The 140,038-nt window shown below is 39.5% G+C and overlaps 2 protein-coding genes and 3 long non-coding RNA genes across 17 annotated transcripts in view; 2 read left to right on the forward strand and 3 right to left on the reverse strand.

Moving 5' to 3' along the window:
- Positions 1 to 20,425: 20,425 nt before the first annotated feature.
- On the reverse strand, positions 20,426 to 33,826 carry LOC127970029 (uncharacterized). The gene is made up of 3 exons (XR_008156482.1): positions 32,917 to 33,826; positions 26,985 to 27,223; positions 20,426 to 21,113 (listed from the first exon to the last, which is right to left on the reverse strand). It is a non-coding gene; the product is annotated as an uncharacterized LOC127970029 (long non-coding RNA).
- Positions 33,827 to 38,613: 4,787 nt separating this feature from the next.
- Positions 38,614 to 45,925, forward strand: LOC127969871 (uncharacterized). 7 transcript variants are annotated; one of them, XR_008156386.1, is made up of 10 exons: positions 38,614 to 38,889; positions 39,183 to 39,213; positions 39,311 to 39,453; positions 39,553 to 39,603; positions 39,739 to 39,881; positions 40,288 to 40,372; positions 40,681 to 40,728; positions 42,703 to 42,911; positions 43,362 to 43,442; positions 44,726 to 45,925. It is a non-coding gene; the product is annotated as an uncharacterized LOC127969871 (long non-coding RNA). The 7 variants fall into 7 exon arrangements; XR_008156389.1 differs by having other exon boundaries at positions 39,183 to 39,453; positions 40,288 to 40,459; positions 40,603 to 40,728; XR_008156385.1 differs by having other exon boundaries at positions 39,183 to 39,453; positions 40,603 to 40,728.
- Positions 45,926 to 50,931: 5,006 nt separating this feature from the next.
- Positions 50,932 to 95,744, reverse strand: LOC127969271 (gastrula zinc finger protein XlCGF57.1-like). Its single transcript, XM_052571122.1, has 3 exons — positions 95,573 to 95,744; positions 88,473 to 90,039; positions 50,932 to 51,080 (listed from the first exon to the last, which is right to left on the reverse strand). The coding sequence occupies exons 1-2, from the start codon at positions 95,742 to 95,744 to the stop codon at positions 88,700 to 88,702; spliced, it is 1,512 nt and encodes a 503-aa protein (XP_052427082.1). The 3' UTR covers positions 50,932 to 51,080; positions 88,473 to 88,699.
- On the reverse strand, positions 51,080 to 96,643 carry LOC127969347 (gastrula zinc finger protein XlCGF8.2DB-like). Of its 7 annotated transcripts, none has more exons than XM_052571235.1 (3): positions 96,598 to 96,643; positions 58,833 to 58,973; positions 51,080 to 52,686 (listed from the first exon to the last, which is right to left on the reverse strand). In XM_052571235.1, the coding sequence occupies exons 2-3, from the start codon at positions 58,915 to 58,917 to the stop codon at positions 51,584 to 51,586; spliced, it is 1,188 nt and encodes a 395-aa protein (XP_052427195.1). In that variant the 5' UTR covers positions 58,918 to 58,973; positions 96,598 to 96,643; the 3' UTR covers positions 51,080 to 51,583. The 7 variants fall into 7 exon arrangements, with proteins under 7 accessions (XP_052427195.1, XP_052427218.1, XP_052427213.1 ...); XM_052571258.1 differs by lacking the exons at positions 58,833 to 58,973; positions 96,598 to 96,643 and adding exons at positions 53,054 to 53,153; positions 95,573 to 95,721; XM_052571253.1 differs by lacking the exons at positions 58,833 to 58,973; positions 96,598 to 96,643 and adding exons at positions 53,017 to 53,153; positions 95,573 to 95,721.
- A 35,066-nt stretch (positions 96,644 to 131,709) lies between these two features.
- LOC127969941 (uncharacterized) overlaps positions 131,710 to 140,038 on the forward strand; it is a 19,147-nt gene continuing 10,818 nt past the window's right edge. Inside the window, exons 1-2 of the long non-coding RNA XR_008156429.1 lie at positions 131,710 to 133,059; positions 136,842 to 136,991. This is a non-coding gene — a long non-coding RNA (uncharacterized LOC127969941). The remainder of the gene's footprint in view (positions 133,060 to 136,841; positions 136,992 to 140,038) is intronic.

A 140,038-nucleotide genomic window follows, 5' to 3' on the forward strand; every position in this document is an offset into this window, starting at 1 on the left:
GACGATATGCTAATGACAATGAGGAATTAATAATAGTCAGAAGAGGACCTATGACTTCTGGAAGCACCTCTTTTAGGAGCTTAGATGGTATAGGGTCTAACATACATGTTGTTGATTTAGATGATTTAACAAGTTTATACAATTCTTCCTCTCCTATTGTAGAGAATGAGTGGAACTGGGGGGGGGGGGGGGGGGGTAGTACCTATAGAGTAGTACTGCATCCTTCATAACTCCAAAAAGTCTTTAGTTTTATTATATTCATAAGAGAAAGATAGTCTGTACCGATTTTTCCTGGAAAAACACGAGTGGCTGGAGGCGTGATGTGTGGGCGGAGCTAAAGAATCACGAGCGCCAGTAGGCTTTTGAGTTGAGCGCGTCTGGAAGCTGTGACACCGTGAGGACAAAACCAACCAAAACAAACCATGGCTAACAGTCAGATTCAGCGTATATTTATGATCCAGAATCAGATCCAGAGGCTGAAATTGAACAAGAGCAGCATCAGCAATCAGTCTCTATGTTGTATGTACTGAAACTGTATATATTTGCTTAGCGGTTTTGCAAAATGACTAAGTTCTACTTTGTCATCTTTTTTTTTTTTTTAAGCTGTACATGTGGAAAGTGCAGTTTCATGACAACATTGCATGTTGTTTACTTGATGTGCTTACGCGCCGATAGCTAAGTTAATATCACAGAGATATTTGAAGCAGTTTTACTCACCGCCTGCGGTTCCAACACACGTTCGTGACCCTTTTTGGGCAGGAAAGGCTGAGCATGCTGGTGATTGAGTGTCGAAGGATGATTGAGTGTCGAATCCACATGCATCAATGGCGAGAAAAAATAGGCCCTTTTTGCACTGCAGCATCTCAGGCCCAATTTGGTCTTAATCTGGCACTGAAGCGGTGCATTGCCATCGAGACTTGCCTATGAGGAGTTCACAGCTGAGCGGACATTTCACTCGTTGGCTTCAGCGTCACATTTACATATGTTGTACTGCTGGATTCGTGATTGGTTGACGGCAAATTTCAAATGGAACGATAAAACAACGTTATTAACTGGTTAATGGCCATTTCAAATTTTCGATTTGGAACTATACAATTTGATTTTGTTTTGGTTTCTGTCAAAATATGATATAAATATATTTTTCTGTCTGCTCTAATGCATCAAACATCTGTAAATGCCACTTGATCCACAACACCCTGAAAAATGCGAACAAAATTCTCAGTGCCACAGGTTATGATGTTGAATCCATTGTCCTAAAAATCTACAATGAATTCTCATGCCCAGCCAAAAAAAGAAGAATCTCTGAAGCGGTTTTGCGAGTTTACTTCAGTACAGTACACAGAGATACTGAAGCATGTTCCAACCCATTAGTTATCTCTATTGCCTGCAATTCAGCGGATCTTGGAGTGTTGGCCTGCCCTCAAGTCTTATTTCTTGTCACTGGGAAAGAAGGACTGTTCTGACATTATCTGGAAGGTGGTATACAGAATGTCAGTGGGGTTGGCCAAAGCTGAACTTCAAGTTAGATTAAACTTTAAATGATCATGCTTGGAGTTTAAAACATTCATTGAGGGACAGCCGGGACTTCTGCAGGCAGCAAAAAGGGATGAGAAATACACACGGAAAAGAGGTTTACAAATTTGTTTATAATCTATTAGAGTAAATGTAATCATGTTTTAATTGCTAAAGAGTATATCTTTTTTATAATGGATTATAATTATACAGTGTACGTTAACACAATATTCATACAAATGTGATGAGAAACCGATTGCTCCCTCGTGACCTTTTGTAAACTGTATTTATGACAAAGAACTGCACAGATACAGATATTCGAACAATCTGTCGATAAACACATACCGCTCCATAGGTACCGGTACCATATTGACACCGGGTTTCGGAACCCAACCCTACAGTTAATAAAACTAAGTTTGATACTTGCATGTCTCGCCTGTTTGAAAAAGAGTCCTGATGCACTTTGTGGCTCCAGTTGTTCTCTGCTGAATTGAATTGATGAGACCAGTTCGAATCAGAGGATATTGATGAATGAATGGTCAATGCCGAAGGCCTGGCTCAAGCTTAGCGTGGTTTTAAGGCTCTTAGCTCAGCATCTTCTCCTGGAATTCCTGAATCTAGAAGAACTGCCCTATGTAGTGGGGAAGATGTCACATCCTCAGGATTTGAAATAGCCAATGAGGAATGGTATATTTTGGAGGGAAGTTTTACATATATTTGTTCCTAATATGGGGTCTTGAATATTAAATTAGATTGAGGGGTTCAAAAGAAGAATTTTTAAGATTCTTATGAAACTAATGTGTTGGATAAGCATCAGCATGTAGTACACACTCACCTAAAGGATTATTAAGAACACCTGTTCAATTTCTCATTAATGCAATTATCTAATCAACCAATCACATGGCAGTTGCTTCAATGCATTTAGGGGTGTGGTCCTGGTCAAAACAATCTCCTGAACTCCAAACTGAATGTCAGAATGGGAAAGAAAGGTGATTTAAGGAATTTTGAGCGTGGCATGGTTGTTGGTGCCAGACGGTCTGAGTATTTCACAATCTGCTCAGTTACTGGGATTTTCACGCACAACCATTTCTAGGGTTTACAAAGAGTGGTGTGAAAAGGGAAAAACATCCAGTATGTGGCAGTCCTGTGGGCGAAAATGCCTTGTTGATGCTGGAGGTCAGAGGAGAACGGGCCGACTGATTCAAGCTGATAGAAGAGCAACTTTGACTGAAATAACCACTCGTTACAATCGAGGTATGCAGCAGAACATTTGTGAAGCCACAACACGCACAACCTTGAGGCGGATGGGCTACAACAGCAGAAGACCCCACCGGGTACCACTCATCTCCACTACAAATAGGAAAAAGAGGCTACAATTTGCACGAGCTCACCAAAATGGGACAGTTGAAGACTGGAAAAATGTTGCCTGGTCTGATGAGTCTCGATTTCTGTTAAGACATTCAGATGGTAGAGTCAGAATTTGGTGTAAACAATGTGAACATGGATCCATCATGCCTAGATTACCAAAAAAAGAAAATTGCATTAAGGGACCAGTGGATGGAGACCAGTGGATGGAGTTTATCCAAGTGTTTGTGTTTGTTCCCCTGCATTTCGAAGATGCTTGTTTTACAAACAAGGCCCAGTTTGACGCCGGATCTGCACATCGTTTATTTCTTAAGGATAATGCAGAAAAGGGTCACGATCGTGTGTTGGAACCACATGCGGTGAGTAAAACTGGATCTGAAAACTATACGCTGAATCTGACGGTTAGCCATGGTTTGTTTTGGATGATGTTTTTTTCCTCAAGGTAATGTCACAGCTTCCACACGCTCTCAACTCAAAAGCCTACTGGCGCTCGTGATTCTTTAGCTCCGCCCACACGTCACGCCTCCAGCGGCTCGTGTTTTTCCAGGAAACATCGGTACAGACTATCTTTCTCTTATGAATATAATAAAACTAAAGACTTTTTGGAGTTATGAAGGATGCAGTACTACTCTATATGTACTCAAGATTAACAGGATATTGAGTGAAAACGAGCATTTCACCCCCCCTTTAAACACAATATACAATAACAGTAACAGCATACACAATGCCCTAAAATATATGTGAATTATTTATTATTATTATTATTATTAGAGAAGAGTCCCTTTTTATGTGCATTATGTGTCTGTTTCTGAGAGACTTGAGTAAAGAGTGGTTTAGACACATTTTTAGGCGTCGTAAACATAGTGTTATCAGATAGTGGGCCTTTGGTTGCTAGAGAACCAGAGGCCTGTTCTGTCCATTTTGAGGTGATCGCTGCCTTTTGGGGGATGGGTCCATAGATCCTTTGGTTAGATGAGGATTTGTGTTAGATATTATTTGTTCAATTGTTTTATTATTTGTGTCTAATTGGTCCAAATGCAACAATCTCTATTTGTGAAGGCAAAATACATTTTAATTACTCATATACTAATTAAATATTTATATATATTGTTTTATGGTGTCTCCTTTATCTATACACCTTTTACCTATTTCTTTATTATTCTCAGGTAGGTAAGGAAAGTCGACCCTGGACAAAACTATAAACATTTCAAAAATACTTACAACTTGCTCAGCAGACTTCCCTGTGGTCAGTTCTTGCTTACGGCTCTTAAATTACTACTCTTGCAGACCATAACTTGTCAATAATAAAATACAAGTTTTATTAAAGTTAACAAAAGTTAAATCAAAGTACAATAGTAAAGTTACAAAATCAAGATATAATCAGCTGGTATCAGGCGTCGAAGGATACTGTGCTTGTTCAGTATCCGTCGGTCGAGTCTCTCTCTCAGTCTTTTATACACAGACGTCAAACGCTGGCTCTTCTGATGTCATCACCTGGAGTGCTGCCAACTCCTCTGCCGAGGCTTTCAGTTGTTTACGTCGCATTGCTTTAGCCCTTTTCCTCTTCTTTTTCCTCTTAACCGTCGGTGAAATACACCTTAAATACTATATTGTCCATTTATCATAAAAACTATTTGTAATACATAATTGTTTCTACTCTAAATCAGTCACTACATACATTTCATGCAAGTAAGCAGTTTTCTTAATGTTAGTGAAGTTACCCAATACATTTTCCATATAGCATTAATCACAGGGTTACATCTTTGTACTAAAGCAAAAGCATTATTACTACTTAGGTTACAGTACATCTGTTTATAGCAAATTAAGCATTAATCAAGACGGTACAATTGCAAAATCATCATCTCCATTAACAATATTCATAAACTTCCAAATTCCCAAAGAGAATGAGCAGAATGTTATTGATATTGCTTTATCTCAAAAAACGTTTGACACACTCCTAAAACTGCAGTTTACTTCCCTGATGATTTTATAAATGTTTGAGGTCTCTTTGATTTGTATAACTCTTCTCATACTGAAGACACATGAAACCTCTTGTGTCTGTTAAAGTCTCCTTTAAATCTGAAACTCTTTCCACACTTAAGGCAAGTGAAGGGCTTCTCTCCTCACTCTTATGTGATTCTGAAGCAATGTTTGCTTTGTGAAACACTTTCCACAGTGATGGCATATGTTAGCTTTCTCTCCCGTGTGAGTTGTTACATGATTCTTAAGGTGATTTCTATCAATAAAACTCTTTCCACACTGCTGACATATAAAACTTTCCTCTCTTGCGTGAATATTTGTGTGGTAATTAAGGGCGTTTTTACGTCTGAAACTCTTTCCACATTGAACACATATGAAGGGCCTCTCTCCGGTGTGAACTCTAATGTGAATTGCTAGGTATTTATTGAATCGCAAAGTCTTTCCACACTGGTGGCACATGAAAGGTTTCTCTCCAGAGTGAGTTATTGCATGCATTTTAAGGCATTGTGAATTCCTGTGGATTTCAAGATTTTGTTTTTGTGTTTGATTAGAACTGTTAGATTTGGTCTTCTGAGCTCCTTTTTGTGACAAAATCTTTGTGGTCTGTCTGGTTTGTGTTTGATTTCAACTGTTAGATTTGGTCTTCTGAGCTCCTTTTCGTGACGAAATCTTTTTGGTCTGTCTGGGTTTTTCACCAGTCGAGAAATCATGGTGCATCTCATACTGATTTTTCTCTTCCACTTCATTGATTTCTTGACTCTCCTCTTTCAGCGCCATTGGGTCTAATATAGGTGATGGAAAAACATAAAGAGTTTTAACAGTTTAAACCTATTCGTCCACATGAGCGTCTACCCTACAAAAGCTATTCAGTCAAACATTTTTTCGACTGCCTCTTGGAAGTGGCACATCTGTATTCAGTGTCATCAACTTGTGATCCGATCGACTGAAATGCATCTTAATATCAGGTGTAATCAGGGCCAAAGATTTTTCAGGACCACACTTCAAACGAAGGGGTATGAATTATCTCGGCAACATGGCTGCTACAGCAAACAAAAAGACACATAAATATGTTAGTGCCACAGCATATGTCTGATCAGGGCGATAACTGCCGTAGACATTGATGGGGGCTAATCCCTGAATAATAAGAAATCGCTAAACCATTTTCTCAAATATTGCCTAATCGAAAGAGAGAGAGAGAGAGAAATAGAAGTTGTGTGTATTCGCGTCTGTGCATTTCTCTTTTTAGAGTTTACTTAAAAACAGTGATTGTATCCTCTCGTCACTGGAAAATATAATGTAGCGATCCAGTATTTAAACAGTATTTAATAAAAGTTGTGGGGCAGCATTGACAAGTTTATTTTCTCCTGGATGTGTGAGCTGCATGATTTCTGACGTGTGTATGTCAGTAAGCAGCTCATTAATACAGAACGATAATTGAAGGCTCTAATGCACACCAGCACACCAGTATATATATGTATTATGATGGTGTGTGACGTCATGGTAGTGGTGTCCCAATCCTTAGGGGACTATTTTCTCCCCTACCCCTTGACACTCTGTTTCAAGGGACAAGGGGAAGGGGTAGGCGGAGGGGTAGGGCAAGGGGTATAAAATAGTATTGGGATTGGGCCCAGAAGACACAATGTACAATGTCCTTGTAGCATGTTTACATAGAAATCAATGGAAAGGAAGCACACTCCATTCTTCACTTAATGGAAGAAATAATTTACAGATTTAAACATACAGATTTATAACAGACATCCTTCTTTCACCATAGAAATGTTGCAGGATCAATAAATTAGTGGAGCGGCTAAGTGTTTATGTTTGGCAGAATCGTTCAGTTTATGATACAAGCGTGAATCATGAACAGGCTCCATGGTACACTTGACAAGAAAATTGCCCGAGCCAATTGAAATTTCAAGATGGTGGCCATTTTTCAATATGGCCGACACCTTAGTGGAGCAGTTAAGTGACATTGTTTAGTGTTTAGTTTATTTGGTGATACAAGCATGAAAATTGGCATGAGCAGTCTCTGTGGGTCACATTCGTGAGTTCAGCTTTGAGAACGAAAACCAATCTGTGTGTTCCTGGGCATCTTCATGTTTGACTCTGAATGGGTCTTCAATCTTCACATCTTCACTCTCCTCTTTAATAAACATCATCTTTGTTTGTTCCTCCATATCTTCATGTTTGATTCTGAATGTTTCTTCAATCTTCACGTCTTCGCTCACCTTTTTAATAAACACCATCTTTATTAAGTGTGTGACGTGGATCTCAACTGCTTGACCAGGAGCTTGTGTTTGGACACTTTATCCTGTTTAAGATTAATCAAAAAAAAAAAGTTCAGTAGTCAGTAGTCAGCACACTGGTGAGGGAGTCAGTAAGAATGAGAGTTAATGGACTTACATCACCTGATAAGACAAAGACAACCAAAACTAGCACTCAATAAATGCAAAGACACAGGCTATATAAGGTTCACATTTGTATTATTGCTGGCATGTGATCATTTGAAGATCACATTGTAAAAGATTTTTCTTAACTTTACTCGACAGTGATTGAATTCATGTTTAAGATGAACTGATTAGAGTGGATACTGTAGTAAGTTCGTGAGAGGAAAGGAAAAGGACAAAGGGGTCGGCTGGACTGCTGACGAATTTATTAACTCAAATTCAAACTCAAACTTTATAAAACTCAATGGTGACTTTTACTCTGACAATAAACACAGACACAATCGCACAACACTTCCAGGTTACTTGTTCCAGTTGCGTTTCCGGTTCGTGTCAGCAGTCCATCTCTCTCTCGACTGCTTCTGTCTCTCCTGGCGTTTTATACTCTCTACGCGCTGATTACTGAAACAAGAGACAGGTGTTGATAGTTTTTGCCCAAACCACTCACTTACCGCTCGTCTCCTGATTCTCTCTCCCACTGCAGACTTCGCTAAACCACGCTCCCCCTGCCACAGATACTACTCAGTCAGTATGCCAATCACACGCTCCCTCAAAACTTGCGACATCTGTGCATTGTGATAAAAATATTTTAGAGTGGCCTTTTATTGTGACCAGCCCAAGGCACACCTGTGCAATAATCATGCTGTCTAATCAGCATCTTGATATGCCACACCTGTGAGGTGGATGGATTATCTCTGCAAAGGAGAAGTGCTCACTAACTCAGATTTAGACAGATTTGTGAACAGTATTTGAGAGAAATAGGCCTTTTGTGTACATGGAAAAAATCTTAGATCTTTGAGTTGAGCTCATGAAAAATGGTTCAGTGTGTGTGTGTGTGTGTGTGTGTATTTAATTTAACAATAGAACCACCAGGGGTGATTGTATACCTAAAACCGCCAAATTTACCCATGCACATGACTATGGTTTTGATATGGTTAAAACACATTATGTCACTGTATTATGCCACATTGCCATACTTTCGTGATGACGTACACCGCAGTCACGCAACCAGTGCTCAGCACAGCAGTAGTAGGCTGATCTCCAATGTGGCAAATTTTAGCTACAAAATGAGCGCCCCTGATCGCAATACAAATGTGACTGAACGAGCTTCCACAAGTGAGGAGAAATCAGACGAAATGGTTGATAAGAGAGGAAAGACTAATTCAGTGCAACATTGTATGTAAAAGGGCATCTCTGAAGCCAGATAATGTAGACCAGCTTGTATTTCTTGCCAAAAACCTCTAGAGCCTGTCATAGGATCTCATCAACACTCAACAATGTCCCTGCCCCAGCAACATGTGTTTTTTTTTTTGTTGCTCACTCTTTTTCTCTTTTTTTTTTTCTGCAGCTGAGCCCTTTTCATATTTTTTTTTTATCCTGGCTGAAGCACTTTGGTTTATAAGAACAAGTTTTGTTACAATATGTTTTGTTTAAAGAATAATATAATCAGCCTGTTATTGTTAAAAGATAAATATATTAATAAGGTCAGTCTGAGAGTCTTATGTTTATTTCACTTTTCTTGTTTGTATAAAGGTTAAATACAAATAAAAGGTGAACGTTCACTTATTTGTACAGTTTTTATTTCTAAAATATTATGTAGTTTTATAGGAGGAGGTTGCATAGACTTGGCAAATAAATTTTATGATTAATTTAAAATGAATTAACCTCAGAAGATTGTCGGTACAGACATCTGTTGTGGGCGTTATTGGCAGTTTTCTGAGGTTTTACATTGTTCATATCGATATCAAAATTATATCGTATCGACCGAAATTAAGAAATATATCGTGATATAAAATTTGGCCATATCGTAAAGCCCTAAGTATGATTAAGTATTTTGTAAAAACTGTATTTCTCTTTATTTGTAGGGTATAAAATGTACAGATGCCACAGTGGATGTTTCAAAAGCCATCATTATGACTGCTGCTATTGTGCAAGGATTATAACTCATGTTCAGAAATGTGAAAGTGAAAGTGAAGTGACATTCAGCCAAGTACAGTGACCCATACTCAGAATTTGTGCTCTGCATTTAACCCATCCGAAGTGCACACACACAGAGCAGTGAACACACACACACACACACTGTGAGCACACACCCGGAGCAGTGGGCAGCCATTTATACTGCGGCGCCCGGGGAGCAGTTGGGGGTTCAATGCCTTGCTCAAGGGCACCTAAGTCCTGGTATTGAAGGTGGAGAGAGAGCTGTTCATGCACTACCCCCACCCACAATTCCATCCGGCCCGAGACTAGAACTCGAAACCCTTCGATTGGGAGTCCAACCCTCTAACCATTAGGCCACGACTTCCCCTGTGGGTTAAATGTGGGTTTACTGACGTGTCAGCCGGTAGCTGTGTCTCTGCAGCCTCCAGCGTCTCTTCACCCACCAATGTCTCGGTGTCTCTGCATGCTCCAGTATCCAGTGCTTCAATTTGCTTAACAATTTCCTATCCAACAGTTATTACACTGTCTAAGAGTGATGACACACCTGCCTCATCAACTCCAGCCCAAACCACCTGAATGAGTGACCCAAAAATGCTCAAGTCAAGGCCCAAAAGAACTACATGCACATTCTGTAATTTGACTGTGAACAAGAAAAACATCAAGATACATTCAAAGCATTCAAAGATGTCACTTATCAGCAAATACAAATGTAACAGCAAATCACCACCTTCCATCCCAATACATAGTCTGTAATAAGGGCATTTTTGTCCAAACCAGACATCACACTTAAAGAAGTTCTGTTAGATATGGTCATATGAAAGTGGATTTCTGACAACACAAAGAAAATGTGTCTCACTAGAAAGCAAAAAGCAGAGTCTGATTAATGCCCACTGATGAAAGAGATCTCAATAGGCAATAGAACATAGAAAACATTTGTGTCAGACATTGCACCTCATATTATTCTCAGTTACAGTGAGTAATTGTTTATTTTGGCAGAAAAAGAAATACTTAGAACTGCCCATGTGCTAATTCTCCCATCCTATTTTAATAAACACATGCCTTTTTTTTATCATGTACAATATTGTCTGTGATGAATGAATTTGGATGTTGGACATCTTGGAACAGACAAACCAAAAAAAGTCTCCAAACCAAGTATCCTATCTTTGCTTTGAAGCATTGACATCACATGATTAAAATTTTTCATGTGTGCAGTGCACTGTGGGGTCCAGCCACCTGTCGTGATAATGGACTGGCACAAGACGTTTTTAGCATGCCAAGTAGTGGTCTCTTCTTTTAACCTGACTAGTACTACCAAATAACACTGAAGTTGAGCAAAATGTCTAACAGTGAGTGATAATGAGAATCCCCCACCATAGTTTGAAGGTCATCTTGATGTTGAAGAATTCTGGCAATCTGTCGATCAAGATTTCCAGAGGTTTTTTACAAAGTAAGTTATAGATATGAATAGTTCTTTACAAGAAGCTTTCTGCAACCATATTTGCCAAAAGATCCATATCTCTGTCTTTAGTGCCCAGTGATTATGTATGTGCATGCTTTTTTAGTGCCATGGATTATTGTGTATATCATTTTAACTGCCATAAACTGTATTAAATACAATAACATTTAAGAAAGCTTTTGTTTTTCAACTACAAAGGTCGTAAACCGTGAGAATCCGTTTAAAGTTTACCCCCTCAACAGAACCAGTCTTCTTTCTTTTTCTTGTAGCTATGAGGGTTTAAATCAGAGGTTGTTGTCCTGTTTTGCTTGATATAAGCATGGGCCTGTCTTCTGACTTGAAATAGTGTCTTGGCCCACCAAATTTACTTAAATTTCCACTTGAACTGTACTTTCATTGTACACTGGTGTCTTCTTCAGCATGATATGGCTTGATTAAGAAGGTGGTAGTGCACACCGTTGGTGGATAATCTTGTTAGCAGTAATCTGGGGCAACAAGGTACATTTATTTTAATTGTTATTTAATGCTAAAGCCATGGCCAGAGGTTTGCCCACTTTACCAAGCAGGGAATACAGATGGCCAGGGGAAGTCTGGATCCAATATTCCACATCCCTAGTAAGAGAAAATGTGAGGTCACCTTGCTACAGTTCCAAAAACTTGGTCTAAAGTAGGGGTGACAAACTCAATTCCTTGGGGGCTGGAGCCCTGCAGAGTTTAGATTAAACCCTAATTAAACACACCTTATCCAAATAATCAAGTCCTTCTGACTTTTTTGAAAACTTCATGGTATTTGTTCGAGCAGGGTTAAAACAAAACTCTGCAAGGGTCTGGCTCTCCAGGAACTGAGTTTGACATCACTGGTCTAAAGTAATCAGCATTATTGTGCTTTACATGTACTAAGGTATAATGTAATCTTGATGTGAAGGAACCTGTCCTCTCAAACCCACGCAATGTGAAGAAGCCATGCAGAGTCGAGTCCTTTCTGGAGGGAATTGTCATTTTGCGGACATGTATTTAGATTTGATTTCTCCATTTTTAGACGTCAAGCACCTTTATAATCCATAGATTCAACTCGCTCATATCGTTGGTTATCTGTGCACTCCATGTACACATGCCAGCTAGCCACTTCTTACATACTCTATCTTAATCCTAGATTCTACAATAACTATATATATGTTATGTGCAGGACACAAATCTAAATGTTAAAGAACCTGAAAATTAAGAGTGGTCCTTCATCTCTGACACTGTTTTCTGGTCCAAGATAATAATGATGATGTCCTGATTTTGAGCCTCATGTTTTTGAAGTGACTCATGTTTTATGTTCACAGCTGCCTGAGGAAATTTTGCATATGATCTTCATCCTTGTGGTGCTACAAAATGGTGAACCTGCAATCCGTATCCTTGCTCTCACGTGCACACATTTCTGGAGGAAAGTAAGAGAGGAATCCTTTCTGAAGGAAGCACACTTCTGCTGGCTTGTAGTGATGTCCGGTTCACAAACTAATCGTTCAATTTTACTGGCTCTTCTTAGTGAACCGGTTGAACCAGTTCAGCAAATCGAACTGAATGTTTGAAATGGTTCGCATCTCCAATAAGCATTAATCCACAAATGACTTAAGCTGTCAACTTTTTTAATGTGGCTGACACTCCCTCCGAGTTCAAACAAACCAATATCCCGGAGTTATTCATTTACCGTATTTTTCAGACTATAAGTCACACCTGAGTACAAGTCGCATCAGTCCAAAAATACGTCATTATGAGGAAAAAACATATATAAGTCGCACTGGACTATAAGTCGCATTTATTTAGAACCAAGAACCAAGAGAAAACATTACCGTCTACAGCCGCGAGAGGGCGCTCTATGTTTTCAGTGAGAGGCTACAGGAGCACAGAGCAGCATTAGAGCGCCCTCTGGCGGCTGGAGACGGTAATGTTTTATATTGGTTCATTTCTCTTGGTTCATTTCTCTCGGTTCATGTCAAATTCACTTTGATAAATAAGTCGGACCTGACTATAAGTACATATATATTTATAGTCCGGAAAATACGGTACTCAAACAGTACACTGACTGAACTGCTGTGAAAGAGAACTGAAGATGAACACTGAGCCGAGCCAGATGACGAATGAATATGCCCACTGCTGGAGCGGTTCTTGTTCTCAAGTCAAGAACCGGTTATATCAGTTTTTGGATCACCAGTACACTGAACCGAGAATCATTTCTTTCAGACACATCCGATTTGAGAACCGATGAGTTGATGATACTGTGCTAGCGTGTAATTTTTCAAGCGGACAAAATACATATCGAAGTATTTTGTTAAACATCAGAGTGTGATAAAATAACTATATTTTAGCTTTTTTTTAAAAGACGAATAGATTTAAGCTGTGTATTTTGTTAAATTGTAGATTATGTTAGATTGTAGGCCATTGGGGTTTTCAGGGAAGACAATAATTAAAACTCTAATAAGGATGATTTATGAAATACCTGTACTGTATAGTTAACGATGACACTTTCACAAATTGAGTTTGTAGTAAATAGAAGATGAACATGAGTAGAGCAGCTGATGATACTGAACTGCAGCATGCCGGTTGGAGCGGTTCTCGTTCTCAAGTCAAGAACCGGTTGAATAGGTTTTCAGATCACCAGTACACTGAACCGAGAATCGTTTCTATCGGACGTGTCCGATTCGAGATCCGAGGAGCTGATGATACTGCGCATGCATGATTCAGCATGAAGCAGACTGACTGACAGAGAGTATGATCCGAACTGATTCTTTTGGTCATGGGCACCGTAAAGGGGGGACTGACAAGGGTCCCAACAAATAGGTAAAAACTAATTTAAATTTTGTATTGTATTATACACTATAAAAAACCATTATCATGGAGTATATTTCAAATAATAAGAAAATGAATGATGTCTTTGATTTTACTTATTTTGGCAATAAAAGTTAAATATCACCATTGACCTTAAAATAAAACATCCATATTGACCAACCAACACCCTGTATCTGCATGAAATGGTTTGATCCTGTCTTAGCACACTCCTCCACTCATCAGTGATGGTGTTTAGTTAGTTGCAATCAGTCAATCAATGCACGGCGCGCTAGCAGTGTTAATTTCGTTAATGAAGACAACAATGAAAAATATTCGTTAACAGACATTTTTTATGTGACTAAGACGAGACATTGACAAGCTAAAAATAATATCTGATGACTAAATTATGAAGAAATTTATGCAGCATTTTCGTTAACTAGACAAGACTGGACTATAATGATATTTGAGGACTATTGGACATTCAAAATGCATCCTATAGGCCAGTGTGTCATGCTGTCTGGTCTCTGTTTCCCTGAGTCTCCACTAGTGGTCTCACTTCCCCATAGGCACCTCAATGTAGGCACTACAATTCCCACAAAGCCTTGTCCCTTCATCACAGTAATTGCACTCCTGTTAATTGCACTCAGGTGTATTAACTTGATAGTCATTACCCTACCTATATTAACCGGTCTTTTTCTGTTGTCTGGGTGGAGTCCTTTCATTCCGTCACCCAGTTTCCTTGTCTTCTGAGTTTCCTGTTCCAGTTCCTGTTCCTTCCCTGTTTGTTTATTGTTTGGATGGATTTATGGTTTTGATCCCTGCTTGTTGGATTCTGATTTGGATTACCCATTAAATCCCACACTGCGTTTGGATCTCTCATTTCCTGTGTTTCTTTGGGTTCCGATCGTAACAGGAGGACACCATCAATGTTGAGATCCAGCGGTGTTGGACTTCATACATGTTCCCCAGCCAGTATGGAGGAAGACTGGATTCTAGCCCAGTGCCACAGCACAAGGTGGCCGCCAGCCCAGCGCCACAGCACAAGGTGGCCGCCGGCCCAGCGCCACAGCACAAGTTGGCCGCCGGCCCAGCGCCACAGCACAAGGTGGCCGCCGGCCCAGCGCCACAGCACAAGTTGGCCGCCGGCCCAGCGCCACAGCACAAGGTGGCCGCCGGCCCAGCGCCACAGCACAAGGTGGCTGCCGCCCCAGGGCCACTGTTATATTTATGTCTTCTTCCATCATAAAATATTTTCTCTCTTCCCTAGCTGCTGGTGGTGGTTTCATTAATTTTTCTATTAAATCTTTTGGCTTCAGACTTCCCTTTGTGTAGAAAGGCCTATCGAAGTTAAGACTGATTATTGGTTTAGGTAATCTGGCCTTAGTGGCCCTTCAAGTAATTTGCATGAATTGTTTATTGTTATTATAGGCTTTCGTAGCATGACCTATCATGGCCATTTGCATAGCCCAGACCATCTCAGCCGTTCGCATAGCACAGTCTTTTGCATAGAATGACCTTTTGCAGCCTTTTGTATAGCATGGCCTTCACATAGCACAGACCATAAGCCTTTTGCATAGCATGATCTATTGTGGCCTTTTGTATAGCATGGCCTATCACGGCCTTTCACAGCTTTTTCCGGATAGCACAGACTATCACAGCCTTTTGCATAGCATTGCCTTTCGCGGCTTTTTTGCATAGCACTTTTATCACAAGGTCTAACCATGCTTTCACATTACACGGCCTATGGGGGCTATCAAGTAGACTGACTATTGATTTTATATAAGGTGGCTTTAGTGGCCCTTTTCTTAATTGGCCTATCATGGTTTTCCGTTTTTTATTTACATAATTAATTTGTCACTTTGCGCTACATGGCCTGTTGAGGCCTTCGCATTGCAAGGTCTATCGTGGCCATCTGGTAAAACTGAATATCATTGTGTTATGTAACCTAGCCTATTCATAATTTTATTCACAAAACAGCATATCATATCCTCTAGTAAGGGTTTTCATTAAACAATGTTTTTAAGTGTTCAATAGATAGGTGTAATTCACTTAGCTTATAAGGCATCGCTGTAAAATAAGTGTTCTTAGCCTTCTGCAGGGGAATTGTTCCACAAGGTTTATTTATCAATCTTGACTCAGTGTCCAATTGCTTTCTTAGTATTATGTGTCATGTGATCTGGTTTATTTTCTTTTGGGGGTTCACTCATTGGATTCCAGTGATTTGGAGTTTTGTCCGTGGAGTCTTTCAAGCATTTGTGGGAGTCAAGCCCAAGATTATTTATATTCGCTTCGTTACCTGTCGTTATGCTCTTTATGTTTGTAACCCGACCTACTGTGGTTTTCCACGTAACTTGACCTACATGTTAGATTGATTAACGCAGATAGACCATGTTAATCGGCGTGATATGGCCTCTCATCAGCCTGTTGGGACCTTCAATTTACATGGAGTTTCAAGGCTTGACATTACACAGCCTTTAGTTGCCTTTACACAATTTGGCCTAGTGCGACGATCAGGTAAATCTGAGTAATATTGTTCACTTAACTTAGGCCAATGTTGTGAGGATAGGTTATCAAGGATTTTATCACTACATGAACTATGTTGCCTTTATGTTAAATGGCATTATGCGGCCTACTATAACATAGCTTATACAGTAATTTGTTTATAAATATTTATTAAGCCTTTTCATCAAATGTAAAGGTAATAATTTGACTCCATTTTAGGATATCCAATCAAGAAAAAACTCAACTGATGGGTATCAATTCACACTTCTTTTTGGGGGTAGGCTCTTCAGGCAGGATCAGCTAAATCTGCATCCCCGGGATTTGGACAAAGGATGGGGACTAATCCAAAATTATTTTTATACAACTATTCAATAATAATTGTAACTCACTTACCACCATCTGTTAACAATTTACAGAATAAATTCCATGTAAACGTTTACCTTCTCTCTGAGTCTTTCTGATAGAAATACATCCAACAAATTTTTTTGAACGTTGGCCATGTTTAGCATCAGAATCCAACTTTTTACAGTGTAAATAAGTCCCCTTTAATGTAACACAATAAAACAAGTCTGATTACAATAATAATCTATTTTTTTATCGAATACATTAAGACAAATTACTTTTGATGTTGATGGCAATATCCTAGTAGTTAGAGCACTAACAGTGCAACTGCGCCTCCAGCAGTTCATTTACACGACAACAACACTTTGGGGACTGAAAACGCATATTTTTGAAAACAGGTTTCAAAGTGCAAGTTTTTGAAAATGGCAGCGTTTCGTTTCTGTGTAAACACCCAAAACCAAAATCTCTAAAAATGGTGATGTCATGCGCGTGCATGGCACTTGTTAGGTATGTAGACATGCACAGTGTGTCAATTTTAAAGGCAAGCGCAAACAAACATATTCAACAATGGCAGAGTACATGGAACTGTTGTTGCTGCTCAAGAGTTTGCTAATGCTTCTTCAGCAAAGTGTGGATTTACTTCACCAATATTACAACCAAGAGCAGAGACGCATCATAAAAAAAACAATAGTCTCTTTTATTGTCTCCCTTAGGAGAAATTAATCATAGGCAACTGGGAGAGCAGGTCAAAACACACTTAAAGAAAAAAAACCTGTATACATCCACTTTACATATATACACAATAATAGTAATAATAAACCATTCCAAAACATAATTCCCACACAATCCTAATAATACACTAACATTACGTTACCCATCACATCACCCTCACCCACATAAACAATTTCAATCACTTATTCAATAGTTTGACAGATAACGGAATTAGAGAGAATTTATATCTATTCAGCTTACAGATTGGAACTCTGTATCTCCTGCCCGAGGGCATTAGCTCATACTCCGTATGGAGAATATGACTAGGGTCACTAATAATTTTAAGACTCTGCTTCTTAACAGACCTCTCAAAAATTTCCTGAAGAGAAAGTGGAGACAACATACCCATTATTTCTCCAGCTCTTCGACCACATTCTGAAGTTGTGACCTCAGTTTAACAGTCAAATTGCCAAACCATATTGTAAGACCATAGCATATTATAGATTCAATGGCTGATCTGTAAAGGAGTAACATGATAGTTTTATCCACCCCATAGACCCTGAGCCTTCTCAAAAAATGTAAGCGCTGACTAGTTCCTGTACAAACATAGTCCACATGATGACTCCATTGCAGCTGAAAATAAAGTAGATATCTCAATACTTATATGATGTTACCTGCTCAACTTCCTCCTCATTAATTAAAATTGGACTATGATCACCCACCAACCTTGGGTCAAAGATCATTTCTTCAGTTTTTTTTTGACATTCAACCTCAAATTATGTTCCTCAAACCACTGCACAACCCTTTCTATTTCTGATTTGTACATACCGACATCTGAAGTATTTGTCAGCAAACTAAGTATAGTTGTATCATCAGAAAATGTAATGATGTAATTGTTTATGTAGCGATTCATGTGTTGGGAACTCAGAAACGAAGACCAGGAGATTCTTGGGTAATCTTCAGCAGGATTCTTTATTGAGAACGCTCTCAAGTGTCTAACTTGCCCTTAAGACATTGTAGGTTTTATACATTTTAAGGGGGTGGGATACACAGGTGGAGGTGGAGACAACCTAAACAAAGCATGCAAATGCAATACAGGGATCGGCCTGATACTGGCCATTTTCCCATCTTTGATCTTGTCAGCATAACAGTGTCATTTAAATACAGAGGTGCCTGACAGTATCGCTGATAGCTTCACATTATCATAGAGACAAAAGGCACAGCTGGGCCTCGAGTTTAAAAAGCCAAATGGCAAGGAAGAGCACAAAAACAAAACGTTAATGTCTCAGACACTTGATTTTCCTGATTTAAGCTTCTTTGATGTCAGCTTTATTACCCCAAAAAGTCTACTATTATATTGGAACCTAGATTTAACATTTTATAAATTTGTAATCCCACACATGCAGTCATTCGTATATAATGTAAAGAGAATGGGAGAATTTACACGGCCTTGAGGAGCTCCAACATTTGTGACCAATATGTCAGATAAAGTTGAATAAATTTTCACTTGCTGTTGTCGTCTTGTTAGAAATGCATAGTACCATTTGACGATGTAAGGGTTCACTTCCATCTGTTTTAACTTAGATAACACAACATCTGGAAGTAGAGTATTAAACGCTGATCCATAAACAACACTCTAACATAAGCTAAAGGACTTTCAAGGTGTTTTAAAATAAGGTGCGTCATTGTACTCAAAGCATCTTCTGTACTCCTATTTACTTTGTACGCAAATTGATAAGGATCTAATTTATACAGTACATGTTAACGCCACTGGTCTAAAGTTATATATACACCTTTTACCTATTTCTTTATTATTCTCTGGTATGTAAGGAAAGTCGACCCTGGACAAAACTATAAGCATTTCAAAAATACTTACAACTTGCTCAGTAGACTTCCCTGTGGTCAGTTCTTGCTTACAGCTCTTAAATTACTACTCTTGCAGACCATAACTTGTCATTAATAAAATACAAGTTTTATTAAAGTTAACAAAAGTTATATCAAAGTACAACAGTAAAGTTACAAAATCAAGATATAATCAGCTGGTATCAGGCGTCGAAGGATACTGTGCTTGTTCAGTATCCGTCCGTCGAGTCGCTCTCTCAGTCTTTTATACACAGACGTCGAACGCTGGTTCTTCTGATGTCATCACCTGGAGTGCTGCCAACTCCTCTGCCGAGGCTTTCAGTTGATTACGTCGCATTGCTTTTAGGCCTTTTCTTCTTCTTTTTCCTCTTAACGGTCTGTGAAATACACCTTAACTACTATATTGTCCATTTATCATGACAACTATTTCTAATACATAATTATGTTGGCTTGGCAACAAGCCAACATACTGTTATGCTATTTAAACTTTTTTTTATTTTTTTTATTTTTATTATGTTGGCTTGGCAACAAGCCAACATACTGTTATGCTATTTAAACTTATTTTTATTATTATGTTGGCTTGGCAACAAGCCAACATACTGTTATGCTATTTAAACTTATTTTTATTATGTTGGCTTGGCAACAAGCCAACATACTGTTATGCTATTTAAACTTATTTTTATTTTTATTTTTATTATTATTATTCTTCTGAGAAAAAAATTCTGAACGCTACTCCTCCTAGGGCTTTAAAGCCACAAGCCCCAAACTTGGCAGACACCTGCGGGATAGAGCGGTGGTGTGTGCTATATCTTTTCAGAGTGATGAGACTTAAAGTTTTTTTTTTATTAATTTTTAAATGTAAAAAAAAAATAAAAAAAATGCGCCCCTACAGTTGCAATGACATTTAGGGGCGGAGTCGGGTTTCGTTTCACTTTTAAACTGGTTAAAAATACTGCTGCTCAGCCCAGGCTGTCTACAAGGAGCTCACAACGAGCGAATTCATTCTTATTTATGACCTTTTAAAAACGCGATTGCACGCAATCCACACCTTAGAACACACCAAGAGCTAAATTCAGATGTTTCTGAACTGTTTAAAGTAATAACATTATATATTCGCGGCAGCCAACTGCTCGCGAGCTGGCAATGTATTTCTCTGAACACTTGAAGTCCACAGAGAATTTACAGCCTTTCACATTAAAACACTGCAGCGAAACGGCACAAAACAATTTGAATAATATATTATATGGTTTTAAAGTAGTTTTGGCCACTGTCACGCTGGTCTTAGCTGGTTTCTAACTGAATCATCAGGCGGAACGTCACAGTGAGCTCGCGATGTATTTCTCTGAACACTTGAAGTACACATTTACAGCCTTTCACATTAAAACACTGCAGCGAAACGGCACAAAACAATTAGAAGAATATATTACACATATGAAAATGAGTGTTTATATGTGCTTGTGAGATTTCTCTGTCAGGCTTAACGTCGCAGCAATTGCTCAGCGTTGCATAACATGGTAAAGCAGGGAGCTACACTGAGACCAAAAGGGTCGCATGCATCACTGATTATTTTTGTACCTACTTATGTGTTATGCTATGATTTAATATGACCATTTATTAAAACAGAAATGTGTATTTTAAGAATACGTTTTATAACGTGCTCCGAGCATTCAACACATCAAGTTGGCTTCAGCCCCGCGCTGCGGGAAACTGAACTGAGCAGCTGATGGCGCGTGTGCACGAGAGAGAGCCGCGCGTATCGCGGACAGGGACAGCAACACTGAACAGAGCTGTCGTTCAGGACGTTCACTTCCTCCTGGACCTGAACGAACAAATTCAAATCGCAGTTTAAATAAACAGAAAAAAGAGCGAAAAGCAAAAGAGCTCAATTCAGCAGCGCGGTGTTGTTCAGGGAGCAAGCAGAGACGCGTCTCAAAGTCTTCTTGCTTTTGTACCGACAACAAATACATACAAAATATGTCGAAATACCCGTGTTGGAAGGTGTGTTCGAATAAGTATGTGGTTATGTCTTAAGTGAAAGTAAAGATTTGCAAAAAAAAAATCGGATGTGTATCATCATAATGGATGCGTTTGTCTCTTAAAGGGACCGCGCCTAATTTACTAGCTCTGCTGTCAGAGTCTTTAATGTATGAAAATGAAAGTAAATCACTCACTGCTCTTGACTGAATTACCTTGTAGTACAAGAATTTATCCAAAGTCAATCCAAAAATCAGATAGAATTGTTTTACTAGTGGGTGCAGGCCACTAGTTCATTTATGTAAGTGAGTATGGCAAAATAGTGATCTGTGAAATATTATACCCACTAATTCTTCATACAGTAGGCTACCAGTGAAATTGATTTAAAAAAATAACAATTAAGGACCTGCCCATGTTTTGCTTAAGTGTTTCTTTCTTTAATTGTTAATGCAACCTTTTCACACCACAGACTGAACCAAATTAAGCATTTCTTGCTTGGTAACTGTTCAACAAAGTATTGATAGTTGTGTAAATATTGTCATACTGACAGTCTGAAGTTTTGGTTGATTCCATTACATATCTTTTTATCAAAGTTATCCGAAATTATCAAAATGAATTTGTTCTGAGTTATTGTCATATATTATTACCAGTTTCTAAACTACAGCAAATAAACTGTGATTATGTGAGAAATGTTGAAGGTGTCTGAATACATTTTGGTTTGATTGTGTATTTTATCTTACAGTGAAGACTATGCAGTGCTATTTTACATTAACAAAAACAAACTTAAAAAAATGTAAACATTATGTAAATAGCACAAATAAATAAATAGAATGAACATACAGTACAAATTAAACAATTTTAAACAGTGTGTAACTGCATCATCTATACAAACCATTGTGCTTGGACCCCTTATGATCTCCTTGATTTAAAATGCATTATTTCAGTAATCTTGTGTGTCGTTGCCCACAACGCGACGGTGGCAGGACTGTGAAATACATACACGAGAAAAATAGGCATGACTTATTTCACATCCAGCTAGACAACCCTGTCATAGCTGTTATCATAGCCCAGGCTTTTTATTAAAAAAAGAAAACAGCAAGGGAGCATGGAAAAAGACTGTTGCAGGTGTATTTTTTTTATGGCATTATTATGTGTATTAATTTTGCAGCGGGGCAACTCAATGTTGGGCACACAAGTACTTTGGCTCTTTTGCTCCATGGCCAAGATGGCCAAGCCAACATCAAAGTTAGTTCACTAACTTTTAATTCTAGTTTTTTTTATTATTATTCTTCTGAGAAAAAAATTCTGAACGCTACTCCTCCTAGGGCTTTAAAGCCACAAGCCCCAAACTCGGCAGACACCTGCGGGATAGAGCGGTGGTGTGTGCTATATCTTTTCAGAGTGATCAGACTTGAAGTTTTTTTTTTATTAATTTTTAAATGTAAAAAAAAAAAAAGAAAAATTGCGCCCCTACAGTTGCAATGAGATTTAGGGGAGGAGAGCAGTCAGACGAGAGAAGAATCGCTGCTGCTCATCTCAGGCTGTCTACACGGAGCTCACAACGAGCGAATTCATTCTTATTTAAGACCTTTTAAAAAGGCGATTGCACGCAATCCACACGTTAGAACACACCAAGAGCTAAATTCAGATGTTTCTGAACTGTTTAAAGTAATAACATGATATATTCGCGGCAGCCAACTGCTCGCGAGCTGGCGATGTATTTCTCTGAACACTTGAAGTCCACAGAGAATTTACAGCCTTTCACATTAAAACACTGCAGCGAAACGGCACAAAACAATTAGAAGAATATATTATACACATGAAAATGAGTGTTTATATGTGCTTGTGAGATTTTCTCTGTCAGCCTTAACGTCACAGCGAGCTCGCGATGTATTTCTCTGAACACTTGAAGTACACATTTACAGCCTTTCACATTAAAACACTGCAGCGAAACGGCACAAAACAATTAGAATAATATATTATATGGTTTTAAAGTAGTTTTGGCCACTGTCACGCTGGTCTTAGCTGGTTTACTGAATCATCAGGCCGAACTTCACAGTGAGCTCGCGATGTATTTCTCTGAACACTTGAAGTACACATTTACAGCCTTTCACGTTAAAACACTGGAGCGAAACGGCACAAAACAATTAGAAGAATATATTATACATATGAAAATGAGTGTTTATATGTGCTTGTGAGATTTCTCTGTCAGGTTGAACGTCGCAGCGATTGCTCAGCGTTGCATAACATGGTAAAGCAGGGAGCTACACTGAGACCAAAAGGGTCGCATGCATCACTGATTATTTTTGTACCTACTTATGTGTTATGCTATGATTTAATATGACCATTTATTAAAACAGAAATGTGTATTTTAAGAATACGTTTTATAACGTAAATTATGTCTCTGGCCAAAGAACAGAGAGAAAGACGAGAGAGAAATGAGCGCTTCCAAAAATAATATCACAGCGAATTGCACTAATCCACCATTAGAATTCCTGCAGAAGAGCAGAATTCAGGTGTTTTTGAACTGTTTATGTGTGCAAAATGAAATATAATTTGACAGAGTGATACAGCTTATGAATACTGGAAGGAAAAAAAGTCACGACAGCCTTTTAACTCTGGAGTCTATTAACGCATATACGCGTTTTGAGTCATTTTCTCCTGATAACCCCGAAATTTACTTAAATTACACTTTCAGTTTTAATCGAGCAATACATCAATCGAATCTGTAAAGGGTCTACTTTTTTTTGGATACAAACATAATAACAACAAAACTTTGTGCACTTATAAAATAAAGATAACAAACAAGGTGCAGCCTTGGTCTGCGCTGATCTTCATTTACAAACACGTCATTAAAATGAACTGTAACTCCATGAATACTCAACGAGGAGACATGAGAGATATATCTATAGAAAGCTTGACATGTCTACTTTTAAACCAAACAAGTGCTGCCGAACAAATATTCTGTGATAAAGTAATCCATATCAAAACAACGCGATGTCCTTTTTTCACGTCTAATGTGTATGGAAGGCCAAGAGGGTCAAATACACGTGAATTTTAACGTGTCTCTGTAAAGGGTCTACTTTTTTGGGATACAAACATAATAACAACAAAACTTTGGGCACTTATAAAATAAAGATAACAAACAAGGTGTGCTGTCTGCAGCCTTGGTCTGCGCTGATTTTCATTTACAAACACGTCATTAAAATGAACTGTAACTCCATGAATACTCAACGAAGAGACATGAGAGATATATCTATAGAAAACTTGACATGTCTACTTTTAAACTAAACAAGTGCTCCCGAACAAATATTCTGTGATAAAGTAATCCATATCAAAACAACGCGATGTCCTTTTTTCATGTTTAATGTGTATGGAAGGCCAAGAGGGTCAAATACACGTGAATTTTAACGCGTCAACAACACGTTAAATACGTGTATTTCATGCGTAGACAACACGTATTTAATATTATTTATTTATCGGCGCTGCACAACATGGTAAAGTCATTTATATATTTTTTTAATAGCTTCTTAAAATACTATATTACTCCGATATTATATCCAATATTGTTTAACGGTTAAATAAGTGTTGTTTACACGTGAAAAATCAGCTGGTATTTAACGTGTATTTCACGTTGAAATACACGTGAAATACATGTGAAGTACACGTTAAAAATCAGTTTGAAGAGGTCAATGTCATTGGCTGCTGAGGACTTGGGTCAAACCACTTCTGTGAGCTTAGAGGGGTGTACCATTCATAGACAGGCAACCACCATTTAACATGCTATAGATCAGCTTATTCAGCCTTATTATTTAGTCTTTTTTCTTTTCTGTTTAGTATAGCCTATAGAAATAATATATTTAAGTTTCAGTTTTATGAAATATTTATTTTATAATAAATATTAATTAAAATTTTGTGGTGATAGTATAAAGTTTATAAAAGTTACAGTATTTTGTAATGAAACCGGACTTTTTGTTTAGCTCTTGACTCGCCAAAGTATACTATATATAGTGTCCCTTCTTTAATTTTTCAGTAATGTGTGATAACTTAAAATATGTTGTCAGTACTATTAAAATAAGATTAAATTGAATGGTATTTAGGAGATTATGGTTTTTGCATGACTTATTTCGCATTCTGCTAGACAACCCTGTCGTAGCTGTTATCATAGCCTAGGCTTTTTATTAAAAAAAGAAAGCAGCAAGGGACCATGGAAAAAGACTGTTGCAGGTGTATTTTTTTATGGTATTATTATTTTTATTTTTTTGCAGCGGGGCAACTCAAGAATGTTGGGCACACAAGTACTATGACTCTTTTGCCCCTATGGCCAAGATGGCCAAGCCAACATCAAAGTTAGTTCACTAACTTTTAATTCTAGTTATGTTGGCTTGGCAACAAGCCAACATACTGTTATGCTATTTAAACTTCTTCTTCTTCTTTTTCTTATTATTATTTTTCTGACAGAAATTCTGAACGCTACTCCTCCTAGGGCTTTAAAGCCACAAGCCCCAAACTCGGCAGAAACCTGCGGGATAGAGCGGTGGTGTGTGCTATATCTTTTCAGACTGATCAGACTTAAAGTTTTTTTTTTATTAATTTTTAAATGTCAAAATACATTACCCATAGACTTACATTATCTGAGAAAAATTGCGCCCCTAGTTGCAATAACCGAGATTAAAGGGAGGAGTCGGGTTTCGTTTCACTTTTAAACCGGTTAAAAATACCAAGTAAATAATACAATTTCCCTCAAACTGACAAGCTAAACCAACAAATCTGATTATTACAGGGGTCAGGGCTCATTAATAATTTATTTCTGGGCAGAGAGCAGTCAGAAAGACGAGAGAAGAATCACTGCTGCTCAGCTCAGTCTGTCTCCACGGAGCTCACAACGAGCGAATTCATTCTAATTTAAGACCTTTTAAAACGGCGATTGCACGCAATCCACACGTTAGAACACACCAAGAGCTAAATTCAGATGTTTCTGAACTGTTTAAAGTAATAACATGATATATTCGCGGCAGCCAAATGTCCGCGAGCTGGCGATGTATTTCTCTGAACACTTGAAGTCCACAGAGAATTTACAGCCTTTCGCATTAAAACACTGCAGCGAAACGGCACAAAACAATTAGAATAATATATTATATGGTTTTAAAGTAGTTTTGGCCACTGTCACGCTGGTCTTAGCTGGTTTCTAACTGAATCATCATGCTGAACGTCACAGATGAGCTCGCGATGTATTTCTCTGAACACTTGAAGTACACATTTACAGCCTTTCACATTAAAACACTGCAGCGAAACGGCATAAAACAATTAGAAGAATATATTACACATATGAAAATGAGTGTTTATATGTGCTTGTGAGATTTCTCTGTCAGGCTTAACGTCGCAGCAATTGCTCAGCGTTGCATAACATGGTAAAGCAGGGAGCTACACTGAGACCAAAAGGGTCGCATGCATCACTGATTATTTTTGTACCTACTTATGTGTTATGCTATGATTTAATATGACCATTTATTAAAACAGAAATGTGTATTTTAAGAATACGTTTTATAACGTGCTCCGAGCATTCAACACATCAAGTTGGCTTCAGCCCCGCGCTGCGGGAAACTGAACTGAGCAGCTGATGGCGCGTGTGCACGAGAGAGAGCCGCGCGTATCGCGGACAGGGACAGCAACACTGAACAGAGCTGTCGTTCAGGACGTTCACTTCCTCCTGGACCTGAACGAACAAATTCAAATCGCAGTTTAAATAAACAGAAAAAAGAGCGAAAAGCAAAAGAGCTCAATTCAGCAGCGCGGTGTTGTTCAGGGAGCAAGCAGAGACGCGTCTCAAAGTCTTCTTGCTTTTGTACCGACAACAAATACATACAAAATATGTCGAAATACCCGTGTTGGAAAGTGTGTTCGAATAAGTATGTGGTTATGTCTTAAGTGAAAGTAAAGATTTGCAAAAAAAAAATCGGATGTGTATCATCATAATGAATGCGTTTGTCTCTTAAAGGGACCGCGCCTAATTTACTAGCTCTGCTGTCAGAGTCTTTAATGTATGAAAATGAAAGTAAATCACTCACTGCTCTTGACTGAATTACCTTGTAGTACAAGAATTTATCCAAAGTCAATCCAAAAATAAGATAGAATTGTTTTACTAGTGGGTGCAGGCCACTAGTTCATTTATGTAAGTGAGTATGGCAAAATAGTGATCTGTGAAATATTATACCCACTAATTCTTCATACAGTAGGCTACCAGTGAAATTGATTTAAAAAAATAATAATTAAGGACCTGCCCATGTTTTGCTTAAGTGTTTCTTTCTTTAATTGTTAATGCAACCTTTTCACACCACAGACTGAACCAAATTAAGCATTTCTTGCTTGGTAACTGTTCAACAAAGTATTGATAGTTGTGTAAATATTGTCATACTGACAGTCTGAAGTTTTGGTTGATTCCATTACATATCTTTTTATCAAAGTTATCCGAAATTATCAAGATGAATTTGTTCTGAGTTATTGTCATATATTATTACCAGTTTCTAAACTACAGCAAATAAACTGTGATTATGTGAGAAATGTTGAAGGTGTCTGAATACATTTTGGTTTGATTGTGTATTTTATCTTACAGTGAAGACTATGCAGTGCTATTTTACATTAACAAAAACAAACTTAAAAAAAGTAAACATTATGTAAATAGCACAAATAAATAAATAGAATGAACATACAGTACAAATTAAACAATTTTAAACAGTGTGTAACTGCATCATCTATACAAACCATTGTGCTTGGACCCCTTATGATCTCCTTGATTTAAAATGCATTGTTTCAGTAATCTTGTGTGTCGTTGCCCACAACGCAACGGTGGCAGGACTGTGAAATACATACACGAGAAAAATAGGCATGACTTATTTCACATCCAGCTAGACAACCCTGTCATAGCTGTTATCATAGCCCAGGCTTTTTATTAAAAAAAGAAAACAGCAAGGGAGCATGGAAAAAGACTGTTGCAGGTGTATTTTTTTATGGCATTATTATGTGTATTAATTTTGCAGCGGGGCAACTCAATGTTGGGCACACAAGTACTTTGGCTCTTTTGCTCCATGGCCAAGATGGCCAAGCCAACATCAAAGTTAGTTCACTAACTTTTAATTCTAGTTATTATGTTGGCTTGGCAACAAGCCAACATACTGTTATGCTATTTAAACTTATTTTTATTTTTTTTATTATGTTGGCTTGGCAACAAGCCAACATACTGTTATGCTATTTAAACTTATTTTTATTTTTTTTATTATTATTATTCTTCTGAGACAGAATTCTAAACGCTACTCCTCCTAGGGCTTTAAAGCCACAAGCCCCAAACTCGGCAGACACCTGCGGGATAGAGCGGTGGTGTGTGCTATATCTTTTCAGAGTGATCAGACTTAAAGTTTTTTTTTTTATTAATTTTTAAATGTAAAAAAAAAAAAAAAAAATTGCGCCCCTACAGTTGCAATGAGATTTATGGGAGGAGAGCAGTCAGACGAGAGAAGAATCGCTGCTGCTCAGCTCAGGCTGTCTACACGGAGCCGACAACAAGCGAATTAATTCTTATTTAAGACCTTTTAACAATGCGATTGCACGCAATCCACACGTTAGAACACACCAAGAGCTAAATTGAGATGTTTCTGAACTGTTTAAAGTAATAACATGATATATTCGCGGCAGCCAACTGCTGGAGAGCTGGCGATGTATTTCTCTGAACACTTGAAGTCCACAGAGAATTTACAGCCTTTCACATTAAAACACTGCAGCGAAACGGCACAAAACAATTAGAAGAATATATTATAGCCTACACATGAAAATGAGTGTTTATATGTGCTTGTGAGATTTCTCTGAACGTCGCAGCGATTGCTCAGCGTTGCATAACATGGTAAAGCAGGGAGCTACACTGAGACCAAAAGGGTCGCATGCAGGGGCGTCGCACCCGTGGGGGATGTGGGGGTTTTAACACCCACACTTTTCCCGGTGAGAGGGTTCGACACCCGCACTTTTTCTGCAGTTTTTCCGCAGTTTTGCACAAACGCCTTACTACAGTCTCTCCTCCGTTTCTCTGGCCGCTGTGTGTCTGTCTGCGCTCGCCGCGGCTGCCTCCTCCCCTCTCCCTCTCAAAGGACACCGGCTTTGATTGTGACCGGCTGATGATTGGCTGTTCTGCCTTAAGTCCCGCCTCTCTTGGGGTGTTATTGGTTAGCTCGTGCTGAGGAGGCGGGAACTTATGGTTATGGTTATTTACATCTCCCTTTTCAAGGTACTTTGAATGAGTGTTTATGCTTTCGAGGTTTTTTGGGAAGATGTTCTGTTATCGTTTTGTTGACATGTCAAGTGTTTTCGGTATTATATTTAGTTTTTTAGACTAATGCTAATTGCTATTATTGGGAGATTGTTCAGCAGCTATTGTTTGCATACCTGTTGAAGAACTATGAAAGAAAATTGTATATTATTTTAATGTTTAAAAAACGTAAATTGTTACATTATTTATACCACCAGAGAAAAAGCTTTGTGTGGGCGTTTTTTTTTTCTCTCCCCTTTTCTGAGTTTTTTTTTTTTTTTTTTTTTTTCAGCCAAACGTTGCAAGCCGAAAATCCGGCACGACACCGGAGAACTTTAAGCCCTGCATTTCGTACCCCTTTGTCAATGTATTTATAATTTTTATTGTTTATAAACAAATCACATCCATCCCCCACACTTTTGAAAAGCTTGCTACGCCACTGGTCGCATGCATCACTGATTATTTTTGTACCTACTTATGTGTTATGCTATGATTTAATATGACCATTTATTAAAACAGAAATGTGTATTTTAAGAATACGTTTTATAACGTGCTCCGAGCATTCAACACATCAAGTTGGCTTCAGCCCCGCGCTGCGGGAAACTGAACTGAGCAGCTGATGGCGCGTGTGCACGAGAGAGAGCCGCGCGTATCGCGGACAGGGACAGCAACACTGAACAGAGCTGTCGTTCAGGACGTTCACTTCCTCCTGGACCTGAACGAACAAATTCAAATCGCAGTTTAAATAAACAGAAAAAAGAGCGAAAAGCGAAAGAGCTCAATTCAGCAGCGCGGTGTTCTGGTGTTCAGGGAGCAAGCAGAGACGCGTCTCAAAGTCTTCTTGCTTTTGTACCGACAACAAATACATACAAAATATGTCGAAATACCCGTGTTGGAAAGTGTGTTCGAATAAGTATGTGGTTATGTCTTAAGTGAAAGTAAAGAGTTGCAAAAAAAAAATCGGATGTGTATCATCATAATGGATGCGTTTGTCTCTTAAAGGGACCGCGCCTAATTTACTAGCTCTGCTGTCAGAGTCTTTAATGTATGAAAATGAAAGTAAATCACTCACTGCTCTTGACTGAATTACCTTGTAGTACAAGAATTTATCCAAAGTCAATCCAAAAATCAGATTGAATTGTTTTACTAGTGGGTGCAGGCCACTAGTTCATTTATGTAAGTGAGTATGGCAAAATAGTGATCTGTGAAATATTATACCCACTAATTCTTCATACTGTAGGCTACCAGTGAAATTTATTTAAAAAAATAATAATTAAGGACCTGCCCATGTTTTGCTTAAGTGTTTCTTTCTTTAATTGTTAATGCAACCTTTTCACACCACAGACTGAACCATATCAAGCATTTCTTGCTTGGTAACTGTTCAACAAAGTATTGATAGTTGTGTAAATATAATCATACTGAATATAAATATAAATATATTTATATTCAGATATAATCATACTGACAGCTGTCTGAAGTTTTGGTTGATTCCATTACATATCTTTTTATCAAAGTTATCCGAAATTATCAAGATGAATTTGTTCTGAGTTATTGTCATATATTATTACCAGTTTCTAAACTACAGCAAATAAACTGTGATTATGTGAGAAATGTTGAAGGTGTCTGAATACATTTTGGTTTGATTTTGTATTTTATCTTACAGTGAAGACTATGCAGTGCTATTTTAAATTAACAAAAACAAACTTAAAAAAAAGTAAACATTATGTAAATAGCACAAATAAATAAATAGAATGAACATACAGTACAAATTAAACAATTTTAAACAGTGTGTAACTGCATCATCTATACAAACCATTGTGCTTGGACCCCTTATGATCTCCTTGATTTAAAATGCATTGTTTCAGTTATCTTGTGTGTCGTTGCCCACAACGCGACGGTGGCAGGACTGTGAAATACATACACGAGAAAAATAGGCATGACTTATTTCACATCCAGCTAGACAACCCTGTCATAGCTGTTATCATAGCCCAGGCTTTTTATTAAAAAAAGAAAACAGCAAGGGAGCATGGAAAAAGACTGTTGCAGGTGTATTTTTTTATGGCATTATTATTTGTATTTATTTTGCAGCGGGGCAACTCAATGTTGGGCACACAAGCACTTTGGCTCTTTTGCTCCATGGCCAAGATGGCCAAGCCAACATCAAAGTTAGTTCACTAACTTTTAATTCTAGTTATTATTATTCTTCTGAGAAAAAAATTCTGAACGCTACTCCTCCTAGGGCTTTAAAGCCACAAGCCCCAAACTCGGCAGACACCTGCGGGATAGAGGGGTGGTGTGTGCTATATCTTTTCAGAGTGATCAGACTTAAAGTTTTTTTTTAATTAATTTTTAAATGTAAAAATTGTCTGAGAAAAATTGCGCCCCTACAGTTGCAATGAGATTTAGGGGAGGGGAGCAGTCAGACGAGAGAAGAATCACTGCTGCTCAGCTCAGGCTGTCTACACGGAGCCGACAACAAGCGAATTCATTCCTATTTAAGACATTTTAAAAACGCTATTGCACGCAATCCACACGTTAGAACACACCAAGAGCTAAATTGAGATGTTTCTGAACTGTTTAAAGTAATAACATGATATATTCGCGGCAGCCAACTGCTCGCGAGCTGGCAATGTATTTCTCTGAACACTTGAAGTCCACAGAGAATTTACAGCCTTTCACATTAAAACACTGCAGCGAAACGGCACAAAACAATTAGAATAATATATTAAATGGTTTTAAAGTAGTTTTGGCCACTGTCACGCTGGTCTTAGCTGGTTTCTAACTGAATCATCAGGCTGAACATCACAGCGAGCTCGCGACGTATTCCTCTGAACACTTGAAGTACACATTTACAGCCTTTCACATTAAAACACTGCAGCGAAACGGCACAAAACAATTTGAATAATATATTAAATGGTTTTAAAGTAGTTTTGGCCACTGTCACGCTGGTCTTAGCTGGTTTCTAACTGAATCATCAGGCGGAACGTCACAGTGAGCTCGCGCTTCAGCCCCGCGCTGCGGGAAACTGGACTGAGCAGCTGATGGCGCGTGTGCACGAGAGAGAGCCGCGCGTCAACACTGAACCGAGCTCTCGTTCAGGACGTTCACTTCCTCCTGGACCTGAACGAACAAATTCAAATCGCAGTTTAAATAAACAGAAAAAAGAGCGAAAAGCGAAAGAGCTCAATTCAGCAGCGCGGTGTTGTTCAGGGCAAGCAGAGACGCGTCTCAAAGTCTTCTTGCTTTTGTACCGACAACAAATACATACAAAATATGTCGAAATACCCGTGTTGGAAAGTGTGTTCGAATAAGTATGTGGTTATGTCTTAAGTGAAAGTAAAGAGTTGCAAAAAAAAATCGGATGTGTATCATCATAATGGATGCGTTTGTCTCTTAAAGGGACCGCGCCTAATTTACTAGCTCTGCTGTCAGAGTCTTTAATGTATGAAAATGAAAGTAAATCACTCACTGCTCTTGACTGATTTACCTTGTAGTACAAGAATTTATCCAAAGTCAATCCAAAAATCAGATAGAATTGTTTTACTAGTGGGTGCAGGCCACTAGTTCATTTATGTAAGTGAGTATGGCAAAATAGTGATCTGTGAAATATTATACCCACAAATTCTTAATACTGTAGGCTACCAGTGAAATTGATTAAAAAAATAATAATTAAGGACCTGCCCATGTTTTGCTTAAGTGTTTCTTTCTATAATTGTTAATGCAACCTTTTCACACCACAGACTGAACCAAATTAAGCATTTCTTGCTTGGTAACTGTTCAACAAAGTATTGATAGTTGTGTAAATATTGTCATACTGACAGCTGTCTGAAGTTTTGGTTGATTCCATTACATATCTTTTTATCAAAGTTATCCGAAATTATCAATATGAATTTGTTCTGAGTTATTGTCATATATTATTACCAGTTTCTAAACTACAGCAAATAAACTGTGATTATGTGAGAAATGTTGAAGGTGTCTGAATACATTTTGGTTTGATTGTGTATTTTATCTTACAGTGAAGACTATGCAGTGCTATTTTAAATTAACATAAACAAACTTAAAAAAATGTAAACATTATGTAAATAGCACAAATAAATAAATAGAATGAACATACAGTACAAATTAAACAATTTTAAACAGTGTGTAACTGCATCATCTATACAAACCATTGTGCTTGGACCCCTTATGATCTCCTTGATTTAAAATGCATTGTTTCAGTTATCTTGTGTGTCGTTGCCCACAACGTGACGGTGGCAGGACTGTGAAATACATACACGAGAAAAATAGGCATGACTTATTTCACATCCAGCTAGACAACCCTGTCATAGCTGTTATCATAGCCCAGGCTTTTTATTAAAAAAAGAAAACAGCAAGGGAGCATGGAAAAAGACTGTTGCAGGTGTATTTTTTTATGGCATTATTATTTGTATTAATTTTGCAGCGGGGCAACTCAATGTTGGGCACACAAGTACTTTGGCTCTTTTGCTCCATGGCCAAGATGGCCAAGCCAACATCAAAGTTAGTTCACTAACTTTTAATTCTAGTTATTATTATTCTTCTGAGAAAAAAATTCTGAACGCTACTCCTCCTAGGGCTTTAAAGCCACAAGCCCCAAACTCGGCAGACACCTGCGGGATAGAGCGGTGGTGTGTGCTATATCTTTTCAGAGTGATGAGACTTAAAGTTTTTTTTTAAATTAATTTTTAAATGTAAAAAAAGAAAAGAAAAATTGCGCCCCTACAGTTGCAATGAGATTTAGGGGGAGGAGAGCAGTCAGACGAGAGAAGAATCGCTGCTGCTCAGCTCAGGCTGTCTACACGGAGCCGACAACAAGCGAATTCATTCTTATTTAAGACCTTTTAAAAACGCGATTGCACGCAATCCACACGTTAGAACACACCAAGAGCTAAATTGAGATGTTTCTGAACTGTTTAAATAATAACATGATATATTCGCGGCAGCCAACTGCTCGCGAGCTGGCGATGTATTTCTCTGAACACTTGAAGTCCACAGATAATTTACAGCCTTTCACATTAAAACACTGCAGCGAAACGGCACAAAACAATTAGAAGAATATATTATATGGTTTCAAAGTAGTTTTGGCCACTGTCACGCTGGTCTTAGCTGGTTTCTAACGGAATCATCATGCTGAACGTCACAGCGAGCTCGCGATGTATTTCTCTGAACACTTGAAGTACACATTTACAGCCTTTCACGTTAAAACACTGGAGCGAAACGGCACAAAACAATTAGAAGAATATATTATATGGTTTTAAAGTAGTTTTGGCCACTGTCACGCTGGTCTTAGCTGGTTTCTAACTGAATGATCAGGCTGAACGTCACAGTGAGCTCGCGATGTATTTCTCTGAACACTCGAAGTACACATTTACAGCCTTTCACATTAAAACACTGCAGCGAAACGGCACAAAACAATTAGAAGAATATATTATACACATGAAAATGAGTGTTTATATGTGCTTGTGAGATTTCTCTGTCAGGCTGAACGTTGCAGCGATCGCTCAGCGTTGCATAACATGGTAAAGCAGGGAGCTACACTGAGACCAAAAGGGTCGCATGCATCACTGATTATTTTTGTACCTACTTATGTGTTATGCCAGTGGTTCCCAAACCTGTCCTGGCGTACCCCCAACACTGCACGTTTTCTTTGTCTCCCTAATTAAACACATCTGATTCAACTCATCAGCTCATTATCACATGGGTTAATGAGCTGATGAGTTGAATCAGATGTGTTTAATTAGGGAGACAAAGAAAACGTGCAGTGTTGGGGGTACGCCAGGACAGGTTTGGGAACCACTGTGTTATGCTATGATTTAATATGACCTTTTATTAAAACAGAAATGCGGGAATGTGTATTTTAAGAATACGTTTTATAACGTGCTCCGAGCATTCAACACATCAAGTTGGCTTCAGCCCAGCGCTGCGGGAAAGCTGAACTGAGCAGCTGATGACTCGCGTGTGCACGAGAGAGAGCCGTGCATCTCGCGGACAGGGACAGCAACACTGAACCGAGCTCTCGTTCAGGACGTTCACTTCCTCCTGGACCTGAACAAACGCAGTTTAAATAAACAGAAAAAAAGAGCGAAAAGCGAAAGAGCTCAATTCAGCAGCGCGGTGTTCTGGTGTTCAGGGAGCAAGCAGAGACGCGTCTCAAAGTCTTCTTGCTTTTGTACCGACAATAAATACATACAAAATATGTCGAAATACCCGTCTTGGAAAGTGTGTTCGATAAAGTATGTGGTTATTTCTTAAGTGAAAGTAAAGAGTTGCAAAAAAATCGGATGTTTATCATTATAATGGATGCGTTTGTCTCTTAAAGGGACCACGCCTAATTTACTAGCTCTGCTGTCAGAGTCTTTAATGTATGAAAATGAAAGTAAATCACTCACTGCTCTTGATTGAATTACTTTGTAGTTTTAACAAGAATTTATCCAAAGTCAATCCAAAAATCAGATAGAATTGTTTTACTAGTGGGTGCAGGCCACTAGTTCATTTATGTAAGTGAGAATGGCAAAAAAGTGATCTGTGAAATATTATACCCAAAAATTCTTTATACTGTAGGCTACCAGTGAAATTTATTTAAAAAAATAATAATTAGGGACCTGACCATGTTTTGCTTAAGTGTTTCTTTCTTTAACTGCTAATGCAACCTTTTCACACCACAGACTGAACCAAATTAAGCATTGCTTGCTTGGTAACTGTTCAACAAAGTATTGATAGTTGTGTAAATATTGTCATACTGACAGTTGTCTGAAGTTTTGGTTGATTCCATTACATATCTTTTTATCAAAGTTATCCGAAATTATCAAGATGAATTTGTTCTGAGTTATTGTCATATTTTATTACCAATTTCTAAACTACAGCAAATAAACTGTGATAATGTGAGAAATGTTGAAGGTGTCTGAATAGATTTTGGTTTGATTGTGTATTTTATTTTACAGTGAAGACTATGCAGTGCCATTTTAAATTAACAAAAACAAACTTAAAAAATGTAAACATTATGTAAATAGCACAAATAAATAAATAGAATGAACATACAGTACAAAATTAAACAATTTTAAACAGGGCCCACTGTACAACCTGCACCGGGGCCCCTCTAACCCCAGCTACAAGACGGAGCAATGCACTGTGTGTACTGTAAGAAATAGAACAAGGCATGTGGTTTAAAAGCACATCTCTATGCAATAGTTTCATTATTGTTCATTATTATCCAGTAATTACTATAAATAATTTGTGCGACCAAATCATGTTATGCGCCAGTAACTGAAAAAGTTATTAGCACAAGAGCCACCAGTGGAAAAAGTTAGTGTAGTTCCCTGTGGTAAAGTCATTTATATATATTTTTAAGAGCTTCTTAAAATAAAATATTACTCCGAATTACACACAATCCACCCTTTAGAACACAACGAGAGCAAAATCCAGGGTTTTTTGAGCCGTGTATGTGTGCAAAATGCAATATTTGACATTGCGAAGGGAAAAAAAGTCACATGACAGCTGCGTTTCGGGGCTAGATCGGACAAATAAATACACATTTCATTCACACTGACAAGCTAAACCAACATATGTTATTATTATCGGGTCAAATCTCATTAATAAATTATGTCTCTGGCCAAAGAACCGACAGAAAGACGAGAGAGAAATGAGCGCTGCATATCAGCCAGCCCAGTTATCACTACGAGCTCAGAATAAAAGCATTTTTATATTTTTTAAGTGCTTTCAAAAATAAGATATATCACAGCGAGTGCACACAATCCACCCATTAGAACTTTAGAACTGGATTGAATATTAAAAGAGACAGCATTTACCAGCTGCTTTCAGTATGTTGTCCACACCATGGCGCCACAGGATAAATACAAAATACTTCAAGATATATTCAGAGACAAAGCAGTTGGTAAATGAAATCACTTTAATATTCAAATCGAGTATCATGATCAACTTGCAATTTATTTCTCAACAGTTTATGTTCAATAGCCAATTCTGTCGAAGCTATTGTCATAGATTCTGGATTAGTTTCACTTTTAATTCGGGTAAAAATACAAGTGAATACATAAATTGCCTCTTTTCAAGTAAATTATGAGTCCTTCTGTGAGAACTATTATATGCACAACATGAAAATAGATAACATATATAGTGTCCCTTCTTTAATTTTTCAGTAATGTGTGATAACTTAAAATATGTTGTCAGTACTATTAAAATAAGATCAAATTGAATGGTATTTAGGAGATTATAGTTCTGCATGACTTATTTCGCATTCAGCTAGACAACCTTGTCGTAGCTGTTATCATAGCCTAGGCTTTTTATTAAAAAAGAAAACAGCAAGGGACCATGGAAAAAGACTGTTGCAGGTGTATTTTGTTATGGTATTATTATTGGGTTTTTTTTGCAGTGGGGCAACTCAAGAATGTTGGGCACAAAAGTACTGTGGCTCTTTTGCCCCATGGCCAAGATGGCCAAGCAAACATCAAAGTTAGTTCACTAACTTTTAATTCTAGTTATGTTGGCTTGGCAACAAGCCGACATACTGTTATGCTATTTAAACTTATTTTTATTTTTATTATTATTATTCTTCTGAGAAAAAAATTCTGAACGCTACTCCTCCTAGGGCTTTAAAGCCACAAGCCCCAAACTCGGCAGACACCTGCGGGATAGAGGGGTGGTGTGTGCTATATCTTTTCAGAGTGATCAGACTTAAAGTTTTTTTTTTATTAATTTTTAAATGTAAAAAAAAAAAAAAATTGCGCCCCTACAGTTGCAATGACATTTAGGGGCGGAGTCGGGTTTCGTTTCACTTTTAAACTGGCTAAAAATACTGCTGCTCAGCCCAGGCTGTCTACACGGAGCCGAGAACTAGCGAATTCATTCTTATTTAAGACCTTTTAAAAACGCGATTACACGCAATCCACACGTTAGAACACACCAAGAGCTAAATTCAGATGTTTCTGAACTGTTTAAAGTAATAACATTATATATTCGCGGCAGCCAACTGCTCGCGAGCTGGCGATGTATTTCTCTGAACACTTGAAGTCCACAGAGAATTTACAGCCTTTCACATTAAAACACTGCAGCGAAACGGCACAAAACAATTAGAATAATATATTATATGGTTTTAAAGTAGTTTTGGCCACTGTCACGCTGGTCTTAGCTGGTTTCTAACTGAATCATCATGCTGAACGTCACAGTGAGCTCGCGATGTATTTCTCTGAACACTTGAAGTACACATTTACAGCCTTTCACATTAAAACACTGCAGCGAAACGGCACAAAACAATTAGAAGAATATATTACACATATGAAAATGAGTGTTTATATGTGCTTGTGAGATTTCTCTGTCAGGCTTAACGTCGCAGCAATTGCTCAGCGTTGCATAACATGGTAAAGCAGGGAGCTACACTGAGACCAAAAGGGTCGCATCCCAGACAGCACATGTACGTCTGGCCGACGTCGGCCCAATATCGAAACGTCGGCCTCTATACCTAAAACATCTATAAAACATCGGCCTGGCGGAGGCCGATATAATTTGGTCAGTGCTCTGTTCTCCAGCTCATCAATCGTCGGCCCTGAGTTGGTTCATGACCGCGGGCCGATGCCGCGCTTCTCTGTGTGCGCGTGCCCAGTATTCGTCTCTTTTAGCCACCCAGAGAGAGAGAAGAGGATAATCCCAGCGACATCTGTGGCTCTGAGGTAACGTTACGATTTCACTTCAGCTCAATTAGACAAAAAAATACTACTTTGTTAATTCTGTGACACTGAAAAGGTACTGCGTTTATACAGTCTATGGGCAGCTGAAGAGTCTGGCTCATTTTCAAATAATGTTACCGTTAACTTTTTGAGCCAACGGTCACGGTAGCGATTTTTTAACATTAATGTTAACGCCTTAATGCGTTTTCAGAAGTTTCTCGGAGGGAAAATGTAAAAGCGGATTATTAAAGAGAAGTCCTGACTGCTTTTTCACCGTATTTTTCACTCTTTTACAGGCTTCCAGAAATAATCCGGTGAAATAATACGGTGAGCTATTGTTGCTGTTGCTTCTGAACTACAAAATGATTTTTTAATTTATTATTGAATGAGACTGTACATTATAAATGTAATGCTTTAACTCTAGATGTTTGTTTGTGTGAATGCTGTGTGTGCGGTGAGTCCTGCGCGAGCGGGGAGCAGAGTTGCCATGGAAACGGGGCGTCAACACAAAAACCGTTACTGGCAAGCAGTAATCTCCGTCTCTTGCTGCAATTTACACTGTTTTGGGTAAGTGTAGTGTCTAAAATCACACAAATATTACATACAAATGTTCCTGACGCGTTTCTTACTTGTTATTGACATGTTTCAATTAAATTTATTTTATAGAAACGGTTTAGTGTCTTCGGAAAAGTCCGTTATCATTTTAGCAGTTTTCAGGTAGGCTAACTCTATAGACTGAGCTCTTGTTGATGAAACTCTGGGCTTTTGATTAAAACAAAATGATTTTTAAATTAATTATTGAATGATTATTGAACGAGACTGTACATTATAAATGTAATGTTTTAACTCTAGATGTTTGTTTGTGTAAATGCTGTATGCGCGTTGAGTCCTGCGCGAGCGGGGAGCAGAGTTGCCATGGAAACGGGGCGTCAACACAAAAACCATTACTGGCAAACAGTAATCTCCGTCTCTTGCTGCAGTTTACACTGTTTTAGGTAAGTTTAGTCGCTAAAATCACACAAATATTACATACAAATGTCCCTGACACGTTTCTTGCTTGTTATTGACATGTTTCAATTAAATTTATTTTATAGAAACGGTTTAGTTTCTTCGGAAAAGTCCGTTAGCATTTTAGCAGTTTTCAGGTAGGCTAACTCTATAGATTGAGCTCTTGTTGATGAAACTCTGGGCTTTTAATCAAATCTTAGTGCGTGTATGAGATATTTTGATGCCACTTTGAATGTTTTGCTGGTGATTTGTCAGTATGTTATTGGAAAAGGCTGATTTACTGAATCGATGACGTCACTTACAGTGAGAGTGTAATCGTCTGAAATCAAGTTCACATGAGTTTTGATATTTCATGATAAACAGATATTAATACAAATTGTTCTGTGATTACAGGAGGACAGAAAGAAACTCTACAGAACAGAAGTGAAGCTCCAAGATTTCAACATTTATGAAGGGAGATACTGACTTAGAAATACAGGTGAACTGAAGAAGCTCATGAAATACATTAATATGCCTTTTTTCAGAATACATTTCACCAATTTTAAGAAGTCCCTGACTTCATAACGTAAGTCACACTCAACCTAAAACTAAAAATATAGATTGTGTTATTTTAAGATTATATTTTTAGTAGTAGAATATGTATATTACATATTATTATAATTGTTATATATTATTCTGTCTTTTATCCCCATTTCACCTCTACTCTAGCTTGTTTCCTTCTAATGAACCTGGAACTGCAGAGTAAATATTGTTGACTCTGTGTCAGATTGCTTGTTTTGTTCCTAGACTCTTCAGTGATGACGATCAGAGTCTGAGTGAACCTGCTGTCAGACAGTGAGTACCGTGGGGTTTCAGTCAGGGCCTTCAGTAAACAACTGTTAGATACCTGTACACATCTTACACATCTCTGTTACAGCTAACGCAGCCGTATGTGTAAAGGTGCGGTCACACTAGCCTTTGAACGTGCAAAATTATTTCGGACACCACTGCGAATATGGGCGGGAGCAAGATATAACGGTTTCCCCTTATCACAACATGGGTTAATCTGTGCTTTTACTGTGTCCTTAGCGATGGTGTCGAAAGCGTCTTATTATATTGCACTCTCTCTCTCTCTCTCTATAAATATACACACTAAACAATAAAAAAATATAGAACGTGTCCTCGTTCAAAAGTGCCATCTGTTCCTGTTTCCATTGACACTGCGAACCATGCAGCTTCTTTTTAAATTATCTTTTAAATATGTATTATATAAAATAGGATGCTGCGCTATGGCTAAAATTAGCACTTCATTTTTTAATTTCTGTACAGAGAGCTCACGCAGTGACGTATCGATCATCTACTGGTCCCAAGACTTCACGTGATGCGAATTCGCAGGTCAAAGTTCACCAAACTTGAACTTTCGAACGCAGCGAAATGCGAAAATTTTCGCATGAGCCTGGGTTTCCGGTCTGACGCATTCGCATGCGTATGAATGGAAGTCAGTGGAACGAAATGTGCAGTGTGACCGCCCCTTAATGCACATATTATGCCCCACACAGGCTCTCAACAACAATGACGGGGCTGATCAACAACTTCAGCAGTAGGCTAGATTAGTGTGGGTTAAAGGGATAGTTCACCCCAAAATGAAAATTTGCTGTTAATTTACTTTCCCTCAGGTCTTCCAAGGTGTGGGTGACTTTTTGGTAACAATTTATAATAAAGTTCAGTTGTAAGTCACTTTTAAGTGAGTAGTTAATGATGAACTAATCATTTACAAAACATTCATAAGCGCCTAATAAGTGATATACTAATAATTTGTGTACTTTTTGTAAATTAATTTTAAAAGTCATTTACAAGTAATTAGATTATGATTAACTAATTATTTACAAAACATGACTGTGTTCATAGAAATAAATGATGTTAATATTTTTATCTATGTTCTGTAGATTAAGTTATAAATAATTTACAAGTGACATGAATATACATTCACTAATGATTAAGTAATATGCTATGATTTACACATCTTTCATAAGCAATCTTAAAAAAAATAAAATCACGAAAAAAATCAAACAGATCCTTAATTTTTAATAGTTAATATATTATGAATCACTTATAAATCATTGAAATGTCAACATTGTACTATTATCTCAATAAACATTATAAATCATTTACAAAGCTTTCTGCACCCCCCAATCTAAGGTGTAAACTACTCATCAGTTGTAAATGTTTTACAAACTTTGTGGTTTCCAGTTGTGTGTGCGTATGTATATGTATACGTGTGTATATATATATATATATATATATATATATATATATATATATATATATATATATATATATACATATATATACACACACACACACACACCAACACACACAAAATCAACCAACCTGTAACCGGAAAGTTTACATTTACAACTGATGAGTAGTTTACACTTTAGATTGTGGGTGCAGAAAGCTTTGCAAGTTATTTATAACTTAATCTACAGAACATCGTTAAAAATTTTAACATCACTTATTAATCATCTATGAACACATAGTCATGTTTTGTAAATTATTAGTTTACCATTAGCTAATTACTTTTATTACATGGCTCTGTGGGTACTTGATTCTGATTGGTCAGTTGCGACATTCCGATGCATGTTATCCCTGGATAAAAACCTGTAAAATGTACTAACACAGGCTCATCCGGGTAACAGTAGTTGGTGCTGTACTCTTGCTTGAAATATTTTTTTTATTGGTGGAAGCTGTGCATTTGTTTAGCTAATAAATTATAAAAACTGTGTACAACAGTTGTGTACAATTGTTTAATTATGTCATCCTGGTTAGGGTTGGCCTGATTGACGATGCCATCGTCCATCGCCGATGGCTGATAGACATCACGATGCTGCGCTGGCAAACAGCGTCATCAGCTCCAGTATCTCGCCCGTGCATCTGTTGTCATGCGGAGAAGTCACGTTCTATAGACAGTTTCTATAGACAGTTGTGAACGTGCTGACAGCTGGTTGCCCAGGCTATGGATTAAAGGTAATACTGTTGTAAGTAGTGTTCATTTTCTCCTAAATACCGATCATTTCGCTTCATTAGACCTCAATGTATCACCAGTAGCCACCGGTATTGATTTGGTCTTGTATTATCAACTACATTATTATCAACTAGAGATCAACCGATAGTGGATTTTTCCAATACTGATAGCTAGTTTGGACCACACTGGCCGATACCGATTTATAGAGGGCGTGCTGTCATTGAATGTCAAAATTTGATTGGTTGATGATTCTGTCACTAATGCTTGTAACAAATCAGATGTGACTTCTTTCATCAAAAGGGTAACACAATCTGTAGTGCTGGCCATAGACTTTTTGTAATGTAGGATATTCCAGGTCAACCTCAACTAAACTAATCACAAGCAATGTGTGAACATTACACAAATGTAAATGATAACTAAATAGTCTGTAAAAGCATTTTTCACACAATTTTGTTTTTTATAGGGCCAGCAGAGCCCTGCTCACCCTGACGGCCCACCGCTGCTGTCAGACAACATCTCCAAGATGCTATAAACTCCAGGACGAGTAAGTACAATCTTGAACATACACAACTGTATCATAAGTTTGGGAAGGTATGTTTTTTTTTGTGTTTTTGAAAGTCTTTTATGGCAACCACAGTTTAATATATGAAATGAATACAGTTCACTACAATTTAAAATAATAGTTTTCTATTTGAATATATTTAGAGAAGTCATTTATTCCTGTGATCACAGCTGTATTTTCAGCATCATTACTCCAGTCTTCAGTGTCACATGATCTTCAGAAATCATTCTTATATTCTGATTTGCTTCTGAAGAAACATTTCTGACTATTATCAGTGTTGAAAACAGCTGTGTTCCTTCATTTTTTCAGGATTCTTTGGTGAATAAAGTTTAAAAACAGTACAGTGTTTGAAACAGAAATGTCTGTTTTAACTTTTGATAATTGATAAGACAGTGATAATAATTGAAAATGTTTATTGAGCAGCAAATCAGAATGATTTCTGAAGGATCATGTGACACTGAAGACTGGAGTAATAAAAATTAGCTTAGATCACAGAAATAAATTACATTTCACAATATATTCACGTAGAAACTGTTGTGTTAAATTGTAATATTTCACAATATTACAGTTTTTTTACTTGCTTTTGATCAAATAAAGGCAGCCTTGGTGAGCAGAAGAGATTTTTCTCCAAGATGTAAAAAAAAAAAATCGATGTAAAAAAAAAAAACCCAAACTTTTAACGGTAGTATAAATTATAAATTACAAATATGCTGTTCCACCTACTGAAATGTGTATTCCATTCTAAAGAGATGCCTGTTCCACAAATATTACATTTATAGGGATCACATGAAACACTTCATCAATAAACTGATTTTTGAGAGCATTAGTGGCAGTGTGTCGATTTTTGTTTATTGATTGGTGAATTGGAAGTGGATGTGTGTTTATTAAACCTACTTGTGATTAAATCAGATATATATATAGCAAAATAAGCTCAAATTGAGGCAGCAGCATCTATGGTGCATGGCCTGTAGTGAGGTCACTAAATTATAATACAAAGAATTTATCAAAGTCCACTAAAGGAAGCAAAACCTATTGGTATTTTACTTTGAAAATAGCCTTCCAAATAATATTTGGGGCTCGGACACACTTTTTTTTTGTTGTTGTTTAAATTAAATTAAAATACATAGTTTAGTATTCACACAACACATCTAATAACCATGCACTCCAGTTATATGTGATTAAATAAATAATATTTTGTCTGAAATAATATGAACAGCAGCAGCTATTCTAAACTTTCTCCTTTTTATTTCCTGTCTCTATCTCAGGATGTCAATCCCAAGGTTTCTAGAGATTACAGCAGCTCCAGACTGAATCCAAACTCACTTGTGAAGACTTCAGATGACACCAACGCTCACAAAGACTACAGACAGCGACAACTGTGCATAAACACACAAAACATTGGACACACAAAACAAATATTATCCTTATTTTGCCTATAAGGGTAAATTTGATGATTTTCAAACTGCTTTATTGTAACGTCTCTTATATCTGTAAATGAACAATATTTACTCTCTGAGTTATGTGGACCTACATGTCCCCTTTTATTTGTAAGCATCACTTTAAAAATGTTGAAAGATAATGTTAATGTTAACTGAATACAAAACTAGAGACTTGTTTAGTAAGATTTTATCAGAAAATATTTTTGAACTTTTATCATGCAATTTAAAACATTTTAATTGCTCAATTAGGAAACACTTTAGAATAAGGTTCCATTAGTTAATGTTAGTTAATGTATAAATTAACATGAACAAACAATGAATAATACATTTATTACTGTATTTATTCACTTTCGTTAATGTTAGTTAATGAAAATACAGTTATTCATTGTTAGTTCATGGTAATTCATGGTAATTCACATTAACTAATGTTAACAAGCACAACTTTTGATTTAAATAATGCATTAGTAAATGTTGAAATTAACATGAACTAAGACTTATAAATGCTGTAGAAGGATTGTTCTTGCTTAGTTCATGTTAACGAAAGTAGTTAACTAACATTAACTAATGGAACCTTATTCTAAAGTGTTACCCTTAATTATTGTTTACCTGGTTTTATTTTGTGTTTATGTAACTTTTTAAAAAGTTCTTGGCATGCGATGCTGACAGCACTGAACACATGACTTTTTATTATGAACTATGGTCTTCCCAGTGAGTCTCAGTCATCTCTGGCTTTTTAAACTGTAACCTTGAAACATGCATTTCCTGTAAACCTACTTTGAAATAAGTATTGTCAAAAGGTGCTATACTCATACAACATTTAACCATGCAAGTACTGTAGTAATGGTTATTTTTGTTTTTACTATGGTTTTACTGCAAAAGCTGTAGTAAAATCATGGTTAATGTTCAAAAGACTACAAATAATCCCGAATTATCCACTTTTGATCAAAGCATCTGGTAAATGTTATTGTATTTGTACATGTAATATGAAATAAATGAAAATATTAATAAAGTTGCGTCTGTTCTTGAGAGTGGTGTGTATTGTTTTATTATAAACCAGCGGCGGTAGCCGCGGGTGGTCCGTAACGATGAGCAAAACGCCGGTGAACCGCGTCCACGCAGAGCGGCCGGGATGTATCGTCCCAGCATCGGCCGGAGAGCATTTCCGATCAGAGGCCGACGTCGCCGAGACATCTTGCCTATTAGCAAACGCTCCCTGAGCGATATCGTCCCGATGGAATTTTGTAGGTCGGCTCGACATCGGCACAACGTATGTGTGCTGTCTGGGATGCATCACTGATTATTTTTGTACCTACTTATGTGTTATGCTATGATTTAATGTGACCATTTATTAAAACAGAAATGTGTATTTTAAGAATACGTTTTATAACGTGCTCCGAGCATTCAACACATCAAGTTGGCTTCAGCCCCGCGCTGCGGGAAACTGAACTGAGCAGCTGATGGCGCGTGTGCACGAGAGAGAGCCGCGCGTATCGCGGACAGGGACAGCAACACTGAACAGAGCTGTCGTTCAGGACGTTCACTTCCTCCTGGACCTGAACGAACAAATTCAAATCGCAGTTTAAATAAACAGAAAAAAGAGCGAAAAGCAAAAGAGCTCAATTCAGCAGCGCAGTGTTGTTCAGGGAGCAAGCAGAGACGCGTCTCAAAGTCTTCTTGCTTTTGTACCGACAACAAATACATACAAAATATGTCGAAATACCCGTGTTGGAAAGTGTGTTCGAATAAGTATGTGGTTATGTCTTAAGTGAAAGTAAAGATTTGCAAAAAAAAAATCGGATGTGTATCATCATAATGGATGCGTTTGTCTCTTAAAGGGACCGCGCCTAATTTACTAGCTCTGCTGTCAGAGTCTTTAATGTATGAAAATGAAAGTAAATCACTCACTGCTCTTGACTGAATTACCTTGTAGTACAATAATTTTTCCAAAGTCAATCCAAAAATCAGATAGAATTGTTTTACTAGTGGGTGCAGGCCACTAGTTCATTTATGTAAGTGAGTATGGCAAAAAGTGATCTGTGAAATATTATACCCACTAATTCTTCATACAGTAGGCTACCAGTGAAATTGATTTAAAAAAATAATAATTAAGGACCTGCCCATGTTTTGCTTAAGTGTTTCTTTCTTTAATTGTTAATAAAACCTTTTCACACCACAGACTGAACCAAATTAAGCATTTCTTGCTTGGTAACTGTTCAACAAAGTATTGATAGTTGTGTAAATATTGTCATACTGACAGTCTGAAGTTTTGGTTGATTCCATTACATATCTTTTTATCAAAGTTATCCGAAATTATCAAGATGAATTTGTTCTGAGTTATTGTCATATATTATTACCAGTTTCTAAACTACAGCAAATAAACTGTGATTATGTGAGAAATGTTGAAGGTGTCTGAATACATTTTGGTTTGATTTTGTATTTTATCTTACAGTGAAGACTATGCAGTGCTATTTTACATTAACAAAAACAAACTTAAAAAAATGTAAACATTATGTAAATAGCACAAATAAATAAATAGAATGAACATACAGTACAAATTAAACAATTTTAAACAGTGTGTAACTGCATCATCTATACAAACCATTGTGCTTGGACCCCTTATGATCTCCTTGATTTAAAATGCATTGTTTCAGTAATCTTGTGTGTCGTTGCCCACAACGCGACGGTGGCAGGACTGTGAAATACATACACGAGAAAAATAGGCATGACTTATTTCACATCCAGCTAGACAACCCTGTCATAGCTGTTATCATAGCCCAGGCTTTTTATTAAAAAAAGAAAACAGCAAGGGAGCATGGAAAAAGACTGTTGCAGGTGTATTTTTTTATGGCATTATTATGTGTATTAATTTTGCAGCGGGGCAACTCAATGTTGGGCACACAAGTACTTTGGCTCTTTTGCTCCATGGCCAAGATGGCCAAGCCAACATCAAAGTTAGTTCACTAACTTTTAATTCTAGTTATGTTGGCTTGGCAACAAGCCAACATACTGTTATGCTATTTAAACTTATTTTTATTATTTTTTTTATTATTATTCTTCTGAGAAAAAAATTCTGAACGCTACTCCTCCTAGGGCTTTAAAGCCACAAGCCCCAAACTTGGCAGACACCTGCGGGATAGAGCGGTGGTGTGTGCTATATCTTTTCAGAGTGATGAGACTTAAAGTTTTTTTTTTATTAATTTTTAAATGTAAAAAAAAAATAAAAAATTGCCTACAGTTGCAATGACATTTAGGGGCGGAGTCGGGTTTCGTTTCACTTTTAAACTGGTTAAAAATACTGCTGCTCAGCCCAGGCTGTCTACACGGAGCCGACAACTAGCGAATTCATTCTTATTTAAGACCTTTTAAAAACGCGATTACACGCAATCCACACGTTAGAACACACCAAGAGCTAAATTCAGATGTTTCTGAACTGTTTAAAGTAATAACATTATATATTCGCGGCAGCCAACTGCTCGCGAGCTGGCGATGTATTTCTCTGAACACTTGAAGTCCACAGAGAATTTACAGCCTTTCACATTAAAACACTGCAGCGAAACGGCACAAAACAATTAGAATAATATATTATATGGTTTTAAAGTAGTTTTGGCTACTGTCACGCTGGTCTTAGCTGGTTTCTAACTGAATCATCATGCTGAACGTCACAGTGAGCTCGCGATGTATTTCTCTGAACACTTGAAGTACACATTTACAGCCTTTCACATTAAAACACTGCAGCGAAACGGCACAAAACAATTAGAAGAATATATTACACATATGAAAATGAGTGTTTATATGTGCTTGTGAGATTTCTCTGTCAGGCTTAACGTCGCAGCAATTGCTCAGCGTTGCATAACATGGTAAAGCAGGGAGCTACACTGAGACCAAAAGGGTCGCATGCATCACTGATTATTTTTGTACCTACTTATGTGTTATGCTATGATTTAATATGACCATTTATTAAAACAGAAATGTGTATTTTAAGAATACGTTTTATAACGTGCTCCGAGCATTCAACACATCAAGTTGGCTTCAGCCCAGCGCTGCGGGAAACTGAACTGAGCAGCTGATGGCGCGTGTGCACGAGAGAGAGCCGCGCGTATCGCGGACAGGGACAGCAACACTGAACAGAGCTGTCGTTCAGGACGTTCACTTCCTCCTGGACCTGAACGAACAAATTCAAATCGCAGTTTAAATAAACAGAAAAAAGAGCGAAAGGCGAAAGAGCTCAATTCATCAGCGCGGTGTTGTTCAGGGAGCAAGCAGAGACGCGTCTCAAAGTCTTCTTGCTTTTGTAGCGACAACAAATACATACAAAATATGTCGAAATACCCGTGTTGGAAAGTGTGTTCGAATAAGTATGTGGTTATGTCTTAAGTGAAAGTAAAGATCTGCAAAAAAAAAATCGGATGTGTATCATCATAATGGATGCGTTTGTCTCTTAAAGGGACCGCGCCTAATTTACTAGCTCTGCTGTCAGAGTCTTTAATGTATGAAAATGAAAGTAAATCACTCACTGCTCTTGACTGAATTACCTTGTAGTACAAGAATTTATCCAAAGTCAATCCAAAAATCAGATAGAATTGTTTTACTAGTGGGTGCAGGCCACTAGTTCATTTATGTAAGTGAGTATGGCAAAATAGTGATCTGTGAAATATTATACCCACTAATTCTTCATACAGTAGGCTACCAGTGAAATTGATTTAAAAAAATAACAATTAAGGACCTGCCCATGTTTTGCTTAAGTGTTTCTTTCTTTAATTGTTAATGCAACCTTTTCACACCACAGACTGAACCAAATGAAGCATTTCTTGCTTGGTAACTGTTCAACAAAGTATTGATAGTTGTGTAAATATTGTCATACTGACAGTCTGAAGTTTTGGTTGATTCCATTACATATCTTTTTATCAAAGTTATCCGAAATTATCAAGATGAATTTGTTCTGAGTTATTGTCATATATTATTACCAGTTTCTAAACTACAGCAAATAAACTGTGATTATGTGAGAAATGTTGAAGGTGTCTGAATACATTTTGGTTTGATTGTGTATTTTATCTTACAGTGAAGACTATGCAGTGCTATTTTACATTAACAAAAACAAACTTAAAAAATGTAAACATTATGTAAATAGCACAAATAAATAAATAGAATGAACATACAGTACAAATTAAACAATTTTAAACAGTGTGTAACTGCATCATCTATACAAACCATTGTGCTTGGACCCCTTATGATCTCCTTGATTTAAAATGCATTGTTTCAGTTATCTTGTGTGTCGTTGCCCACAACGCGACGGTGGCAGGACTGTGAAATACATACACGAGAAAAATAGGCATGACTTATTTCACATCCAGCTAGACAACCCTGTCATAGCTGTTATCATAGCCCAGGCTTTTTATTAAAAAAAGAAAACAGCAAGGGAGCATGGAAAAAGACTGTTGCAGGTGTATTTTTTTATGGCATTATTATTTGTATTAATTTTGCAGCGGGGCAACTCAATGTTGGGCACACAAGTACTTTGGCTCTTTTGCTCCATGGCCAAGATGGCCAAGCCAACATCAAAGTTAGTTCACTAACTTTTAATTCTAGTTGTTTCTACTCTAAATCAGTCACTACATACATTTCATGCAAGTAAGCAGTTTTCTTAATGTTAGTGAAGTTACACAATACATTTTCCATATAGCATTAATCACAGGGTTACATCTTTGTACTTAAGCAAAAGCATTATTACTACTTAGGTTACAGTACATCTGTTTATAACAACTTAAGCATTAATCAAGACAGTATAATTGCAAAATCATCATCTCCATTAACAATATATATGGAACAGAGATAATGACTGCTTTTTTCCATATTGTAGGAATAATTCCAGTGTCGAGTGATCATTGAAATAGTGGTCTCCAGGCTAGAGATAATTCATCAGCAAATGTTTTAAGTAAAAAAGCTGAAATACCATCTGGACCACTGGACTTTTTGACATGTGGCCTTTTAAAGATTTTAGCAACAGCACTAAGGTCTATCACCATAATTCTATCCTTTGTATAATCACATATTACTGAACTAAGCAAATCTCTACATTCATCAATGCTACCATTTCCCGTCAATTCAAAATGATTATAAAAGTTATTAAATTCATTTGCTTTTTCAAATTCATTTAAAACCTGTATTTCTAACAAGGTGACAGCTAGGGGTGCTCCGATCACGATCAGCCGATCGTTAATGCGCATCTCGTCAGTAAAGCCGGTTATCTAATCAGCAGTTAATTGCATCAGGTGCGTGATTTCACATAGAGCAGCTGTTACTACACAGAGCCGTTGTTAACTGAGAAGATGCACCAAAAAAAAAACGGTGAAAATGAAGTGGATTTGCGCATCTTCTCTATTAACAACGGCTCTGTGTAGTAACATCTTCTATATGTGAAATCACTCACCTGATGGAATAAACCGCTGATTAGAGAACCGGCTTTACTGATGAGATGCACATAACGATCGGCCGATCGTGATCAGAGCACCCCTAGTGACAGCGAATCATTTTGAAAAGGTTGTTGTGTACACGTAAAACTTTTTTTTACATTTTTGACCACATGGTGTCGAGTAAAATGTAGCCTAAGGTTTGCTGTGATTGAACAGTGATGGATGGCACATGAAAGGCTTCTCTCCAATTAGACATGATTCATACAATGTTTTTTCAGATGAAAGGTTTTTCTTCGGTGTGAACTTTCATATGGCTTTTAAGATTAGATTTTCGAAAGAAAGTTTTTCCACACTGCTGGCATGTGAACACGTTCTCTCTGTTGTGAGTTTTCATGTGGACTGTAAGACTCCCATTATTAGGGAAACTTCTCTCACATTGGTGGCAGCTGAGAAGGCTCTTCTCTCTAGTGTGAACTCTCATGTGGTATTTAATGTAGCTCTTTTGAGAGAAACCTTTTCCACACTGTTGGCATTTGAAAGGCTTCTTCTCTCCAGTGTGAATTCTCAGGTGATCCTCAAGGGTTCTTCTACAAGTAAAACTTTGTCCACATTGCTGGCATGTGAAAGGCTTCTCTCCAGTGTGAGTTCTCATGTGGGGATACAATGCTGATCTTTGTGAAAAACCCTTACCACACTGAGAGCATATGTAAGGCTTCTCTTCAGTGTGAATTCTTTCATGTATTTTAAGATTTTCTTTTACAGTGAAACTTTTTCCACACTGTTGGCAGGGAAAAGGCTTCTCTCCAGAATGACTTCTCATGTGGATTCGAAGGTTATTCCTTTGAGTATAACCTTTCCCACACTGTTGGCAGGTGAAAGGCTTTTCTCCAGTGTGAATGCTCATATGGACTTTAAGGGTTTCATTTTGACTGAAACCTTTTCCACACTGTTGGCAGGTGAAAGGCTTTTCTCCAGTGTGAAGTCTCATGTGAACCTGAAGGTTTCCTCTTCCACTGAAGCTTTGTCCACATTGCTGGCATGTGAAAGGCTTCTCTCCAGTGTGACTCCTCATGTGGGGATACAATGCTGATCTTTGTGAAAAACCCTTACCACACTGAGGGCAGGTGAAAGGCTTTTCTCCAGTGTGGATAAATTCATGTACTTTAAGAGATGCTTTTAGAATGAAACTTTTTCCACACTGTTTGCAGATGAACTTCCCAGATCCTGTTTTCTGAGCTTTTTTTCGAACGGAAATCGTTTTTGACTGTGTGCAACTGAAAGATTTTTCTTCAGTTATGAAATCCTGATGCTTCTCATCACTCAGATTTTTCTCTTTTTCATTCAGGTTTTGACTCTCTTCTTTCAGTGCCATCAGGTCTAAGGTGAAAGAAGACAAATACAAGTTAATCCTGGTTTAATGGCACAAAACTACAATTGTTCCATACACATTGCTCAAAAAAAAATTAAGGGAACACTTAAATCACATATTGATTCTCAATGACTGCAATTTTCAATTCTAAAAATTATTTGAAAACCTTTATTTATAAACATTTTATAATTTTTAAGGATAAATATTAAGTGATAAGTTAAGGGGAACCAAAATCAGCCCTCGGTGTAAAAACTTAAGTTACAAGCTGATCCAACTTGCATGAAGTTCATCACAGCTACACATAATAGAAGTCAGTAGAGTGTATGGCCCCCACATACCTATCTATATGCACTCTCCACAATATCTGGCCAATACCTGGATCAGGACATCAGTGAGATCCTGAAGAGTCTGTTGTGCTACTTGACGGCTGTGGATGCTCTGATAATATCCCAGAGATTCTCAAATAGATTCAGGTCTGGAGAACGAGAGGTCCAGTAATTGACATCAATACCTTTGTCATCTAAAGCTTGTCCATACACTCTTGCCTCACTAGGACAAACACTATCAGGCACCAGGTGGAAACCAGGACCCACTGCACCAGCATATGGTCTGACAATGGCTCGGAGGGTTTCATTGCAGTACCAAACAGCAGTAAAGGCACCATGGGCTAGAACGACTATGCTGCATGCAGCATAACATTGCCCATGCATCTCCAGATTTTGTCACATGTGCTCAGTGTGAACCTGCTTTGGTGTTCTCTGGCAAAAGCCAATCAAGCTGTAACAGTGCTGAGCTGTGAGCAAAGGTCCCACTAGAGGATGCTGAGCCCTCATGGCACGCTTATTAAGTATGTTTTTGACAGTTTATCCCTGACAATTTAGTCAGAAACATGCACACCAGTAGCCTACTGGAGATCATTTTGCAGGGCTCTAGCAGTGCTCCTCCTGTTCCTTCTTGCACAAAGGAACAGATACCGGTCCTGCTGTTGGGTTGTTACCCTTTTGCCTCCCTGTCTAGATCTCATTGGTTAACAGCCTATCTCTCGGTATCTCATTCATGCTCTTGAAACTGTGTTGGGAGACACATCAAACATCCTTGCGACAGCACATATGGAGATAGCGACAGCTATCCTGGAGGAGCTGGATTGCACGAGCAAACATTTTGGGATACAAGAACTGCATCATGCTACAGACAAGTGACAAGGACCCAAACAAAACATAAAACTAAAGACAAATCAGTCAGGAAGAATAATTGTCAACAACGGTCTGTTGCCAACACCTGCAAAATCATTCCCTTTTTTGGGTGTTGTCTAGCGGTTGCTTCTCCAGGGCACCTGATTCACAATCACCTATGCTTCTTAATTGGACAGATTGATATCCCTAACATTAAACTGACTTGGTGCTGTACTGTGATTAGGTGTTGCCTTAATTGTTTGGAGCAGTGTAATACAGAACCATCCCGTATTTAGGACATCTAAGTCATGTTCCATATTAATGCTGCTTTTTACATGGCATCAGAATTGCAGTAAATACGAGTTTCCTAGGTAAAATTGTGCTTGGATTTTGTGTATATCCACCTGGATAAAAGAAACCATTAAAAGATCTGGGCCCCGTTCCCCAAAACTTTCTTATCGCTAAGCAGTTCTTAACCTATTCCTTAACCTCTCATGAGTTTGGTTGTGTGGGCCGCGAGTTGAAAAAGGTTGGGAACCACTGGCGTAGGCTATTTCGTAATGTCATTAAACCGTTTAAATTGGCAATCACTTTTGATAATTAAAATCTGGCAAACAATTTGGCTCTATTTGAATTTAATCTAAATTTGGCTTTTTTATCTTGTATTGATTCAAAGACGGCACCGGCCACTGGCAGGAAAAATCATGGGGACACAGACAATTAGCTCTTTACAGGATATTTTTGAGCTTTGTTATCACCCAGCAGGCCAACAAGATTTTATTAGATACCTCGCATCTGTTGTATCCTGAGTACACACTGATGAATTCTGGACGGATATACAGTGTTATATTATGCAAGTATAACCAATATAAATATTCATTTTTACCATTGTCTATTAAATTAATTAATGAGCAAATGCAGGAAGATAAAGATAAATAAATGGTAATAGAGATTTGTGTTGTGTATTGGTATATGATATATGTACTGTTTTTATGATGTAGGTTTTTGGAATTGAAATGTGTTTTACTCTTTCATTTTATATGTTGTTATTTATTGATGTGGCAGCAGTTTCCCTAATCTAAAACACATTTCTCCTAAGGGATACAATAAATGCTACCTTGACCTTGATTGATCAGGCGTACATATCACGAAAAGGATACGCAGCCATAAACGTGCAGGTTATAGTGGACCATAGGGGTGTGATCTCCGACCTGGTGGCAAGGTCCAGCAAATCTTCAAGTTCCTCTGATGAGAAGCTTGGTGCCCTTTTTTTTTTACGTTGCTTCCCCATCATATTCTGTATCTCTCTCTATCTGTACATTGTAGATTGGTTACTGTTTTCAATAAAAAGCAACCTATGGCAATCAATACCGCATTAAACAGAAGTAACTGCAGCTGCTTGCCAATCAATACTGATTATAAAGTACCTTACCATTAATATAAAAGTGTATTACATCATTTTTATAAGTCGTTAAACCCATGTCAAGAAGTGGCACAAGTGGCAAAACGGGATAAGGAGGGTGAAAGATTAGCGAGGGATACCCGTTCGTCTAACCGTCACAACATATTTGTGTGAATATCGTGTGAACATATTACTGACAACTTGATAATTTAATTCATAGTCTATTTACTGATAACAAACTATTTTAAAATAAATGTTACTGGAATAATTTGAGGAACGTTTCATTTGCATAGAACGTGTTGTCTTTCCTAACACTGTAATGCACCTTCGCGTGAAGTGGAAAATCGATTCATGAGCAATCGATGCCAACTAATTCAGCACCCTCACTCTGGAAAGCGCCCTTGTAACGTGGGACGTAAGAGGCAGCGTGTTAAGAAGCTTCCTAAGGGACACTTCAGGGAACACACTTAGGAACAAACAACTTTGGTAAGATATATCTTTCGAGTCTTCTTAGCGCGCTAAGAGTGAGCGTTAGCGGGGAAACGGGCCCTGTATCCTTGATATGTGATCCTTATGGACCAGGCCTTAGCCATGTGATTCCCAAATTAACTTAAATTTCAATCATCATAGAGTGAATGTTTATCATTTATACATGTTTCGTCTTTGCCAAATTACACATTCAAATTAATTTAAACCATTCCTGGTCAAAGAGAGGTGAAAAAGAACTTAATTCAGTGCTTCAGTACTTATGTGTTATCTTCAGTTATCTCTTCACAGCAGTTCACAGTCAGTGTACTGTTTGAGTACATGAATTACTCCGGGATATTTGTTGGTTTGAACAGAGGGAGTGTCAGCCACATTAAAAAAGTTAACAGCTTAAGTCATTTGTGGATTAATGCGTATTGGAGATGCGAACAGATTAAAACGATTCAGTTCAATTTGGTGAACTGTTTCAAAAAGATCCGGTTACATCGAATGATTCGTTCGCGAACCGGCTATCACAAACTGCTTTGATTTCAACAGACACGGAAGAGAAGACAATGCTGAATGAAGTCGTAGTTTTTGCTATTTTTGGACCAAAATGTATTTTCGATGCTTCAAAAAATTCTAACTGACCCTCTGATGTCACATGGATTACTTTGATGATGTTTTTCTTACCTTTCTGGACATGGACAGTAGACCGTACACAAAGTATTAATGGAGGGACTGAGAGCTCTCGGACTAAATCTAAAATATCTTAAACTGTGGAACAACATTAGGGTAAAGTTATTAAATTTGTGGCATGTATAGTCTCAAGAGAAATTCACTAAAATATAATGTCCTCAAGAGGATGCAGGGTCTCAGGAGGTTAATAATGTTCGAAATTTATTGGACTACAAGCTTTTCTTGTGGTATAAAGGTACTTAGCAGAGACTTACTACCACATTTTGGCTGTTTTAATTTCTCGATTAAATTATCCTTTCATTTTTTTTAATAATTGAAAACAGTATTTATCATTTTAAGTTTTGAACATCAAAACAATTTATCTGTAACCGCTAATGGTTGAATATATTTGTAAAGTTATTTTATATCAGTATTTATGTATCAGAAAAATCTACTGTTTAGTCCTACATGAAAAACCCTCTTTATTTGATTCATGTGTTTGTTTTGTTGTATTTGTTTTATTTCTCATAATTTGATTATTTGTTGGTGATTGTTTAATTATTTTATAAATGAGTGTTTACTTTTCTAAGGTTATTTTGGGTATTTTTCAGACTATAAAATCACACCAAAGTATAAATCGCATCAGTCCAAAAATACGTCATGATGAAGAAAAAAAACATTTGTAAGTCGCATTGGACTATAAGTCTCATTTATTTAGAACGAAGAACCAAGAGAAAACATTACGGTCTACAGCCGCGAGAGGTTACAGGAGCACTGAGCAGCATAGAGCGCCCTCTCGCGGCTGTAGACCATAATGTTTTCTCTTGGTTCATTTCTCTTGGTTCATGTCAAATTAATTTTGATAAATAAGTCGCACCTGACTGTAAGTCGCAGGGCCAGCCAAACTATGAAAAAAAATTGACTTATAGTCTGGAAAATACAGTACCTTAGTTTTGGGGTTACTGTTCAATATGAGCTTGATACAATTGAGAATGAGGAGTTGTCGTCATAGCACAGAGCCCCTCCCCTCAATATCACAGTCTCAGGAGTTTAAAAGCCACAAGTCTTTAGAAAGTTACGAGGCTTTCTGCTGTGGCTGGGTCCATCTACAAGCCTCCAGGGGATGAAAACTGCGTTACTACTCGCCAAAGTAAGTTTATTCACACACGTTTTAGCGTGTTGTAATTACACATTGCATTTAGCAGACACTTCTTGACCAAATTGACAATTGTGTATTGTGCTTGGTGTGAGCTTGTTCCTGTAACGTCCCCTTTCTTTCGCCTTATCTTTCTGCATTGCTTTACTTAATTCATTTCTTTCTCGTATTCGTAGATTCATCTCCGTTCCGCCGACATAATAAATGCACAAAAATTAAAGACCTCTGGAATGTTTAGTCGCGCCTGTGAAGTTCTGAAGGCGTTGCCCCTGGCAACCGATAACGTGTCCTACCATCATGGCCGACCAGCTAAGACCCCTCCCAAATCAACCCAAATCGGCACGTGACTCCTCGCTCTCAATAGGAAAAAGCAAAAAATATACAAAGCTAGGTTTCCTACATTTTGGTGAAATAATAAAGGCAAAAAAAAGGCAAAAACTAATTCAATGTAGAGGGTTGTTTGTTAAAAGAGGCTAAGTAGGGCTGTGAAAAATATTCAATGCGATTTTTTTGTGCATCTTGTCTGTAAAGCTGCTCCTGTGATATGTAGTAAATCGCCAGCACATGCTTTCAGATGGAGTGACATTTCGCTAAGAAAAGCTGGGATTGAAGTCCAAAACCTGACTTGAAATAGCCTTACAATCTAAAGCGGTTCCATGAATGACATTTAAGTACAATCTAAAGCGGTTCCATGAATGGCATTTAAGTACATGCTATCTCACCAATTTGACCCAGGTTCAGTAAATTAAGGTAATTTGATATGTGCGTTTATTCTCGAGGAGCTCTTTATGTCGATCATAGATCAAATCAATCCACCGTGGCACACAGTGAATAGGTTTAACACATTTGAGATGTTCTCCTCAGTGAATAATTGACATATCACAGGTAAATTCTACATGTGTAAATGTTCGAAAGTCATTCAAATATATTAATTTTGCTGTCTGGAGGGGGCGAGGTTTATGCAAGTAAACAAGCATTGCTGAGTACATTTGTACTAAAGAGTCAGGGCTGGGGGGTTTAGACTGCAAATGAGTAGTTATTCACTTACCCTTTGGTTTTCTTTATGCAATATGGAGGAAAAAATAGATTTTGTTTGATACGGTTGCATTGTCAAGTAATAGATATTACTGTTTTTGATTGTCTGTTTGGATATTTAAGCAATGTCACATGAGGCACTGACTCCATGTCAAACGATTAGAATTCTCATATAACTTCTGAAAAATATCATTCATATTAATAAGGATCAAATGACTGGCTCCAGCTTTGAGAATTAAAACCAACCTGTTTGTTTCTCAGTGTCTTCTTGTTTGACTCTGAATGTTTCTTCCATCTTCACATCTTCACTCTCCTCTTTAATAAAAGCCATCTTTCAGTAGATCTCAGTTGCTTCAGTAGAAATTTCCTGTGTTTGGACACTTTGTCCTGATTAAGATGGGAAGAATTAACAGAAACTTTTTAATAAAATCCTAATCAGCTCCGTTGTTCAGTCTTCTGTGCATTAGTGAAAGAGTCAAGTCACAGAAAGTTAATAGCTTCAAATGAGCTGCTTAGACAGAAATTCTCAACACTAGCGTTACAAATGTTTACAATAAACGTATTCAGAATATGGGGAGCATAATGAGATGCATCTTTCCTCTTGGATGCGCTTTGCTCTAGTCATGACCCCGCTCGTGAACAAATCGATGTTTTGAACCGGTTCTTTTTTGAGCCAGTTCGCCAAATTGGACGAATTGATCGAAACAGTCTTGAGTAAGACTTGATCCACACTTTACTAAAGTTACGTTACTCTTTTTCACACATGCCTGACAGTTCTTCCGACTTTAAATCAATATGCCAGCATATATATTAGTCCTGTAACTCCAACGGCACTGAAACATGGCGAGCGATGCTGTGAGCGCGAGTGAATCGAAGACTCGAATGAGGGGCGAATTTGGACAATAGAAATTAACTGTCCGAAAGAATCGGTTCGCTGAAAATAATCGGACTCCCCCTCACTACTTTGCGCACACACGAGCAAAAAAATAAAAACTTTCTCCAATGTTAGATAAAGCATTACACTACTATATTCAATCATATTTGAGTATGTTTACGTAACTAGTAAAACCTAAGTATTTGGCTTAACAGTTCGTATTGATTTACAACCTTTCAACGCTTAAAACCACAAACCTTTCTCTTTTTTTGGCGACTCTGGTGGGACAAACCTTTCTTAAGCTGTATCACAAAAGCAGGAGCGCGGGGCAGCCTTATGACGTCACGTCTCCACACCAAAATAAAAGTCATTCTCACACGGTGCTGTCCAAAATCACAAAAATGAATAAAAGTTAACATGCAAAAAGGTGTCCAGTGATGTGCTAAAATAACTACCAATAAGGAGCGAGTTGATCATCAAATATGTGCTTTTCCATTTAAAAGACAAAGCACTCGTGTTTGATTAATGGGAACAATTTATATACCAGGGCACCAAAACGTTTTTTTTTTTTCAGTTACACTTATAAAGTTATTGTGTCACAGCAAAAACTGTATTTAATTTACGTGCAACTGTTTTTAAATAAATACACAATTTTATTGTGGTCAGAAAAAAATATATTAATATTGCAAGCTTAATTAAAAGTTGACTTACTTCGTTTGACTTTGTAAATTAAGTCATGGAAATTAAAAGCAATTTTAAAGAAAAAGTGTCTAACGTTGTTTCATACAGACATATATCTAAACATCTGTCTTTTCACATTGCTTGAAAGGGTTGACACGACACATTATAAATTTAATTTATTGATTTGAATAGATCCTAAACATACTGGGCCCAACATCAAAAACTGAAGAAAGGGTTCGTTTTTTAATTGACATATTAAGTTTATTAATAATATACAACAGAGACAAATGGAAAGCCCAATGATCATGAAAATCACACACACACACACACACACACACACACACAAATAAGCAAAATTTAGCAGTCCCAGTCACAGTCCTGTCAGACCCATGTCACTATCAAGCTTACCACTGTCTTTTTGTCATGCAGTATCATTAAGATGTAGAAAAGAAAGAGGCAGGAGAAGATTGACACCTTTTTCAAGATAAATCCTGTAAATGAAGTTGAAAGCTGAAATTTGAAAAATTTTGGCATTAAACAACAGTAGCCTATTCCCATTAGATATTGTTTGCATTTATTTCATGATATTACTTTTCAATATTCACTGAGGTTTGCTAGTGCCACAGCTGTAACTGTTTGTCCCTATTCATATACCACTGCCCATTAGTACCACTTTAGGAGAGGAAGTTGCTGGAGGCATCAGTTTCAGAGAGAGCACAGGAAGGTTCACAGGTGAGCAATGAAATGAATGTTAGTTTCTGAAAGAGGTCTATGAAGGATAAGAGGCCATGTGTGTGTGTGTGTGTTTGTGTCATGGGTGGTGCTTATTCCATCCCATGTGCACACGTGTGTCTGGTGTGTTTTCATTTCAAATGTTTTGATTAGGGTGTATGTGAGGATGTGGCCAGGAGTGTGGAAGACAGAGATGAAGTGGGAGGAAAAGGCAGACACGAAGCAGACAGACGAGAAGCATGAAGCCCTGCATTTTGTACCCCTCTGTCACTGTATTCATCATTTTTATTGTTTATAAACAAACCACATCCATCCCCCGCACTTTTGAAAAGCTTGCTACGCCCCTGTATGGAAAACATAGGAACAATGGAATACAGTTTTTATTTAGGTTACACCAAGCGCAAAACAGCGGTATTTGGAGAAGCGCTCAGACATCCAAAATATCGTCCCATACGAGCTTCCTGCAGCGGAGTGGCACAGAGACCTGAACTATACCTCCACGCACACATATGGACATTGTGAATTATCTTGTTTTTGGAGTAAGTTACTACACAATTAAGGAGTTTAAAACCCAAAAGTCTTTGGAAAGTTACGAGGCTTTCTGCTGTGGCTGGGTGCAGGACACTACAAGCCTCCAGGTGATGAAAACAGCGTTTTTACCATCCAAAGTAAGTTTGTTCAGATGCGTTTTAGAGTGTTGTAATTACACATTGCATTTAGCAGATACTTCTTGACCAAAATGACAAAGTAACTTAAATAACTGCGACTGTTTCGTAAACACTAGATTGTAACGAGATGTTCAATGGACACAAACGTTTCCAACATGTTTTGATGTAGGCTAAAGCTGTGTATGTTTAGTTATAATTTGATTTTAGCCCAATGACACATATTGTACCAGGTTTTTGTGCTGGGGGCTGCAAAGTGGACAAACCAGTTCTTGGTTGGCTAGGGTAGTTAAATGTGTGATTGCAAGATGTAAATGTCCTGGTTAGATTAAAGCCATTAACAGCGTGAATGCAAGCTGACTTCCATCGTAATCAAGATAATTCACAATGTCCATATGTGTTCATGGAGGTAAATGGTCCAGGTCTCTGTGCCGCTGCAGGGAGCTCGTATGTGTCAATATTTTGGATGCCTAAGAGCTTCTCCAAATACCGCTATTTTGCGCTTGGTGTGAGCTTGTGTTCCTGTAAGGCCCCCTTTCTTTCGCCTTATCTTTCTGCATTGCTTTACTTTCTTCTTTTTCTTTCTCGTATTCGTAGATCCGTCTCTGTTCCGACACCATAATAAATGCGCAAAAATTAAAGAGCTCTGGAATGTTTAGTCGCACCTCTGTTAAGTTTTGAAGGTGCTGCCCCTGGCAACCGATAACGTGTCCTACCATCATGGCCGACCAGCTAAGACCCCTCCCAAATCAATCAACCCAAATCGGCACGTGACTCCTCACTCTCAATACACAGAATGTACACATTCTACATTATGTAAACATATATACGCATAAAAATATGCTACGGTGAAACAGAGTGTACATGAATGGATGTAGGATACAGAAATGTCATGGATGTGAATAGGATGGTATCCAGTGGTAACAGGTAGATTATTGTATTAAATTCAGTGTGCATGTATAGTCCAGTGTTGAACTGTTAAAGTTAAAGTGCAGTGTGTGGCATACCATATTGTGGGAGTATGCTGTAGGGCAGGGTTATTCAAATCTTGCCCAGGAAGGCCAATGCACTGCAGACTATGAGGGCTTTTACACTGGGCTTGTTTGCTGCGGTCCGAGCGCGATTGTTCCCGGCACTGCCCGCAGCAATGATCTGCTTTCACACTCAATCGTTGTATCAAACCCAGGTGTGTTTGCAGTCACCTCACGTCATCGCAAATGCACATGGAAAACGCCTGGAGAACACAACTAGACTGAGCATAATTGTAGTTTTTTGTTATTTTGGTGTTATTATGCACAGCATAATAATTCATTTAAATTATTTAATTTTAATTAATTTAATTTAGACTTTTAGGAGTGTGTGGAATCAACCTAGCCTCTCTCGTGTGTTGAGGAAACAATGATATCGACAGTGTTACGCATGCGCGGGATACTTTACTTCCTGAACAAGTGCGCACCGGAGTCCGTGTTGCTTGCACATTCACGGGAACCGCGCCAAAGTTTGGGGGCAACCGAACTCAGAGCACCTTCTCGAGGTAGTCTCGGGTTCGGTACACCAGTGCGCACCAGGGTCCAATGACAGCGTTCATGTTAGCGATTTTTCATGCAAACCGTGCCCCGTTCCGCACTAAACTGCCAGTGGGAAAACCCCCTTTAGCTCTAACCCCAATCAAAAACACCCGAGCCTGTTAATCACTGTCTTTGGGATCATAAGAAAATAACAGGTAGGTGGGTTTGAGCTAAACTCTGCAGGGGAAGTCATGGCCTAACGGTTAGCGAAAGGTTGTGAGTTCGAGTCTCGGGCCGGCAGGAATTGTAGGTGGGGGGAGTGCATGTACAGCTCTCTCTCCACCTTCAATACCACGACTTAGGTGCCCTTGAGCAAGGCATCGAACCCCCAACTGCTCCCCGGGCGCCGCAGCATAAATGGCTGCCCACTGCTCCAGGTGTGTGTTCACAGTGTGTGTTCACTGCTCCAGGTGTGTGCACTTCGGATGGGTTAAATGCAGAGCACGAATTCTGAGTATAGTCACCATACTTGGCTGGATGTCACGTCACTTTCACTTTTTCACTTTCACTTTCAGTGCACTGGCCTTCCAGGGCAAGATATGAATAACCCTGCTGTAGTGTGTATTAGTTCTGTATTAGTTATGTTGTTCTATGATAGTGTTTTAATTCATACAGCAATGATTAAATAGAGTTTCTGTCATGATCCTGGCCTTTTCCTTCTTTTTTCATCCCTTACCTCCCTCTGCTGGTTGTTTTAGTCCTACTCTCACTCTTACCCCTCATTACCGTAAGCTGAATTCCATTCTCTCATCATCACACCTGTTCTCTATCTGTCTACTTTGCCTTCGCTATATCTAGCTCTCTTTTTGTGTCTGTGTTGTCGGATTATTGTTTAACCTAGATGCAACGGAGCTGAGTGTAACCGTTACTTCACTGTATTGTCCTGTCTAGTCTAGTCCTGCTCTGTCTAATCAGTGTTTCTTGTAAAGCCTCAGTTTAGCAGTTGTGTTTACCTCTTCTGTGCTGTACCCAGCGGTCTTCGTAGAGGTTTGCAGAGTACTTTGCTTCTCACCTGTGCCTCTGGTTCTCTCCATTCAAGAGCCGCCCGGATCTCCAGCTGAAACCCTGAGTTAACCCTTTGAAGAAGCGGTCAAGGACCCTGAATTACTTTAGTGAATCTTTCAGTTCTGTTTGTCAGCCGTGCGGCACATCCTCTTTTTCTCATTAAACAAGACTGTACCTGCTTTCATCTCTGGACCCCTCTCTCTCATTACAGAATAATTAGACCAACGAGGAATGGATCAGGCTGGGAGTCACCCTTTCCAGACCGCTGTAGAGATGCAAGGAGCGTTGCTGGGAAGGCACGATGAGGAACTCGCCACAGCTCGCCGTATGGTGGACTCGTTATCCATTCAAGTGACAGAACTTACGCAGCATCTCCATTCACTTCAGAGGAACGATTCCCAGTCCGTCCTCCAGGATTCACCCGAGCCGCCGTTCGCCAGAGGTTTTGGTGGCCCTCCCTTGAGCGAGACATCTGCCGCTTTATTGTGTCTTGTCCAGTCCGTGCCCAGACGAAGGTCAGTAATAGACCCCTGCTGGGTATCTAAGACCCTTGCCAGTGCCATCTCGCCTCTGGGTGCAGATCGCCCTTGATTTCATCACTGGTCTCCCTCCCTCCAGAGGTAACCACGTTATCCATTATAGATCGCTTTTCCAAGGCCGCCCACTTTATTCCCCTCCCTAAGCTCCCCTGCGCCAGGGAGACCGCTCAGACAGTCGTAGGACACGTTTTTAGGATCCATGGTCTCCCGGAGAACGTAGTGTCTGACAGAGGGCCACAATTCTCCTCCCCCTTTTGGAAGGAGTTTTGCATACCTGTCAACCTTGAAGAAATTTTATGAGTACTACAACCCCCCTGTATCCAACCCCAACCCCCCCCTTAGTAGTCCATAAATGTTATACAATTACTGCAGTCACTCCAAACATTTTTTACAGGAGGCATAGCCCATGGAAACCTCTTCCAACAGAAAATCTTGTCAGAAATAAAAGTAAACTGAGGACATTATTTGTAAATAAATAAATTAAAACATTATATAAATTTGCAAAACCAGCAGTTACCTAAATAGCCAAAAAAGTTAGCAATTAAAAAAAAAAAATAATTTTCGATGTATAGTGTTTAAAGATGTATCAGTACAACTGTTAGACTGGAAAGACCAGTGACGATCAGGAATAGTCTGGTTGACAACCTGGAACAGGCTGGTGGCAGCTGGAGAGATAGATGACAGCTCGGAAAGACGGCAACCGGGGCAGCGCGGGTCAGCAACCCTAACTGCACCTCCTGTGAAGGAGGACCCAAAGAAGCTACGGAACAAACATATGAGATATACCCCCAGAGGGGGTGGAGAATGAGCACCCCAGCCAGACAGACACAAGTGTAACGAACAACATCAATGAACAAACATTGACGAGAAAAGAGTGTTTTTGTGGAAAGATCTGCAAAAAAGAGAGAGGCCTGAAGATCCATCTAACAAAAATGAAATGTAAGGAGAGACTACAACCATCACAATGCTCAGGACTAGTGCCTGGTGAGACAGAGGAAGAGCAGTGGTGCCGTCAGTCCCTCCAAGCAGGCCATCGGAGAAGAGAAGGATAAAGTGGCCTCAAGCCTCTAAAACATCAGAGTGGCAGAAGTTCGACGAGGATGTGGATGCAGTGCTAGAAATAACGGCCAAAGGGGATGTGGAGAGGAGATTGAGATGAGATTGGGATGAGACAGCAAGGTGCATGGACTAGATGGGAGCAAGTTGTGGAGAGGAAGATCTCGTGGTCTGACCTGTGGAGGGCAGAACCACACCGCATCAAGTTCCTGGTCCAGGCGGTCTATGATGTTCTTCCCATCCCATCTAACCTGCACTGCTGGGGCTTGGCCGAATCACCAACATGCCCCCTCTGTCAGAAGAACAAGGGGACCCTTGAGCACGTTGTGACGAGTCAGCTGCCTCCTCCCTGATTGTCACCGGCACCCCGTCCTAAATCGCAGCAATTCACCAGGCTCCCGACTGGAGTGGGTGTGTGAGAGGAGTGATGGGGCACACCTGAAGGAAATTGAGCCTCATCACAGCTGCTGTTTAAAAGCCCAACGCGCCTGTCCTCGGGAGATCGGTTTCATCCCTGTGCATGCACACTGGTGTCCTCGTGGGTCCAGGAAGGGTTTTATTTTCTGTTAATAAAAGCCTCTCTGAGGCCTGACGCCACGCCCACTGTGTCTGTCTTGTGCTCCTCCAGCACAGATGCAGCGGAGAAAGCCTCTAGGTGGCTCTGGATTAAGAGAGCGGAACCGTGGTTGAGCTGCCAGGGCACAAGCTGAGGCTTGATCAACCTAAAATTTAAAAATAAAAATAAAATATTATATATATATATATATATATATATATATATATATATATATATATATATATATATATATATATATATATAAGAGATGGGTACCGAAACCCGGTATTAAAATGGCCCCGGGGCTAAATTAAGAAAGACTGTAGTATCAGTAAGATCTGACGGTACCGGTTCTGCTTTCGGTACTGGAGGGGGAAAAATTTATGTACTATGTATTTTTGCTTATTAATGTTATCGTGCACATTTTATCTCACGAAACATTTCTAATGTGCGATCATATTAAGACGTTTGTCTGTGAGATCTGCGAGATCTCTCATGCGTCACACACACACACACCACAACGAGCCCGGCGCATGCACAGATATGAAAACTCCCGCTTAATAAAGAGTGACGATGGCGAAGAGATTTGCTTTATAATGTTATTGTGCACATTTTATCTTAGCAAACATTTCTAAATTGCGATATTATTAAGACGTTTGTCTGTGAGATCTGCGAGATCTCTCATGCGCAGAGGCTGTCAGTCACACACACACACCAAGAACAAGCGCGGCGCACACGCAGGGGCCGTTCACATATCACGTAGTTTGCGCGCTCAAGATCGTTATTTCAAATGTAGGCGTGCGGTATGCGCGCTCATAATGGAAGTGAAGCGACGCACACGCGGTGTGACGAACTCGTTTTTTCCAGGCGCGTCCGCACCGCATCGAGTTAAAAACATCTCAACTTTTCAGAATGCCGTAAGCGCACCACTGGTCATGTAACTTCCTCACCTTTTCTGTAACAACGTTAAAAAGCTCAGCCAAGATGAAGGAACAGCTGATAGCTGTATGTGGATTTTTTAAATTAATTTAGTAGCAGTGCTACTGCAAGCAGTTTTTAGTGCTGCAAATCCATTTATCCATTGCTGAAATTTCTGCGTCTTCGTGGAGAAAGCAGGTCATGGTTGCTTAGCAACGGCAGACTCCTCAGGAGCGCAAGTGCCCGAAGGCTTTGGGGGAAAAAAATCTGAAAGTGGCGTGTCTAGAGTTTTCCACAAGTTTTTAGACGCGATATGCAAACGGCCCCTTACAGTACAAAAACTGCTTAATACAAAGAGTGACGATGGCGGAGAGAGCAAAACGTTCCAAAGTGTGGTTATACTTCACTAGAGTTGATGCAGACAACGCTCGTTGTCACAAGTGCAACAACATTTTTGCACGTAAGGGCGGAAACACAAGCAGTCTGTCAAAGCATCTTTGAAAAGTACATTATGTGCAGACAGAGAAATGCAAAGTTTTCGACTGCCTAACACAATTTCAAAGTACCGATAAGAATACCGTTAAAGTACCGGACCGTTAAGCAGTATCAGTAAGAGTAGTAATACCGTTAAAACCTTAACGATACCTGTCCCTAATATATATATATATATATATATATATATATAATAAAAAGGTTGCAAAATGTGCTGTGCATTTAAGTTAGCCAAATAAATGTTTACATTTACATACTGATTTTTCCTTATTTGGAATAATAGCTGGAGTTTACGTACTGTTATGCGTGTACTGCGCTCGTTCTTGTTGTGTGAGTGTGTGTGTGTGTGTGTGTGACTGACAGACAGCCTCCGCGGCGCGCATGCGAGTTCTTGCAGATCTCACAGACAAACGTCTTAATAATATCGCAAATTAGAAATGTTTGGTGAGATAAAATGTGCACGATAACATTAAGCAAATCTCTTCGCCATCGTCACTCTTTATTATTAAGCAGGAGTTAACGTACAGTTAATGCATGTGCGTGTGCTTGTTGTGGTGTGTGTGTGTGTGTGACTGACAGACAGCCTCCGCGGCGTGCATGAGAGTTCACGCAGATCTCACGGACAAACGTTTTAATATGATCGCACATTAGAAATGTTTGGCGAGATTAAATGTGCACGACAACATTATTAAGCAAAAATACATAGTAACGTTACATTATTTTTTCCCCTCCAGTACCGAAAGCAGAACCGATACCGTCAGATCTTACTGATACTACGGTCTTTCATAATTTAGTCCCGGGGTCACGTTGGAGATCAGCCTACTACTGCTGTGCTGAGCACTGGTTTGCGTGACTCTGCGGTGTACGTCATCACGAAAGTAGCCAATGGTGTTCAGCTCTTTCTGATGGCTGTGCGCCGTCAGTGACAAATGTTGTTATGTATATTATTATTATAATATATATTATTATATCGAAAATGTGTTTAATAATCATATCACCGTTATTGAAAAAAAAATATTGCGATATATATTGATATTGAATTATTGTCCAGCCCTACATAAAAGACGACTAAATGTTGAGAAAGCCCAGAAAGGGCAGAAATAGAAGAAACACCCCGAAAGGGTTGACCAGTATTTGCAAATACAGCCCAGAAAGGGTAAAAGCTTAAAGTTATGAATACAGCCCAGAAAGGGTAAAAGCTTAATGTTATGAATACAGCCCAGAAAGGGTAAAAGCTTAATGCTATGAATACAGCCCAGAAAGGGTAAAAGCTTAATGCTATGAATACAGCCCAGAAAGGGTAAAAGCTTAATGTTATGAATACAGCCCAGAAAGGGCAAAATGTTACTGTTAAATAGCCCAGAAAGGGCAAAAGGTTACTGTTAAATACAGCCCAGAAAGGGCAAAAGGTTACTGTAAAATACAGCCCAGAAAGGGTTAAATGTGCACATAAGAAATAAAGAGTGAAGATAATAGTAACAGGCCTATAACAAGGCGAAAGAAACCGCTAAGTAGAGTTATATTAAAAAGGCTAAGCTATGGCAGCAAAAGCTAAAGAAAAATCCAGAAATATTTTTATGCAAGCATATACATGAGGCGATTCTCATGTATTAGGATGGCAAAACCTAGCCTTACAGGCAGAGACATCCGTCCAGGTGACAGACTGAGGAGAATTACTACTTTGGCTTCCCTCCAAGGAGGGGCTGCAGTTAGGAAACTTCACGGAAAGTGAAGTGGGTCTAGCAGTTTTGCGATGGATGCAAGAACTAGCAAAAAATGAAAGAGGTACAATACAATTGCAGTGCAAAACTCCAGAGGCAGAAAATATAATCCAAACTATTAGCAAAAAAAGATAAATAGGAAAGGAAAAATAGAGATTTATGACATGTGCAGTAAAGCGTTAAAAAGAGAAAAAGGACACTTGCGAGACATGGAAAGTTAAAAGATACCAAATTGGTTTTAACGATTTCGAACAAGTGGAAGAAATCCGATTGACGATGCCAATAATTGAAGATTAGGAACGAGATTGTTATTACCATTGCTCATCGAAACACCTTTATTCCAGAATAATACGAGCTACAAATAGGCAGAATAAGACTGCTTATTAGAGACAGTTTAATCGAAAGAATTGTAATACTAAATGGAAATAAACTAATGATAAGTGGCTCTGGAACAGCTGGGGCAATTTTCAACAAATAAGGTAAACAGCCATTACAGGATATTGAAAGTATGAGAGCCCAGCTCGGACCGCAACACATAGCGACAGTGAGAATAACTTCTGGCTGTCCACAGTGGAATTATGTAGCGCATACAATAATGACTGATTGCAGAGTCCAATTCTGTAGTGCAGAACGCTCCAGGTTAGAGGCCAGAACAATAACAATGGCATTAATAAAAGAAACACTAAGCAGGCAAGAAAATGAAATACATATGACTTTAATGGGAACGGGACAATTTGAACACCCAGTTAATTCGGTATTAGAAGGCATACTATTGGGAATTACAGATATGTCACAGGAAGGTCAATTGACCATAAATTTATTAATGACTAACATAAATCAGGATGAAATGGAAAAAATTCTTGAGAAAAGGGAGGACAACAACCAGCCAGGATCCTCTCAGCCATCGGGAATGTTCCTGCAGGGGACAGAAAAAAACAACAGCGTGAGGCAGAGTCTGAAGATGCATCCGAGGTAGAAACGAGGTAGAATATTAACACGACATTGGGACCAGAAGATTGTTAATGATAGAAGTTTAACTTACGGACAGATGAGATCAGCAAGCCGCTCCCCATCTGCCCAGAGAGTCGCTCGGACAGAAGGATGGTCTAACGGGAAAACAAACATTATTTCAAGAAGAATACGAATATAATAGAAAAATTGTTAAAGAACTGGAAAAAGTAGTTCATTCAATAAAATCAGAAATTAAAAATCTGAAAAAAGAAATAGAAATATTAAAATGTACAGAAGTAATAGGACTGGAGGACAGAATTAAGTACAGGTCCTTCTCAAAAAATTAGCATATTGTGATAAAGTTCATTATTTTCCATAATGTAATGATAAAAATTAAACTTTCATATATTTTAGATTCATTGCACACCAACTGAAATACTTCAGGTCTTTTATTGTTTTAATACTGATGATTTTGGCAGCTCATGAAAACCCAAAATTCCTATCTCAAAAAATTTGCATATCATGAAAAGGTTCTCTAAACGAGCTATTAACCTAATCATCTGAATCAACTAATTAACTCTAAGCACCTGCAAAAGATTCCTGAGGCTTTTAAAAACTCCACGCCTGGTTCATTACTCAAAACCGCAATCATGGGTAAGACTGCCGACCTGACTGCTGTCCAGAAGGCCATCATTGACACCCTCAAGCAAGAGGGTAAAACACAGAAATAAATTTCTGAACGAATAGGCTGTTCCCAGAGTGCTGCATCAAGGCACCTCAGTAGGAAGTCTGTGGGAAGGAAAAAGTGTGGCAAAAAACGCTGCACAACGAGGACCGGACCCTGAGGAAGATTGTGGAGAAGGGCCGATTCCAGACCTTGGGGGACCTGCGGAAGCAGTGGACTGAGTCTGGAGTAGAAACATCCAGAGCCACCGTGCACAGGCGTGTGCAGGAAATGGGCTACAGAGAAGCAGCACTGGACTGTTGCTGTGGTCCAAAGTACTTTTTTCGGATGAAAGCAAATTTTGCATGTCATTCAGAAATCAAAGTGCCAGAGTCTGGAGGAAGACTGGGCAGAAAGGAAATGCCAAAATGCCTGAAGTCCAGTGTCAAGTACCCACAGTCAGTGTTGGTCTTGGGTGCCATGTCAGTTGCTGGTGTTGGTCCACTGTGTTTTATCAAGGGCAGGGTCAATGCAGCTAGCTATCAGGAGATTTTGGAGCTTCATGCTTCCATCTGCTGAAAAGCTTTATGGAGATGATTTCATTTTTCAGCACGACCTGGCACCTGCTCAGAGTGCCAAAACCACTGGTAAATGGTTTACTGACCATGGTATTACTGTGCTCAATTGGCCTGCCAACTCTCCTGACCTGAACCCCATAGAGAATCTGTGGGATATTGTGAAGAGATAGTTGAGAGACGCAAGACCCAACACTCTGGATGAGCTTAAGGCCGCTATCGAAGCATCCTGGGCCTCCATAACACCTCAGCAGTGCCACAGGCTGATTGCCTCCATGCCACGCCGCATCGAAGCAGTCATTTCTGCAAAAGGATTCCCAACCAAGTATTGAGTGCATAACTGAACATAATTATTTGAAAGTTGACTTTTTTTGTATTAAAAACACTTTTCCTTTATTGGTCGGATGAAATATGCTAATTTTTTGAGATAGGAATTTTGGGTTTTCATGAGCTGTATGCCAAAATCATCAGTATTAAAACAATAAAAGACCTGAAATATTTCAGTTGGTGTGCAATAAATCTAAAATATATGAAAGTTTAATTTTTATCATTACATTATGGAAAATAATGAACTTTATCACAATATGCAAATTTTTTGAGAAGGACCTGTAGGGTTGTGATTGTCAGGTTGCAAAGCAAAGACAAACAGTCAGGATCGGCCAGCAAATCCTGGATTTACAACTTCTTACAGACAGTTGAAATTGTATCTTCACAAGAAACTGAAGAAAACCAGAATAGTGTACATGCGAAATTGCTGGAATTACAATTAACAGAAGCAGTTGGAAAACAAGAAGTCGCACGAAGACCAGAGTGAATATACAGAACGGATAATGAAAGCGGCTGAGAATGCGCAGCTGAGCCGAGATGCCACTATGAGGCTAGTATCACCCCGGAGGCTTTGGATAAGATGAGGAATTTGACAGGTATAGAAGATAAAATTAAAGAATGGACAAAACCCTCATTAATGCCCAGAAAGAGCAAATACCTTTATTAGGATTTTGGCTTTCTATGGAATGGGAGATCCCTAATGCTGACAAAGTTCCGTTGCTGAGGCATGTAGGAAGAAGAATCCCAGGTGGGTGTAATTTAGTTATGCTGCTGAATAATGCGACCAGAGAAAAAATAGAAGAAAAACTAGCTGAGTATGATCTTGGTACAAAATATGTAAAAACAATGAGGAAATTTACACCAGAAAATAAACAAGCTCAAGGGCTACAGTTTAAAAAAAACGTTAACAACAATAAATTAAAAAAGCCAGAAAGCCAGAAAAAATATGAAGCAGAATATCACAGTGAAACAAGGAAGGTAAAAGGGTTAGTTCGCCCAAAAATGAAAATTATGTCATTAATAACGCACCCTTATGCTGTTCCAAACATGTAAGACCTCCTTTTATCTTCGGAACACAGTTTAATATATTTTAGATTTAGTCCGAGAGCTCTCAGTCCCTTCATTGAAGCTGTGTGTACGGTATACTGTCCATGTCCAGAAAGGTAAGAAAAACATAATCAAAGTAGTCCATGTGACATCAGAGGGTCCGTTGGAATTTTTTGAAGCATCAAAAATACATTTTGTTCCAAAAATGGCAAAAACGATTACTTTATTCAGCATTGTTTTCTCTTCCGTGTCTATTGTGAGAGACAGTTCAAATCAAAGCAGTCTGGATATCCGGTAAAATTTTCTAATTTTACATGCAAGTATTGTCACAGTGTCTGGTTTGTTGTTCCCCGGGGTTCCACTAGATGTCCTCCTTCTCACGGTGTCTGTCCCAGATCACTTCCTGTTTCCTTATATGGTCACCTTCCTCCTTGTTGTGTAATTGATTGTTTCCCCAGCTGTCTCCTGTTTCCCCATTATCCTTCTGTGTATAAATACCCAGTCTGTCTTAGTCTGTGTTACGGAGTCCTTGTTTAAATGTTACCGTTATTCATTCCCGTCATCCTTGTCTTGCCTTGCGTTAGTGTCTTGTTTATGTCTGCTTTGATCTTCTGGTTTTGACCCTGCCTGGACTGTTTACCCTTTTGGATTATCCCTAATAAACGACGTACCTGCAAATTGGTTCCTTCTTCGTGTTTTCCTAACACCTAACGTGACAGAAGGACTCCGTCACACAGAGAACCAGCGGTATGTCTGCTCATGCCTCATCCCCAGCCACAGGGCGGGACAGAGGTGGTTTTGATGGAACTCGCCTGGTGGTTTTCCGGGGGACCAGGGGAAGTCGCCGAGGAGGGAGTGGTCGAGAGGAGATTCAGCACCAATCTCAACCATGGCCTCCCTTCGACCCAGGGCTCGTGTGGGATGGATCAGACCCACCCTCTCACCATGGCAGACGGAGAGGTGAGAAGAAGCGCACGCCCGCCATGGTAACGCCACAACCCAAGATGGCCGCCAGCCCAGCGCCACAGCACCAAGTGGTCGCTAGCCCAGTACCACAACACAAGATGGCCGCCAGCTCCGCGCCACAGCACAAGATGGCCGCTGACTCATTCTTGGATTATTTCGCTACGCTATCAAGGATCCTAGAGGTTCCCAAGACGGGTCACGTCATGGCTGCTGAGCCAGCACCTCAGCACAAGATGGCCGCCAACCCAGCGCCACAGCACAAAATGGCCGCCAGCCCAGCGCCACAGCACAAGATGGCCGTCAGCCCACCGCCACAGTACAAGATGGCCGCTAACCCAGCGTCAATGCCCAAATTGGCCACCGGTCCAGCGCCACAGTACAAGAGGGCCGCCAACCCAGCGCCACAGCACAAGATGGCCGCCTGAGTCTCCAGATAAGGTGCAAGACGCTGTCCCGGAGGCAGAGGCGGTGCACGATGCTGTCCCAGAGGCAGAGGCGGTGCTCAATGCTGTTCCAGAGGTCGAGGCGGTGCCCGACACTGTTCCAGAGGCCGAGGTGGCACCCGATGCCGAGGCGGTGCCCGAGACTGTTCCGGAGGCCGAGGCGGTGCCCGAGACGGTGCCTGATGCCGAGGCGGCGCCCGATGCTGTTCCAGAGGCCGAGGTGGTGCCCGAGGTCGAGGCAGCGCCCATTGCTGTTCCAGAGGCCGAGGCGGTGCCCGAGGCCGTTCCCGAGGCAGTTACCGAGGCGGTGCCCGAGGCTGTTTCGGAGGTCGAGGCGGTGCCCGACACTGTTCCAGAGGCCGAGGTGGCACCCGATGCCGAGGCGGTGCCCGAAGGCCGTTCCCGAGGCACTTACCGAGGCGGTGACCGAGGCTGTTCCGGAGGTCGAGGCGGTGCCCGACACTGTTCCAGAGGCCAAGGTGGCACCCGATGCTGAGGCGGTGCCCGAGGCTGTTCCGGAGGCCGAGGCGGTGCCCGAGACGGTGCCTGATGCCGAGGAGGTGCCCGAGACGGTGCCTGATGCCGAGGCGGCGCCCGATCCAGTTCTGGAGGCCGGGGCGGGGCCCGAGGCTGTTCCCAATGCAGTTACCGAGGCAGTGCCCGTTGCTGTTCCAGAGGCTGAGGCGGTGCTAGAGGCTGATCCCGAGGCCGTTACCGAGGTGGTGCCCGAGGCCGTTCCGGAGGCCGAGGCGGTGCCCGAGGCCGTTCCCGAGGCAGTTGCCGAGGCGGTGCCCGAGGCTGTTCCGGAGGTCGAGGCGGTGCCCGACGCTGTTCCAGAGGCCGAGGTGGCACCTGATGCCGAGGCGGTGCCCGAGGCCGTTCCGGAGGTCGAGGCGGTGCCCGAGGCTGTTCCAGAGGCCGAGGCGGTGCCCGATCCAGTTCTGGAGGCTGAGGCGGTGCCTGATGCCAAGGTGGTGCCCGAGGCTGTTCCAGAGCCAGGGCCAGTCACCGAGGACCCTCCAGAGCCAGGGCCAGTCACCAATTACCCTCCAGAGCCAAGTCAAGTCACTGGGTGGTCTGCTGCTCCGTTCCGGGGGACTCCGGTCTCAACCACGGGGACGTGGTGGCCGTCCGCTCCGCCCTGGAGGGCTCTGACTTTGACCACAAGGTTGTGGTGGTCCTCCGCTCCGCCCTGGAGGGCTCTGACTTTGACCACAAGGCTGTGGTGGTCTTCCGCTCCGCCCTGGAGGGTTTTGACTTTGACCACAAGGCTGTGGTGGTCTTCCGCTCCGCCCTGGTGGGCGCCTCAACAGGTCCTTCAGGGATTTCTGTGTGTTGTTTTGGTTTCTGTTATGTTTCTGTCTGTTCCCCTCAGTTTGTCTGGCCCTCCGTCCCTCCCCCTGTACCTCCTCCGGCCCTCCTCCCTCCTGGTGTCCTTGTTTTATGTTTTCATTTCTGGTGTTTGTCCCCCATGTCTTCTTTTTCCGGCCCTCCGTCCCTCCCCCTGAGCCTCCACCTGTCCGCCTCCCTCCTGGTCTCTGTGTTGTGTTTTGTCTTGGAGCGTCTGGGAGCCGCTCCGTAGAGGGGGGGTACTGTCACAGTGTCTGGGTTGTTGTTCCCCGGGGTTCCACTAGATGTCCTCCTTCTCACGGTGTCTGTCCCAGATCACTTCCTGTTTCCTTATATGGTCACCTTCCTCCTTGTTGTGTAATTGATTGTTTCCCCAGCTGTCTCCTGTTTCCCCATTATCCTTCTGTGTATAAATACCCAGTCTGTCTTAGTCTGTGTTACGGAGTCCTTGTTTAAATGTTACCGTTATTCATTCCCGTCATCCTTGTCTTGCCTTGCGTTAGTGTCTTGTTTATGTCTGCTTTGATCTTCTGGTTTTGACCCTGCCTGGACTGTTTACCCTTTTGGATTATCCCTAATAAACGACGTACCTGCAATTGGTTCCTTCTTCGTGTTTTCCTAACACCTAACGTGACAAGTATAGCTGAAATCATTCAGTCACTATTTCATATTTATGCCGTTGTTCTTTCTCCCTTTCCCCCGTGATTTTGTCTATATAGCGAATATAAGACGACCCCCCATTTTTCAGCCTATTTTTAGGACAAAAAAACTTGTCTTATATTCGGGTATATACGGTAATTATAAATCAATTGTCATAATATTGAACAATATTACTGTTTGTTGTTGTATTTTTCAAAACTTGAAACTTTGTGTGTGTGCGCGTGTGTATGTGCCTATCTCAAACAAGTAGCCCTCAAGACTATTTTATCCCTTCAGGGAGCCCTCACTCACAAAAAGGTTGGAGACCCCTGCCGTAAGAACAAAAATTAAAAAAGGCAAAAAGATTAGGAGGACTAAGGTAATTCAAAAGATGGAAAAACGTTCTAAATTGAACGAGGAGGAAACATGGAAAACTAAGAAGGAGCGAGTCAACTCTGATACAGAATGAAGGTTAGCTGGCCAGTTGAAACAGAGACTGTGTGACCCAAAAGTTAAAGAAGAAAATGAAAATGTATATATTTAATAATTCCTGGAACAAAGTATTTGATTAACACATGCAGAAATTTCTGTCTCAACTGAGCCTTGAGAGTTAAATAGTACAATAGAGGTACAAACATATGACGGACAAGTTAAAACAGAAAAAACATGCGAACGATATGGAACTATGATTGAAAGTTCTGAAAATGTATTAGTAGCAAAAGATCTGAAAAAAGTTTTAAGATTAAAGCCGGTTAATTATGAGCAACAATTAAGAAGAATCGAAAATGAAATTAAAGGTTTACAATGGGCTAAGGAGCGGTTAATGTCAGAGCTACGTACGGAGCAAAAATGACTGCGGCAAGGTAGATGATAGGTTTACACATGTTATTGAGGGTGGAATTCATAAACCACAAAGGCAATACCCAATTAATAAAAACGGAATGGCAGAACTAACTTTGACCATAAAAGAGCTCGAAGAACAGGGAGTTATAAAACAAGTTAAAGGAGCTATTACTAACTCGCCGATCCAGTCAGCTGTGAAACCGGACGGGACATATAGATTTCTTACAAACTTTAAGCCTTTGAATCATTTAACAAGACCGGGTAAACGTTATGTAATTAATGCGTGAGATACAGTTGAAAAAAATACGAGATGGACAGTTTTATTCAAAAATTTATTTTGCCAGTGGATTCTACTCGATTCCTCTAGCCGAAGAAAGTCATGAAAACACTGCTTTTACTGTAAACAACAAACATTATGTTTACCGACGTTTGTTGATGGGTCATTAAAACTCGCCTATAACTTTTCAATTGGTAAGGTGTGAAATTCTGAAAGATTTAGACGTTGAACTTTATATAAACAACATATTAATCGTGTCAAATGGAGAACGAGAACACGTAAACATTGGAACAGAATTGTTGCAACGACTTGAGTAAGCAGGTTTGAAAACAAATATAAAAAAGACACAATTAATGACTGATATAGTTGAATTTTTGGGATTTTGGATTTCAGCAGGTAACAGAGGCCCCACAACTTAACTTGAGACCCCAAAAACAGTTAGACAGAGCCAGCAAACAATGGGGTTACTGGGTTATGTTAGACTTAATCCCTCACTTTAGCCAGATGTCTAAACTTATTCTTGAGACTATCAAAGGTGGATGCTTGAAATGGACCGAAAAAGCTAAAGAAGCGTTGATAGAAATTAAAACGGCTATTTTAAACTCAGGACAGCTGGAAGGAAGAAATGATCAGAAAAATTTAGAAGCTGACTTGGAAACAGACGAAGCAGGTTACCAATTAATAGTAAGAAATGGAAAAAAGTAACATACCTGAATTATGACTGGAAGCTGGGAGATCCCAGAACTTAAATTTACTGGTGTGGAGAAGCAGCTGGCAGCACTTAGCAAATGATATTCCGAGCTGAAAGGCCTGGCAAGGGGCCAGAAAATATTTATTAACACAAAACAGCAGTATTAGCTCATGTCTCCAAAAACAATGTAAAGGATGCCCATGCGCTTAATAGCCAATGGCAGAAATGGGAAAGTATGCTTCTAGATCCAGATCTGAAAATCAGACAAAAGGAACTTAAAAAATGACAGAAAAAGAAATTAGAGCTTTATAAAAATACAGTTGTTTTCACAGATGGCTCAAAAACGGCCGCAGACAAGGAAGCTCACTGGGCTTTCATTCTGAAACAGAGCAACATGGTCATAGCTTCAAAAGAGGGAGTAGTGCAAGGCACAGGACAGTACACAGAGCTCATGACAGTGTTACAGGCTTTGAAAACACTGAAAAACTTGGATATTTACAGGCCATAATAGTGACGGATAGCAGTTGCAACAGAAATTAATGACAATTTGCAAATCCAGAATAAGAACGGTTACACCAAGTCAAAAGGTAAGCAAATTGAACACGCACCATTATGGCAAGAGGTAATAAGTGAATTTGACGTTACGGTTATACATCAGCCGGGATATTCCTAGGTAGACAAAGGAAATAATGAAGTTGATAAATTAGCGTGCATGAGACGAATAGTAGTGATTAAAGAAACAGAAGGAAACATAATACAGACAATACTTAACCAAATTATGCACCCAAGTGTAAATTTAGTTTGCAAAGTTTTGACAGATAATAAAATACATATTTCTAACTGAAGACAGAAATATAGAAACATAAGGTTAAATTGTGAACAGTGCATGCGTAAAGGCTATAATAAAACAATACGAAGTGATTTTGGAGCTATTATACCAGACAGAGTGAACCAGGCATGGTCTTTGGACATCGCTGGACATTTGATCCTGAGGTCTAAAGACGGTAATAAATATCCATTGGTGGTAGTAGATGGCTTTACGGGCCGAATTTTGGGAAAGCCTTTAAAAGAGACAAATGCAAATGCAATTATTAAAGATGTCAATTAATTACTGGTAGCTTGGGGCTGGCCAGAAAAAATTAGGGTTGACAACGGCACAGATTTTATAGGAAAACAGTTTGAAGACTTTGTAACTGAAAAACATATCAGTTTAATTAAATCTATAAGATTGCCCAGAGTCAAACGCAATAGCTGAGAGATCTATAGGGATTCTAAAAAGCCGGAAACGGGCCAATTGTAATCATGATAGATGGGATGAATATATGGAAGATTTAATGTTTTATGTTAATCTTACAGAGATCAAACGCCAAAAGACCAGCCAGAAGACTCTTGCCGAGTAGGAGACCACGTCTGGATCAGGTTAGACAATAAACATAAAAATAAACCAGTTAAAGATTTAATTACTAAGAAGGATAAAATAATTTAAGTAGTTGATAAACATACTGTGGAATTAGCAGATAATGGCCTCTGGAGTTAGAGGAATTTGGTCTTGGTTAAAAACTAAGGACAAGAAAATTTTATTCAAACAGGAAGATTATCAATTAGATAAGGATGAGCTTATTAAATTGATTGAGATTAATTACCAGAGAGGTGTGATTAGAATTTAAACTAATCTAATGAGAAGATGCGATGCTAATTATATAGCGAAGGATATTGAGCATGAAAAAGCCAGACAGACAGGTAGATTGCATAAACCTGTTAAGCTGACATGTGATATAGCATATGTATGTGTATGCTATTTGTGGTAGTTTTGGAGAATACCTGTGGTGGGAAGCACCAGCGATAAGCAAGACCAAATCCAGGGAGGAATTAAAAAGCAATAAAAAAAATAGTAAACCTCTAACTATGCCAAGAATAAAGAGGGAACAATATTACAAAACTCCTGGAGGAATAAAAGCAGCTTTGTGTGTTCTCTGCCAAGAATGTAGAATTAGTTTCCCTAAAGTTGAAGTAATAATGACACAGCGGCTTGGAGAAAAGTAAACCATTTGTGATTGTTTGTGGACAGGGAATATGTGATTAAATGCGATGTATGTCTCGATGACATTAAAACACCGTAAATTGCTGGTACATGGCAGACATAAAGTTTGGTCTTGGAACAAGACCTATGGTGATTTATCTAGTACAGACAAAATTGAAGGTTCAAGATTGCACGTTGATAACATGACTTATCAACAACAGCTGGGAAATTCAGGCGTCGATTATCGATGGTCATACCATATTAAGAGAAATATGGATGACATTCAAAATAAATGGCTCCTAGTTGACCCCGAAGGTCTGGGAACGGAGCTGGAGTGCTTGAAAACTTGCTTTGACGAGAAGGTCAAAGCATGCCGGCCAGATATAAGGGAACTGGAATTATCTGGTCCGTAGGCACCGTTGCTAAAACGCTATTAGAAAGTAATATAGGTGAGTGAATAATGGCACCTAGAATTGATTTTCTGAGACGTGGACAATCCAATGACTCAAATAGCAATGTGCGTTGCCAATTTGGACAATTAGATGAAGAAAGATGTCCAAATAAACTAATAGTGAAAAGAAGCAGAGTTCTGTGTGTCCCGATTGCATTCTGGAGACAGAAGAGCCAGCAAGCTGCTGTATTATCTCCGGGCAAAAAGCCAATTATGGAAGGGTTACAGCAGCCTTCTCTGAATACATGTTTTAAACTAATGGTGTAAGTTGTTTAAAACATGACCACCACTTCTGAACCACAAATTCTAGCATGTGCGGTTGACATTGAGTTGGCACAAGAGTAAGTATTGGGTAAATTGACAAAAGGTTCAGAAGGGGGGAGGTTTGAATTATTGTGTTATTATTATTTTTATTTTTCTCTCAGGAATGATGAAATTACAAGAAGGAGATGAGAGAGAGAAATGAGCCAGGAAAATACAACGCTGGCGAAAACCCTAAATACTGTACCACGACCTAGTCTGACGGTATTATTAGTAACGGGTTGTGATTTTAACAGGAATTTGGCCGATAATTAATTTCACTACAAAAGTGATTGTGGTTGATGAGATTACTGTTAAAAAAGTTTCCAACTGTACTATAGTGACTAAATTCTTTTCAGGGCCATGTGAGCGAAAAACATTGGTAGAATGTAGCCAATGAGAGGAAATTATTAAAAAATTATACAGTGGGGAAAGATACATTAGTGAAATGTAGAATAAGGTCAAGCCCATGTAACATTAACGGATAAAGAGAATTTGGATTTGGCACTGCCTGCAGCATATACTCTATATTGGACCTAGAGAGACATTAGGGTGTTACACGAGCAACACTGAGGACAGTGTTATGCCAAATAAAGAAACCCAGATTATTCTAACTCCGCTCATTCTGATAGAGGTACCCAATGTGTAAAATATGTGTTGTATGATCCTAAACGTGCATTCCAAAGAAACTGTGAAAAATAATATAATGACAATAAATATACAATGTATGAAACTACAAAAAATGATGGGATCCATTTGCATGGATAAATTGGTTTATATATTGACATAGGTTAATATTAATATATTATTATACATTAATATTGGTAAGGTGAAACTACTGAATGAATTAGTGTATATTCAAAAGGATTGAGAACTCCTGTGGGAAAATGTGCTTACTGAAAATGAACTGAAAGGGATCAAATGATAATACAATTAATTTGTATTATTTATTTATTTATTTGCTGATACAGGAACTAATATTTTGGAGAGCATTACTGTGAAAAGCATTAAAGCTCAAAAAAAATTGATGAAAAACAGAGAATCTCATGATGGAATGAGTATAAAAGATAGAAATAAAAATATTAAATATAAAACTACCTGGCAAAGCGTTTACTATCCTTTTCCTGTAGTTAGGATGAGATTTCAGGTAAATGATAGCAGAATAATTTGGGCTATTCCTAAGGAAATCCCAGAATACCACAATGTTATGACTATATCAACACCAAATTATAAAATGTAAGTTAATATCAGTGGCATTCTAGATGACAAGGAGGTTTTGACTATTGACAGAAGCTTATGGACTGTTTAATACTTTACAGGAAAACTGTTTATTTACCTAGGATGGCCTTATTTAAATATGTCTTTAGATAGTTATTTTAGAAGATTGGATATTAATCAAGGAATTAATAGGATGTTGGCTTAAGGAGTCACATCGTATAAGCCCATATATATGGATAATGGAGAGAATTATGCTGAAGAAGATAAAAGTAAATGTATAACTCCGTACCCATTGTATTGGACAGTAGCTAGACTACAATATACTAACTTGCATGCAGTATACAGACAATGGATATTTGATACTGTATGTTATTTTACTAGTAGGAGCTTTCATTGAGATTTTGATTTTGTGAGAACTAAAGGGCCTTGGAGGACTGGTAAGAAGTTTATTAAAAATCTGTTATTCTACAGTCGTTAATATTATCATGCAGGTGTTTGGGCTTAGTAGGAGTACAGATAAAGAGGACAAACAAGTGCTCATTGAAAGAGGGATTCATCGAAAGACCTTGACCGAACGTAGCACTCCTTTGGTGCATAAGGTATGAGACTTTAATTCTGAAATGAATGGCATTTCAATAGAGTGCCACGAAGGGTGAACAGTTGAGTGATATACAATGGATAACTGTAAGAATTATTCTACCAGCATTGCTGTTTTCTCAGGAAACAGTGACAACCTTTTGAAAATTCTGGTAAACAACTGTCTTTTTATTACAGTGAATATGATATGATATTATAAAAAATAATAATATAAATTAAAATAAAAAGTTTTTATTTTCTATTTTTATTATTTTTGAACTTCATTTAAGTGGGTTATTGGTTCTGAAAATGTATGCATGATTTATTATGGAAACCTGATATGATAGTTAACTTTAAATAAATTAAGAACAAATACAAAGGACCACAATTTGAAAAAAAAAAACAAAAAAAACATTGTTCTTTTAATGCTCATATAGGAATTAAGGAGAGCCTCAGGTGGAGAATTATTGACAAGAAAATTTAATTACTGGATTGTTATTGGGAAAGATAATTGTATGAGATGCCGTCAATTCCTGACTGATTTAAGAGCGAACTTTGTAATGGGGGATTTATGCCAGGAATGTTTCTGCAAGAATACATTCATTATGTGGATTAATGACTATGATGAGGCAGAATATAATGTTGAATCTTATGAATTGATGACTGGAGTGTATGTGGACATTTGAAAAAAAAAAACTTACAATCTTTTTAAACGTAAAGACTGGTACAGATTGGAGATCGGGGGATTAGATTCTTGTGCACTGCTTGCATAATAAATTTACAGCTGAAGTTGTAAAAGTGGTCAAATTTGATGAACTGCTTTTTATTATAGGCAGAGAAATTTGTGGAATTCCTGGAGAAAGAGGATTTAACTCCGACTCAGCCCGCCTTCATGCCCCAAGGTGCAAAGAATCAAACAAGCGGCTCGCACACCAGAAGGTATGCCTGGAATGCCAGATCCCCTCTCTTGGCTTCTGAAGAGGATGTCAGAGACAGGGGAAGAGCCACACGTTTCTGAGTGAGGACCCCTGGGGGCATCTTACTGGGGCCTGTGTACATGAAATTACAAATGGACGTTTGTTGAGTGCAAGATTTGGACAGTATCTTAGCATTGTCAAGCAGAGCACGAAGATTTGGTCACCTGATACTACTGTATCTGGAAATGAGAAGAAAAAAAAGAGTGCAAAGAGAAAGAAAGAATGCTCGAGTTTGGCCTGAAAACTATATGGATGTGTTTCATACCAGCTTACTGATGCATGATGGCACTGTGTATATGATTCTTGCAAAATATAATAAGTTTAAAAAACATGTTGAACAGTACTTTAGCTTGAAGATGTTAGGATGACATTTTTCTTTTGCTTAAGTACAAATATGTAACCCTGTGATTAATGCTATATGGAAAATGTATTGCGTAACTTCACTAACATTAAGAAAACCGCTTACTTGCATGAAATGTATGCAGTGACTGATTTAGAGTAGAAACAATTATGTATTGGAAATAGTTTTTATGATAAACGGACAATATAGTAGTTAAGGTGTATTTCACAGATGGTTAAGAGGAAAAAGAAGAGGAAAGGGGCTAAAGCAATGCAAAGTAAACAACTGAAAGCCTCGGCAGAGGAGTTGGCAGCACTCCAGGTGATGACATCAGAAGAGCCAGCGTTTGACGTCTGTGTATAAAAGACTGAGAGAGCGACTCGACGGATGGATATTGAACAAGCACAGTATCCTTCGACGCCTGATACCAGCTGATTATACCTTGATTTTGTAACTTTACTATTGTACTTTGATTTAACTTTTGTTAACTTTAATAAAACTTGTATTTTATTATTGACAAGTTATGGTCTGCAAGAGTAGTAATTTAAGAGCCGTAAGCAAGAACTGACCACAGGGAAGTCTGCTGAGCAAGTTGTAAGTATTTTTGAAATGTGAGAAAATGTGAGAAAATCGAGCCGAGATCTCATAAAAAGCCAACTGTCTCACAATCATAACAGACAGGTATGCATTTTTATGCACTAGATTTTGTATTTGTTCAAAGGTTACATGCAATTTGTTGGATGGTTTGTATTTATTTGTGAAATATAATTCATTTATTTATATTTGTAAAACACTTATATTGTTATATTACTTAACTGCGTTTTAGCACAAATTGACCTTTGTATTTGAACATTGCTTTATGTTTGTTTGCGAGTCGAGTTTTCCTTTGCTAAGCAGATCGAGTTTGTTTGCAAAATGCTGGATTTGTTTGTTTAATTAATGGATGGAGAGCATGAATTCTGAGTATGGGTCACCATACTTGTCTGTATGTCACTTTCACTACCATCCTGTTGTGTTGTTGGTCCCCGTGACTTCATAACCCAAATTACACATCTGATTACAGATGGAGTATTCTGTTGATTACTTTCATACCCTTTACGGACCTTGAAACTGTTATTTACTTGGCAGTCTATTGGACAGACACAGGCCTCCTGATTTTCATCCAAAATATCTTAAATTGTATTCCGAAGTCAAACAGAGCTGTTACTGGTTTGGAACGACATAGGGGTAAGTGATTGACAAAATTTTAATTTTTGGGGTGGACTTTTTGAAAAAAGTGGTGTGAAATTTTTAATAAGGCCTCTCTCAACCCTGTTTTGGTCATTGATTTTGTAAGGAACTTGACAACACTCGTCAACAGATTGTTGAACTCAAGGATAGTGTTACAAGCCTGCACAATCCTGAGATTTGACATTTCCTGAAGAGTGGACTTCAATTATTTCATTAAACAATGCTTTTAAGGGTTCAGTAGCTTGGTATAATTCAATTAGCTTATAAGGCATCGCTGTAAAATAAGTGTTACCCTTCTGCAGGGGAATTGTTCCACAAGGTTTATTTATCAATCTTAACTCCGTGTCCAATTGCTTTCTGAGTATTACGTGTCATGTGTCATGGTTTATTTTCTTTTGGGGGTTCACTCATTGGATTCCAATGATTGGATGGAGTTTTGTCGGTAGAGTCTTTCAAGCATTTGTGGGAGTCAAGCCCAAGATTATTTATATTCACTTCATTACCTGTTGTTATGCTCTTTATGTTTGTAACCCGACCTACTGTGGTTTTTATTAAACCTCTTCATCAAATGTAATGCTAATCATTTGACTCCATTTTAGGATATCCAATCAAGAAAAACCTCAACTGATGGGTATCAATTCACACTTCTTTTTGGGGGTAGGCTCTTCAGGCAGGATCAGCTAAACCTGAATCCCCGGGATTTGGACAAATGATGGGGAATACGCCAAAATTACTTTTATACAACTATTCACTAATAATTGTAACTCACTCACCACCATCTGTTAACAATTTACAGAATAAATTCCATGTAAACGTTTACTTTCTCTCTGAGTCTTTCTGATAGAAATACATCCAACAAATTTTTTTAAACGTTGGCCATGTTTAGCAACAGAATCCAACTTTTTACAGTGAAAATAAGTCCCCTTTAATGTAACACAATAAAACAAGTCTGATTACAATAATAATCTATTTTTTTATTTAATACATTAAGACAAACTACTTGTGATGTTGATGGCAATATCCTAGTAGTTAGAGCACTAACAGTGCAACTGCCCCTCCAGCAGTTCATTTACACGACAACAACACTTTGGGGACTGAAAACGCATATCTTTGAAAACAGGTTTCAAAGTGCACGTTTTTGAAAATGGCAGCGTTTTCGTTTCTGTGTAAACACCCAAAACCAAAATCTCTAAAAACGGTGATGTCTTGCACGTGCATAGCACTTGTTAGGTATGTAGACATGCACAGTGTGTCAATTTTAAAGGCAAGCGCAAACAAACATATTCAACAATGGCAGAGTACATGGAACTGTTGTTGCTGCTCAAGAGTTTGCTAATGCTTCTTCAGCAAAGTGTGGATTTACTTCAATATTACAACCAAGAGCAGAGACGCATCACAAAAAAAACAATAGTCACTTCTCTACAGGTAATGTTTACAAGTTAGTTAGTTCTCTTTTATTGTCTCCCTTAGGAGAAATTAATCATAGGCAACTGGGAGAGCAGGTCAAAACACACTTAAAAAAAAAAATACATGTATACATCCACTTTACATATATACACAATAATAGTAATAATAAACCATTCCAAAACATAATTCCCACACAATCCTAATAATACACTAATATTACATGTTACCCATCACATCACTCTCACCCACATAAACAATTTCAATCACTTATTCAATAGTTTGACAGATAACGGAATTAGAGAGAATTTATATCTATTCAGCTTACAGATTGGAACTCTGTATCTCCTGCCCGAGGGCATTAGCTCATACTCCGTATGGAGAATATGACTAGGGTCACTAATAATTTTAAGACTCTGCTTCTTAACAGACCTCTCAAAAAATTTCCTGAAGAGAAAGTGGAGACAACATACCCATTATTTTTCCAGCTCTTCGCCCACATTCTGAAGTTGTGACCTCAGTTTAACAGTCAAATCACCGAACCATATTTTAAGACCATAGCATATTATAGATTCAATGGCTGATCTGTAAAACAGTAACATGATAGTTTTATCCACCCCATAGACCCTGAGCCTTCTCAAAAAATGTAAGCGCTGACTAGTTCCTGTACAAACATAGTTCACATAGCTCCATTGCAGCTGAAAATCAAAGTAGATATCTAAATACTTAAATGATATCTAAATACTTATATGATGTTACCTGCTCGACTTCCTGCTCATTAATTAAAATTGGACTATGATCACCCACCAACCTTGGGTCAAAGATCATTTAGTTATTTTGACATTCAACCTCAAATTATGTTCCTCAAACCACTGCACAACCCCTTCTATTTCTGATTTGTACATACCGACATCTTGTCAGCAAACTAAGTATAGTTGTATCATCAGAAAATTTAATGATGTAATTGTTTATGTACCGATTCATGCAGTCATTCATATATAACGTAAAGAGAATGGGAGAACTTACACGGCCTTGAGGAGCTCCAACATTTGTGACCAATATGTCAGATAAAGTTGAATAAATTTTCACTTGCTGTTGTCGTCTTGTTAGAAATGCATAGTACCATTTGACGATGTAAGGGTTCACTTCCATCTGTTTTAACTTAGATAACACAACATCTGGAAGTAGAGTATAAATGCTGAACTCCGATCCATAAACAACACTCTAACATAAGCTAAAGGACTTTCAAGGTATTTTAAAATAAGGTGCGTCATTGTACTCAAAGCATCTTCTGTACTCCTATTTACTTTGTACGCAAATTGATAAGGATCTAATTTATACAGTACATTCTCTCTCAGTTTTTCTGTCACAATACGTTAAAGGGATTTCATCACCATGGATGTTAACGCCACTGGTCTAAAGTTATACATATATATGGAACTGGGATAATGACTGCTTTTTTATATATTGTAGGAATAATTCCAGTGTCGAGTGATCATTGAAATAGTGGAGGCTGGAGATAATTCATCAGCAAATGTTTTAAGTAAAAAAGCTGAAAAACCATCTGGACCACTGGACTTTTTGGCATGTGGCCTTTTAAAGATTTTAGCAACAGCACTAAGGTCTATCACCATAATTCTATCCTTTGTATAATCACATATTACTGAACTAAGCAAATCTCTACATTCATCAATGCTACCATTTCCCGTCAATTCAAAATGATTATAAAAGTTATTAAATTCATTTGCTTTTTCAAATTCATTTAAAACCTGTATTTCTAACAAGGTGACAGAATAATTTTGAAAAGGTTGTTGTGTACACGTAAAACTTTTTTTTACATTTTTGACCACATGGTGTCGAGTAAAATGTAGCCTAAGGTTTGCTGTGATTGAACAGTGATGGCACATGAAAGGCTTCTCTCCAATTAGACATGATTCATACAATGTTTTCGATCTATGAAACTCACTCCACACTGATGACACAAACAGTCATCGGAGAAGGGCTGATGTGTCTTTTCTCAGGTGTGAATTCTCATGTGGGATTTAAGGTGTACCTTTCGAGAGAAACTTTTCCCACACTGGGTGCATGTGAAAGGCTTCTCTCCAGTGTGAATTCTCAGGTGAACTGTAAGGCTTCCTTTATCAATGAAACTCTTTCCACACTGTTGACAGGTGTGAGGCTTCTCTCCAGTGTGAATACGCCTGTGTTGATGAAATGCTGAACTATGTTTAAAACTTTTTCCACATTGATTGCAGATGAAAGGTTTTTCTTCGGTGTGAACTTTCATATGGCTTTTAAGATTAGATTTTCGAAAGAACGTTTTTCCACACTGCTGGCATGTGAACACGTTCTCTCTGTTGTGAGTTTTCATGTGGACTGTAAGACTCCCATTATTAGGGAAACTTCTCTCACATTGGTGGCAGCTGAGAAGGCTCTTCTCTCTAGTGTGAACTCTCATGTGGTATTTAATGTAGCTCTTTTGAGAGAAACCTTTTCCACACTGTTGGCATTTGAAAGGCTTCTTCTCTCCAGTGTGAATTCTCAGGTGATCCTTAAAGATTCTGCTATAAGTAAAACTTTGTCCACATTGCTGGCATGTGAAAGGCTTCTCTCCAGTGTGAGTTCTCATGTGGGGATACAATGCTGATCTTTGTGAAAAACCCTTACCACACTGAGAGCATATGTAAGGCTTCTCTTCAGTGTGAATTCTTTCATGTATTTTAAGATTTTCTTTTACAGTGAAACTTTTTGCACACTGTTGGCAGGGAAAAGGCTTCTCTCCAGAATGAATTCTCATGTGGATTCGAAGGTTTTTATTTAGAGTATAACCTTTCCCACACTGTTGGCAGGTGAAAGGCTTTTCTCCAGTGTGAACGCTCATGTGGGTTTTAAGGGTTTCATTTTGACTGAAACCTTTTCCACACTGTTGGCAGGTGAAAGGCTTTTCTCCAGTGTGAAGTCTCATGTGAACCTGAAGGTGTCCTCTTTCAGTGAAGCTTTGTCCACATTGCTGGCATGTGAAAGGCTTCTCTCCAGTGTGAGTTCTCATGTGGGGATACAATGCTGATCTTTGTGAAAAACCCTTACCACACTGAGGGCAGGTGAAAGGCTTTTCTCCAGTGTGAATAAATTCATGTACTTTAAGAGATGCTTTTCGAATGAAACTTTTTCCACACTGTTTGCAGATGAACTTCCCAGATCCTGTTTTCTGAGCTTTTTTTCGAATGGAAATCGTTTTTGACTGTGTGCAACTGAAAGATTTTTCTTCAGTTATGAAATCCTGATGCTTCTCATCACTCAGATTTTTCTCTTTGTTTTCATTCAGGTTTTGACTCTCTTCTTTCAGTGCCATCAGGTCTAAGGTGAAAGAAGACAAATACAAGTTAATCCTGGTTTAATGGCACAAAACTACAATTGTTCCATACACATTGCTCAAAAAAAATTAAGGGAACACTTAAATCACATATTGATTCTCAATGACTGCAATTTTCAATTCTAAAAATTATTTGAAAACCTTTATTTATAAACATTCTATAATTTTTAAGGATAAATATTAAGTGATAAGTTAAGGGAAACCAAAATCATCAACACACTGATCTGGTGTTTTTGATTTTGAATCCAGCCCTCGGTGTGAAAACTTAAGTTACAAGCTGATCCAACTTGCATGAAGTTCATCACAGCTACACATAATAGAAGTCAGTAGAGTGTATGGCCCCCACATACCTATCTATATGCACTCTCCACAATATCTGGCCAATACCTGGATCAGGACATCAGTGAGATCCTGAAGAGTCTGTTGTGCTACTTGACGGCTGTGGATGCTCTGATAATATCCCAGAGATTCTCAAATAGATTCAGGTCTGGAGAACGAGAGGTCCAGTAAATGGCATCAATACCTTTGTCATCTAAAGCTTGTCCATACACTTTTGCCTCACTAGGACAAACACTATCAGGCACCAGGTGGAAACCAGGACCCACTGCACCAGCATATGGTCTGACAATGGCTCGGAGGGTTTCATTGCAGTACCAAACAGCAGTAAAGGCACCATGGGCTAGAACGACTATGCTGCATGCAGCATAACATTGCCAATGCATCTCCAGATTTTGTCACATGTGCTCAGTGTGAACCTGCTTTGGTGTTCTCTGGCAAAAGCCAATCAAGCTGTAACAGTGCTGAGCTGTGAGCAAAGGTCCCACTAGAGAATGCTGACCCCTCATGGCACGCTTATTAAGTATGTTTTTGACAGTTTATCCCTGACAATTTAGTCAGAAACATGCACACCAGTAGCCTACTGGAGATAATTTTGCAGGGCTCTAGCAGTGCTCCTCGTGTTCCTTCTTGCACAAAGGAACAGATACCGGTCCTGCTGTTGGGTTGTTACCCTTTTGCCTCCCTGTCTAGATCTCATTGGTTAACAGCCTATCTCTCGGTATCTCATTCATGCTCTTGAAACTGTGTTGGGAGACACATCAAACATCCTTGCGACAGCACATATGGAGATAGCGACAGCTATCCTGGAGGAGCTGGACTGCACGAGCAAACATTTTGGGATATAAGAACTGCATCATGCTACAGACAAGTGACAAGGACCCAAACAAAACATAAAACTAAAGACAAATCAGTCAGGAAGAATAATTGTCAACAACGGTCTGTGGCCAACACCTGCAAAATCATTCCCTTTTTTGGGTGTTGTCTAGCGGTTGCTTCTCCAGGGCACCTGATTCACAATCACCTATGCTTCTTAATTGGACAGATTGATATCCCTAACATTAAACTGACTTGGTGCTGTACTGTGATTAGGTGTTGCCTTAATTGTTTGGAGCAGTGTAATACAGAACCATCCCGTATTTAGGACATCTAAGTCATGTTCCATATTAATGCTGCTTTTCACATGGCATCAGAATTGCAGTAAATACGAGTTTCCTAGGTAAAATTGTGCTTGGATTTTGCGTATATCCACCTGGATAAAAGAAACCATTAAAAGATCTGGGCCCCGTTCCCCAAAACTTTCTTATCGCTAAGCAGTTCTTAACCTATTCCTTAACCTCTCATGAGTTTGGTTGTGTGGGCCGCGAGTTGAAAAAGGTTGGGAACCACTGGCGTAGGCTATTTCGTAATGTCATTAAACCGTTTAAATTGGCAATCAATCAAAAAATCAATCAAAACCTTTTTTTTACGTTGCTTCCCCATCATATTCTGTATCTCTCTCTATCTGTTCATTGTAGATAGGTTGCTTTTTATTGAAAACATTAACCAATGGCAATCAATACCGCATTAAACAGAAGTAACTGCAGCTGCTTGCTAATCAATTCTGATTATAAAGTACCTTACCATTAATATAAAAGTGAATTACATCATTTTTATAAGTCGTTAAACCCATGTCAAGAAGTGACACAAGTGGCAAAACGGGATAAGGAGGGTGAAAGATTAGCGAGGGATACCCGGTTCGTCTAACCGTCACAACATATGGTGTGAATATCGTGTGAACATATTACTGACAACTTGATAATTTAATTCATAGTCCATTTACTGATAACAAACTATTTTAAAATAAATGTTACTGGAATAATTTGAGGAACGTTTCATTTGCGTGTTGTCTTTCCTAACACTGTAATGCACCTTCGCGTGAAGTGGAAAATCGATTCATGAGCAATCGATGCCAACTAATTCAGCACCCTCACTCTGGAAAGCGCCCTTGTAACGTGGGACGTAAGAGGCAGCGTGTTAAGAAGCTTCCTAAGGGACACTTCAGGGAACACACTTAGGAACATAAACAACTTTGGTAAGATATATCTTTCGAGTCTTCTTAGCGCGCTAAGAGTGAGCGTTAGCGGGGAACCGGGCCCTGTATCCTTGATATGTGATCCTTATTGACCAGGCCTTATCCATGTGATTCCCAAATTAACTTAAATTTCAATCATCATAGAGTGAATGTTTATCATTTATACATGTTTCGTCTTTGCCAAATTACACATTCAAATTAATTTAAACCATTCCTGCTCAAAGAGAGGTGAAAAAGAACTTAATTCAGTGCTTCAGTACTTATGTGTTATCTTCAGTTTTCTCTTCACAGCAGTTCACAGTCGGTGTACTGTTTGAGTACATGAATTACTCCGGGATATTGGTTTGTTTGAACTCAGAGGAAGTGTCAGCCACATTAAAAAAAGTTAACAGCTTAAGTCATTTGTGGATTAATGCGTATTGGAGATGCGAACAGATTAAAACGATTCAGTTCAATTTGGTGAACTGTTTCAAAAAGATCTGGTTACATCGAATGATTCGTTCGCGAACCGGCTATCACAAACTGCTTTGTTTTCAACAGACACGGAAGAGAAGACAATGCTGAATGAAGTCGTAGTTTTTGCTATTTTTGGACCAAAATGTATTTTCGATGCTTCAAAAAATTCTAACCGACCCTCTGATGTCACATGGACTACTTTGATGATGTTTTTCTTACCTTTCTGGACATGGACAGTATACAGTTCACACAACTTCAATGGAACTACTCGGACTAAATCTAAAATATCTTAAACTGTGTTCCAAAAATAAACAGAGGTCTTACGGGTTTGGAACAACATTAGGGTAAAGTTATTAATGGCATAATTTTGCTATCTGGGTGAACTAACCCTTTAAATTTGTGGCATGTATAGTCTCAGAGAAATTCACTAAAATATAATGTCCTCAAGAGGATGCAGGGTCTCAGGAGGTTAATAATGTTTGAAATTTATTGGACTACAAGCTTTTCTTGTGGTATAAAGGTACTTAGCAGAGACTAACTACCACATTTTGGCTGTTTTACTTTCTCGATTAAATTATCCTTTCATTTTTTTTAATAATTGAAAACAGTATTTATCGTTTTAAGTTTTGAACATCAAAACAATTTATCTGTAACCGCTAATGGTTGAATATATTTGTAAAGTAAGGTCTATGCAGTATTATTTTACATCAGTATTTATGTATCAGAAAAATCTACTGTTTAGTCCTACATGAAAAACACTCTTTATTTGATTCATGTGTTTGTTTTGTTGTATTTGTTTTATTTCTCATAATTTGATTATTCGTTGGTGATTGTTTGATTATTTTATAAATGAGCGTTTACTTTTCTAAGGTTATTTTGGTGTCAAACTAATTTATAAAAGTTATATGTACCAAAAACAATAAAAAGTAGGGGTGTAATGGTACACAGAAGTTACATTTCAGTACATACCGTATTTTTCGGACTATAAAAATCACACCTAAGTATCGCATCAGTCCAAAAATACGTCATGAGTGTGACTTATAATCTGGAACATACGGTACCTTAGTTTTGGGGTTACTGTTCAATATGAGCTTGAAACAATTGAGAATGAGGAGTTGTCGTCATAGCACAGAGCCCCTCCCCTCAATATCACAGTCTCAGGAGTTTAAAAGCCACAAGTCTTTAGAAAGTTACGAGGCTGTCTGCTGTGGCTGGGTCCATCTACAAGCCTCCAGGGGATGAAAACTGCGGTACTACTCGCCCAAGTAAGTTTATTCACACACGTTTTAGCGTGTTGTAATTACACATTGCATTTAGCAGACACTTCTTGACCAAATTGACAAAGTAACTTAAATAACTGCGACTGTTTCGTAAACACTAAATTGTAACGAGATGGTCAATGCAATGTTACACAAACGTTTCCAACATGTTTTGATGAGAGCTTCTCCAAATACCGCTGTTTTGTGCTTGGTGTGAGCTTGTTCCTGTAAGGTCCCCTTTCTTTCACCTTATCTTTCTGCATTGCTTTACTTAATTCATTTCTTTCTCGTATTCGTAGATCCATCTCCGTTCCGCCGACATAATAAATGCACAAAAATTAAAGACCTCTGGAATGTTTAGTCGCGCCTGTGAAGTTCTGAAGGCGTTGCCCCTGGCAACCGATAGCATGTCCTACCATCATGGCCGACCGGCTGAGACCCCTCCCAAATCAACCCAAATCGGCACGTGACTCCTCGCTCTCAATAGGAAAAATCTACAAATATACAAAGCTAGGTTTCCCTACATTTTGGTGAAATAATAAAGGCAAAAAAAAAAACAGGCAAAAACTAATTCTATACAAAATACTGTTAGAATAGAAGTGTCAATGTAGAGGGTTGTTTGTTAAAAGAGGCTAAGTAGGGCTGTGAAAAATATTCAATGCGATTTTTATGTGCATCTTGTCAGTAAAGCTGTTCCATGAATGGCATTTAAGTACATGCTATCTCACCAATTTGACCCAGGTTCAGTAAATTAAGGTAATTTGATTTGTGCGTTTATTCTCGAGGAGCTCTTTATGTCGATCATAGATCAAATCAATCCACCGTGGCACACAGTGAATAGGTTTAACGCATTTGAGATGTTCTCCTCAGTGAATAATTGACATATCACAGGTAAATTCTACATGTGTAAATGTTCGAAAGTTATTCAAATATATTAATTTTGCTGTCTGGAGGGGGCGAGGTTTATGCACGTAAACAAGCATTGCTGAGTACATTTGTACTAAAGAGTCAGGGCGGGTGGTTTAGACTGCAAATGAGTAGTTATTCACTTACCCTTTGGATTTCTTTAGGCAATATGGAGGAAAAATAGATTTTGTTTGATACGGTTGCATTGTCAAGTAATAGGTATTACTGTTTTTGATTGTCTTCTGTTAGGAAGCAAATACTCCTCGCTGAGAAATCCAGCATAAGCTCTGCACTGTATCAGTTCTATCCAGCCTGAACCAAAATTTATAACTCTCTATATTTCAGCATGTTTGGATATTTATGCAATGTCACATGAGGCACTGACTCCATGTCAAACAATTAGAATTCTCATATAACTTCTCAAAAATATCATTCATTTTAATAAGGATCAAATGACTGGCTTCAGCTTTGAGAATTAAAACCAACCTGTTTGTTCCTCAGTGTCTTCTTGTTTGACTCTGAATGTTTCTTCAGTCTTCATATCTTTACTCTCCTCTTTAATAAACATCATCTTTGTTTGTTTCTCAGTATCTTCTTGTTTGACTCTGAATGTTTCTTCAATCTTCACATCTTCACTCTCCTCTTTAATAGAAGCCATCTTTCAGTAGATCTCAGTTGCTTCAGTAGAAGTTTCCTGTGTTTGGACACTTTGTCCCGATTAAGATGGGAAGAATTAACAGAAAAAAATTAATAAAATCCTAATCAGCTCCGCTGTTCAGTCTTCTGTGCATTGGTAAAAGAGTCAGTCAGAGAAAGTTAATAGCTTCAAACGAGCTGCTTAGACAGAAATTCTCAACACTAGCGTCACAAATGTTTACAATAAACGTATTCAGAATATGGGGAGCATAATGAGATGCATCTTTCCTCGTGGATGCGCTTTGCTCTAGTCATGACCCGGTGTAGCAGTCGATTCTGTTCTGTTCTGTATCGACTGCTACACCGGGTCATGACTAGAGCAAAGCGTTCGTGAACTAATCGATGTTTTGAACCGGTTCTTTTTTGAGCCAGTTCGCAAAATTGGACCGAATTGATCGAAGTAGGTAGCGCGTCTTGAATAAGACTTGATCCACACTTTACTAAAGTAATGTTACTCTTTTTCACACATGCGTGACAGTTCTTTCGACTTTAAATCAATATGCCAGCATATATATTAGTCCTGTAACTTCAACAGCACTGAAACATGGCGAGCGATGCTGTGAGCGCTAGTGAATCGAAGACTCGAATGAGGGCCGAATTTGGACAATAGAAATGAACTGTCTGAAAGAATCGGTTCGCTGAAAAGAATCGGACTCCCCCTCACTACTTTGCGCACACACGAGCAAAAAAAAAAAAACTTTCTCCAATGTTAGATAAAGCATTACACTATTCAATCATATTTGAGTATTTTTATTTAACTAGTAAAACCTAAGTTCGTATTGATTTACAACCTTTCAATGCTTAAAACCACAAACCTTTCTCTTTTTTTGGCGACTCTGGTGGGACAAACCTTTCTTAAGCTCTATCACAGAAGCAGGAGCGCGGGGCAGCCTTATGACGTCACGTCTCCACACCAAAATAAAAGTCATTCTCGCGCAGTGCTGTCCAAAATCACAAAAATGAATAAAAGTTAACATGCAAAAAGATGTCCAGTGATGTGCTAAAATAACTACCAATAAAGAGCGAGTTGATCATCAAATATGTGCTTTTCCATTTAAAAGACAAAGCACTTCTGTTTGATTAAAGGGAACAATTTATACCAGGGCACCAAAACGGTTTTTTTTTTTTCAGTTACACTTTTAAAATTATTGTGTCATAGCAAAACTGTATTTAATTTACGTGCAACTGTTTTTAAATAAATACACAATTTTATTGTGGTCAGAAAAAAATATTAATATTGCAAGCTTAATTAAAAGTTGACTTACTTTGTTTGACTTTGTAAATTAAGTCATGGAAATTTTAATTTTAAAGAAAAAGTGTCTAACGTTGTTTCATACAGACATATATCTAAACATCTGTCTTTTCACATTGCTTGAAAGGGTTCACAAGTCACATTTTTAATTTAATTTAATTTATTAATTTGAATAGATCCTAAACATGCTGGGACCAACATCAAAAACTGAAGAAAGGGTTCGTTTTTTAATTGACAGATGAAGTTTATTAATAATATACAACAGAGACAAATGGAAAGCCCAATGATCATGGAAATCACACACACACACACACACACACATATATATACACCGTATAGTGCCCAGCATTAATGAGTATATCCCAACATCTTGACAGATTTATCAGAAAAACACCCATCTTTCTTTGAAATTAGTACTTTCTGTGTGGAACCCTTTTCAATGAAATATTTGTTAAATTAAATTTGATTTGTCAGTCCCAAAGGCAAGAGTTACAGAAAGAATACACAAGTTTTATTTTTTAATTGCTCCTTCTGCTAAACTTCTTGCGATGCACAGACCATTGTTTGCAAATGACGTTTCAGGTCTCTTTTATACACAAAATGTTTTGGACACTGCGGGCAGGAATAAGGTTTTTCTCCAGTGTGAACTCTTATGTGAATCTTTAGGTTTCCTCTAAACGAGAAACTCCTTCCACACTGAGGGCAAACAAAAGGCTTCTCTCCAGTGTGAATTCTTACGTGAACCTCGAGGTTCGCGTTGTTTTTGCAATCCTTTCCACAATGAAGACACATGAAACGCTTCACTCCGAAGTGAGTTGTTACATGATTCTTAAGGTGACTGCTGTCTGTGAAACTCCGTCCACACTGATGACATTTAAAACCGTTCTTTCTGAAGTGAATCCTCCTGTGTTTATTAAGGTCGTCTTTATATCTAAAACTCTTTCTACACTGATCACATTTAAACGGTTTCTCTCCAGAGTGACTTCTCATGTGAGTCTTAAGAGTTCCTTTTCGTATGAAGCTCTTTCCACAGTGATTACAGGTGAAAGATTCCCCTCCGGTGTGAATCCGCATGTGGACATTCAGGTTTCCTCTTTGAGTGAAACTTATTCCACATTGTTGGCAAGTGAAAGGCTTCTCTCCATTGTGAATTCTCATGTGAACATTAAGGTTTCCTCTTTGAGTGAAGCCTGTTCCACACTGCTGGCAGATTAAATGGCGTCTAGTTTTTGCTTTAAATGGTGTCTTTTTTGTCTTTGAGCAACTAAAATATTTCCCCCCAATTATGAAATCCTGATCTTTGTCAGTCTGAATTGTCACTTCAATTTCCTTCGGTTCTTGACTCTCTTCTTTCAGCTTCATCAGGTCTAAAGCACAAAAAAGTAAGTCAATTCTAGATTCAGGGCAGAAAGCAATAGACATCTAAACCAACAACAACAACAACAAAAAAAGCATTAAAGCAGCCAAAACCAACAGCATCAAAACCACCATCAAGTATACTAAATCTGGGGTTCCCAAACTTCTCCATTCCAGAACCAACCTAAACAAGTATAAACTACCTAAAGATTGTACTTGAGACAGTTCAGAAGTACTGTAAGATTAATGTGAATCAATTCATTAGACAGATATGAAGAATTTAATAAAAGTTAATTTATTTTATAGTACAGCTATATTATTTCCATACAAATATTTGCATTTTAATACCTTCATTTACAGGTGTTGAAGAGAATCTAAAATGTATCCATACAAACTTGAAACACTCTGAGTTCTGCTGATATGAACAGATATCAATAAACATGGAACCGCTTTCCATGACATTTGAATTCTTGCACAGGGATTGCAGTGAATGAATTATTAATAATGCACATCAAATTATCTGCTGCAGAATCATGTGTTGGAGATTCGTATTATATAAATAAAGTGGCAAATCAGGGTTGTTTTGACCAAACAATGCACTCCATGTCACTTCATAAAACTGAGGTTAAACCACTTGAGTCGACTCAGTGCAACTTGTAAGATCCACATGAAGAATAAAACAACCAACATGTCAGAATTTTTTTTTTTTAAATAAAAAACAGACTGGCGCCATGATTTTTTTTATTAAAGAGTTTGGTGATTTTACATCCGAGTTAGTTCTGGCTGCAGATAAAGTTTTAATATTTGGTGATTTTAATATCCATGTTGATAATGAAAAATATGCATTGGGATCAGCATTTATAGACATTCTGAACTCTATTGGTGTTAGACAACACGTTTCAGGACCTACTCATTGTCGAAATCATACTCTAGATTTAATACTGTCACATGGAATTGATGTTGATAGTGTTGAAATTATTCAGCCAAGTGATGATATCTCAGATCATTATTTAGTTCTGTGCAAACTTCACATAGCCAAAATTGTAAATTCTACTTCTTGTTACAAGTATGGTAGAACCATCATTTCTAACACAAAAGACTGCTTTTTAAGTTATCTTCCTGATGCATCCAAATCCCATAGCATATCCAAAACCTCTGAACAACTTGATGATGTATAAGAAACTATGGACTCTCTCTTTTCTAGCATTTTAAATACAGTTGCTCCTTTACGCTTAAGGAAGGTTAAGAAAACCAGTCTGACACCATGGTATAATGAGCATATTCGCAGCCTAAAGAGAGCAGCCCGAAAAATGGAGCACAGCTGAAAGAAAACAAAACTTTCGTATTGCTTGGTGGCAAAGTAACCTATCCTACAGAAAAGCATTAAAAACTGCTAGATCCGATTACTTTTCTTCTCTTTTAGAAGAAAACAAACATAACCCCAGGTATTTATTCAATGCAGTGGCTAAATTAACGAAAATAAAGCCTACAGTATCGCATCAGACAGTGCACTATAGACCCAGAGGAACAGTTCCACTCATTCTCTACTATAGGAGAGGAAGAATTGTAAACTTGTTAAATCATCTAAACCAACAACATGTAGGTTAGACCCTATACCATCTAAGCTCCTAAAAGAGGTGCTTCCAGAAGTCATAGATCCTCTTCTGACTATTAATAATTCCTCGTTGACATTAGGATATGTCCCCAAAACCTTCAAACTGGCTGTTATTAAGCCTCTCATCAAAAAAACCACAACTTGACCCCAAAGAACTAGTTAATTATAGAACGACCTCAAATCTCCCCTTTCTGTCCAAGATACTACAAAAGGTAGTATCCTCACAATTATATTCCTTCTTAGAGAAAAATGGTATTTGAGGATCTCCAGTCAGGATTTAGACCGTATCATAGTACTGAAACTGCTCTCCTTAGAGTTACAAATGATCTGCTCTTATCATCTGATCGTGGGTGTATCTCTCTATTAATATTAGTTATTATTGGATCTTAGTGCTTAGTTTGACACAATTGACCACAACATTATTTTGCATAGACTTTAACACTTTGTTGGCAACACTTTTGTTGAAGTGCATTAGCATGGTTTGAATCGTACTTATATGACCGCCATCAATTCGTAGCAGTGAATTAAGATGTATCATATCAATCACAAGTGCAGTATGGAGTACCTCAAGGCTCAGTACTAAACAAACTACAGCTAGTCCAAAATGCAGCAGCAAGAGTTCTTACTAGAACCAGGAAGTATGACCATATTAGCCCGGTCCTGTCAACACTGCACTGGCTCCCTATTAAACATTGTATAGATTGTAAAATCTTGCTTATTACTTATAAAGCTCTGAATGGTTTAGCACCTCAGTATTTGAATGAGCTCTTGTTACATTATAATCCTCCACGTCCACTACATTCTCAAAATTCAGGCAATTCGATAATACCTAGAATATCAAAATCAACAGCGGGCGGCAGATCCTTTTCCTATTTGGCGCCTAAACTCAGGCATAACCTACCTAACATTGTTCGGGAGGCAGACACACTCTTGCAGTTTAAATCTAGATTAAAGACCCATCTCTTTAACCTGGCTTACTCATAACATACTAATATTCTTTTAATATCCAAATCCATTAAAGGACTTTTAGGCTGCATTAATTAGGTAAACCAGAACAGGGAACACTTCCCATAACACCCGATGTACTTGCTACATAATTAGAAGAATGGCATCTACACTAATATTAGTCTGTTTCTCTCTTATTCCCAGGTCACCGTAGCCACCAGATCCAGTCTGTATCCAGATCAGAGGGTCACTGCATTCACCCGGATCCAGTACGTATCCAGACCAGATGGTGGATCAGCACCTAGAAAGGACCTCTACAGCCCTGAAAGACAGCAGAGACCAGGACAACTAGAGCCCCAAATGCAGATCCCCTGTAAAAACCTTGTCTCAGAGGACCACCAGGACAAGACCACAGGAAACAGATGATTCTTCTGCACAATCTGACTTTGCTGCAGACTGGAATTGAACTACTGGTTTTGTCTGGTTTCTCCCAAGGTTTTTTTCTCAATTCTGTCACCGATGGAGTTTTGGTTCCTTGCCGCCTCTGGCTTGCTTAGTTGGGGTCACGTAATCTACACCAATATCATTGACTTGATTGCAAATAAATGCACAGAAACCATTTAACTGAACAGAGATGACATCACTGAATTCAATGATGAACTGCCTTTAACTGTCATATTTCATTATTGACACACTGTTTTCCTAATGAATGTTGTTCAGTTGCTTTTACGCAATGTATTTTGTTTCAAGCGCTATATAAATAAAGATGACTTGACATGACAAACTAAACCGCTTTAGTTAGGATACTCATATGCAATTCTTCATTTCTGTAGAGCTGGACATTTTAGGATAAGCATAAGGATAAAAATAATGAGTTCAGCTTTGAGAATAAAAATCAACCTGTTTGTGTCTCAGTATCTTCATGTTTGACTCTGAATGTTTCTTCAATCTTCACGTCTTCACTCTCCTCTTTAATAAATGCCAGCTTTATTTGCTCCTCCGTATTTTCATGTTTGACTATGAATTCTTCAATCTTCAACTCTTTAACCTCCTCTTTAATAAACTCCATCTTTATAATAGTGTCACATGGATTTCAGTTGCTTCACCAAGAGTTTTCCTTTGTCCTGTTTAAGATAAAAAATAATTAGAAAAAAACAAGTACATTTCTGTGTAATGACTTCTAGATTATTTAATTTAATAAATGACACATTACATACCACTTATCTATTCTTCTACATTAAGTAAACGTATATACGCATAAAATATGCTAAGAAGAAACAGAATGTACATGAACTGGATACATAAATGTCATTGATGTGCATCGGATGGTATCCAGTGGTAACGGGCAAGTTATTGTATTAAATGCATTGTATATGTATAGTCCAGTGTTGAACTGTTAAAGTTAAAGTGCAATGTGTGGCATACCATATTGTGGAAGTATGCTGTAGGGCAGGGTTATTCAAATCTTGCCCTGGAGGGCCAGTGCACTGCAGAGTTTAGCTCCAACCCTGATCAAACACACCTGAACCTGTTAATCAATGTCTTTGGGATCATTAGAAAATAACAGGTAGGTGGGTTTGATCAGGGTTTTTTATTTATACTCTTTATTTGGCATTTTTTCTTAATTACAACACAACATACAAGGACAAAGAACAAGGGGCACTATATATTATGTAACAGCGAAGTAAAATATTCAAATAAAGTATTAAAATTGTATGCAAGCCATTTTGACCAGCGCTTATTATACATATATATGTCCTTTGATACGTAGAAAGTATGTCATCTTCTCCATTGAGTTTATCTCCTCTGCTATTTCTTTCCATTGTTCAGTCCGAGGTGGGTCAATCTTTAACCAAGACCGAGTGATAGCTTTTGGACCACCTCAACAGGTAGTAGACCTAACAAGAAAATCTTAGGGTCTTTAGGGATGACATTACCTATTATCCTTCCAGTAATTAAAAGGATACGGTCCCAGAATTGTTCTAACTTTGGGCACATCCAAAATAAATGGGAGTGATTGGCGTTCCGATGTCCACACTGTCGCCAGCATTGCTGTCGTTCACCCCTTTGTTTATTAATGTGAGGTGTAATGAAAAATCTAACCAAACACATCCACCCAAATTCCCTCCATCTTTTAGAACTAGTAGATGTCTGTTGTGTCACACACATCAAAAGCCAATCACCCTCTGACACTTCCACACACAGATCCTTTTCCCATTTCGACTTAATATACAAGGTATTATTTCCATTTTGTTTCTGCAGTGCTTTATACAATTTAGAGACAGTTTTACTTGGCAAGTGCTCATAAGCTCATAAATAAGATACCTTTTCTTATTTAACTGTTATAGAAATGTGTCACTTGAAAATATTTGAAAAGATCTCTGTTCTCTAGTTTGTACCGACTCTTGCGTTGTTAGAATTTTTTGAATGTGTTGCCATCTAAAAACTGACACATGGCCAAGAGGCCTCTATCTTTCCAACTCAAGAATGAAGAGTCTATTTCACCTAGTCGAAAACTCGGGTTGCAGGAGGGCCAGAGCAAAAGTTTAATTTCCTTAGTCAATTTGTACTCATTTAAAATTTCTTTCCAAATTAATAGTGTATCTTCAACTATACGATTCCCATCTTTATTTGTGATAACTTTACCTCCTAAACGGGTTTGAGGTTGGCTCTGTCCCTGGGATAGTTCGGTCTCCATCGAGCCTTGGTTTTTTGGGAACACCAATAAACCATATGTCTCATTTGAGATGCGTAATAATAAACCGCCATTATCTTTATCAATCTGAAGTGTCCTAAATTCTATCCTTGGTCGAGCCCGACCAGATAAATTGTGATATTAGCCGGTACCAAGCGTTGAAATGCGAGTCAGCAATCCTGATGGGCTATGACATGAAAAGATACAAAAATCTGGGAAGCAGATTCATTTTCACTATTTCCATACTAGCATTGAAGTCTAATATCTGCATTGCCCAGCACTTCATATCTTTCTGTATAGAATCAATAAGTTTCTCAAAATTCAAACTGAAAAAATCATCTAGATCTTGGGAGATAAATACACCTAGATACTTTAACTTTTTAGCTTCCCATATAAGTTTATAATTGCGTCGTGTGCATTTATTGGGGAAGTCCAATTATATGCTAAGTATTTCCAATAATAATGCCCCTAAGCTCTTCATTTTGCCTAATAGTCTGTGCCAAGGGCTCTATGTATAACGCAAAGAGTGCTGGACTGAGGCAACAGCCTTGTCGAGTACCTCTAAACAGTTGAAAGCTATCAGTTAGGTGTCCATTAATTTTAATCGTGGCCCTTGGACTATCATACTGTAACGACAGATAAAAGAGGAGGAAGCAATTGCAGGCAATCAGATGTTGTTTATTGATAAAGAGTGTCCAGAGTGTTGGCAATGGCAAGGAAGGTCTACGGTGGCGTGAGAAGAGCGGGATGGTGAAGTCAGCGGTGCAGGTGAAGGTGGTCAATGGTTGGAACCAGGAACAGACCGGAACACTGACACGCGGACGACAACACGAATCCAAACCAGCACACAAACACGGAGGACGGTAATCCAGCTAGTGCATGGAGACATAAGAGAGGATCTGACAACAGAGAGAGAGCGAGGTGAGTATAAGTAGCAGAGGTATGATGACGATCAGCTGGAGCGAGACAATCAACACCCAGGTGATGACAATCAACTAAACGAGCACATGGAGACAACGTAAGTACAAAAACAATAACAAAACATGACACGGAGGAAACACTGGATTTCCTACCGTGACAGTACCCTCTCCCCTAGGACGTCACCTGACGTTCCCAGCCTGCTTTACCTGTAGATTGTAATCATCTATAAGGTGGTGATCCAATATGTCCCGAGCAGGAACCCAGCTCCTCTCCTCCGGACCGTAACCTTCCCAATCCACCAAGTACTGAAAACCGCGTCCCCTCCGTCTAGAGTCCAGAATACGACTAACCAAATAGGTGGTTTCCCCATTAACGAGACGAGGCGGGGGGGGAACCGGAGCAGGCGGATTAAGACGGGAAGAAATCACCGATTTAATTTTGGAGACGTGGAACACGGGATGAATCCTCCTGTACGCCGGAGGAAGGCTAAGACGCACGGTTACCGGATTAATAATCTTGGTAATAGAAAACGGGCCAATAAATTTGGGAGCAAGTTTGTTAGAAACGGACCGCATAGGAATATTCTGGGTAGAAAGCCACACTCTTTGACCGACGACGTAACGGGGAGGCTTCGACCGGTGGCGATCGGCCTTAGCCTTGGTGCGCGACCTAGCCTGGAGCAGAGCTCTGCGAGCTCTGGTCCAGGTGCGGTGACACCTCTGGACTAATGCGTGTGCGGAGGGGACCGAAACCTCGGATTCCGTACTGACAAAATTAGGTGGTTGGTACCCTAAACTACACTTAAATGGAGACATGCCCGTAGATGACACTGGCAAAGAATTGTGTGCGTACTCCACAACTGAGAGTTGCTGACACCAGGACGAAGGATTATTGGAAACCAAACATCGCAAAACCCTCTCGACATCCTGATTGGCTCGTTCGGTTTGACCATTGCTCTGGGGATGGAACCCGGAAGAAAGACTAACAGTCGCTCCTAACAATTTACAAAATTCTCGCCAAAATTTGGACACAAATTGGGGACCCCTGTCAGAAACCACGTCTGTCGGGAGGCCATGTATGCGGAAGACGTGGTCAATGACAGCTACCGCTGTTTCCTTGGCTGAAGGTAATTTGGGCAAGGGAATAAAATGAGTCGCCTTCGAGAACCGGTCCACTACGGTTAAAATCACCGTATTGCCTTTAGAGGGCGGGAGGGCGGTGATAAAATCTAGCGAAATGTGGGACCAGGGTCTTGAAGGGACAGACAGCGGTAAGAGTAACCCATCTGGAGGTCGATTGGAAGTCTTACCAATAGCGCAAACCGAACAAGCCAAGACGAAATCGTGGACGTCACGAGCCATACCAGGCCACCAAAATCGTTGCTTGACCAGAAATCTAGTTCTACTAACCCCTGGGTGACAAGCAACACTGGAACAATGACCCCACTGGAGAACGTCTGACCGTAACCTCTCCGGCACAAACAATCGGTTCGGTGGGCAACGAGCCGGGGGCGTTACCCCTTCTAAGGCGGTCAACACCTTCGATTCGACCTCCCACCTGAGCGCGGAGATAATGATGGTCCCCGGTAAAATGGGCTCGGGAGTAGCAGTACGATCGGAACGCTCAAAAAGACGGGATAAAGCATCGGGTTTGATGTTTTTGGAACCCGGCCGGTAAGAAAGTGTAAAATCGAAACGACCGAAAAACAATGCCCACCGAGCCTGCCTGGAGTTAAGTCTTTTGGCGGTTCTAATGTATTCGAGATTCTTATGGTCCGTCCATACAATGAAAGGTACACCCGACCCCTCAAGCCAGTGACGCCATTCTTCCAGTGCAAGTTTGACTGCCAACAACTCTCGATTGCCAATGTCATAATTAACTTCTGCAGGAGATAAACGGTGAGAATAATACGCGCACGGATGCACCTTTCCGTCTGAGGATGCGCGTTGGGATAACACTGCTCCTACCCCCACCTCTGACGCGTCGACCTCCACTATGAATTGACGTGAGCGATCAGGGGTGACGAGAATGGGAGCTGAAACAAAGCAGCTTTTCAGTTTGGCAAACGCAGCCTCAGCTGCGTCTGACCACCTGAACGTCAAACTAGGGGAGGTCAAGGCGGTCAGAGGAGCGGCTAGTTGGCTGAAATTGCGAATGAAACGCCGGTAAAAATTGGCGAACCCCAGAAATCTCTGCAGGGCCTTGCGAGACTCTGGGGATGGCCAATTTACCACAGCCTTAACCTTCTCAGGATCCATGCGAACACCCTCAGTCGAAATGATGTGTCCTAGAAAAGAAACAGACTGTGCATGAAAAACGCATTTCTCCGCCTTGACAAACAATCCATTCTCTAGCAACCGCAGAAGCACTCGTCGTACGTGTTGCACGTGTTCCTGGAGAGACGAAGAAAAAATCAATATGTCATCCAGGTAAACATATATGAACAGATCGACCATGTCTCGCAACACGTCATTAACGAGTGCTTGAAAGACTGCCGGCGAGTTGGTTAGCCCGAACGGCATAACGCAGTACTCAAAATGGCCTCTAGGGGTGTTAAAGGCAGTCTTCCACTCATCCCCCTCCCTGATGCGGACCAAATGATAAGCATTACGTAAGTCCAATTTAGTGAAAACGGACGCTCCCTGCAACCTCTCAAAAGCTGAAGACATAAGCGGCAAAGGATAGGTATTCTTTACCGTTATGTTGTTCAGCCCTCGGTAGTCAATGCAAGGTCGCAAGGATCCGTCCTTCTTTCCCACAAAAAAGAACCCCGCCCCCGCTGGAGAAGAGGAAGGGCGGATAAACCCCGTTGCTAGAGAACTGGATATATATTTCTCCATGGCCGCCGTCTCTGGAACAGACAAAGAATATAACTTGCCCTTAGGCGGAGAAGTACCTGGCAATAACTCTATCGCACAGTCATAGGGACGATGAGGAGGAAGAGAATCAGCACGAGACTTACTGAACACCTCCTTCAGGTCGTGGTACTCCGCGGGCACGCTAGCCAAATCCACTGCTTCCCCCTGAAACACAGACTCAGAAACATTAACACCAGCAGACAAAAGACAAGACAAATGACATTCCTCGCTCCAGCTAACCACAGATCCAAGGCGCCAATTGATGCTGGGGTTGTGTTTCTGAAGCCAGGTGTGACCGAGAACGATGGGGGATTGAGGTGAGTCCGTAATGTAAAATGATATCTCCTCAGTATGATTGCCAGATGTGGTGAGGGAAACAGGTAAGGTGGTCTGAGTGATGACTGGTAGTCTGTGTCCATTGAGAGCAAAGGGTGCAATGGGGTGTTTGAGGGAGGTGAGAGGAATGTTAAGCTTACTAGCGAACTGGAAGTCCATGAAATTACCCTCTGCCCCAGAATCCAACAAGGCGTGATGCTCGAGTGCGTGGGTGGACCACCGTAGACTCACCGGAAGGAGTGTCGATGTAGATGAGGTCTTTCTGGCAGAGATCCCACCCGATAGTAGCCTCCGTCTTACTATCGGGCTTGGTCTTTTACCGGACAACGCTGGATGTGATGTTCTTGACTGCCGCAGTATAAACATAGTCCCAGGGATCTCCGCCTGATCCTCTCCTCCCGGGAGAGCCGAGCTCGCCCCACCTGCATGGGTTCAAGATCTCCCGGTGGGCTGACCGCAACATCTGAGCGCTGATACTGAGCCTCCGGTCTGTTCGCGAGAACTGCTCTCCCCCTCCGTCTGGTGGCTTGATCGAGTCGATTCTCCACTCTGATGGTTAGGTCAATCAGACTGTTGAGAGAAGTGGGGAGCTCGACGGCGCGGATCTCCTGTTGGATGCGGTCAGCCAGCCCATGCAGGAAGTGATCCCACTGCGCCTCCTCGTTCCACTTACACTCCGCCGCCAGGGTGCGGAACTCAATCGAATAATCGGAAACGGACCTTTCCCCCTGACGTAGGTCCGTGAGAAGCCAAGCCGCTTCCCTCCCGGCGGCGGAGCGGTCGAAGACCCGTCTCATCTCTTCCGAAAGTGCGTGGAACGAGGCACAGCAGCTGTCTTGGTTCTCCCACACCGCCGTCCCCCAGAGGGCAGCCCTTCCCGTAAGTAGAGATAAGACGAATGCCACCTTCATTTCCTCGGTGTAGAACGTGCGGGGCTGCAGGGCGAAGTGCAGAGAACAATGAGACAGAAATGATCGACAGAACTCTGGCTCACCCGCATATTTCTCCGGGATGGGGAGGCGTGGTTCGGGCTGGGAAATCCCCCCGGAGACGATCGGCGGTGTGGGTGGCGTGGGAGGCGCAGCGGGTGACGATTGTTGTTGTTGTTGCGTCTGGAGAACGAGCTCGGACACCTTCGTCACCATTGCTTGGAAGGCTCGACCCATCTCATCTATCGCCTTGTCTTGGCGATCCATACGACCCACAGCTCGTTGCAGAAATTCTTCGAGATGAGATGGGGAGCGATCGCCTGCTGCTTCCATGATGGTCAGATCCTACTGTAACGACAGATAAAAGAGGAGGAAGCAATTGCAGGCAATCAGATGTTGTTTATTGATAAAGAGTGTCCAGAGTGTTGGCAATGGCAAGGAAGGTCTACGGTGGCGTGAGAAGAGCGGGATGGTGAAGTCAGCGGTGCAGGTGAAGGTGGTCAATGGTTGGAACCAGGAACAGACCGGAACACTGACACGCGGACGACAACACGAATCCAAACCAGCACACAAACACGGAGGACGGTAATCCAGCTAGTGCATGGAGACATAAGAGAGGATCTGACAACAGAGAGAGAGCGAGGTGAGTATAAGTAGCAGAGGTATGATGACGATCAGCTGGAGCGAGACAATCAACACCCAGGTGATGACAATCAACTAAACGAGCACATGGAGACAACGTAAGTACAAAAACAATAACAAAACATGACACGGAGGAAACACTGGATTTCCTACCGTGACACATACAGTGTCTGAATACACCTAATAAATTGATTGTTAAAGATAAGACGCTCGAGTACCTTGAATAAAAAGGGCCAGCTGACCTGGTCGAAGACTTTCTCTGCATCGAGGCTGACTAAAGCAAAACATAGTTGTTGTTTCTTGGCTTGGTCTATGACATGCAATGTTCGTCTTATGTTGTCATGAGTTTGACCAAATTCAATGAATCCTGTTTGATCCTCATGAATCAAGTCTATAAGATAATTCTCCATTCTTTTAGAGATTATAGAAGTAAAGAGTTTGTAATCAACATTCAGTATTGAGATCGGGTGATATGACTCACAATATTCCATATTTTTTCCCTCCTTAGGGAGGACAGATATTACAGCCTCTCTCCATGATGGCTGTATCTCTGCTCAGAGTTCAATTAAAAGACTCCAGCAGAACAGGTGCAAGCTCCTCCTTGAAAATCTTATACCACTCATTTGGAAACCCATCACTACCTGGGCATTTGTTAGTTTTCAGCTTTCTGGTAAGTCGTGGCCTAATGGTTAGAGGGTCGGACTCCCAATCGAAGGGTTGTGAGTTTTAGTCTTGGGCCGGAACGGAATTGTGGGTGGGGGGAGTGCATGTACAGCTCTCTCTCCACCTTCAATACCACGACTTAGGTGCCCTTGAGCAAGGCATCGAACCCCCAACTGCTCCCCGGGCGCCGCAGCATAAATGGCTGCCCACTGCTCCGGGTGTGTGCTCACAGTGTGTGTGTGTGTGTGTGTGTTCACTGCTCTGTGTGTGTGCATTTCGGATGGGTTAAATGCAGAGCACAAATTCTGAGTATGGGTCACCATACTTGGCTGAATGTCACTTCACTTTCACTTTCACTAATATCTGTGTCCAATTCTTTTCGACTGATTGGGGCAGTTAAAGCTTCATTTCGTATTAATCCTAGGGAAGGCAGGTCTAATTCTGCCAAATACTGTGTAATAACACTTTCATTCACTGGTTTTGAGGAAGTGTATAGTGTTTGATAATAGTTTTCAAAGATTTTATGAATTTGATTAATATGATAAGTTAAACTATCAGTCAAGGGTTTCTAATTTTGGTAACCGAGTGCTTCAATTGTTTCTTTTGAAGGAGCATTGCCAGAATTCTTGTGGCTTTTGGACCAGATTCGTAAAAAGTCTGTTTTGAAAATCTTACATTTTTCTCTATCTCCTCGTGTATCATATTATTTATATTATTTTTAATAACTGTTATTTGTCCAGTGAATTCTTGACCATTAGTACTTTCTTGTTGTTTTAGTTCTAAACTCCTAAGCATCTTTTCCAACTCATATTTTAATCTTGTATCTTCTTCAAATAGGCAGTTCTTGAGATAAGTCTGCCTCTCATTACTGCTTTAACTGTATCCCAAACCAGAGCAGGATATACTTGACCATTGTTATAATCCTCTACACAATCTGCTGTCTTATGACCCTATTTTATAATAATGTTTTAATTCATACAGCAATGATTAAACAGGGTTTTCACTGTTATATTAATAGTAAAGATAATGCGAAGATCACCTTAAACATTAGTTTTAGAAATAATTAGCTCAGCAAAACATAAACAATTAATGCAAACTCATGCTAGAAAAAAAAAGCCTTGGAATATGAGATGATCTGTAGCTTTTTAATGGATCCAAAGATCACCTAGAATATGAAGTGGAGGTTGGTCAACAAAAGACGTTTCTTAATGTTAGATAAAGCATAGAAAAGTTATATTCAATAATAATACATTTACTTGCACTACTTGTAAAAACTACAGAATAGTCTGTTGCGCTCACACCAAATGCGAATAGAGCGTCAAATTCGCATCTACCGCACCGCTTAAACATTTTGAATGCATTCGCGTGTCTAGAGCGAAATAGACGCGCGTAGAAAGCAAAAGTTTGAAGTGAAATTGACGCGCAACTGAGACAAAATCCCCTTCTTGTGGGAGGGGCAAGTGCTAGGCGGTTGTCCGTTTGCAAGATGGCTGATGTTGATCGAGCATTCGGGGCTTTTCCACTTTTTATAATAAACACATTTTATTAGTGAAAATTAGCTGTAGGCTATATTAGTGGGGAAAAAAAGTTGTAAAAAAAAAACACGGCGCAAAGGCAGCGGGTCGATAAACGTGTACAGGACTGTGTATTTACAACACACTCTTCCAAGCGAGGTCATTTATATTCCTTGAAATATGAACTTTTGTCATATAGATCCAGTTGACTGCTCACTGACAGCATCAGTCGTTCCTCCATGTTGAATGAGTGACTCTTAGCAGAATCCTTTTTTTTCTTCTTCTTTAGCATACATTACATAAAATGTATTAACAATACATCCAAAGTCAACAGACCTAATGGAAAAAAAAAGATACCAAAAAAGAAACAAAAATACAACAAATCAAGTATTAATCATGGTACATGAAAGATCTCATCATATCTCCATAAAAAAGATTTTTTTTGTTTGTTATTAATGAGTCTTAGTGATTTCATTAAATTTTCTACTTCACAAAAGCATTCTATAAAATTAGTTTTTTTTTCTTAAGAATTCTTTGTTTGTGAAAATAGTACCTTGCTACAAGGATAAGAAAGTTAACAGGTGATTCTAAAGATTTGTTTGGGTTTTCAAAAAAACAAACAACATCCTAAATTAGTAAATTACAATTCATTTTAACTTTAGAAAAACAGTAGACACTCAAATCTTTCCAGAAAAGTGATGAACCATTACATGAGAAAAATAAATGGCAACTATCTTCAATCTCTTTTTTACAGAAGGTACATATATCAGCTACATCACAAAATTTAGACACGAATGCATTACAAGGGTATATATTATGAAGAATTTTAAAGTGCACTTTTTTCACTTTATTCGGTATACAGTACTTATATGGTAATAACCATGTTTTCCTCCAATTAATATTAGCTATTTTAGAACCCTCACCCAAATAAAAACCTTCCTAGAAAGCTGATTGGTTAACGCGGCGCGAATTGACGCCAAAGTTCTAATTTTTCAACTCGGCCGCAGACGCGAATTCGCGTCAAACACTTAAATGCACAAAAAGCACCATTCGCGCTTAACACGCGTATCGCGTGAAACTCTCAATTAGCGCGAACTAGACGCGCGAATGAGGCGAATTCGCGTCTTCCGCGCCGCGCTTAACGCCCCATTCGCGCCGCGAGACCTCCAGACGTGTGCAGACAATGTTTTGCATTGACTAAACATTGAAATCATTCGCGCCAGACGCTCTATTCGCGTTTGGTGTGAATACAGCATAAGAGCTTACATCGATTTAAATACTTTAAATGCATAAACACTAACCTTTCTTCAGCCGAATTACAACAAAGGCATAAACGCAGAGGCGCGGCGCAGCCTTATGACGTCGCACCGCCAGACCAAAATAAGAGTCCTTCTTCTTCTTCTTCCGTTTCATAGCGGGTAGCACCTACTGTCCCTTACAAAAATTAACCATGGTTTTACTACAAATAAAACCAAAAAACCATGGTTACTATAGTTAAACCATGGTAACCACAAAATAACCATGGTTTTGCTATATTAACCATAGTTTAACCATGGTATTTGTAGTAAATATGTGGTTATACAAATGGTAGTCAACACGCCAAAAAACCATGGGTTACTACAGTTTTACTATAATAAAACCATGGTTATTTTTCGTAAGGGGTATTGGAGTGTGAACCAGTTTACCCTTTCATAATGTGAGGAAAAAAATATATAAATAAATAAAAAAAGATAAAAATAAACCCGCTTTTTTTTTCAAAATTCTCTTAATCAGCCCAGTTCTCTTAAAATAAAAATTAAACTATCTAATCCATAAGTAAATATCGTTTTAAGATTAAGGTTATCCCCTCCCATCTTTCAAAGTTCATTTTTCATTGTCGTTCTTTCATTTATTACATTTACATGTATTCATTTACCAGACGCTTTTATCCAAAGCGACTTACAGATGAAGACAGTGGAAGCAATCAAAAACAACAAAAAGAGCAATGAAATATGAGTGCTATAACAAGTCTCAGTTAGGTTAACACAGTAGATGTAGCATGGGATTTTAAATAATGTAATAAATAAAAAGAAAACAGAATAAAAAAAAGAATAGAGCAAGCTAGTTAGAGGTCTTTACACATACACACATATATTTAATTGCATAATAAATGAAAAGAAAAATAGAATAAGAAAGATTAGAAAGGTAGTTTGATTTTTTAAAGAATAGAATTAGAATATTGAGTGATAAAGTTAGAGGGTAAAATAAAGATGGAAGAGATGTGTTTTAAGTCGATTCTTGAAGATGGCTAAGGACTCAGTTGCTCGGATTGAGTTGGGGAGGTCATTTCACCAGGAGGGAACATTTAATTTAAAAGTCCATAAAAGTGAATTTGTGCTTCTTTGGGATGGCACAATCAAGTGACGTTCACTTGCAGAACGCAAGCTTCTAGAGGGCACATAAGTCTGAAGTAACAAATTTAGGTAAATGGGTTCAGAGCCAGTGGTAGTTTTGTAGGCAAACATCAATGCCTTGAATGTTATGCGAGCAGCTATTGGAAGCCAGTGCAAATTGATAAACAGAGGTGATCATTATTATTATTATTATAATCTCGTTCATTATTATATAAAAAAAAAATAAGACTCCTGTTCGCGCTGCTGTGTCTTAAATAACAGAAGTGCACTGAAACTAAATAAATAAGTACATACATGAATAAAAAAATACAAAAACATAAGTCAGGAGTTTGCAGTGAAATACATATTTAAATAGGCTGTCCAGTGATTTTCTGAAACAACTGCCAAATGTAGCTAACAATGTCCAATGTAGATTATTAGCAAACCAAATGAAATAAATTTATATTGTTGACAAAAAAGTCCAACTTGAATCTTCACTGAAAGCTAGGGTTAAATGAAAAAGGTTGCAGCAATACACAGTGTCAAAAAGACCCAATGCATGTGCAACAACATGAAAAGGGTATAAATATTTATACTGTATATACACATATGCTTTCAAGAATTCAAATGGAGACCAGGTAATGGTGGCAGTTAATAACTCAAAGATTTAAGAAAAAAGGCTACTATAATGGTTCTTGGAGTATACTGGAGAAATTATGGCTATTCTGATAGCAGTGCAATTGATTAAGGATATAAAAATACAAAATGTGGTTATATGCTCAGACTCAAGATCAGCATTAATTAGTATCGATAAACAACAATCAGGAACAAGGCCATGTGTAATAATACAAATTAAAACGCACAGACCGAGCACATTTAGACCACGCCCCTGGTCAGAAGCCTTAAAATAGATAATTAATCTATTATCATTATCATTGTTATTAATATTATTTGTATTATTGATGTAGCAAAGTTCGTGGGATGAAAGGAAGAGGACAAAGGGGTCGGTTGGACTGCTGACAAGTTTATTATTAACAAAAACAACTAAAAGGTTACAAACACCCAAACGTTTACTCTTATTCTGACACGGTCAGTAGTACTTTTGCTTTACAACTTCCGGTTTCTGTTTCCGGCTTGGGTCAGCAGTCCATCTCTCTCTCGTTGCTTCCGTCTCTCCTGGCGTTTTATACTCTCTCCACGCCAATTACTGGAACAAGAAACAGGTGATGATAATTTTTGCCCAAACCACTCACTTACCGCTCGTCTCCTGATTCTATCTCCCGCTGCAGACTTCGCTAAACCACGCCCCCCCTGCCACATACCCCCACCGCCCCACTCAGGCCGGGGAGCCATCCGGCCTGCAGTATCCGCGCCCCCCCATTTCTGGAGAGGAAGTCGGTCTCCGCCATCTGTACACCCGGCCTGTGGATCACCTTGAACTTAAAAGGCTGAAGAGCTAGATACCAACGAGTGATCCGCGCGTTGGTATCCTTCATGCGGTGAAGCCACTGCAGCGGAGCGTGGTCCGAACAAAGGGTGAACTCCCGTCCAAGGAGATAATAGCGGAGGGTGAGGACGGCCCATCTGATGGCAAGGCACTCTTTCTCGATGGTGCTGTACTTAGCCTCTCTCTTCGAGAGCTTCCAGCTAATGTACAGCACCGGCCGTTCCTCCCCCTCTATCTCCTGGGACAGGACTGCCCCCAGCCATCTATCCGGCGTGCCTGTCTGCAACAGAAAAGGGAGAGAAAAATCAGTAGAGTGTAACAACGGCCCGTCACACAGAGCAGCCTTGACCTGAGTAAAGGCCTGCTGACATGGCTCCGTCCACTGGACCGTATCTGGCACCTCCTTTCTAGTAAGGTCAGTCAAAGGGCTGGTGAGGTCTGAATAATTAGGAATAAACCGTCTATAATATCCCGCCAGCCCCAAGAACTGCCTTACCTCCTTTTTGGTCTTGGGACATGGGCAGGTCGCAATAGCGGCTGTCTTATCAATTTGGGGACGCACCTGGCCCGAGATCATCCTCTCCGCCAATCACCGTTGCCAACATCACTGATTCCGCCTCATTCCATTTATTAAGGAGGTTGACGTTGTCAGGACCCGTTCCTATTGGACCGTATTACCTCATAATCAAGATCTCCGACCTGTCGTGCGACCTCAAACGGTCCTTGCCACTTAGCCATTAATTTAGAGCTCGACGTTGGGAGTAATACAAGTACTTTCTCTCCCGGTGCAAATTTGCGTAACCTAGTTCCCCTGTTATACAGCTGGCTCTGGCGGTCCTGGGCTTGTAACAAATACTCCATTGATAGCCGCCCCAATGTGTGGAGTTTTGTTCTCAAGTCCAGCACATACTGAATTTCGTTTTTGCCCTGAGATGGTCCCTCCTCCCAAGTTTCTCTCAGTACGTCGAGCACCCCCCGGGGCTGGCGTCCATAGAGAAGCTTGAAGGGGGAAAACCCTGTGGAGGCTTGCGGGACCTCTCGCCAGCGAATAACAAGGGCTCTAGCCACCTATCCCAATTTTTGGCGTCTTCGTGAACGAACTTAATGATCATGGATTTAACTGTGCGATTAAATCGTTCGACCAGGCCGTCGGTTTGTGGGTGATAGACGCTAGTTCGAATCAATTTAATGCCCAACAATCCGTACAGTTCGCGTAGCGTACGTGACATAAACGGCGTGCCCTGATCGGTGAGGATTTCTTTTGGAACCCCCACCCGGGAGATTAGATGAAACAGGGCATCCGCAACACTTTTAGCGGAAATATTGCGGAGGGCCACTGCTTCAGGATATCGTGTTGCATAATCAACTATGACTAATGCAAAGCGATGTCCTCGTGCCAATCGCTCTAATGGCCTGATGAGGTCCATACCAATTCTCTCGAAGGGGACCTGCATTAAGGGAAGAGGGCGCAAAGGCGCTTTTGGGGCGGCCGGTGGGTTCACCAACTGACATTCCGGACAAGACGCGCACCACCTGCGCACGTTGTCATGAATGCCCGGCCAAAAGAAATGGGCCATGAGGCGATTTAGTGTTGCTGCCTGTCCGAAATGCCTGTTCCTTTGCTGCCTGTTCCTTTGGAATTAACAATTGGGTTGTATTCACTTTTGTCCGAGCGTCTTGGGTCACTCGATACAACCGGTCTTTTAAAATGGCAAAATACGGATAGGAGAGCAGGAGGGCAGGTTGGAGAGACTAGCCATCGATGGTGCGGACCTGTTGAAACAAATGTTTTAGTGTCTCATCCTGAGACTGCTCCAGAGGAAAGTCATCACGCTCCGAGAGAATCAGTCTCCCGATTTCGTTCGGTTCCCCTGAAGCAGAATCCAGCGGTCCTGGCTCAGTTTCCCCCACCTGTACCCGCACAGTCTCCTTCCGCACCATATTTCCCCAAAAGGCACCCACACATAACGACCCCAATAAAACAGTAAACGCGGGCCAATTCGTTCCCAAAATTATCAGATGCCGGAGGTGGGGACTAACCGCCACCTCCACACTATGCTTTTGTCCCCGGAATTGAATCATAATTGGGACAACCGGGTACTCCACCGGGCGGCCCAGAGGCCTCGGCGCGAACCTCCCGATCAATCCAGCTCCGGAACCTATCGTGGTCCTCCTACTGGGCCTGGACAATGGCCTGGAAACGCCTCTCCTGATCAGTTCTCAGGTCCAGCAAGGCCTGGTGTTGTTCGTGGTGAAGGACCGCGAGGGAGGCAATGATATCCGCAAGCAGCGTGGCGGCCGGACTTTGCATGGCGGCGGTGACGGTCCTTCTTCCTCCCGGGTTTCGGCACCAGTGTAGCAAAGTTCGTGGGATGAAAGGAAGAGGACAAAGGGGTCGGCTGGACTGCTGACAGGTGTATTATTAACAAAAACAACTAAAAAGTTACAAACACCCAAGCGGTGACTCTTATTCTGACACGGTCAGTAGTACTTTTGCTTTACAACTTCCGGTTTCTGTTTCCGTCTTGGGTCAGCAGTCCGTCTCTCTCTCGCTTGCTTCCGTCTCTCCTGGCGTTTTATACTCTCTCCACGCCAATTACTGGAACAAGAAACAGGTGATGATAATTTTTGCCCAAACCACTCATTTACCTCTCGTCTCCTGATTCTCTCTCCCGCTGCAGACTTCGCTAAACCACGCCCCCCCTGCCACAATAAATAATATTTATTTTTTATTATTATTACTATTGTTTTATATGACATACCTACTGTATGTGTTCTAGATATGTTATCACAAACAGTTTGTAACGATCCATTTTGAGAGTTATATTGTTGTGTGAACTTCTCCTGTATTGTTTATGCCTAAGTATATGGAAATCACACGCTCTGTCACAGCCCTCTCCCACCAAGGGGGCTAGGAGCTCATTCACATTTAAAGGTACATCCAAAAAGAGGAATATACAGTGTGGTATTAATAATATGTGGTGTTTTTTGAGCTGAAACATCAGACACATTCTGTATACACTTAAGGGTCATGGTACATCTTTGAAAAATAGGTCCCCTTTAATACATGTCTACATTAATAATTACATAAATAATAACTGTTTTTAAAGTAAATAAACAAGACATTTGTGTTCTTCTCTATATTCAAGCACTTTTTCGATGTGGCTGTGTCAAGTCTAGTCACCTTTATTTATATAGTGCTTTAAACAAAAACATAACCCCAGGTTACTTGCTCGCTGTGCTTGGTGCGCACATGGAGAGAGAGCCGCGTCTCACAGACAGCAACGCTGAACGAGCTCTCCTTTGCTAAGTTCTCCTTTAAAGGGATAGTTCACCCAAAAATCTAAATCATGTAATTAATGATTCACCCTCATGTCATTCCAAACCCGTAAGACCTCGGTTTATCTTCAGAACACAGTTTAAGTTATTTTAGATTTAATCCAAGAGCTCTCGGTCCCTCCATTGAAACTGTGTGCATGGTATACTGTCCATGTCCAGAAAGGTAATAAAACATTTTCAAAGTAGTCCATGTGACATCAGAGGGTCAGTTAGAATTTTTTGAAGCATCGAAAATACATTTTGGTCCAAAAATAGCAAAAACGACAACGTTATTCAGCATTGTCTTCTCTTCCGTGTCTGTTGTGAGCGAGTTCCAAACACTGATATCCAATTCGAGAACAAATAACTAGATGTAACTGGATCTTCTTAAACCAGTTCACCAAATCAAACGACCGCGGTTCGGAACCAAATAAAATAATATGAACGCAGTCCAACAGGGGGAGGGGGGATTTATCAAACTCATGTTCAAACCAAGCAAGTGGACCAAGTGTGAAAGCACCCTTAGATGTGAATAACAGATATTAAGAATCCAGTATTTCTATTCTCCAAGATTAATGGCTGCACAGTATGTGTCTAATCAACCGTAATAATAAGATACTCGCCAGAAGCTAGAAAACTTTGAGATGCAGATAAGGGCTCTGTGTGTGTGTGTGTGTGTGTGTTAGCACCTATGAATCAATCTTTTATTACAGACTCAAGGTCCAAATTAAAAAAACAAAAACAAACACACAATAACCAAGACAATAAATTTAATATTATTTATATTTATTTGTGAAGTTTTAGTGCATGATGAAGTTTACTGCATGAGTTAAAGTCTGCATGAACATGTAGTATCATATGACAGACACAGAGAGCGGAGCTAATTTTGACCATACCGGAATGTCTACATGAAGGAACATGTGTCCATGTAATATGTTCCACTGATGCAGGGCCGTGCAGAGACCTTTGGAGGGGCAGGTGCTCAAAGTATAAAAGGGGCACATGGAACAAGGTTTAAATGGCGCTGTTCAAAATATCAATACAGCAATATATTGTGATGCATTCCTTGTCGATTCACGTGTCGATATGGATGATTATGTATTGATACGGCAGCAAATGCTGTGATGCACTTTTGAAAAAGAAACAGATTAGAAGAGACAATTTTAAGTTTAAAAGTAAAAAAAAAATAATAATAATAATTCTTTCCACCTAATAATAACTCTGGGATTAGAAACTGAAATGTCTTAAATTGTCCCAACCTGATGCCTTTTTCTTCTCTGTTCCACAGAATTATTAAGAACAGCTGTTATAGTAAAACCTATAGAAAACACTTGTGCCTCTACATTTTCCTCTTTCTCACCAGCCTCTGTCTTCTGGCTTGCTGTTCCCTGCTCTCTTTCTGTCACTTACATTTTCCTCTTTTATTCCTCTATCTCCATCTCCTCATCTGATCTATTACTTTCCACTCTCTGTCCATCTAGGAACAAGGCTCAATTTACTATTTCAGCATTAATCTATTATTTTAACCACCAGTACTACTCTTGCACCTAATCAATAAGTCCACCTTAAATGTTGAAACAAAACATGAAACAACTGATACACTGGAATATAGTGATTAATATTATTATTACTGTAGTAGTTCTTGTTGTCTAAAATGTAACACCTTTGCAATGTTAACAAATGACAGGCTACATGTGTTTGTCACGGAGTGACTTTGAGGGCGGAACCAAAGTAAGAGGAGAAGTTCCGCCCGGACCGAAGTGTGTAAGCCCTTGTCACTTCCGAAAACTCTGGACGCTCTAAATCAAGGGAAATCTTTAGCAGGTGTGTTCAATGACGGGCGATTGCAGACGGGGCAGTTTGGGGAGTATAAAGAGAGCGTTGAGGATACAGGAAGGTGTGTGGTGTGAGACGGGGCAGAGTGGCGGCGTATGGCGGCCAATACAAATAAGTCAAAAAATACGTATAATACGAGGAATCAAGGAAATCGAACTGGGAATGGAGTTTGGGGAGTATAAAGAGAGCGTTGAGGATACAGGAAGGTGTGTGGTGTGAGACAGGGCAGAGTGGCGGCGTATGGCGGCCAATTCAAATAAGTAAAAAAATACGTATAATACGAGGAATCAAGGAAATCGAACTGGGAATGGATCAGAGACTCTAAAAATGGGAGAAACAGGTGAAGAGGAGGATGATATGGAGGTAGGATGGAATATGGCCAGAACAGGAAAAAAGGTTAACAAAAAGAGGAAAAAAGGTAAAGAGGAAATATCAGAAAGTAGTTCAGTAGCTAGTGAGGGAGAGGGGGATGAGGGCAATAATGTCAATAGGGAATTTAGGATAATACTGAAGTTTAAAGGAGAGGTAGGAGTTTTAGGAGTTAATCCATTGACGTTGACATATGAACTGAAAAAGCTGGTAGGAGAGATAGCCTTTGCAAAAGTGCTACAAGATGGAGCTTTAATGATAGCATGTAGAAATGAGGAACAAAAAAATAAAGCCATAAAAATAAAGACAATTGGGAAAAAGATAGTAATGAGTTACAGGATTGTAGGACAAGAGTCATGGGTGTACGGAGTAATAAATGGAATTCCGTTAGGAGTTACGATGGAGGAATAAAAAGAAAATTTAGAGGGGGTAAAGGTCATAGAAGCAGTCCGACTACAAATGAGCAGAGAAGGTAAAAGAATGGATAGCTTATCAGTACGTCTAAAATTGGAGGGAAAAGAAGTACCAGATCGGATTAAGTTGGGTTATATCAGTTACCCGATAAGGCAGTATATAGCCCCTCCTTTGAGGTGTTATAATTGTCAACGTTATGGACATACTGCGTTAGTGTGTAAGTCTAAAATGAGGTGTGCGCATTGTGGAGGAGAGCATGAATTTGGGAAGTGTGAAGAGGGAGTTGGATTGAAGTGTTGCAACTGTGGAGGTAATCACAATGCGGCATATGGAGGTTGTGAGGTGAGGAAAAAGGCAGTGGAAGTTCAACAGGAAAAGACAAAGAATAATGGGACATATGCTGAAGCTGTGAAAGCGGTAAATAATAGATATAGACAAAGTGGAACTGAGAGACTGGAGTATGGGAAAATAAATGAAGATACAGGAAGAATGGATGAAGCTAGATTACCAGAAGATGCAATGATAGTTACTAAGAGAAATTTTGTGCTCTTTATGGTGGAAGTAATTAATTGTACAGCGCAAACAGAAAGGAGAACAGAAAAGCTACAAATAATAGTAAAAGCGGCAGAGAGATTTCTAGATATAAAGGGATTGAAATGTGAAGACATAATGAAAAACCGTACAGAATCTCAGTCAAGTCAGGAATTAGGGGTAGGCTAGTATGTTAGCTCTATTACAATGGAATGCTAGAAGCCTGTATGCTAATGGACAAGAATTTAAAGGGTATATAAACCAAATGAAAGATAAACCAGATGTGATATGTATTCAAGAATCATGGTTGAATCCTAGATTAGAATTTGTCTTGAAAGGATACATAAGTGTGAGAAGAGATCGGGTAGAAGGAAAAGGAGGAGGATGTGTCAGTTTTGTAAAAGAGGGAATACCATATAGAGTTTTGGAGAAAGGGGAAACGATGGAATATATAGTAGTAGAAATATGGGTTGGAAATAAGAATTATGTTATAATAAACTTTTATAATCCGTGTAAAAAAATAACACAAGAAAGTATGGGAGCAATAAAAGGATTAAGAGAAAAAAAGAGTAATATGGTGTGGGGATTTTAATGCCCATAATACTTTATGGGGAGGTTTATTGACCGATACAAATGGTATGGTCATTGAAGAGGTAATGGAAAAGGAGAATTTAGTTTGTATAAATGATGGAACAAAAACTCGTATGGATGTAAATTTAGGGAGGGAATCAGCAATTGATCTAACTATTGTTTCTAATGAATTAGGGGGAATAATAAATTGGGAGGTATTAAATTGTACAGTGGGTAGTGATCATTTTCCAATATTAAGTACAATTGTAAATAATGAAATAAGGAAGATAAAGAAAGTAAATACAGGAAAGTGGAAATATGAGAAGGCAGATTGGGAAAAATCTGAAAGAATATGTGAGGAAGGATTAAAAATGATCAAGATGAAAGAAAGAATAATAATTGAAAGAATATATACAGAAATAATATCAGTGATACAGAATGCTGCAAGAGAATGTATTCCGAAAAACAAAGGAAAAAGGGAGGGGAAAATCGGAAGTCATCCCAAGCCATGCGACACTTCCTGCCCAAGTGCTCCACTTCTGCCCCGAGTCGCCCCAGGACTGCGCCGACTTAGCACCAGAGCAAACCTGCCCCTTCTACCCCCCAGGCGGCGCCCCCTTAAGGAGCAGCACCCAGCTCGCCCCACTAGGCGCGCTAAACCGCCTAGACGTCAGGGCTCCCGGCAAAGGATTGCGCTGGACCCGACGCCCTCTAAATCCTCCTGATCGTTGGGGAAGAAAGAGGAAGGGGCAAAGTCCCGCCGCGGCCGGACCACCCCAGAAGCTCTCTCGCCTGTCTGCTGTGCGACCTGGTTCCACTGTTGTTGCGTCCACGCAAAGCGCCGTTGTTATGGCGAACACAATAAATTTTTCACATTTTCAAAAAGAGAGCAGTTTTCCTCTTCCACACTCGTCAGTGTTCAGGCTCCTAATCAGCAGTCTGCCATCCGACGCTATCCAGCCCCTTGTCACGCGGGCCGAGGCCTGGCAGGCCATCCCCGGAGTGTCCAAGTGGGTGTTGGGGATAATAAAACACGGCTCCTCACTGCAGTTCGCCCGAAGACCCCCGCGTTTTCGCGGAGTGATTCCCACATGCTCAGGTCCTCCGCACCGAAGTGATGACGCTGTTAAGGAAGGGAGCCATAGAGATAGTTCCTCCCTCAGAAAGCGGATCGGGGTTCTACAGCCGTTATTTCCTTGTCCCCAAGAAAGATGGCGGTCTCAGACCCATCTTAGACCTCAGACACCTGAACCTTTCCCTCATGAAACGGAAGTTCAAGATATTGACACTGAAGCAGATCCTCACGCAGATTTGCCCCGAGGACTGGTTCTTCTCGCTGGACCTGAAAGATGCTTACTTTCACATCCAGATAGCCCACCATCACAGACGATTCTTGAGATTCGCGTTCGAGGGTGTTGCTTACCAATATACAGTCCTTCCCTTTGGGCTGTCTCTAGCTCCCCGCACTTTCACGGAGTGCATGAACAAGGCGCTTTCCCCTCTGAATCCGCATTCTGAACTATCTCGACGACTGACTCATTCTAGCCCAGTCACGAACCGAGCTAGACCCCAACAGATCTGTGCTCCTGAGCCACTTACAGTGCCTAGGACTCGGTCAATTTCGCCAAGAGCTCACTGCTCCCCAGCCAACGTATTACGTTCCTGGGAGCAGTTTTCGACTCAGTCAATATGAGGGCGGTCATATCACCAGAGCGCGCTCTGGTACTTCAGCAGCTCGCGGCCTCTGTCAAGAACAAAGCCTGTTTCCCTCTGAAGTTCTTTCAGAGGATGCTAGGGCTGATGGCTTCCGCCTCCCCAGTTTTACAGCTCGGCCTCCTACGAATGCGGCCCTTGCAGTACTGGCTGAAACTCCGGGTCCCACCTCATGCTTGGCGGCACGGCCGCTTTCGCATCAGGGTCAACCAGGCCTGTCTAGCAGCCCTGGAGCCTTGGATGAACCCTGTTTGGTTCAGTCGTGGAGTACCCCTACAGGCGGTTTCCAGAAGGACGGTGCTCTCAACAGATGCGTCCAACCTGGGTTGGGGTGCTCTGTGCGAGGGCAGACCAGCCTTCGGCTCGTGGTCACACGAAGAAAGCCATCTCCATATCAACTGCCTCGAGATGCTGGCAGTGGAACGAGCCCTTCAATCCTTTCAGGCAATCCTGGAAGGGCGCCACATCCTAGTCCAGTCGGACAGCATGACAGTGGTGTCCTTTATAAATCACCAGAATGGACATTACCCAGGTTGCGATCGCTCAAGGCGACACACATACCTGGCTAGACGAATCTGGGAGCAGACATGCTTTCACGGAGCAATGTCCCCTCGGACGAGTGGATGCTCCATCCCCAGACGGTTCTCAAAATCTGGGAGATTTTCGGGAAGGCAGAGGTCGACCTCTTCGCCTCAGAAAGCAACTCTCATTGCCCAACTTATTTTTCAAAGGAAACAAATGCGCTGGCCCACAACTGGCCCAGCCTCCTTCTTTATGCTTTTCCCCCGATCGCTCTGATCCCTCGTGTCATCAGACGAGTCAGGGAAGACAGACACCGAGTCCTCCTAGTGGCCCCACTCTGGAGGACCCAAGTTTGGTCCTCGGAGCTTTTCAGGCTTTCCATGAAAGCCCCATAGCCGATCCCCCTGAGGTGGGACCTCCTCTCTCAGGCGAACAGGACAATCTGGCATCCACAGCCAGAACTCTGGGCTCTGCATGTATGGTCCCTCGATGGGAGCCTCTGAGCCTCCCCGGGGACGTGCTACACACCATTGCTCAGGCAAGAGCCCCGTCTACAAGACGCCTCTATGCCCAAAGATGGTCAGTCTTTGTTGACTGGTGCTTAGCACAAAACAAACACTGTGTTGAGTGTGATGTATCTCCGATACTGTCATTTCTCCAGGAGCGTCTAGAAAAGTGTGTCACCCCTTCCACACTCAAGGTTTACGTAGCAGCCATTGCAGCATTTCATGCTCCTATTGCTGGCCAATCAGTGGGTCGAAACAGCCTCATTGTGCGTTTCCTGAGAGGTGCTAGGCGGTTGAAGCCCCCATGTCCTCTCACCGTTCCCACTTGGGACCTTCACACAGTCCTTGGAGCACTCAAAGGACCTCACTTTGAACCGCTGCGGTCAGCTGACCTTCGGCCCCTAACGTTCAAAACCGCTCTGCTACTTGCTCTAGCATCGGTCAAGCGTGTTGGCGATTTGCAGGCCCTCACGGTGAGCCCTGCATGCCTTGAGTTTGGGCCCAATGACTCTAAGGTCATTTTAAAATCCAGGCAAGGCTACGTACCTAAAGTGCTCTCGACGCCATTCAGAGCACAGGTAATTTCCCTCTCAGCTCTGCCTCCATTGTCAGGTGAGCGAGAGCTGGATTTACTCTGCCCAGTGAGGGCTTTGAGGATTTACATTGAGCAGTCGCAGCCGTTCAGGCAATCTGACCAGCTTTTTGTCTGCTTTGGTGGCCGCACCAAAGGGTCTTCGGTCTCAAAGCAACGCCTCTCGCGTTGGATAGTTGAAGCTATCACTCTATGTTACTCCTCTATGGGCCTTGAATGCCCCATAGGAGTTAGAGCCCACTCTACTAGAGGGATGGCCTCTTCATGGGCCTGGTCTAGTGGTGTCTCTATCAAGGACATCTGTGAGGCGGCCGGCTGGTCCTCGCCGTCCACTTTTGTCAGATTCTATAACTTGGATATCCCGACCTTGCATGCTCCGGTTCTTTCGGTTTGATACGACGGCCTCTAGCAGACTCTGTCATCATACCACCTCCAGGGAGCTAGCTCCCTCTTAGCAGTGTAGCGTCAAGGGTTCGATGGCTCCGGCCCTCTCACTTATCCTCTGGACCCCAGGGTGTTCATGTTAAGTCTTGTCGTTCCCTACTGTGGCACGGCGCGGTTGAATTCGTTCCCCATACGCAGTATGTGTGTATCGAAAAGGGAACGTACTCGGTTACGAACGTAACCTCGGTTCCCTGAGATACGGAACGAGTACTGCGTTATATGCCGTACCACGAGGCTGCGGGTTCAGTGTCGTTCGCTCCATGTTTATTACAGAGGTGGGAGGGTCTGTTTTGTGCATCTGGGCGTCACAGAGACCGCGCGCTCTGTATGCGTGCATAGCATTCATTCAGAATGATTGCCTCAGTATTATTACACAATAAATACTAAATGGCTAGTATAACAAAACCATGTTAATGTGTGGTTCCTTTAGTTTAACTTGTTTTCCTTTTTTATTTATTTATTTTTGTATTAAATGTAATTAAAACATTATATAACTAAGTGCATGAATGAACTTGAGTAATCTTACCTAATGCTGATATTACAATAGCCGGTATTAACCGTTTACTTGATCTTGCTCTTGATTTTATTATTATTATTTCTTTGCCGGTAAGCAAATATATCAAACATGCGTGCGGTAAGAGCATCTACGGTAATTCACGTTGGCCAAAAACAAAAGGAAACGCGTTGTGAAATAAAATATCACCGGCAATCACAGACATTCGCATTCGGACGGGATTCGTTTTCTCAGAGGATCACTGAGTTTGCTGAAAAACAGTAGGTAATTTGCTCTGGAATTATCACAGAGGTTGTGTGAGAAAAACACAGACGTGGCAGATTCGGACGGGATTAAAATCACCAAGTACATCTGTGTAACACAGATTTCTCTAACGACCCCCTGTAAAACTAGTCCCGTCCGAATAGGGCTTTTGTCTCATTTTAGAGAATAACTTGATCAAAAGCTTTAGATGCATCAATGAAACACATAAAGACTGATGAGTTTTTTTTTTTTTTATCTCTATACTGTTTACAATTTCCTTTAATGCATAGATGCAAACATCAGTGCCATGTTTAGTCTTAAATCCAAACTGATTGTCTCAATTAACTCAATTAACCTGTGGCGAGGTAAGCGTGGGAAGGCGGAAAGCTGGAGCGGGAGAAGCGGCCAGCCGGCGTTTCGTGATGGCCCAACAGCTCTGGGACACTTGCCGCAGGTGGTTGTTGGCGAGGGAGTGGTCAATCTGGTGGTACTGGAACAGTTCATCACTCGGCTACCTCGGGGGATGGCCGAGTGGGCCTAGTGCCACCGCCCGACGTCGCTGACGCTGGCTATCCAGCTGGCTGAAGACCATCTGGTGGTGTGCCCGGGGGGTGGCGAACCCATTTCTAGCTTCGCTCTCTCTCTCTCTCTTCTCCTTCTCTTCCCTCTCACCCTATTCCTGTTCCCAGGTCGCGGAGTAACGTTCCCCCTCGAGTCCCTCAGTGGAGGGGGCTTTCCAGGGGAACAGACCAGGGACACGGGAGGGCGCAGGGGCTACTGGTCCATCCGCCCCTTTTTCCTCTCTCCACCAATCTTTTTGCCATTTTTCTGCCGCTGGGGCAGTGGGAAGGCCTGAGCCGGCCTGCTGGAGATGCGGGGATCCAGGTCATTTTCTGGACCGGTGTCCAATGATGGAAGTGGGAACATTGATCCGGGTTCTCGACTCCCCCCGATCAAACTGGTCTGTACCAAATACCTGTGAGTATCGAGGGGGGTACATATCAGGCTTTGGTGGATTCGGGCTGTAACCAAACCTCCATTCATCAAAGCCTGATGCAACAGAGGGCATTGGATACAAGCCACAAGGTTAAAGTGAGGTGTTTACACGGGGATGTGGTGGACTACCCTTTAGTGCCTGTTAGTATTCAGTTTCAGGAAAAAACGCATAGAGTGAAGGTGGTAGTTAATTCCCACCTTAGGCATTCGCTGATTTTGTGGAAAGATTGGCCAGCTTTTACACAATTGTTGGGGGTTTTATGTGCGGATGCTTCTTGGGAGACAGGGCAGGGAAAAGGAGAAGCGATGTCGCAGGCTGGGGATGCAGTTGCGGGACCTTCACAGGCTGAGGAAACGAGAGCGAGAGCGGACTTCATGTCCCCTGAGCTAGATGACTTTCCACTGGAGCAGTCTCGTGATGAGATGCTTAAAAACGCACGACCGGGTCTGCACCATCGATGGACGGCATCTCCAGCCTGACCAACCGCTCTCTTTTCCTTATCCACTGATGGAGGTCCCCTTCGAGAGAATTGGTATGGACCTCATCGGGCCATTAGAACGCTCAGCACACAGGCATCGTTTTGCATTAGTTCTCGTGGACTATGCAACACGATACCCAGAAGCAGTGACGCTTCGCACAATCTCTGCAAAGAGTGTGGCGGATGCACTGTTTCGAGTGATCTCCCGAGTGGGGATCCCCAAAGAGATCCTCACAGACCAGGGCACGGCGTTTATGTCATGTATGGTAAGCGAGTTATACGAACTACTGGGCAATAAATCGATTCACACCAGCGTCTATCACCCACAAAGAGACAGCTTGATGGAACGATTTAATCGCACATTGAAATCCATGGTTTGTAAGTACGTGAAGGAGGACGCCAAAAATTGGGATAAATGGCTCGAGCCCCTATTGTTTGCAGTGCGGGAGGTTCCACAAGCCTCCACAGGGTTTTCCCCATTCTAGCTTCTCTATGGTCTTCAGCCCCGCGGTGTGCTTGATGTCATCAGCCGTAGTGAAAATCAGTATGTCATGGACCTTCGAGCAAAACTTCACACTCTGGGGCGGCTGTCTATGGAGAATTTGCTCCAGGCTCAAGACAAGTAGAGTCGGCTGTACAACAGGGGTACGCGAGTGCCTCCATTTGCACTGGGAGAGAAAGTGCTTCTGTTACTTCCAACATCCAGTTCTAAATTACCCATTTACCATTTGTGGTTACACGGCGGGTGGGGGATCTCGATTATTAGGTGGTGCAATCGGATAGAGGGAATTCACATCAAATTTATCATCTCAATCTCCTAAAATGGTGGAATGAGGTGACCTCGGCTGATTTAGCCATGACAATTTCAGCAGAGGATGATCTCAGACCAGAAGCAGCTGTCAAAACCAAACCGCTCGTACTGGTCCCTGGGGGAGATCACGTCTCACCGTGGCAGCACGCATAGGTAGCCAAGTTGCAAGCAGATTTTGTGGACATATTTTCAAGCCTGCCGGGTTGCATGAATCTCATACAGCACCATATCGAAACGTTCCCCGGGGAAGTGGTGCGCAGCCATCCCTATCGTTTACCCTAACACAAAAAAAAGGTGGTTCAAGATGAATTAACGGCCATGCTAGAGTTGGGAGTAAAAGAAGAATCGCATAGTGATTGGGCGAGCTGATAGTTTTAGTCCCTGAAACAGACGGCTCGGTCCGCTTCTGTTTTAATTATCGAAAGGTGAACGCAGTGTCAAAATTCAATGCTTATCCAATGCCCCGCTTTAATTCGACACAGGATTTAACAAAAGGGTATTGGCAGATCCCCTTGTCGCCATTATCCAAAGAAAAAACGGCCTTCACCACGCCGTTTCGGTTGCACCAATTTGTCTCCCTTCCTTTTGGGTTATTTGTGGCTCCCGCAACCTTTCAGCGTCTCATGGACAAGATTCTCCGGCGCCATTGCGCGTACGTCGCTGCCTATCTCGATGACATCATTATACACAGTAATGATTGGCAGCGGCATATGGAACATCTCCGTGCGGTCCTGAGATCCTTAAGGGTGGCTGGACTCACGGCGAACCCACAGAAGTGTGCAATTGGGCGGGTGGAGGTACGGTATCTGGGCTTGTTTTATAACCTATCCAGCAAGATTTTTCTAGCACTTTAGACAAGGTACTAGCTAAAGCTATAGGTCTATAATTATCTAAGTTGCCTACCATTCCAGTTTTGTTCTTAATAACTGGCACTAACAGAACAGACAACATGGAGTCTGGTAACACACAATGAATCAAGAGGCCAGTAAAACAGACAGCTAATAAAGGGGCTATCCTCTTCCATATTTAAGATGTTCAGCAGAAATATTATCTAGACCACTAGATTTATTTTGAGGCAATTTAATTATAGCATGATCCACCTCATGTGACATAATCACTTTTGGATAATTAATTTGAATATCATCCACATTATTCAGTTCATTTTGGATGCAATTAAAAAATATTATAATAATGCAGTCTCCATAGTTCTGCAATATCATCTGCCCCCGAAACTCCATCCAAGGTACAAGGAAGAGATACTCTGCATCTATTAAAAGTTCTGAAATCTTTCCAAAAATCAGTGATATTATGATTTAACAGCTTCATAGCCATAGAATCGGCCCTTAAGGTTTGCTAATTTTTACATGATAAAACGAATAGCATACTTGCATATCTTGCATTTGTAGACTTCTTATATTCAAGCTCAGGCCCTTGCCTGGGTCTATCTGCTATATCCCACAATTTAAAAGCTGCCCGGGCTTCATCCTGATATTCTGCAACATATTTACTCCAGCCAGGCCTAGCCTTATTCATTATACCCCTCGATACCCCCTTCGGGCTTTGTGGGATTAGAATTAAAACCGCCATCCATTATTGATTTTCTACACCATGATTGATTCGCCATTTTAATTAAACAGCAACAATGTAAATGTTCCATATTCTTCTTTACTGACTACCAGAAACTCTCTCTCTGATATTATCTCTTGTCAAAGGAAATAAGCGTATAAAACATCAGGCGTCTTGATATACTGCTACATAGATTACACGTTACACTTCTGATCAGCCAATGAAAACATTAATTTAACCTGTATGGATTTCATAAGCCTGGAAATATATTTATATTATCAATTAATATTGATAACTTACAGGACAGCATGTAAAACTTACAGGACACCATGCCCCTCACATGCTGCCAACTCTATGTGCTTTAACCTTAATTTTTATTTATAATAAACACCTCTCTGAGACCCGAGGATACACTTACTGTTTCTGTCTTCATTTATTCAGTCACATATTGTAATTGTAGGTGCACTTTATTTCATTTAAAAGTTGTCAACTGTAAATTTAAAGTTAATGTTAATTCAGATTTAAATCTGAGAGTAAAGTCATGAGCAACAGGATTAAAAAGGAATCTATTTTAAACATAAATGAAATCCAGGATAAAAAATTATGGTTAAAATGTAAACTTGCTTATTTTTAAAAAAAGTTTAAATATTGGTGCAACTAAATTATTAGATAAACCTTGATTTATATCTTAATATAAACTTAATTTGTTTTTCCTAATATGTTTAGCACATGATAAGGCAACATATATTCAAATATATTATATATATATATATATATATAATTTTAACCAAGAAATAAACTATTTTCTCATTTATATCATTTGAATGTATAATATCATATGCACGTTTGTGATTTTAGAGTAAGAGGCATGTAAAAGGGGCTTTTATTTTGATTTTGTGCTATGACGTCATAGGTCTGCGCTCTGTCTCTGTTGTGATTCGGATGAAGACAGGTTTGTGTTTTTAAGCATGTTAAGGGTTTAAATAGTTATTAAGCATTCAGTATGTTTTGTTGTTTTCACAGCAACTGTAACATGAAGTCGTTGTTATTGAATATATAATTTATGGCTATATCTAATATTACTCAACAATACTTTGTGTTTGTTAAGCGCGTCCATACATTAGTAACAGAACAGGCGCGTCTCATTTCGCTCCCTGTGGTGAATGCGTTTATCATAACTACTAATAATTCAGTCACTGGCAAAAAGTGATGTAAAAACAGAACTTGAGTCAACTGACCCAAATACTTCTCAAAATGTTTCCAATCTCTCGATTCAGGGGCACGCTGATGACATCTGCTGCTCAAAACATGTGAACGCAACGAGAACAACAAACAACTGCAAATGATTTCATGAAATTAGAATGTATTTAATAATGCAATTTACAAATCAATATTGAATGTAAATCTTAAATGCCTAAATATTAAGTGTCTCCTTAATTTGCCTAATTTTATTAATTTGTTATGCTAGTTTTGGTAGTTTTTTTTTTGTTTAATCAGGTCATTTGACTGACTCCCTTACCAGTGTGCTGACTACTGAGCTAGGAAGCTGATTGAGACACGCTCACACCGCTTTTCTGGTGACTTGTGCTGGAGCCAGAGCCCAGTTGCGAACGAGCTGGGCTATTTATTTACTCAAAAAAAAATCCTGGCCCAGATCCTGGTATCAAACCAGCCCTGAAACCTTTCGAACAAGGGGACCTATGATGCCAGTAGGCGGAGCTTACACTACAGACCACAGCTTAAAAGGCACTATATTTAAAAACTGTCATGAAGTTCATGAAAATTAAAAACACCAATTGTGTCATTCCTGTTATACAGTGACTTTTATGTCCTGATGGTTTATTTAATCATATTTTCTCTTAAATGAATGGCACATTTATAAGATATGGCATGAATTGTATATTTAGGTCTTCTTTACCACTTAAACAGGGATAATAGAAATTATAAATACTATTTTGTATTTTACACACCTTTCGTTGATATATGCATTAAATTTTATGATGTCCTCAGTGCAAAGTAATCAACTTCCACAAGAAATATAAACTATGAAAGATAAAAAAAAAAAAAAATCTAAATAAGTTTTAATTATGTTATAGACTAGGCTAAACTGCCAATAATCATACATATAAATCAGGTGAAAATATAGATTTTTTTTTTTCCTTCTCGATTACCATGTCCCTGAAGTAATTTTCCACCCTGTTAGTACATACTTTCTCACATTCCAAAACTGATTGCAATTTCATTTAGACCATTTTATAGAAGTGACATCATTTATTTTTCCCACTGGAATTCAAGTCTACAAACTGAGGTAAGCTTACACTCTCACACTTACCTTTTTTTTTTAGTTTTTGAAACGTTATCCTGCTTGTGCCGCCCTTAAAGTTCCACCCTGTTAGGCTATATCATGGTGAATGTTTGTCCTATCATAAAAAATGTAAAACAAATTTGACATAGTCATAAAAGTTATGTTAATCTGAAGAAGGTTAGCTAGCTAAATGTTGATCACTTAATGAGCTATGGCTAATTAAGCTCAAATTTTCCACCCTGTTAGGTCTATAAACTTAGGAAATTCTAATAGAATAAATAGTATTTAGTGTATATAGTAAATCAATTTCTGTGTATAAATGTGTATATATGTATATGTATATATATGTGTATATATTTATATGTATATATATATGTGTATATATGTATATATATGTGTATATATGTATATGTATATATATGTGTATATATGTATATGTATATATATATGTGTATATATGTATATGTATATATATGTGTATATATGTATATGTATATATATGTGTATATATGTATATGTATATATATGTGTATATATGTATATGTATATATATGTGTATATATGTATATGTATATATATGTGTATATATGTATATGTATATATATGTGTATGTATATGTATATATATGTATATGTATATGTACATATATATATATATATATATATATATATATATATATATATATATATATATATATATATATATATATATGTATATATGTGTGTGTGTATATATATATATATATATACAGGACAGACCAAAAGTTTGGAAACATTACTATTTTTAATGTTTTTGAAAGAAGTTTCTTCTGCTCATCAAGCCTGCATTTATTTGATCAAAAATACAGAAAAAACAGTAATATTGTGAAAAATTATTATAACTTATAATAGTATTCTATTTGAATATACTTTTAAAAAATAATTTATTCCTGTGATGCAAAGCTGAATTTTCAGCATCATTACTCCAGCCTTCAGTGTCACATGTAACATCCAGTCGATCACATGATCATTTAGAAATTAATCTAATATTCTGATTTATTATGAGTGTTGGAAACAGTTCTGCTGTCTAATATATTTGATCAATAAAAGGTTAAAAAGAACTGCATTTATATATATATATATATATATATATATATATATATATAAAATTCTAATAATATATATTCTCTTTACTATCACTTTTTATCAATTTAACACATCCTTGCTGAATAAAAGTATTGATTTTATTTAAAAATCAATACTTTTATTTTTTATTTACTGACTCCAAATTACTGACCAGTAGTGTATATTGTTATTACAAAATATTTATATTTTAAAAACATAGCTTCTTTTTTTTTTTTTTTTACTTTTTATTCATCAAAGATTCCTAAAAAAATATCACATGTTCTGAAAAAATATTAAGCAGCAGAACTGTTTCCAACTTTGATAATGAATCATCATCAATTAATCATTAGAATGATTTCTAAAGGAATAATGATCCTTAAAATTCAGCTTTGCATCACAGAAATAAATGATAATTTAAAGTATGATAAATTTAATAACAATTATTTTAAATTGTAATAATATTTCACAATATTAAAAAAAAATTCTGTACTTTTGATCAAATAAATGCAGGATTGATGAGCAGAATTTATTTTTATTTTTTTAATACAATGACTCCAACTAGCCACTTTGGCGGGTTGAATAATTGTAACGTTTTTAAAAGGCATCTGAAATAACCCATATTGCAGTGTGACAGTATGACACTACAACTCCCATGAGTATTACATGCACATAGTGTTGCCTTGTGCTTGCACGCTAGTGACACAAAGGAAGAGACAGCTATCCATTTCCGTTTAGCTCAGATATATTTTCAATTGCCAACACTGACTCTTTCTGAGGGCTTCAGAGTTTCACTCTCTGTCAAGCGATCTGTGATATTTCTCAGTTCACCTCAATGGAAATGCAGCGCAGCTGTATTTAATGTACCATAAACTCTAGTGTGAATGCGCACAAATCGCCGTCGCTTTCTCTCACACACACAAAGAGAGAGAGAGAGAGAGAGAGAGAGAAGGGATTGACGTGCTACATTTAAACAATATTCTTTGTTGTATTGTCCTGTTGAAATAAAAGCGTTCCTATGGAAGTCTTCAGCTTTCAAGAAAAGCCGGGTTTTCCAGTAGTGGCCAAAGTCAATGCGCAAACGCCAGTCTCATTGGTAGACGCTCACCTATTATCGTCCCTGTTTTGATTTCAGCAAATCAGTTCAAGCGAATGCACAAAACCTGATTAATATTCATGAATCCAGCAGCTCATTAATCCTTAGTAATCCTTAGTGTGTTTTATAGTTCTTATTATTAGAATTCGTATCATTATTATCCTATCAGTATTTTGTTAGTTTTTTCCCAATTTTTTTTTTGTCAGAAACACTGAATGACAGAAAAAACAACCACCTCTCAAGTTAAAATGTTCAGTTAAATTTACTTCTAATTAGTTGTTATATAAAATTATATATATATATATATATATATATATATAAAATCTCAGTCTGGCGGGTAAACTAAAATATTTACTAGCTAATGGCGATTCGATTGTCAAGGTGTCAATAGAGAGTTGCAACCTAACCAGTAGTCATTATTAGGGCCTGAGTACAAAAATAACACAAACTGAAACGTGTTCTATATGATGAGAGGAACTTTCCCCTTAAATTTTAATGTAGATTAAAGCAACTTTGTCCATGCAACCATGGCATGCATTTTTCAACTGACCTACTTTCCATTGCAACTTGTAACAAAGTTACAAGTAATTCTGAGTCTGATTCTGATTAAACAGACAGTGTTTCTAATGCTAATGCTTTTTTTCAGTTTCACTTTTTTTTTAATCTTCTACATCCATGCACTATTTTATTATGCAATAAGAAGCTACTTTTTATGTCTTTATCTTAATACATGGTTTTATTTAAAAAATGAGCTTTACACACAATCTTATCAGAGCTAATGATAATGACCTCTATTGTTATACATTTATGTAGTCTTGATTTGGGTGTGTACAGTGGTTTTATATTTAAAAGTGTTGTAAATCTAGTTCAAGTAAGTTTTAGCACACCATATTCAACTTTAATCAGGTAAATTCACAACAACAAAAATGTGGCTATTAAAAATGCTGTGTGGTTAGTAACTTTGGAAAACCAGTTTGCTAGTTAGCAAAAAAGTTATTGTCAAGCCCTGTTTACAACCCTATTGGCAAACATTTTTTAATTGTTAATTTAATAATTAAGACACATTCTATTCGACAATAATTGTTTTGTTATTGTTTTTAAAATAAAAAAAGGGACATATACAGTACTATCTAAGAAAAGCTCATTATTGTTTAACATTTACATTATTAACATGTTGTGATAACTATCTATATTTCTCTAACGGTGAAATATTTTCATGGCCAATGTCTGAACAATCTAAACATAATTATAATTTTTTGAGTCCACGAGCTTGACCAATATCCATTCCTAATAGTTAAATATCTCCCTATTTTGGTAGAATGCAAAAAAAAACCAAAGAAAAAACATTAAAATTATGTAACTTTTTTTCCAACGTTTAAGAAGCCAAAATGTTACCGCATACAAAGAATGTCCCAGTATTATTAATATTTCAGGTCAGTAGAAGTGATTAACACTCTTCTTCTAGAAGAGATTCCAGTCACATATTATTGAAGTAGAGGGTTCAGAATGATTGGTACTCTTGGCTGAGCGCTATCAGAGTTTGGATTTATTTTTCTTTCTGTTAATTATTCTCTTCTTAAACATTTCAGAGTGTCCAAACAGACTGAAAAACTCCTGGTGAAGAAGCCGAGACCTACGTGACAATATTATAAAGATGGAGTTTATTAAAGAGGAGATTGAAGACGTGAAGATTGAAGAAACATTCAGAGTCAAACAAGAAGATGCTGAGACACAAACAGGTTCGTTTTCATTCTCAATGCTGAACTCACTCATTTTATCCTTATAAAAACATCTACCCCCGAGACATCCTACACTGCATCCTTCAAGTTTAGTTGAGAAATAGTCCAGAACCTCCGAATGGAGCTGTTCTCTGGCATCTGCCTTAATCACATTTGGAAATCTCTCTGCCTGTCAAAATCTGCTCTGGAATCAACTCATCTTGGCTCTCCAGACTGAGCACTGGCAGATTTAAAGGGGGGGTGAAATGCTAGTTTTCACTCAATATCCTGTTAATCTTGAGTACCTATAGAGTAGTACTGCATCCTTCATAACTCCAAAAAGTCTTTAGTTTTATTATATTTATATGAGAAAGATAGTCTGTACCGATTTTTCCCGGAAAAACACGAGCACCTAGAGGCGTGACGTGTGGGCGGAGCTAAATAATCACGAGCGCGAGTAAGCTTTCGTGTTGAGAACGTTTGGAAGATGTGACACAGATCCAGAGGCTGAAATTTAACAAGAGCAGCATCAGCAATGAAGTCTCTATGTGGTATGTACTGAAAATGTTTATATTTGCTTAGCGGTTTTGGAAAATGACTAAGTTCCACTTTATGTCGTTTTTTTTTTCTTTTCAAGCTGTACATGTGGAAAGTGCAGTTTGATGTGCTTACGCGCCGATAGTTAAGTTAACAACACAGAGATATTTGAAGCAGTTTTACTCGTGCAGTTTAATGACAACATCGCATGTTGTTTACTTGATGTGCTTACGCGCCGATAGCTAAGTTAACAACACAGAGATATTTGAAGCAGTTTTACTCACCGCATGCGGTTCCAACACAGTCGTGACCCTTTTTCGTTGAGACTGCATTATCCTTAAGAAATAAACGATGTGCAAATCCGGCGTCAAACTGGGCCTTGTTTGTAAAACAAGCATCTTCGAAATGCAGGGAACAAACAAAAACACTTGCACAACTCCGTTGATGCTCTGTAAAAATAAACTCCATCCACTGGTCCCTTAATGCTGTTTCTCTTTTGGTAATCTGTGCAGGGTTGTCTTGCCCTGGCAACCAAAAACACACTTCTTTTGTGACTTTTCGTAATGCTCTCGCTCTGATCAGTAAATGTCTGTGCTCAGCCTTTCAGTGCTCTGCTATACGGGAGCGCGCGCTCTTCCGGGGAGAAGTGCCTTAGGACCCATATAAGGAAATTCCTCTCCATCTAACGTCACACAGACCCATACTCGAAAAAAACTTTCCGAAACTTGTGACAAACCGGAAGAGGTTTTTTTGGAACAAAAATACTCCTACAAACGTACAACTTAATTTGTGAAACTTTGTCCATGTTTAGCATGGGAATCCAACTCTTTAACAGTGTAAAAAACTCAGTATGCATGAAATAGCATTTCACCCCCTCTTTAACTAAATAATATATATATATTTTTTTTATTTAGTCCAAGCATAAAACAAACTCGTGATGAAAAGTAATACATTTACACAAACAAAGTAGCAGTCGGATAGATAGGATTTGAAGGGCACCTATTATGCAAAATCCACTTCAAGGTGCTTGAACAGAAATGTGTGTTGGAATTGTGTGTACAAAGCCATTGTAGAATAATACAAATCTTTTTCATTTTGTAATAAATTTTTAATAATTTTTTTTTAAATCTTCATAAAGCCAAACCAGGCTAAAAAAAAACAGCAGTCTGTATCCTGTCTGCAATATAACATCATATTGTGGTAGCCCCACCCACCTCTATTGATTTACCATTCTACCATCTTAGGCCCAATCCCAATTCTATTTTATACCCCTTCCCCTACCCCTTCCCCTTGTCCCTTAAAACAGTGTCAAGGGGTAGGGGAGAAAAAAAATTCCCCTAAGGATTAGGACACCACTACCATGACGTCACACGCCATCATTCGTCGTCTAGCTCTTACAATACACACATATACTGGTGTGCTGGTGTGCATTAATTATCGTTCTGTATTAATGAGCTGCTTACTGACACACACACACACACATATCGGAAATCGCGCAGCTCACACATCCAGGAGAAGATAAACTTGTCAACGCTGCCCCACGACTTTTATTAAATGCAGTTTAAATATTGAATCGCTACATTATATTTTTCAGCAACGAGAGGATACAATCACTGTTTTTAAGTAAACTCACTCTAAAAAAGATAAATCCACAGACGCGAATATACCCAATTTCCCTTTCTCTCTCTCTCTCTCTCTAATAGGTAATATTTGAGAAAATGGTTTTGCGATTTCTAATTATATGGAGGATTAGCCCCCATCAATGTCTACGGCAGTTATTGCCCTGATCAGACATATGCTGTGGCACTATCATGCAGTCTGTAATGATATGACGTTAGCAAATATTAGCAATTTTTTGCAAACATTTCTTTGAGTAACAAGACCATTAATATGAACTCATAATTGAAGTGAAGTGAAGTGAAAGTGACATTCAGCCAAGTATGGTGACCCATACTCAGAATTTGTGCTCTGCATTTAACCCATCCGAAGTGCACACACACAGAGCAGTGAATACACACACACACACACACACACACACACACTGTGAACACACACCCAGAGCAGTGGGCAGCCATTTATGCTGCGGCGCCCGGGGAGCAGTTGGGGGTTCGATGCCTTGCTCAAGGGCACCTAAGTCGTGGTATTGAAGGTGGAGAGAGAACTGTTCATGAACTCCCCCCACCCACAATTCCTGCAGGCCCAAGACTCGAACTCACAACCCTTCAATTGGGAGTCCGACTCTCTAACCATTAGGCCATGACTTCCCACAATTGAATGTAACATAAAACAAATGATTACTTTTCGTTAAAATCTTTATGCCAAAAAAGCTTACATTTATGTGTCTTTTTGTTTGCTGTAGCAGCCATGTTGCTGAGATAATTCATACCCCTTCGTTTGAAGTGTGGTCCCTAAAAATCTTCGTTTGAAGGGCTATCTGGCCCTTTTCCTTTCCCCCTTCCCTCCAACCAAAAGAGAATCGAGACACCCGGGAAATCGGGAAAGGGGAAGGGCTAAGGGGTAGAATTGGGATC

This window comes from Carassius gibelio, chromosome A4, assembly GCF_023724105.1.
Source record: "Carassius gibelio isolate Cgi1373 ecotype wild population from Czech Republic chromosome A4, carGib1.2-hapl.c, whole genome shotgun sequence".
Taxonomy (NCBI): Eukaryota; Metazoa; Chordata; class Actinopteri; order Cypriniformes; family Cyprinidae; genus Carassius; species Carassius gibelio.

Excerpts from the sequence above, each read along its gene's own strand:
- LOC127969347 (XM_052571235.1), bottom strand. The coding sequence starts at position 58,917 with ATGGCTTTTATTAAAGAGGAGAGTGAAGATGTGAAGATGGAAGAAACA. Across the intron at positions 52,687-58,832 it reads AGACACTGAGAAACAAACAG|ACCTGATGGCACTGAAAGAA; the intron begins GTTGGTTTTAAT and ends CTTTCACCTTAG.
- LOC127969271 (XM_052571122.1), bottom strand. The coding sequence starts at position 95,744 with ATGGCTTCTATTAAAGAGGAGAGTGAAGATGTGAAGATTGAAGAAACA. Across the intron at positions 90,040-95,572 it reads AGACACTGAGGAACAAACAG|ACCTGATGGCACTGAAAGAA; the intron begins GTTGGTTTTAAT and ends CTTTCACCTTAG.